The 144,179-nt window shown below is 36.3% G+C and overlaps 6 protein-coding genes across 7 annotated transcripts; 3 read left to right on the top strand and 3 right to left on the bottom strand.

Annotated features, from left to right (window-relative positions):
• Nucleotides 1-47,428: 47,428 nt before the first annotated feature.
• On the bottom strand, nt 47,429-48,611 carry LOC137388506 (gastrula zinc finger protein XlCGF57.1-like). Its single transcript, XM_068074992.1, has 2 exons — nt 47,719-48,611; nt 47,429-47,634 (listed from the first exon to the last, which is right to left on the bottom strand). Exons 1-2 carry the CDS (start codon nt 48,609-48,611, stop codon nt 47,559-47,561), a joined length of 969 nt encoding a protein of 322 aa, XP_067931093.1. The 3' UTR covers nt 47,429-47,558.
• Nucleotides 48,612-49,197: 586 nt separating this feature from the next.
• Nucleotides 49,198-51,063, top strand: LOC137388505 (general transcription factor II-I repeat domain-containing protein 2A-like). The gene has a single exon (XM_068074991.1). The coding sequence runs from the start codon at nt 49,198-49,200 to the stop codon at nt 51,061-51,063; it is 1,866 nt and encodes a 621-aa protein (XP_067931092.1).
• A 196-nt stretch (nt 51,064-51,259) lies between these two features.
• LOC137388504 (zinc finger protein 726-like) lies at nt 51,260-79,099 on the bottom strand. Its single transcript, XM_068074990.1, has 5 exons — nt 78,980-79,099; nt 70,733-70,836; nt 66,613-66,805; nt 66,005-66,151; nt 51,260-51,504 (listed from the first exon to the last, which is right to left on the bottom strand). The coding sequence occupies exons 2-5, from the start codon at nt 70,787-70,789 to the stop codon at nt 51,260-51,262; spliced, it is 642 nt and encodes a 213-aa protein (XP_067931091.1). The 5' UTR covers nt 70,790-70,836; nt 78,980-79,099.
• Nucleotides 79,100-86,478: 7,379 nt separating this feature from the next.
• LOC137388739 (uncharacterized) lies at nt 86,479-88,569 on the top strand. 2 transcript variants are annotated; one of them, XR_010978009.1, is made up of 6 exons: nt 86,479-86,545; nt 87,120-87,188; nt 87,321-87,404; nt 87,633-87,772; nt 88,102-88,162; nt 88,341-88,375. XR_010978009.1 is itself a non-coding variant. In XM_068075196.1 (6 exons), exons 1-6 carry the CDS (start codon nt 86,485-86,487, stop codon nt 88,351-88,353), a joined length of 387 nt encoding a protein of 128 aa, XP_067931297.1. In that variant the 5' UTR covers nt 86,479-86,484; the 3' UTR covers nt 88,354-88,569. The 2 variants fall into 2 exon arrangements, 1 of the variants encoding a protein (XP_067931297.1); XM_068075196.1 differs by having other exon boundaries at nt 87,633-87,731; nt 88,341-88,569.
• Nucleotides 88,570-95,246: 6,677 nt separating this feature from the next.
• Nucleotides 95,247-100,854, bottom strand: LOC137388502 (uncharacterized). Its single transcript, XM_068074989.1, has 7 exons — nt 100,777-100,854; nt 100,096-100,271; nt 99,886-99,991; nt 99,082-99,255; nt 98,726-98,872; nt 98,232-98,349; nt 95,247-95,368 (listed from the first exon to the last, which is right to left on the bottom strand). The coding sequence occupies exons 1-7, from the start codon at nt 100,852-100,854 to the stop codon at nt 95,247-95,249; spliced, it is 921 nt and encodes a 306-aa protein (XP_067931090.1).
• Nucleotides 100,855-112,524: 11,670 nt separating this feature from the next.
• On the top strand, nt 112,525-142,858 carry LOC137388501 (zinc finger protein 271-like). The gene is made up of 7 exons (XM_068074988.1): nt 112,525-112,650; nt 117,691-117,800; nt 121,206-121,258; nt 121,628-121,731; nt 125,337-125,529; nt 125,988-126,134; nt 140,624-142,858. The coding sequence occupies exons 1-7, from the start codon at nt 112,525-112,527 to the stop codon at nt 142,621-142,623; spliced, it is 2,733 nt and encodes a 910-aa protein (XP_067931089.1). The 3' UTR covers nt 142,624-142,858.
• Nucleotides 142,859-144,179: the final 1,321 nt, after the last annotated feature.

Genomic DNA, 144,179 nt, shown 5'->3' with positions numbered 1-144,179 from the left:
TTACCGAATTTTTTTTTCGTGAAACTTTAAAATCAAAGGAGTTATTTCACTTAGGGCATTTTGTTTGCTTAAATTGACAATTTACTAAGCTGGCACTAGGCAATCAAAACGCCCTATCACTGCAGATAGGGCCTTTTGATTGCATAATTGGACTGGTTTCTCATTGTTAGTTTGCCACAAGACCATTTGCCATGACTGGATTATCAAAGGATTACAAGCATAAATTCTGATATTAACCCGCAATTAGTCAACAAAATGATATATGTTGCAATTCCTATTACTCATCCAGTCAACACATGGATTAAAGCCTTGTAATAGCCATATTTAGCTCAAAAGTTAAGAGATGATCAAAGATCTAGGTATCCTTCAAACCTGATGTCATGAAATGAAAGGAGTAAGTAAAATAGTAGTTTAAAAAAGATCAAAAGCTTTTATTGAAAATAATTTAGAGCAAACAACTGAGTGCAATAATGTCAGTATTTTAAAAAAGCAAAACCTTCCAATGGACATGTAATTAAAACAAATTTTTCATCAAATCTTTGTGTCGGATCTTTAAATTGAGACTTTTGTCACTTAGATATCGTCCTGTCATAATAAATATATTATGATAAAAATTATAGCAATAAGATGAGCACTTAGAAGTGCACTAGCTTGTATGAGCTGTTTTAAAACAACCAAATATATATGCTTCAGTTTCGCTTCCCTTTGTTTATATACTCTTTGATTACATAATGCTGCTCATAATGTCCAAGTTTGTGTATGTTCAGGCCAATCAAAACGCTGTATCTGCAGATAGAGAGCTATGATTGCCACTTTATGTGTGGTAAATGTGGATAGGGCATTTTGCACATTGTGAAAAGTGCTATTTCTGGTGGTCTCAGATATATGAAATTTTGAGACATGTTAGATCTCAACCTAAATTACATATAAGCACAAAAAAGTGAATTTTGAAAAACTTGTCAGATAGGGCGTTTTGCTTGCTTAGGGCAGCATAAAGTTATGATAATGTATTATTTTCATTGTAATTAACAAGTTGATGCATTTTAGTCGTAATTTGATACGGATTTAAACTAGAGGCTGAGTCATAAGTAAGTGACTGGAGAAAATGAAATCCTTTAAATTGCTGAAGCTTTAAAATCTATGTTTCAATTTTGTAGAAGAATATCGCAAGAGATAAAATATTACTGCTTCATAGAATTTTAGTAATGGGAGGTAGGGACACGGATTTGCTGAAAAACCTAAAAACATCAGGCATCTTTTGCATCAATTTTTAATCTGCATAACATCTGTTTGGGCTATTAAAATTGTTTTGCTTATTTTGGTAGAAACCTGATCACCGCATCCAAGCACTATATCCACCAGATAGAAAATGGTACGAAGCACAGCTGGACGCTTTCTTGAAGGGGGTATGTTGCTGATTAACGGTTAATTTCCACAAGAGCGTGCCACATTAATAAAAGTTTTATTTCAAAAAATTTATAAGAAATAATATTACTATAAAATCTATGTTTGAATGCCATGGTACTGCATTTTTTAACCCTTCCATTTATAGTGGCAAAAATTGTCGATTGTGCTTCATAATATATGTTCAATCTTTATTAGCTTCAACTCTATCTAAAACCTTTTTGTTATAGATTTTATTTTTCCAGCACGTTAAAAAATAGTACTATTCAAAAAACTTAATGCATTCCTACTTCGTGCATTGCTAATGCTATGTGAAGCTACGATCCCTTCGAATCTCGAAAAACAATGCTCTACCATGTTCCTTACTCTTACGAAACTATTACTTTGACCACCATTGGAGTCACTATTGGAGCTGCTACTTTAATTATATGTGTAATCACTAAAATCTTAATCCGTCAGTCATCAACAATCATCAATAATGTTATCAACATAAGTAATTATCTGTTTTCAATTCTGGATGTACTTGCGAAAGCTATAATAGCACTAAATATTTCGAAAATCAGAAAGAACAAATGTTTCTTTTTATGTTGAAAAGTCCTAAACAAAAATTTAAAATTGCTTCATGAGTTTAGGGTAATTTTACAGGGAAACTTTTGGACAACACTGTCAATACCATAAAAAGTCTTAAAGACTGTTAGTTATGTTGTCAACGAATAATAAAATTAAGTTACTACGCAATTGCCAGGAAATTCGCAACATGCACATATGCCGGTCGTCCATTGATTTCGCCTAAATGTGCATGCAGCAATGAAAGGGTTAATAAAATATTATGTAATCTCTAATTGAATCCCCATTCATTTAAACGCCCCTCTACTAGACCTGTACTATAATAGATGACGGTTAAAGATAGAACGCCACCGTTCAAGTGAACGTTACTTCTTTTGAAAAAAACACATAAAAACTATATAACACACAAACTAAGCTGTGATCCAGTGTTAACATATACACTGGGCGTTGAGCTTGCAAAATGCCATCGTTAACTGCTTATTCTAATGCTGTAGCATGTGCAAGAAATTTTAGCCTCAAATAGTAGTACAGATTTCATCATATTTGCTAAACCGTTTTTTCATATATGCCGAACTATCAAGGCCGCTTAAACAATAAAATTATTATCAGCCTGATAGAGTTATTAATTATTTCCACGGTGCTGCTTTCAAAGCTTTAACGAAAACACTGTAAAGCTTAGAAGTTAGAAAACTCGCTTCAATATGCATTGACAAAAGAATTAATTGCTATTGTTGTAACTGAGTCATTGTTAGTAAAAATTTGTCAACATTTTTCTATCCATCCTGTCCAAAATTGGATCCAAAGATCAAAGAATGTTGAAGTCGCAGTCAGCTGGAAGTGGTTGTCAATTAAAGGGTGACACTCTAGTTTTCAACACTTCTAGAGTAGCACTCAAATGAACATGGCCTTCAAATTAAGATTCTACCTTATGTCAATTTAGCTGTATTTCAGAATGTTATAATATTGGAGTTTTGGGTCAAGGTTAAAATAGCAAGCATAACTTTGCAAATATCGATGCAAAAAGATTTTAGTTTTAAATAAGGCTCTGCTTTCATATATTTGCAAATCACTAATGCATGAATTTAAAAAAAGAACCAAAGGGTATATTTCTCTTTGCGCAGTAGCATCTAATCAAAAATGCATTGATTTTAAATAAGTGCAGAATGACATACATGGATTATCAACAACGATGAGTGATTTTCAGACATCAGATTAAATGTGGGTGATGATATGATAAGTGGCTTTAAACTAACACAATGTACTAGGGAAACAAGCGTGATTATTTTGCTGTAGCTCAAATGCAGTAGGAAAAATTAAGGTGTCTAACTTTTCAAGTATTTCAGTCAAATTCGTTGCCTACATAAATGCTGACACTAGTCTTTGTGTTCTGCTGCTGTCAGGTTACAAAACATAGCTCTCCTAGTCAGAGGCATTTAGGTATCTAGAGCAATCTAGGCATTAGTGGTTTCAAGGAAGACCTGAACAATGCGTGTTTAACCACAGTGGTTGACCCCATAGGTCAAGTATTAGCCTAATTAATGACTCAATAAATAGCCACCCAGTCAGGTCACACTAAGCTTAGCAGCAATCGTTCTGAACACTGGCCATTGAGACTGCTCAATGAATGTTAATCCTGATCATTTCTCTAATAGTTTGAAGCAAATAGAAATCCAAACTGCTCTATCGCATGCACACAAGTGGCACACCATTTAGTTTCATAATTAGCTACTAAAGTAGTATATAGAAGTGGTCATCAAAGTACCTTCTACAGTATATGTGTGTTTTGAATAACAATACAATGGTTAAGTATTATATTACTAAATGAGAAATGACACTAACGAGCATTAATGTCCTTATTGTTCACTTGTATCTGAGAAACCGTCAATTCTGTTTTGACTTGCCGCACATAAACCAGCTTATTTAACTTTTGAATGGAGCTGAGCAATGATATGTGATTCATCAAAGCCATAGCTTATCAGATTTTTATAAATGATAATTCACATTATTTACTATTTCAGTCAGCAGAAAACGGTAAAGTGCAGAGGAAATAGCAGAATTTGACAAGCACTGGACTGAAAAATCAGGCAAACTGCCAACAAGATCAGTGTTGGATGCTATACACTCAACGCTGCCTAACAGAAGTGTTATAGTGATTCGGACTCGAGCCAACAACTTGCTAAAGAAGGCTGCGAGAAAAAATGCCAGCTGAATTTTTTATGTTGTTGAACCTTCTTATTATCATTGCGTTGTATTTGTCAATAAATGTGCTCTTTTTGAAGACTAAAAGAGACCAACTCCGCAGTAATGCACTTGAATAGTTATTTTGTATCAAGCAGTCTTAGCTATTATTTTATGTACAGAAAATGTGCATAAAACAATGACTATGATAGATAATACAATACCGACAATAGATATTATCTGTTGTACTGCACTGTACACTATGATGTATTATTCAAGCAACAAGCTCTAAGATAAATTATAATAATTCTTTTAAAGAAAAACCAAATATAAGAAAATATGCCGCAGCAGCCAGTCTACTGACAACTTACTGTCAAACCGACAAGCCCAAAAAATTACTTAGAACGCTGTGCTTGACTAAAACAATCAGAAATTCACTACACAATGAGAAATATATCTTTTTGGGTCATTTTCCAAATTTAAGTGAATGTGTCTGAGTAGAATGTTCTATCAATTTCTTGACAGTTCAGGGCATTATTATTACTGGTAAAATGTGAATAATAGCACTCAGTATTACTATTGATCAATAAAACCACCCAAAGTCAAGAGATCTAAAGTTAAAAAAAATTTGGTACTGTGCTGGGTCCAGCCCGGCTGATCATTGCTAACAATAAATTGCAGTAAGAAATAAGTTTTGAAAAGCGAAAATGCCCTCAAGATAGAATGTTATTGTATTTTTATTGGCTCTCTATGTAACATTAAGTTTTTCCCTGGGTTCTACATAGGCACAATGGGCTTGTTTGGAATCTACCCAATTTATGGTGCTGTGGTATTGCGCAGGTTTTGCAACCTGACACTCCATTCCCGAGTAGGAAAATGTTTTTACTTAACGTTCTAAGAGTGGCTTAAGATGAATAGAAAGACATTGCTGTCATTGTATGTTAGATTGAGTAACTAAGTATATTGTGCAAGTAATTCATATTATTACTGTAGATAATATGCACAACAAGCAAAGATGTGTGTGTTTCATTTTAGCAATCACAGTAACTGAGTTGCGTCCATGCATTGTTACCAACTAATTTTTTTAAGTTTTTTATGCAGTGCAGCAGCGATATGTGACTGAATAAGAAACTATAACATAGACCGTATTTATAAATATTGAGTTACATTATTCGTTTATTTTAGTAAGCAGAAAGTTAGCAATGATATGTAAGTTATAGAAACCTCTTAAATGATATATAAATAGCAGCAGCTTCCTAATTAATATATAATTCATTGCAGCCTCCTAACTGATATATAAATAGTAGCTACCAACTATATGAAATTCAAATTACAGTAAACTCTTACGTGATCTATAAGTCATAGCAGCATCCTAAATTCTATGTAACTCATAGCAACCTCTGCAATGATATGTAAGTTATAGCAACCTCATAAATGATGTAAAAATAGCAGCAGCTTCCTAATTTATATATAATTCATTGCAGCCTACTAAATGATATATAAATACTAGCTATCAACTATGGGAAATACAAATTATAGCAAGGTCTTAGGTGATCTATAAGTGATAGCAACATCCTAAATTATATGTAACCCATAGCAGCCTCTGCAATGATATGTAAGTTATAGAAACCTCTTAAATGATATATAAATAGCAGCAGCCTCCTAATTAATGTATAATTCATTGCAGCCTCCTAACTGATATATAAATAGTAGCTACCAACTATATGAAATTCAAATTATAGTAAACTCTAATGTGATCTATAAGTCATAGCAGCATCCTAAATTCTATGTAACTGATAGCAACCTCTGCAATGATATGTAAGTTATAGCAACCTCCTAAATGATGTAAAAATAGCAGCAGCCTCCTAATTTATATATAATTCATTGCAGCCTACTAAATGATATATAAATATTAGCTATCAACTATGGGAAACACAAATTATAGCAAGGTCTTAGGGGATCTATAAGTGATAGCAACATCCTAAATTATATGTAATCCATAGCAGCCTCTGCAATGATATGTAAGTTATAGAAACCTCTTAAATGATATATAAATAGCAGCAGCCTCCTAATTAATATATAATTCATTGCAGCCTCCTAACTGATATATAAATAGTAGCTGCCAACTATATGAAATTCAAATTATAGTAAACTATTATGTGATCTATAAGTCATAGCAGCATCCTAAATTCTATGTAACTAATAGCAACCTCTGCAATGATATGTAAATTATAGCAACCTCCTAAATGATTTAAAAATAGCAGCAGCCTCCTAATTTATATATAATTCATTGCAGCCTACTAAATGATATATAAATACTAGCTATCAACTATGGGAAATTCAAATTATAGCAAGGTCTTAGGTGATCTATAAGTGATAGCAACTTCCTAAATTATATGTAACTTATAGCAGCCTCTGCAATGATATGTAAGTTATAGCAACCTCCTAAATGATATATAAATATCAGCAGCCTGCTAATTAATATATAATTCATAGCAGCCTTCTAACTGATATATAGATAATAGCTATCAACTATGGGAAATTCAAATTATAGCAAGGTCTTAGGTGATCTATAAGTGATAGCAACTTCCTAAATTATATGTAACTTATAGCAGCCTCTGCAATGATATGTAAGTTATAGCAACCTCCTAAATGATATATAAATATCAGCAGCCTGCTAATTAATATATAATTCATAGCAGCCTTCTAACTGATATATAGATAATAGCTATCAACTATGGAAAATTCAAATTATGGCAAGGTCTTAGGTGATCTATAAGTGATTGCAACATCCTAAATTATATGTAACTCATAGCAGCCTCTGCAATGATATGTAAGTTATAGCAACCTCCTAATTGATATATGAATAGCAGCAGCCTCCTAATTAATATATAATTCATAGCAGCCTCCTAACTGATATATAAATAGTACTGTAGCTACCAACTATATGAAATTCAAATTATAGCAGACTCTTAGTTGATCTATAAGTGATAGCAACATCCCAAATTATGTGTAACACATGGCACCTCTGCAATGATATGTGAGTTATAGCAACCTCTTAAATGATATATAAATAGCACCAGCTTTCTAAGTAATATATAATTCATTGCAGCCTCCTAACTGATATATAAATAGTAGCTACCAACTATATGAAATTCAAATTATAGTAAACTCTTATGTGATCTATAAGTCATAGCAATATCCTAAATTCTATGTAACTCATTGCAACCTCTGCAATGATATGTAAGTTATAGCAACCTCCTAAATGATATATAAATAGCACCAGGCTCCTAATTAATATATAATTCATAGTAGTCTTCTAACTGATATATAAATAATAGCTATCAACTATGGAAAATTCAAATTATAGCAAGGTCTTAGGTGATCTATAAGTGATAGCATCATCCTAAATTATATGTAACTCATAGCAGCCTCTGCAATGATATGTAAGTTATAGCAACCTCCTAAATGATATATAAATATCAGCAGCCTCCTAATTAATATATAATCCATAGCAGCCTCCTAACTGATATATAAATAATAGCTATGCACTATGGAAAATTCAAATTATAGCAAGGTCTTAGGTGATCTATGAGTGACAGCATCATCCTAAATTATATCTAACTTATAGCAGCCTCTGCAATGATATGTAAGTTATAGCAACCTCCTAAATGATATATAAATATCAGCAGCCTCCTAATTAATATATAATCCATAGCAGCCTCCTAACTGATATATAAATAATAGCTATCAACTATGGAAAATTCAAATTATAGCAAGGTCGTACGTGATCTATAAGTGATAGCAACATCCTAAATTATATGTAACTCATAGCCGCCTCTGCAATGATATGTAAGTTATAGCAACCTCCTAAATGATATATAAATATCAGCAGCCTCCTAATTAATATATAATCGATAGCTGCCTCCTAACTGATATATAAATAATAGCTATCAACTATGGAAAATTCAAATTATAGCAAGGTCTTAGGTGATCTATAAGTGATAGCAACATCCTATACTATATGTAACTCATAGCAGCCTCTGCAATGATATGTAAGTTATAGCAACCTCCAAAACAATTTATAAATAGCAGCAGCCTCCTAAATAATATATAACTTATAGCAGCTTTCTCACTGATATATAGATAATTGCTACCAACTATGTGAAATTCAAATTATAGCATTTTCTCAAGTGATCTATAAGTTATAGCAACATACTTTATTATATGTAAATCACAGCAGCCTCTCAAACAAACAAGTTATAGCAAACTCCTAAATGATATAGATTACGGCATCTTACTAAAGGGTAGGTAAGCTGTGCCATGCTATGTAATGTTTCCATTGTGACTATTACATAAGTTACAATGGTAACATTCTAATTTATGTGTAAGTTGTAGCAATCTGCTAACTGGTAATCATTATTTTTGCTTACTCATTGAGGTATGAATTATTTTACCTTCAAATTGATATGTAATTTACAACAACCATCTAGACATTCTCCAAGTTTTGACAGTTTTTCTAGAATGCATATATACAAAGTATGATAAGGCGATGAATATATATTGTATGATACCATATTCTCCTAAAATTTCCATAAAAATATATAATAATTAGGAGGTGAATAAATATATATATATCTACAATGTAGATAAATTAGACCATATAGGAGGCTTACCCATATATATTTGCGTTAACTCCTAATCCCTTATATTCCGAAACCTCCTAACTGGTATATATTTATTCAACTCCTAACTCTGAAATATGGGTATATATATATATATATATATATATATATATATATATGTATATATATATATGTGTATATATATAATAGATATTACGTACAATCGTTTTTTTTCTCTCACAATTGTGGCGATATATATATATATGTTACCGCTCAAATATAATTTTAGAAGATGCCCCTACATGAAACTTTACGTTATATAGAAGTTTTTACACAGTACGAAGCAAAGATTTTGCATTATTTTTTTACGTTATCTGGAAATTACATTATTGGAGCGTCTACTGAATCAATAAATTCATAAACAAGTATACGAATATCTGTCAACATGCACATACTAAAAACACAGGAAAAACAGGAAATACATCGTGGTGATGACTTTTGGCGCTAATTGGCCATGAAGTAAATAAAACAAGTACCTTCCTCATCTTACAAAATAAGATGAGATGCTACCAAATAGAAACACAGTATACCTGTTGATACAAACAGATATAAAATTCCTTCATGACCATTTTGAACAAGTTAATATGTACATGTTTACTCAAAGGCCATAACATAAATCTTGCATCATGTATGTAATTAAAAAAACTTAGTCTATAGTGTCACACCTTCTAAATTGCCATCCTCAATACACAGCATTAGTAAAAGGGTCAAAACCTGTAAGTTTCATAACGAAGCACAGACAATGAATCCACTTAATGAGGCCAGACCTAATGAGACAAAACTAGAACCTGCAACTTTCCTTAGTGATTTGAGTATCGTCTGTCGTTCTTCTTCTCCGATGTTGCTTTCTTTTTTTCTCAACTGTCTCTTCCAGACCCACTCGCAATGGGAAGCGCATAGTAGAACTGGCTCTCTAAAAAGTTCAATAACATACATCAGAGCTTTGAAATGTTGTATCTATTGCAAGTTATTGATGTGCCAATCTAGACAAACTATCGATACTAAACCTGACCTAGTCTTTTCAGCTATACAAGCTCACAGTTACCATAGCCTGCGACAGTCATTTTATAATTTATTTGACAAGTTTTTGATATTGTTTTACAAAGTATAATGCCACACCTGTGAGTTTTAAAATTACAATAGTATACACCAAAACACTGACATAGCCTAACTTGAAATTTTCCTAAAAATACATGTAAATGCATATATTTACAAGCTGCATATCATACCCTTATATATGTAACTGCGCTATTTTCTTTCAGTTGAGTGATTATAATGTAGAGATTCGCTAAAAATAATGGTTATTACCTGGAAAGAGGTGTTCAAGAGCAAACATCTTTGCCTGAGCATAATCTATAATCCCGGACCTTGTCAACCAAAATGGATTCCATTTTTAGTGTTACTCAGAACTTTCTGAAAAGCTTCTCTGGACTCACTCATCATGATGAACTAGCCACGACCTGTGGAAAATCAAAATGCGTTCTTTATTGCTGAAGATGTTTAACTAGCGTGCATGTACATGTATTAATACATCAATTTTGGCACAGCTACATAACATCACAAAAAGGAGTGGCACCACTTGTGACAAGTGCCAGTGATAGGCTTGTCTGCGCAGTGAGATGCTATATCGGAAGGTGAAAATCTGACTTAAGACAATAGGGGGACCATCACAAAAACAAGGCTTCAATAAGATCTGTCGCTCATATGATCAACCATTTCAACATTTGCTAGTGTGGTTTATGACTATGTTACCTGGTAGCCAGCATTGGTTCTCACTACGACGAAGGAGAGATATACAACAAACTTTGTTGACTGATATGTTGCATCCAAACAACATAGCAGTCATCATGACTCCGATCTCTGGTCAAGTGTGCAAACACAAAGTGTTGTGAGTTTCGCACATACGGCCTGACGTGAAATCAATATTCAGGTTGTCTCAGGTAATGTGCAAATTTATTTATAACACGTATAGGTTGTGAGCATAATAAGGGCACATTGTAAGGCTTCATAAATCTACGCGGTTACAACCAAAAGTTTGCCTCAACAATCAGCTGGTCACAAAACAAGCGGTGATAGTAATAACAACGAAAAAGAGGGATGGAGGGTTAGGATGTCAATATGAATTTTTTGTGATAAAAAACGTTTCATAATAATTAAGTCTAATAAACATAATAATAACTAATAATAAAATAGTTTTTATGATAAACAGACCAAATAAACCTGAAGTATACACAGAAGAAATCAGCCTATCACAGAAGGAGAACACAAAGTTCAATAACAAACGTTGATGAACTTTGTGTTCTCTTTAGGTGATGTAGTAGCCTGTATTAGTTCTGGGCACGGGTACAAAAACTTGTTGGACTTGAGGGTTTATTTTCTCTCGAGTATGGGGTAATAGAGATTCTGAGTATTTCGGTCTTTCAGGTTCGGGTTTTGACTTTCGAGTTCGGGTTTCAGTACACAGATCCTTTGAGTAGAGTGGACAAAACTCGGTCTATTGCGCCCTGATCTCTAAACACAGTTTAATAACCTGTTAACCCTTTGAACACTGACCCTTTTGTCATTGCGTGTCAGTAATCCTGGGTAATCTGTCCAACGATCCAAAATTTTAAAACTTTTATCATATACAATATATCTGAACGAGCTCATAATACAATGATATATGGTAAAACACTAGTAAAAAAGATGGGCAACCCGCAACAAATGTCATCAAACGGAAACAACAGTACTTTATCATTATACGGGCCAAAACAATAAAGTTTGTGCAATTTTAAAAAACTCGTAAAAACATTTACAATAGCATAATATCCACTGAGCACATGCATTGATGAACTTGGTGTTCTCTTTAAGTGATGTACTAGCCTGTATGCAAGCCATACACAAGCTTATATACATTCTAGCGATACACTATTTATGTTTAATCAATTTACAACCATGCTCCACATAACAACTACTCACCTCGGACTAGTGGAAAAATTATTACCTTCAAAAAATATAAATGTACCGTTATAAGTCAACAATATATTACTCTAAATAAACAGTACACAACTCTTTGTCAGCAGTCAATATGATGCATTATGTATTCTCAATAAATGAGATTTATTTATTACTTTCCCAACCAAGTAGTGTACTCACAAGTTGGACATGGAACAGATATGCGAGTTGTATCGAGTCAAAGTAGAAATGATACTTTTAGAGCAAGAACGTTAAAATTCTCTACCGTGCGTACTTTATATCGTGCCGCTTCCAGAACTTTTTAGATAGGAACTACCATTGAACTCAAAACAGAGTGGAATGGCCAAGGTCATTCGCGAGTATGGACATCTGCTCCACGCCATGTTGAGTTAAGTGTGCAGTAAATTTCATTTTGTTCATTTTACTTGCATATTTACCCAGTCTCTAGCACCAGCGAAAGCTGTGACTTAGTAAACATTGTCTCAGTATTGATTTAATCGTTTCCGGTCAATTAAATCGATATTGGGAGAATGTTTCATTCTGAGTAAATAAATCTAGTTTCTCATTTCACAGTTATGGAAGATCACGAATACACCACTAAATTGAAGAGAAAGACTACTGAAACTGTTACTAATAATTTATGCAAGAGACAGAGGGATGTAGGCGCACAGTACTATTCTATCAAACTGTAGAAACCGCAGGAATGTACTTTCAAAAGAAAGGGGTATAACAATTCACTAGTTGGTCACTTCTACTACTAGTTCTAATAATATTGCTATATATACTGCTAAAGTTTACTATAACTACTACTAGTAGTAGTGCTACTACTAGTTAGTTCTACTACCTTAGTCACTGGATGAGTAAGAGTCGATCAGTGTCACTACTGAGCGCGTGAGTGTGACTGTATGTTGTCAGTGAGTAGTTGAATTTATAAGCTAGTGAGTGAACTTTTACTTCCTTTTTATTATTTAAATTTGAAATTTCCACTATAACTTTAAAGGTTGATTTGCAACAAAATTCACATTGCAGTTATTTGGTATCAAAAGATTCACCATGTCTTACTCTGTTGTGTTGTGGGTGCCAAATGCGTGGAAATGTAATTACAAGCTCTTAAAAGCTCAAAAATGAAAAGCCGCCGTAGATTGGAATCTGTTTATTTATTTGACGTATTCATTACAGTTTGATTATCGTCTTGTCACGTGATGTTCTCACGTGTATTGAAAGGCCAATAAAATGCTTACTATAAAACATATCGTAGCACTAGTTTATGACAAACTCTTCGGGTTCTACCGAAGTCCCCGTATTAAATATAGATGCTCGCTACTTTACAGTTTTGTTTCGGCATTATTCAATTGTCAAGTCGTAATCTGATCACGTGACCCAACACTTCGCAAATAATTTTTGCAGCACTTTTCGATTATCCCAGGTAACCGACATGCTCGTCATGATTATCAGACACTGATATGTACTCCGAGCTGAGGGTAAAAAGTTTAACGATTTTTTTACAGTAAGTCATAAGATATCAGTGCTAAAAGTGACAGCATTACAATGACGATAAAACAGACGCGTAAGAACAAAATACATGGTTTTATTGAATACAAGAAGCATATTTGTGAAAATATTTCGATGAATGAGGTTGCATGAAAGTGTAAACAGAAACCATCCTGTAACAACTACGTCCCATTTGAGCCGTTTCGGAAAGCGAATCCAAACTACGGCGGTCTCGTGTGGCTGCGATTAACTGTTCGTTTTTTAGCTTTTAAGAGCTTGTAATCACATTCCCATATGTTTTGCACCTACAACACAACAGAGTAAGACATGGTCAATCTTATGATACCAAATAACTGTAATCTGAATTTTATTGCAAGTCAACCTTTAAAGCATTACAAATTATCACATTATTTTTTGATCAATGTTTGAAAAAAATGTATGTAGTATTTGTAATATTTTTTATTGTTGTATCTGATAATAGCTAGCTAGCAGTAGAGAAGTAAGAGTAACAATGCTAATGCTATTACTACTGTTGCTAACTAACTACTACAGTTTTATTTTACTTTTTAGATTCTCAAACAAAGTAACTGACAACTCTCGTTATTTACAATGGTATCGCAACTCCAGAAGAGTGAAAAGCCTGGTCCTTGCGCACTCATCTGCAGCCAACATTTTAATGATTTATTTTTTGACAGAACAGACCAAAATTTTCGACTGAAACCAGATGCCGTGCCCACCCTGTTTACGCTGCCTAGTCATTTAAAGGTTTGTTTTTTTCCAATGTTGAATGAATATTCCCTTTGTGTTGGATGCGAATAATATCAGCTTTTGGATATGACGCATGAAGCCTTCAAAATAAATGTAGATACACTTGAAAATCCCCAGCTTTTTGTTGGTAAAATGTTGAATTTTCAAAATAGTTTTAATTTCTTCAATTCGTATATTTTCCACTTTTGCGTTTTTTTCAAAAAACCTTTAAAAACATATGTATTGTGGTTTCTTAAATGTACTATGTGTTGAACTACTAGTTGCCACAATTTATATTATTAATTTTTAGAAAGCAAGCTAAGATATTATGACGAATGATTTTATTTTGCTTCAAAATAGCACGAATGCTAGAATCGGGAAAAAAAGACTAAACACAAGGGGTTATTTGTAACAATTCACACGCTGACATGAATACGTTTATAAACATGAATAATATCTTTAACACACAACGTGACATATTCCAATGTCTACTATCTACGGTTTTATGAAAGAATAGAATGGAGTATAGTTGTGGGCTAAATAAATACAAACAAGAGGGCAAACAACTCCAAAATATATGATTGTGTATATCGACACCATGTTCTATGCGGATAAGACATTCTTTTTTTGTTGATTGTATGTAATTGTTAAAATTTAAGGCTTATGTTTAGGTGGTTGGAATAATAGTCTCACTGCTACTCAGTTTAAGGCTACCTTTTGCAAACTTATCAGCAGATGTGGTGCAGAATCAGATGCTGGAAAGACAGGTAATGTTACTGCTCAATACGAGATTCTCAGGGTACAGGCTACCTCAGGAGTTGATCAGTTTGTGGAGCTCACAATGATTTCAGATCCATAAGATTTTGTAATATGTACCGGTATAGTCTATACAGCTGGCTACATTGTGGGAAAACTGACTAAAGTGCTATCATGTGTCTTCAGTTGCTGGTTACCACTAAGTCAAGTATTCAGCATCAAAGTCTCTATACTTTACTTGAGCTAAAAACCAATAGAGGATTGATGCTGCGACCATCAGACGGTGTCATCAGGATCCTGGTAGCTACAGATCGATATTTTCATATTAATGCAAAGCCAGATCCACTGCATTGTTACATGTATATTATTAGTAGTGTAGACTCTAGTAATGTGCTATGCTTTTGGAAACACCTTGCGGACACAGCAGATGACATATCCAACCACTTCATTGATGAGAAGCCTCATTCAATAATTGTATAATTTCTGACAGCCTCATTATGCTGAAAGTCGTACATGAAAACTGTAAGGTTCATCTTTGCGGCATAATAATACTAAAGTAGTACTTTTAAAGGCTGATAACAATATAATCACTGTAATTTTCATCTGTAGCCATTGTTGTTATGCTATTTCTAGCCTGATTTGGTTCTAAGCAACTCCGATGCCCCTTGGCTCAGTATCCAGCAATATACAAATCTCCATTTACACAGTTTCTGTAACATGTATGTATAGGTTTAATCATCTGATTACACTACGTCCTTCATTTTATTGTTTGCATTGTTTGTATTATCCACTATTGCACCTGTTTTTAGTTTCCGTTTAGTTATTGCAGTAGTTTATTCTATATTTTACAAATACTGTATCATACACTCATGAGCTATTATCACTTGAATCATGCATACAGTTTCTGTTTTTGCTGCATATGTGTTGCTTTTTTATCGAAATACTTCATGTGCTAAGTTTTTCTATTATGGTTTATGCATACATACTATAAATTTTAATATAATGGAACAGTTGTATTTTGCCTGAATATATCATTTGCTAGGTTTATGCATCTGTAATACAACAGCTGGTATGAGTACTGTGGTGGAACACTAAGTTGCTATCCTTCTTGTATAATTTCTAACTGGAGTTATGTTCCCTTTTTATCCTTTTGTAACCACGCCCCTAAAGGAGGCTGGTCCTTGCATCTCATTTACATAATTTAATGTACTTAAGGCAGGGCCTCGGCTCTTTATGTTCGTTCAATATATGCAGTGCATTTGAAACCATACTCTTTCTGCTACCTTGCGTGATATCAGAACCACCCCAAGCATATAGCTATCTCCAAAGACCTAGTCTATGGACTGTGCTGTGGGGATAAACTCGTAGAAACACTGTCGACCTCCGGTCGACCTTGTCGACCTAGTATAAAACCCCTCTGGGTGCAATCCCTTCTGTAAGGTGGTTAATGTTGACCGGTGGAGTAAGCCGACCTAGTCGCCTCCGCGTGTTGGTCACGGGAAACCAGTACACAGCCCCTGTGAAGGGTGAATGCAGACCGGTAGAGTAAGCCGACCTAGTCGCCTCTACGTGTTGGTCGCAGGAACCAACACACTGGTGGCAGCAGTGGGATCTGACTGCGGTAACTCGGACTTCTAAGACAACTTTTGTAACCATGCCAAACAGCCGACGGAGTGCTACCAGACATCTGGCTGAGGCAGAGCTACAACAGGTCGACCAGATTGGTCAGCTGACAGAGGCTATTACTAGAGCCTTACAAATGCCTAAGAAGGAGGCTAGCTTCAAGCCACCAAAGTTCGATGGGAGTGAAGATGTGGAACTATTCATCTCCCAGTTCGAAGAGGTTGCAGAAGCTAATGAGTGGAATGAGAAGGCCACTCTCCTCCACCTGCGTGAGACATTGAAGGAGGGAGCCAGAGGTTGTAGTCGAGGAGATTCACCTGCCTCCATCTTCTCGGCCTTACGCACCAAGTTCGGGCTCTCCCCGAGAGGCTAAGAGTAGGCTCCACCTCAAGAGGGAACCAAAGACTAGCCTCCAAGAACACGCAACGGAGATGGAGCGTCTAGTGAAGATAGCATACGCTGACCTTCCGGACTCCTACCAAGCTAATATGGCCATGGATGCGTTTTCCCTGACTCTAGGAAACACGCACCTCCAACGCCATCTTTTGGCAATAAGAGCCCTGAGCTTAGAGGAAGCAGTGCAGGCAGGGAATGAGTTCCTGCAAATTCAGCCCACTCTTCCTCGGCCTGGTGCTCGACCCATAGTAATGACAGTGGAGGAGGAGACTACCCCTGCTACAGTCGCCCCCGTCCACTCGGATCCTCCATCAGCCACCCTGAATGACGTCCTAGTGGCTATAAAAGGGTTAACAGATGGACTAAAAGAAGGAAACCGATTGGGACGACGGGGAGCGAAGAAAAGGGAACCTAACTGTTGGGGCTGCGGCCAGACAGGGCATGTACAACGCCGGTGCCCTCAAGTCATCCAAAGACAACCACCTCAAGCCACGAGGTCGGGAAACGGTTCCCATCCACAGCAGTAGGGGGAAGTGCTGGCTGTGGATTTACTATACCAATGCAAGGCCAGTGGCAACGGCCACGACGGACTAGGCGACACAGGCTCCCCCCCTGCTCGCCACCGGTCCCCTTGCATAACCAGTATCAGCCCTTACCTGAGTGTGCAGGTCTCCCAACCTCAGAAACCAAGGAAGAAACATACGTCTGGCCAAAGCCGTCTCGGCCTTCCAAAAAAGGCCCCCAGAGAATGAGCGAAGCCAGACGAACTCATGGAGATGAATTGTGGAAGCCACATAATAGCAGCTATTTCTTGCCAGGTCGCATCGGAGGGCAGCCCGTCCAGTTTCTCGTGGACACCGGATGCACATCTAATCTGTTGGGACGACATGTTTTTGAGTGCTTACCCAAGGATGTCAAAAGCCAATTAGAGGTTCGAGAAGACTATGGGCGGATGGCAGATGGTACACGGCTGCAATTTCACGGACTCATCACTCTCCCAGTCAGAGTCAGGAGCGTCCAAGTCACTGTATCTCTAGTGGTGTGTGCCCTGAAGGAGGATGCCATCCTGGGCATGCCATTCTTGGTCGACCACCACTGTGAGATGAATTTTCAGCAACCCACGTTGGTGTTAAATGGGCAGAAATTGACTTGCACTGACAGAGAGGGTCGACCCCTGACAAGTGGAGTTCAGATAATGCGAGCCACAACGCTTCCCCCTCGAGCCGAGGTCCTAGTTGCTGGGCGTCTCACGTCCTCATCCTATCAGCCAGTCGGGTTAATCGAGGGAGTAAGAAGCAGTTATATGGTGGCCGCCAGCCTACATCAACCCGGTAAAAAGGGGAGAGTGGCCATCCACTGCATGAACCCTACCGACCATCCAGTCAGCGTGACGGCAGGGACGATTGTGGGACAATACACTGGAGTAGGGCCGGACGAAATAGGGGTTCCCTGGACAGCAAAGGAGGATGTAGAGACTCCTAAGGAACCTCCCTCTTCTCCTTCAAGCGTGCCTCCCCACATGCAGGACTTGCTCCAACAAGCGGCGCCACATTGCTCGTCCCCTACCGAGCACCGAAGGATGGAAGACCTTTTGGTTCGTTATGCAGATGTGTTCAGCCAAGGAAGCAAAGACGTGGGGCGTACCACCCTGGTACAACATGAAATCCCCCTTCTCCCAGAGGCACAACCCATCTGTCAACACCCATATCGAGTAGGACATGAGAAAGAAGCCGAAATCGAGCGACAGGTTTCGGCCCTTGAGAAACAAGGCATGATTGAGCCTGCTCACGGGGCCTGGAGCTCTCCGGTGGTCTTGGTGAGGAAGAAGGACGGGGCGTGGCGATTATGTGTGGACTATAGAAAGCTCAATAGTGTCACTCGCCAGGACGCCTACCCCCTTCCCCGGATTGACGAGAGTTTAGATGCCTTGTCCGGCAGCAAATTTTTCAGTACCCTGGATATGATGAGCGGGTATTGGCAGGTACCTCTCTCTGCCGAGGCCCAGGAACGGTCAGCATTCACCACACGCAGTGGATTATGGAGATGGAAGGTGCTCCCCTTTGGGCTGACCTCCGCTCCGGCTACCTTCCAGCGGCTAATGGAACGCGTCCTCCAAGGGCTACACTGGAAAACTTTGCTGTTATACCTAGATGACATCATCGCCATGTCGGCAGACTTCTCTAGTCATGTAACTAGGCTGGCAGAGGTGTTGGAACGATTGAGGCAAGCCGGGTTAAAACTAAAGCCCTCTAAATGCAGTCTGTTCCAGACCCAAGTTAAGTACCTGAGCCACATAGTCAGCGACACTGGAGTGGCTACCGACCCTGAGAAGATTCAGGCCATCAGTGAATGGGCAGCACCACAGGATGTGACTCAGTTAAGATCGTATTTGGGTACCACTGGGTACTACCACCGATATGTACCTGACTACGCCTCGATCGCCAAACCTCTCACCTTGTTGACAAGCAAGGGGGTCCCCTGGAAGTGGGAGGAAGATGAACAGGAAGCTTTCCTTAAGCTCAAGTGGTCACTGACGCACGCTCCAGTACTGGCATATCCTGATCCCTCTTTACCCTACGTACTCGATACCGATGCTAGTAACGTAGGGACCGGGGCTGTGTTATCCCAGGTCCAGCAAGGCAAGGAGCGACCTATAGCCTACTATAGCAAGACCCTCTCCCCCGCCGAACGCAACTACTGCGTGACTAGAAGAGAGCTGCTGGCAGTCGTGCTAGCTGTCCGACATTTCTGGCCCTACCTATATGGCAGAGAGTTTACTATCCGGACAGATCATGCCTCCTTGGTTTGGCTGCACCGGAGAAAGGAACCCTCTTGCCAAGTGGCCCGGTGGCTGGAGAGCCTAGCCGAGCACAAGTATCGAATCATCCATCGAAAAGGCGTTAAGCACGGTAACGCCGATGGGTTGAGTCGACAACAGTGCATCGACTGCCGACAGTGTGCTGCCATTGAGAAGTGGGATCGGGGGCCAACTAGGTCACAAGTGTGTGACTCACTAGTACCCCCAGGGACAAATCGGGAAACTACCGTACCAGTGGACCAAGTTCCAGTACAACCACCAAGAGGTACGGGAGGACCCAGTCCTAGCGCCCACCAGTTGGATGAAGACGAATGTCCTCGACTACCCAGCAGCCGACATACATCAGGGCCCGGCCTCCCGACTCCCACACCAGCCAGCCTAGTTCCAGTACGGCTGCCATGCGGTGCGGGGTCACCGAGAGTGTTGGACAACCCCCTCAGAAAGTCTCAAAACCCTCGGTTACGGGCCATCAAGGTGGCAGGTGAGCCAGGACTCGTTGTGGAGACTGATAAAGTTGCGGTACAATCAGACGCTAAAGCCACGAGTTTAGATCTCTCACCGCCAGCTGCCCCAAAGGTCCCGGAATTGTTGACAGTAGTGCAAACCTCACTAGATGAAGTACGAGCATTGCAACAGAGACCCGCTACCGACCTAGGGATAATTTACCAGGCCGTCAGGAACCGGAAAAGAATCGAAGAGGCCGTGTTACAAGTAGGCAGCCCCGAGTTGCAGCGATTGGCCCGAATGTTCCATCAGCTCCAGATTGACGAATCAGGTGTATTGACCCTTCATCTCATTCAGAATGGGCGAGAAAGGGTGGTGGTGGTATGCCCCCAAACACTGCGACAGGAGATCCTGTGGAAGGCCCACGAACAAACTCACTGCGGTGTGGAAAGGACCCTGAAGCGCGTCCAGCTGGATTGGTACTGGCCGGGCATGACTGGAGATATCAGGAGGGCAGTTCTCTCTTGTGAAGTTTGCCAGCGGGCTAAGACGGGAAAGGCCCGGACCTCCGGGAACCGACAACGGCTGTACGCCGGGAGGCCATGGCAGCGTCTAGCCGTAGATTTAATGGGACCCCTACCTCAGACACCTCGAGGAAATAGCTGGGTGTTGGTACTCACTGACCATTTCACTCGGTGGTCGGATGCCTTAGCTATCCCTGACGCTACAGCCCCAACGGTGGCCCAAGTCTTGGATGAGAGAGTATTCAGTTACTTCGGTCTGCCCGAAATTATCCACACCGACCAGGGGAGCCAATTCGAGTCCTCTTTGTTTCAAGAGCTATGTGACTTGTGGGGAGTCGACAAATCTAGGACCACTCCGTACCACCCCGAAGGAAATGGTGTGGTTGAAAGAAACAATCGAGTATTGGGTGACTCCCTACGAGCCCTTTTACTGGGCAGAGGACAAGAGGACTGGGATCAATTATTGCCACAGATCATGCGGACGCTGCGAGGGCTACCACACTCCGCCACTAAGGAAACACCAAATTATTTGATGTTGGGTCGAGAGCTTCGTCTTCCTGACCAATTGCTGCATGAAAATAGGTTGGAATCATTTATGAGCACACACGAGTATGTCCAGACTGTTCACGACCGGTTGATGCAAGCTCATACTCTCCTCCGAGATAGACAGAAGGAAATTGTATCAACCGATGTGAGAGAGCCTCCGCTGTTCAATGAGGGTGACCTCGTATGGTTGCTAAGCAAGCGGCGAAGAAAAGAGGAAAATCCGAAATTAGCGGCCAAGTATGTGGGGCCCTATCGCGTACTAAGGAGTCACGAAAATCATACGTACGAAATAGAAAGATATGGACAGCGATCCACTCAGGCTGAAGGAAGATTAAGGCTCTGTCGCCCTAGCCCGGTGCAACAAGGACGAGCCCCAGCTGAAGTCAAAACTGCCCGACGTCCCAACATGAGAGGTTACCCCCGGAGACGAGTACCACGAGAAAACGGTAATCCAGATGCCGTTATTTCAGAATCACTTCTGCCTAGTCGATTAATAGATTTACCAATACCACAATCGCCGGGGAGATTGGAACCACCTCGGCTCCCCAGCGAAGATTTTTTGGTCTCTCCAGGTGAACACAACCCTAACTCGAGGGCTGGCCTCGACACTGGCTGCGAGTTGGCGACCGAAGAAGCAAGAGCTACCGGGAATGAAGGAGTTCAGGCCAGTACCACTGAGGCTGGAAACACCACGCGGCCCCAACGAATAAGAAAGCCCCCTGCGTATCTAGCGGATTACGACACCAGTACTGTCCAATCAGGAGAAGCCAGAAGGGGTCAAGCCTCAGACGGACGGCCCGTCGCCTGGAAGAGTTGGCCAATCGGATGTCGACCAAGTGAAAGATTGCGACCCGAATCCCGTTAAAGACATTGACTATCTCTATTTTGTGGTGTGTTCTAGTTTGTTTGTGTTTTCTTTTATTATTTTATTCTTTTTTTTGGTTTTTTTTATAGCCGATTGTCGTCTATAGGGGCGGCGTGTGTGGTGGAACACTAAGTTGCTATCCTTCTTGTATAATTTCTAACTGGAGTTATGTTCCCTTTTTATCCTTTTGTAACCACGCCCCTAAAGGAGGCTGGTCCTTGCATCTCATTTACATAATTTAATGTACTTAAGGCAGGGCCTCGGCTCTTTATGTTCGTTCAATATATGCAGTGCATTTGGAACCATACTCTTTCTGCTACCTTGCGTGATATCAGAACCACCCCAAGCATATAGCTATCTCCAAAGACCTAGTCTATGGACTGTGCTGTGGGGATAAACTCGTAGAAACACTGTCGACCTCCGGTCGACCTTGTCGACCTAGTATAAAACCCCTCTGGGTGCAATCCCTTCTGTAAGGTGGTTAATGTTGACCGGTGGAGTAAGCCGACCTAGTCGCCTCCGCGTGTTGGTCACGGGAAACCAGTACACAGCCCCTGTGAAGGGTGAATGCAGACCGGTAGAGTAAGCCGACCTAGTCGCCTCTACGTGTTGGTCGCAGGAACCAACACAGTACTATGGCTCAGTAAAACCTATTTTACACCTACTTATCGTTTATCAGTTCCTACTCCATATGTTATAAATAGGTTTTCTTTTGTCAGACACTCTAAACGATGTGTAGGAGGAGTTGTCATTAAAAAACTAGTAAAAAATAACCACTCAACATGTACGTTTCTGTCTTTTTTAGGTGTTTGTTTGCATACGTAACTAGTACACGATTAATTCTCCAATATGGCGCATGCATTACGTAACGCTATCAGTGAAAAGTCATTGATGGATAATTTCTGGTGAGACAGTAACCTTTTCATACCCACACACTTCTATGCAAAAATTGTTATTATTAATTCAACATATTCACAAATATTGTTTTGCTTTCTCAGTTTGTATGAATTGTATCATTACTGTGTAGTTTTTTATGTTAATTGTTGCAAAACCGACTTAATTTCACTATTATTTGCTAATTATTTGAAATTTACAAACTCTAATCCCTTTTACAACTATTTAATTTTTTTAAATTTATTAGACTGGCAGAAAACCTTTTCCTCATGATATGAAGTTTGAAAGTTACAGTTGTTTGACAAAGTTTGATAAACTTTACAGCTGTTTTTATTTTCTCTTAAATTATTTCAACTACACAAAACACTTTTCTCGTGATAGGTTACCTATCATGTTTTCTCATGTTACCTATGTAGTTTGAATGTTAGAATGGCAAATGTTGTTATATATGTTAAATACAAATAAATTTACTGTGCAAAGACGTTTTTATTACCGGGGTACAAGTACAGCTTATGGTGTAAAGTGTTGAAAAAATACTTTACCGAAGTGGTTTTCTCGCCTTGAAACGGATTAAAATTTACATTATATTATTTTAATGGGAAAAATTGTATACCCGGGCGACGCCGGGTAGCACAGCTAGGCTCAGGGCCGTGGCGCCTCTCAGGGATGCGCGGGAAACCTTTTTTGCCCTGAGTAAAGCGAGAGTCTCCAGGCGCTGCTTTCTGGATGAATGAGTTGGCAAGTGCGAGGCGATTGATTGCAAAGCGATTGAGTGCTAAGCGATTGATTGCGAGTGCGAGGCGATTGGTTGCGAGACGATTGGTTGTGAGTGCAAAGTGATTGATTGCAAGGCGAGGCGATTAATTGCAAGGAGAGTGCAAGGCGATTGATTGCGAGGCGCGCAGGCCGGTTGATTGCGAGGCGGGTGCGGGCCGACTAATTGCAAGGCGATTGATTGTGAGTGCGAACCGATTGATTGCGAAGCGAGTGCAAGAGCGTGATTATCAACTGCTCATCGGGTAAAGACTGGTCAGCTGAGGCGGGGGCTCAGCGGCAGAAGTGCGCGATCGTCAACTGCAATAATAGACGGGTATGAGCGGATGCATGAATCTTGACACATGAATCTCGAATGTTTACTAGATGTTACACGCATCTAGCTGTAAGACACATTGCAGATTTCCATTGTTTTCCCCAACAATGACATGTGCATTATATTTGCATACATACTTTGATCAGGACAACGACTTAGGTTGACTGCATATTTGGAGTTGTTTTACAGTTTGAAAGACAACTCTCAATAAACCTTATGCTGCACGTGAATCTGCTCCGGTAAGCGGGTAATGCAGCTAGTTAATAATATAGGCTTTACAGATCACTTGAAGCGATTAGCCCACATGATTATATTTGTAGTATTTGCGTTGTTTTGTAAAGTTGTTTCATCAATAGAAATCCTAATTTATACAAACTAATTATATAATAATAAATTGCGGATTTAAATTAGGCCTCATTTTGTTATTGATTGTGTTGGCAATTATTTTTTTGTTCTATAATTTTAGCAATCATCCCAAGCAAGTATACAAACCATGTCACTAATATTCACAGGAGCTTTCCAGGACACAACAAGTTCATTCAGTGCTTTCATGAACCAATTGATCTGTGAGTGATGAACAAATATATTATTTACACCCAATGTTGACGTGAAAGCTGTATATTGAATCTAATAATGTATTCAGAAGTATCAAAGCACAAGGAGATGTGTAATATAAATATTTTACATATCACTTACAATGACTCTGGATTGTGATATAAGAATATGTAGTCATTTGTTGCATAATGCTAAACAGAAATTGTACAAATGGTAAATATTCTGCAGCTGCAGGGTTGACATTTGTATAAACAAAAACTTTGCAGATTTATAATATCTTGAAAAATAACAACAAATAATTTGATGTTTACAGAGAAATGGAAAGAAAGGTGAAATGGTTAATTCCAGGAAGTGCAGGGCGCAAAGTCCTTTGTGATGCGTTAGGGCAAGATAGACTGCTAAACACATTGCATCGGTTGAACTATGGTCAACCCACTGGTGCCTTAGAAAACCTCGACAGCCTCATATTAAGTTATTCACTAAAGCGAGTAGACTTTGATCTCCCAGGATACTTTGCGAGAATCAAACTAACAGTGATAGATCACAGCATGAATGTGGGAAAAGAAGTTCTGACTGGTAAGCTGTATCTAGAATAAAATTATATATGGACTATACTAATCTTTAACAGGAAAACAACTTTTACAGCTTGTACAACATTAAAAATAAATTTATGCAGAAATTGTAATAACACAATTGATAACTGGCTTTAAGTTTTAATTATTATAAAACTATTTATTAAAAATAGTGATGGGGAACTGAAGATGACAGTCTCTTTCTCTAGAGTAGCTAAAAGCTTTTGCACAAGAAATGTATACGCTAGAAAGACATTTGAATTTCGAAGAGAAATTTTAAAGTTATCAGTAAAATATCCAATGGATCAAGTCCAAAAGTACCTGCAGTAAGTCATAACTAAACTGCAATGTAATATAAACACATTTTTGCACTAAGATGTTGGTTCAATTAGTCACTGTCACACAGTCTGCAAAATAATGCATGAACATACAGTCAACATGTAGTATTAAATGACCCTACCACTGTACTGTGCGGCATTCTGAAATTAGTATGATGGTGTAACACACAACAAAAATTTCAACCCGTTTGTTATACTCTTAATTGCTCTACATGAAGATATTAGTTATATGGTCACGCTATATTAAATATTTTTACATAAATATATAAATTGCAGGACAGAGCAGCTCCACTTTCAAAACATCTTACAAAACCAGATAGTAGAACTGCGAAATAAATGCCCAGGTCATGATTTACTTAAGTTAAAGTCAATATTTAATTTTATGTGAGGTAGGCCTCAGGCTTGTATTCACAAGTTGCAAGTTGGGGGCGGCTAATGTTAGGTGACTAGTGATGAACACCTGGGGGTGTGGAGGGGGCGGTGTAAGCCCACAACAGGTTTTTTTCATGTAGGGGCTCTCATGTCAAGTTTTAAAAAAGTTTACCGAAAGTATCAACATTTTTCTATTTTTTGAGATTTGTTTTGTGTTAGGTGATGTGACTGCCAAAACGTTTTAAGATTAAATTAAGCAAAACTTGATCGCAGTTAAAACGCTCAGAAAAAATACATCTTTTTCTTTTGAGCGTTTTAAAGGTTGACTTGCAACAAAATTCAAATTACAGTTATTTGGTATGAAAAGATTCAACATGTCTTACTCTGTTGTGTTGTAGGTGCCAAATATGTATAAATGTGATTACAAGCTCTTAAAAGCTCAAAAACGAACAGTTAATCGCAGCCATCACGAATGGTCGTAGTTTGGATACTTTTTCCAAAACGGCTCAAAAGTGACGTAGCTGTGGTAGATGGTTTCTGTTTACACTTTCATGCAACCTTATTCATCGAAATATTTTCACAAATATACTTCACATATTCAATAAAACCATGTCTATTGTTCTTACGCGCCTGTTTTATCGTCACTCACTATGTTTCCATGATGCACAGTGCTTTGATGCAGCCCTCTCCGAAGTCGAGGGGATTGTACGTTTACATGCTGTGCAGTGGTTTTCAGCAATTTAGCCAGAGAAGTGAAATTGTATAAATCGGATCCCTGGATGGATACATAGAATCGATCATGGATACCGAACGTCAGAAACGGTCCTCTTATGCTTTTGTCATTATTATACTTTTATTTACAACACACATTCACAATGTTTTACAAACCTTAACACAATTTTTACAAATAAAATACTTTTAATAAATATTTATTTAAGTAATAGATTATTTAAACGTTACTTCAGGACTTGCCACTTATTTTTCGAAAAGTGTTGGTATCGATAAAAAAGTCCAGGAAAGTAATCATTTCATCATCTTTGCAGGAACAGACCATAATTAAATTTAAGTGTAAAAATATCGGAAGAATAGCAAAAACAAGATAAGCGGTATAACTTTTGTATTAGTTTATGGCGCTCGAAAAATCTTTCTCCATGGCATGAGGGCTATGCGCAGCAAGTGCGATTGCTGTTTCCTTGCTGCAAATTTGCACTGGCTTCGCACTGATCAGTGCACAGAGATTTCAGTGCGAAGACGCCATTTCCATGTTCGGAGAGAGCGCAACTCCGAAGTACTGTGCATCATGGAAACTTTGGGATTGTGATTTTGTCACTATCAGCAGTGATATCTTATAACTTACCGTAAAAATTCCTTTATTATGTCAGCCTTAGCTTAAAGGAGTACATATCATTGTCTGATAATAATGCCAAACCTGTCGGTCACTTGTGATAATCAAGAAGTCCTGCAGAAATCATTTGCGAAGTATTGGGTTACATGATCAGATTACAACTTGCTGATTAGACCAAACCAAGACAAAACTGTAAAGTAGCGAGCATCTATGTTTGATATGGGGTCTTCGGTAAAACCTGAAGTGTTTGTCATAAACTAGTGCTACGATAAGTTTTATATTGAGCTTTTTATTGGCTTTTCAATTCTCGTGAGAACATCACGTGTCAAAGGAATAACCAAATTTCATGAGAACGTCAGAGAAATAGAAAGATTCCAATCTACGGCGGCTTAATGTTTTTGAGCTTTTAAGAGCTTGTGATCACATTTCTATATATTTGGCACCTACAACACAACAGAGTAAGACATGGTGAATCTTTTGATACCAAATAACTGTAATGTGATTTTTGCTGCAAGTCAACCTTTAACAAAAATCAATTTTGCCGATTTTATTTTATGTTCATACGGAGGTTTGTAATCTTTCGATGGGACATAGCCAAGCGGATGTTTGGTAAAACTTGACCATTTGCAAACTTTTGTAAAAGGCGTTAACAGGAATATTTTGCGGCTGATGATAATAATGAAGCCTAAGAACTACTAAAATTGATGTTTGTCTCTATGGCTTTGAATTAAGTGATCTTCTACAGCGATAAAAACCGTCTCCATAACCGTTGGGCAAAAAACTGTTCAAGAAAATGATGTTGTGGTCACGTTATCTGAAGCAATTTATCATTGCGTGGAAACGGACCAAAAAAATCCGTTTGAGTTAACCTTGTGTTCGAGATGAAATGTTACATTTTATCCGAGGGCGAGTTATCAGAGTTTGACTGTACTGAGCCGTGGAAAATTTCTAAAAGTTTGGGGCGACTTGGCTGGCCAGTCGCCCCAGGCATTACGGGCCTGGTATAGGCCTATACCGTTGTGATAAAATTAATATAGCAAGTTATTCAAATTATAAATATTATGCTGTTCTTTGTATAACGAGACTTAGATTTATGTAACATAGCTCTGTTAAAGATGTGGTTGCGTCAAAAAATTAAATTTAATGAAATTAAGACCCATAAAAAGCTAAAACATCAGCTACAATTTGATGATATTATTGTCTTTGTAAACCAACCCGGTCCAGAGATATATGCATTTGAATGAGGCCCTCTTTTTAAAAGCTCATGTTCCAGCGGGTGCTCCATTTGTGACGTCACTAGTAATACATCTGAAAAGAAACCACGAGTGATAAAGTTAGGGTCGCTTCATTAGCCAATCATCAGCGCGAAATCTTTATATACATGTAGGTCGTAATAAATGTTATCACTCGTAAAACGTGTTGTCTGTGATCTCAAATTTAGGGAATTTACTCTATTATTAAATCACAAGGACATCTATATTTACTAAATTAATTAACATTGTTACTTTAATGAATTGCTCGATTGACACGTTTTATTGGCAAACAACATAACTGTAAAAATTGCTGTCAAGTTACTGCGAAGGTGACTCCAAGTTTTCTGGGCATCATGTGGTTAAAGTTCTACAAAGGAAGATCAGAGAATGAAGGTAAATTTATCTTTTACTATGATTCTCTTATAGAGAGTTTTCTGTCGAGTTTACATTCAGATTATATTTCCCTGTTTTAGGCTAAAATTTAGTTTCTTGCGCGTGCGAGATACGTATGTACAGTGAGTTCTTAACGTCTTCTCTTTAATTCATAGCATCTAGCAATACAATGGCTTACATTGATGAATTTACTAAAGGTAACATTTTAGTACTCATTAATACATGTACTAATTAATAAAATTATAACTTTTTGTTATCACTAATCATCGTTTTATATTTATTTATTGGTTCGCCTAGCTACATTTGCTTCAAATTTTCTGTGGCAGTTTTGTCTAGTAAATTAGATTTATGATTTGACTTTAGATGCTCACTTTTCACTTGTAGAAAGTGAAGAAAATCGCTTGATCAATGCAAATCTTTAACTTCCAGAACCAAAGCTTTGAATCGGTGGCTTGGCGTACATGTGCCTTTGTTAAACATTTATTCGTTTTTAAAATTACACTCGCAATCTATCAAACTACCAATTTGAAAGCTTTTAGTAGATACACTTTAGAATGGCATATCTATGAATGACATATATTTATTGCATTTGTTTGACTGATTACAGGATGTGTATGTTGTCCCACCAACCGAAGCAGCTTTGTCAGTGTGGAAACTGCCACAAAGGGGGAAAGAAAGCCTTGAATGTATGCTGCATAAACCATGATGTTTTGTTTGAGTTTGCTGCAGTAGATGACTTTGTCTTATTGTATCAGCTAAAACTATGTGAGTGGCCACGACTTGATGAATATTTTTAACAGAAGCTTTATGCCGAGATGAAAATCTTTTTGTTTGTAAAATTATATAATAAAATAATATTGTTGAAGATAATGCAAAACATGATTTGCAGAATATTGTAGTGAATTGGATGCGGTAAATGGATGGCCGCAGAACTGGAGAATGTGAGTTCAAATCCAGTTTGCAGTATGCTTCTCATCCTTAAGACTCTATCCCTATGTATATTATTTTCAAAGATAGAACTTGCTTATTTTACTTTCGGTAGTGAGAAACTAGGATTCGGTGTGGGCAATGATATACAGCCCCGCACCAAAGATAGGCGACAGACATAATGTGGGCGGGCCTTCAGGGAGGCTGTATATCGTTAGTGTGGGTAGCGGCGGAACTGTGCTGATACAAAGACCTTATTCTACATAGTTTGCTTGACAGAATTACCGTAGACCGGCAGAATTGGTAGTTTGGACTTAAATGTTTACACAGCATTTGGAGCAAGTGCGTAAGACAAGTTTTCAATTTTAGTTATTTGAGGCCTAGGAAACATTCACAATAATGTATCTGTAGTGGGATTTAAAATTTTATTCAAACCAACATGAGAAAATACATAATAAAATATATGCCGCGTAGGACTAGACTTTTATCGCAAATAGCCGATGTGAATACGAGATACATTGACAGATAAATCTTGCGCGACATCATTTTGGGCAAGTCTGGACATGTTTTTTGGCCTGAGCGTTTTTACCGCGATCAGATTTTGTCGATTTTATTCTTCAAATATCTTGGCAATGAGATCGCCTTACACCACAAACAACATATCATCTGATAGAGAAAAACAAGCTTTCTTTTAAGATCAACTCAAATTTGATGCAACCACATCTTTAAATGTGGTGTTTTACGTCATGGTGCAAATCAAATGATTGAAATCTAACTAATTATCAAACCATACATTATGACTGTATGATTCTGTTAAAATCACTTAGTCACTGTACAAGACATGAACATAAGCCAAGTAACGTTGCTGTCAGATTCAGTTAAAATATTTATAAAAACTATATTTTGCTCAACTAACCACTAAAGTTGCATAATTTCTTTCCTCCATAATAAAAAGCTCCACTTAATCTGCGTCATTCTGATCATCATCTTTTGATTCTACATTTTTGAAGCCTACATAGCTCCCATTTGGTTCCACATTGTGCGTATGTACATGTAGGAAACAACGCATGAAGGAATAACTTTTTGGTCTTTTCTCCCAAGATACCCAGAGACCAATAAGGTGCAGTAGCTTTAGTTGTGAGCTTTTAGACATTGTATTGTGAACGTAATAGAACGATGATAGAAATAAATTATAGTTGAAATAGTTCAGCATTAATAGCGATGATGATCCTAGACATGTGTTCTAAATGCGCACTGGTCGTCAGTTTGCTACAATTGCGCGAGACGTGCGTCTCCCTCACATAAGACAATCACGAATCAAGCCAAACGCTACGTGTTTCGTGATTAGATGATTGATCGGAAAACAGTGTTCACCGTGGCGAGTCTGTTTCACACTCCTTTTTGCAATGGTGTAATCTTTACGATTTTTACAAAATATGCAGTTGAACAAAGGTTCCATACTCAGTTATATGTAGATAGATGGGCATTTTTCGTCATAAAAATCATTCTGCCTATTTATCTGCTGTAACAAATACTTTATATATTTTGCTAAACGTAGTAAATTACGCAAAACAAATAAGGTAAAAGTTGACCGTCATCTATAAATTTTGTTGGGCATCCCTTCAAGTGGGTCTAAATCAGCTCCCTTTCACGCGCAGCAAAGTTGCTTAGACGCATTTAAGAACTCACGCTATTACTAATGATTAGCCACTAGAATAAAAAAACGCCGAACTTCTACAGTCGTTGCATTTCTCCTCTTCTCGACAATCGCTGGACTATCGCAGTTGATCGTTATTTAATCCACAATATATACACTTGAAAACTGCTATTACCAACTACTCGTTATTCTAGTGCTGATTCTTGCACCCATTCAATCAGAGCAGAAGTTTTGTATTTGTAAATTTTAGCTAAACGAAACCTTATTTATACAGTGCACCCTCGAGATACGATGTTAATCCGTTTCAAGGTTGGCATCGTATGGTAAAAAAATCGTATGTTGGGATATAGAAACCGTTGTATTTATACAATGGAAAAATGCAAGGTAAAAATCGTCCAAAATTTTATAAAAATGCGGTACATATTGAAAATTAGTAACAAAATAGTATGTTAATTTATGTTTTAGTATGTATTTTGAATTAGTTTACTGAATTTCAACTTATTATCACGAAATTTTATCCTTCATAAGTTTCTGTTTTCACTTTCACTATAAAATTTAGCGTGTCTGGTTGAAATATTTTTCAACCAGAATTCAATAAGAAAGGCCAAGCGATGCAGTTATCAAAAGCAGCCTCTCACACACCTGACCATTTAATGGCTACCGAAAAGAAAAATGAAATTTTATTTACTATTATACATGACATACATACCTTTGGAGTAACGTGACTTTAGCTGGTACATGTAGCGAATAAAGCAGAGAGGAGGTAAAAACGTATCAATGTTAATTATGTTGCTGTACACTTGAAGGCTAATTTAATACGTGATGAAATTGAATTTTTGGCAGGTGAAAGAATGTTGTCTAGTCCTGTCTAATTTTTCTTCTGATTTAAAAGAAAAAATGCTGGTGCAATGCAGAAAACTGCTAGCTAGCTAACGCTTGTAGAAGGATCTAAAGAAGGTGCTACAGTAGTTTTCTTGCATGAAACGTGCACAAGAATCAATGTAACCATACATACAAAGTTGTTACGTATTTATACACTAGAAGACAAGGCTTTAACAAGTTTCAGAAAGTAATGTGAATGCATTAACTATCTTGAGTAGCTAGTTATATGAGCTACATACATACGATGAATTGTATTCACATACGAGATAACAAGCCCATCCGCAAAGACATGGTTAAACAAGAAAATAAAACAAAATCAAAAGGAAACAAATAAAATGAATAAAATATGAAAAACGTGCCACACAAGAGATGAATAATATATATTATACATGTATTGTTTTAATGTACCATTCCACATCAGTAGATTGAACACTCTAAACATTTCTGCCAATGTGGGGGTTTTCTGTATCTTCTACCTCCTCGCCCTTACTAATTGGTTGCTCCTTTGAATGCTGATCGCGTGCATGGCCTTCTAACTCCTTCAAATCTTCAGTCGTAAGCTTCTTCTTGTGCTTGCTTTAATGGAGTTCTTGTTTTAATAATAATTGCAAATGCTGATTGGTTGCGATCATATTCCTTGACAATGTTAATAATACGGGTGCCTTCTTCTTATTTACGACATCCAACTTTGTTCACATATAAATCATTTTTCCTTCGTTTTGTAACGTTGGTGTCGGTCTCAGATTCCATAGCTAACGAATTAAATGTAGATACTTGTAGTTATATACGTACGCTGATTTGAAAGTTTATAGGAAAAGATTTAATAACGCTACAAATGAATATTTGCTCTCGCTAGTGTATTTTACACAAAATTTTCCACGCGGAATGCTGACATGAGAGAAGTCGACCATTGTGTCTCTTCTAAATGTTCTGAAAATGTTTTCGGCAAACTATATTTCGATGTCTTTTTTATTTCGACATGCGTTATGAGCACACCGACCGCCAAATTTTAACTCGGGTGAAACCTTTCTCACAATCGTATGGTGAAATAAAATTCGGATAGCGAGGTGAAGATCTCACAATGCTTGACTTCGTAAGGTGAAAAAATCGTATATCAGGGTAATCGTATCTCGAGGGTACCCTGTACATATTTGCTGGGCTCAAAAATTAGTTTGATAATATTCTGCCTAATTTGTATGCATAGAAACTGTACCTGGACTTAATTATTTATGGAAAACAATAGTTTACTATGATTTGCAACATTACAACTAACAATACAACATTTATCTTTTAACTTTTTAAACTTGTGAAGGAACTAAACAAAACACACATGTTGTCAGATGATGGGGACTGACTAAGCCCGAACCAGTCCAACTTCGTTTACTTCGGGCTGTCGAAGCAAGTGGTTGTGCACTGGGAAACACATGGGTGCTGTATTTTATAGGAGTCAGTGCTTTTTTCATATCACAGATTTGGTAAAAATATTTTTGCTAGTGATAGTCTGGTTTCCACACACCATTATTGTGTCAACAGGTGGCAGAGAATTGGGTCTATGGTAGCTTACCACTTTCAGCACCTGTTTGGCATAGTAATTACTAATCTAGCGCCGTACTGCTTTTTAGCTGATAAGCTGGGTGTAATTAACCAGTGAAATGCGTAAAATGAGTAATGAATAATGAGTAAAAAAACAAAAATTAAATTTTTCGTACACCGTGAGTAATTTGCCGAATGATCCAATCATATCTGTAGACCAAAATATAGGAAATTTTTGGTCCAGGAGTTACATGCTTCCATCGATAGCAGTTAGTTTTTTAGACTGTTTCCTGTATCGTTCAGCTGAGGCTGTCATTCATGCTGGTAGTACCAGTGAATATTTTTTATCTCTACTTGGACTAAATTTTACATATATAGTTATCATGGATTACCGAACGTTTAACCACTGGAGTATCACATCTTAATCCAAGTTTCGACCAAGCCGAATCAATCCGCCGTTCAGGGTGATTTTATTTTGACTGGGGCGATCATATTGGCTGTTACAAAATTGCTCTATAATTTTTCTGATTAGTTGTGATAATTTCTGTTTTGCTCATTTTGCAAGTAAAAATTATTTTCAAGAAATTGATCGTAACTGCTACTCTGAATATGGACGAAACACGTTTTAGATCTTTAGATTCTGATAGCAGTGATTTTGAGGCCGACCAAACTGATGATCGCTCAGAAAGCTCTTGTGAATCAGAAGATCAAGAAAATCACGAAGCAGTTTTAAATTGTTGTTTGGAATTTCCAACTAGGCAACTAACATTTTTTCTTTTTGACATTCAAATTGCTTACGAATTATTTCTTGTTAAGTATGACAGTATTACCCAACAAACTAAGCATGGATTTATGGCACCAACGCCTAGAACATATCAACGAGCATACACTTAAGCAATCAGTCAGTAACACTATTTCTAGTGTAAATACTTTCGGCTCCAATAGTTTGTCATTTTGTCAAGCTTGTGTCGAAGGCAAACTCTGTAGAAAACCCTATTATGCTATTGGTGAAATCAGGTCTACTCGTAGGTTGCAATTGATTCACAGTGATGTTTGTGGATCTATGCAGACAGAGTCACATGGTGGTAATAGGTACTTTGTGACATTTATTGATGATTTTTCACGCTGTTGTGTTGTTTACTTTATAAAACATAAGTCAGATGTGTATGTAAAATTCAGGGAGTTTGAGGCAGCGGCAACAAACGAATGCAATAGGTCCATTGGTGCACTACGCACAGATAATGGGGAGAGAATATGTCTACTGAGTATAGGGAATACTTTAAAGCTAGGGGTATACGTCATGAGTGCACAATTTCTTATTCACCTCAGCAGAATGGTGTAGCTGAGCGTATGAGCAGAAAACTAAATGAGTCTGCTCGATCTATGCTATGGCATGCTGATTTACTGAAAATCTACTGAGCTGAAGCAATTCATGCGGCAGCTCATTTACGAAACAGGGCTCCAATGGCTTCACTTTCTGGGCAATGTACACCGATAGAACTTTGGTCTAGCATTAAACCAGATATCAGTAATCTTCGTGTCTTTAGTTGCGTAGCATATGCACTTGTACTCGATTCAGAACGTAAGAAACTAGATGCGAAAACTCACAAATTTAGGTTCGTTAGATATATTAGTTATCCCAAAGGGTATCGCCTGTATGACGAGTCAAGTAAAACACTAGTGGTAAAACGTGATGTTGTTTCAACGAAAGCGACTTCGATTTATGAAAATCGACAGAGAGTCGTGATATCTCACTGAAGGGTAAACAACAGTCGCAGTTGGAAGTAGTGGTTGATGAACCACCTAAACAAAGTCATCCTATGCCACATAGCGTAGTTAAAACCTGACATTCGACTCGACCACGGAATTCTCCAATAAAATATGAAATTGTTGCAATGGCGAAAACATGTGAAAGTTCTTGTTTAGCAGAGCCAAGAAATCTCAACGAAGCATTAGAGAGTGACCATGCGAATAAATGGAAGGCCACTGCAGATCAAGAATATCAGTCACTCATTGAGAATGATACCTGGAGTTTAGTGGAGCTGTAAAAGGAAGAAAAGAAATAGGCTATAGGTGGGTCTTCAAGGTTAAGCATGCTGGCGATGGGTCTATCGAAAAATTTAAAGGTCGACCGGTAGCCAAAGGGTATGCGCAAAAGGATGAGGTTGATTACAGTGAGACAATTTTCTCCTGCAGTTCGCTTTCAGTCTATCAGAACATCGTTGGCTCATGCAGTTCAACACAGGATGTTGGTTCATCAGATGGATGTCATCACTGCCTTTCTTAATGGTGACCTCAACGAAGAGATATATATGCAACAGCCTGAGGGTTACATTGAGCCAGGAACAGAAAATTTAGTATGCAAGTTGAAGAAATAATTATTTGGTTTAAAGCAGTCTTCTCGCTGTTGGAAGATTACTTTTCAGAAACTAATGAAACTTATAGGTTTTAAGTTGAGTCAAGCTGACCCATGCATATACATTCACAAAAATGGATGCATTGTAGCTGTATACGTTGATGACCTAATACTCTTGGCAAATACACCACAGCAAATGAGTGCAATGAAGAGTGGCCTGAGAGAGACTTTCATAATGAAAGACCGAGGAATGTTGCATTATTGCCTTGGTATAAACATAGAACAGGATGAAAAGAACAATTTGATTTGGATGCACCAGAAGCAATACATCTCGGAGATGTTACAGAGGTTTGGCTTGCATCAGGCAAATCCTGTGTCAACGCTAGCAGATGTGAATGTGAAACTGAGCAGTGATGATGGCGCAAGTGGTTTGACAGATGATAACAAGTATCGCGCTATGACTGGGAGCTTACTATATGTTGCAGTTGGCACTTGACCAGATATATCTCAAGCAGTGGGAGCATTTACAAAGTATAACTCTAACCCTACCGAAGCACACATGACAGCTGTTAAGCGCATTTTTAGGTATTTAAAGAGGACCATGGATTTAGGCATCAAGTTTGAACATTCTGAGAGTAATGAATTGATTGGTTTTTCAGACGCAGACTGACTAGTGATCTAGACAATAGAAATTCTACATTGGGAACCTTTTCATGATGTCAAGCGGCCCTATCAGTTGGCTTAGTAAGAAACAGCCTGTTGTGGCACTATTTACTGCTGATGCAGAATATATCGCATTAAGTTTGGCTGCTCAAGAGGCTGTGTGGCTTAGGAGGTTAGTGTCAGAACTGAATAAGTCTTCAGCGGCACCACCAACATTGATCTATGAAGACAACCATGGAGCTATTGCCATAGCTCATAACCCTGTCTCGCACAGCAAAACTAAACACATAGATATACGCTATCACTATATCCGACAAACAAAGACAATGCAATTTGGTTAGCATGCTGTCCAAGTAAAGATATGGCTGCCGACATTCTTACCAAGCCTTTACCTAGAGATCAGATAGTCATTTTGCGCAATATAATGGGTGTTACTAAAATCAACAATATCAAATAAGTGGGAGTATTGACAATAGTCATTTAACATTGTAGTCACTGCCACAAACTCCTTTGATTCAGATTTGATTATTTTCTTTTAGTTAACCTTAGAGCAGCCACCTGGTTGTTGTCTTTATACTGTCTACATGTTTTGTTATCCACTACCACTCCTGGTAATTTTCGCTGTTATATCCAGTAAGAACAGGTTTGATGTCCTGCTATTACTACTCAGTATTCTCTGTTTTTGCCCCTTTTCTTGTTAGTCAGTTGAGGTTTAGCCGAACTACAGATTGGTTATATAATAAATGCTTTATTATATCACATGAAATATCTCAATTAATAACACTCCAGATATCCAAAAAACATTGCCTGCCTCACATCCAGACAAAGCCTCAGGTCATCATCACATTTCGGAGAAGAAAAAAAAACAGAACAGACAAACAAACTAACTTAATCAGCTGAGACAGAAATGGTATTTTTTGTAAATCAACTTTCTGATTTCATTTTCAGTCTTTTAATTATATAATAATAACATTTAAAATATAATTCTGGTATCATTCTCATGTGCAACACTCATTTCCATTCCACTTACAGGGCTAGGTTCAATTACAATGTACTGTGATTGTAGAAATATTAAGAGTGTACACAATTTCATCCTCTAAATAAAATACAGCTGTTAGCAAAAAACTGTAATTCTGTAGCTTTCATAGTTTAGATGAATATTATACTAAAAGAAAAGGCTTCATTGGTAGCTAGAAGACAAAGATCAAGTTTAGAAAAAAACCTGTAGTTTTTACATTCGGTTAATAGCAAATCAGTTGTTGGTTTCAATCCACTTGCCATTTTCGCAAATAATTCAATTTTCAGATTACTTAATTGTTACAGACATGTATAACACTTTTTCTTAATCGAGGCTGTCATGTAAAACATAGAGTTGCAGGTATTCCAGTGTAGATATCCATTATAGGCTGTAATCATCCAAGTCTTATGTAAGGACCTTTTCAACAGTAAAATGGTCTCGGGAACACCTACAGGCAGCAGCAAGACACTCACTGTTCATTACAGTCTTCTGTATTTTGAATTTGTAACAATTTATAACGATACTAATTAAATGAGTGTTATACTTATCATGAAAGTTATTTCAAGTTTCCTACTCAATTTATAACATTAATATTCACATGCATTTCAAAATTGCGGCTAGATTGTTTTCACATTGAATTAGTGATTGATTGCCTTTAAATGTTCTCATTTTATAAACCTTGTATCAGTAGCCCATTTGGAACTAATTGCTTCATCAATTTTTGTTGTTACATTGCTTCATTTATTTTGTAAAACCTTTTGATGCAAATATATTTTTTAATTGAATAACAGCCAACATGCCTTTTAGTTAGTCGACAGTCAATCTTGTCTGAGAATATAATTTGATAACTATTTTAAGATAAAAGGCATCTCACTTCCTCAATTCACACTCAAGTTGACAACAAACCGATCAGTCAATATAGAGCCAAATTTGGATAAAATTTGAAAAAATGTAAAAATTTTGCAGTCAGTTGAAATGGGAAAAGAATTTACCCACTTCAATTGCTAAATTATATTTGATGACTGCTTCTGTTATCTATAATTGAAGCATGTGATTGGCTGAGTGAAAAAATATCAATCACATGATCTACCAAAATTCCTCCACACTGTCCATAATCAATGCACTTAATGCTACTCTTCCATCTTATTGATAACCTGATATCACTCACCAGCTCTATAGACATCATTACCTATGTCCCTTATAAGGTCTTAATTTCTAACCTATGGGAAAGATATGAGTACACAATACCAACAACTTTATGAACACAAACTAGATCCAAAAACTACCTATCGAGATATTGTCAAGCCTGGATGTCAGTTTTAACATTGTGCTTAACTTCCTAGGATACTTGCCCGGCACACACAGACTCTGGCTTGAAACCTTTTGTTTGTAATTATCTTGACAAGTGTCTGTCTAATGCCTAGTTTACACAATGATGAATTTCCATTAAAACACAGTAAAAAAAATTTCTGATCGTTTCATTCAAATACCTGATTCAGCAAATGATAATGCAAACTATATTCACCATGTGTTTAATATCATTGCTTTCTTGTAGAAAATCAACCAATAATATAGATCTATAGTCTCATCTAATAGGAAGGCAACAAATGCTTATAACTACTCAATCATATCGATTCTTTCATCTCAACCTTTCATGAACCATATTTAACCTGATAACTGAAAACATTAACCAATCTATAGTTTTGAAAACAACAAATTATAGTTAAATTGATAAAATCAAAACCTTTTTAATTAAAAAAGTACATTAGTTAAATGAGGATTTAATTAATCACTAAATCTAATTAAATAATAATGCTTAGACCACTAATTAAATTTCATTAGTGATCTAAGAAAAACTCTCTAATGGTCTATTTATGTCTACTTACCGTTTTTGCAATAAATACCTTTCCAAGTTTATTGTAGCTGTCATAGCAGGTTTTTAGAATGTCTGAAATTCACGGCACGAACAGTATAATTGGAGTACACTACCATTATAACTTCATATGTGGCATAATTGTATTTATTTTGTTTGCCTGTCATCAACTTCTCCTACCTTTACCGTTGTTTTGCTACTGCTTCTAAAAATTATTTTTCGGGTTCACCAATAAGGACTCGATGAAACTAGTGTGTCTCGGTGCTGCTCTTTTGTAAAATTCTAATAGAAACACCAGCATTTCAAGTGGAGATGTGATAGACTAGCATAATCCTTTTCCTTGGCCTATTAACTGTTTTGATAAGTCATTTTATACAACAAGGCATATTCTATTCAATGCCATATTATTTGAACATGACTAAGTTTCTCTCTTTCTATGAATATAAGGTTTCTTAACACGATTCTTCTGGTGATCAACTATAGGCAGTTATGCTAAAACAGTATATGAAGTTAATGTTCTACTTGTACATCTAAATTGACAAACATCAGTAAATTCTCCAATGAGCTTCAACCTTTCTACACCATTCTTTTTTATCTTGGCCCTGCTTGCTATTTTCGTAGGAAAATATTCTCGACCAAAAACTCACAACTATAAAATCATATTCAACTAATCAGGCACAAACATTCCTACTTAATATTTAATAATTCTCATAGGTCCTTATTGGTGAATACTAGCAACTCCAGTAACTTCTTCCCCACCCACTGTCTTTCCTCATAACTTCTAATATAATTCATCGACTTCGCTTGTTGATAAGTTATCTTCCCTTTCCAGCATAAGAGCTTTCATAATCTTTCACTTTAATTAACTCAGTATAAATCTAAACCGGATACAAACACACATGAGCTCAACAATAAAAAGCTCACAAAACATTCATATTGCGAAATATGTTGTATATATTTTGTTTTGTTAAAAATATATGCATTCGTGTAAAATATATGCCTTTATGAAACAAATTGCTTTGAATCCTTGGCATGATTGAATGACAATGCTGAGCATAAATGACTTCCAATCATCTTAAGGATTCAAAGCAAACAAACATATTTCATAAAACGTCAAATAGCTACATTTGCGTACTTATGTATAATGCTAATATATGCCAAGCAAAGGTCATGGCATTGTGTATCTTTTACTAAATTTAAACACAGATTATCTAAATATAACACAGTCATACCTCGACATGCGAGTTCCCCATTATATGATAAAATCGAGAAATTAGCCAAATTTCGAGCAACTTTCTGCCTGGAGATGCGAGAAAACTTGGAGATATAAACGCACAAGCTGGATCTCGGTGCAGCCATGAAGCGGCCAATTGTGTGAAAGGCCGCTTTCGATAACAGCACTGCTCGGTCATTATTGTCAAATTAGTTTAAAAAAGTTAAAAAAAGGTATTAAAAAGGTAGGCTATATGTTATAATGAAAGCAAAATAAAAAGCATAAAGTCGGAAAATAATAAAAATGAAGACCTAATTAAAGTTGTTTTGAGAAAAAGAAATTAAATTTAGCCTAAAGTGTATGTTTAGTCAGCTAAATTGATTTAGGTTCAATTCAAAGTTTATGTTATGTTACGTAGCGTCACAAATGTAGTGTACTGTCTGATACTGTCGCTGTTTGTCTCAAAGGTAAGAACACCATACAGTTTTGCACATAGAAATGTTACATTTTATTGCAAATTATAAAAACTGAACAGGGATTTGTTACTTTTTGAGCGGAGGTAGTGAATTAAAACTATTAAAAACAAACTTTTCAATCATAATACATGTATTCTGTTTCAGGTGGTTTTTTCATAGTATGGGAATTGATTCCTTTGTATTTAGTTATTTTATACAGGAAATATTTCTTAGAGATACGAGAACATTGACATACGAGCTCAGTCCTGGAACACATTGAGCTTGTATGTTTAGCTATAACTGTACTTTTTGTTAACAACCTACTGCAATCTTAGTGATTTGATGAACTAGAGATTCAAAGCTAAAAATAGAATAATCTAACAAATTGCAATACAATAACTGTCAATTGAAAATGTGACAAGCAAACCATAATTTAATGTTTTAGCACATACATGTAAAATAGATTTTAATATAAATTAATTTTATGCTGGTATGTCAATAAGGTGTTTGCAATTAGGCCTATGTGTAATTGTTGTTTACCTGATATTAGGAGTGCCCTGTCCATAAGAGTCACTTAACTGAAAATGGTACAAGGTTGAAGGAGTATCAGTTATAACTCTGGAAGATGTGCTGAATGATGTAAACCAACAACAACAATAGATCCAACAAACTTAGTACTGTCAAGTTGATCAACAGACTTCATTTACCTGACAGTTTAAACCAATTAGAATATTATGGTAATTACAATAGCCACAAACAGGATTCCATTGGATATGTTTGATTAAAGCGTATGAGAATTTATTAACCAAGATTCTGAGATGAAGTAAAACAGATACTGTAGTTGGCAAATATCTGTATCTGGTAATATTTGAAGGATGATGCCCGAAGTTGGGTAAAATAAAGGTAAATCATTTTTCTTAAAACCTGAAGGTCCCTTGGTCAAATAAGAAACCCTTTAAATGAAGAACAATAGTATGAGGTGTTAGACAATCAATATCAAAATAATCGTGTCATAAAGTCATAGGATATGCCCAAAGGTCAAATAAATGATTAAAGAAAAAGCTTAAAACGTAACTCACGACTCCAATTGATAAGACATTGGCACTGATAGACTGATGCACAACAAACTGATGGACTCAATGCTTAGACTGAAGATACAGAGGATAAAAGATGATTGCTTTCAGCTTACAAACATCCATAATTTAATTTATTCATTTAAACATTAAATATATTCATTTAAACGCATCATTTTTCATGTATAGCAAATCACTGTAAAGAGAGTGAACAAGTGACACGCTATACAAGTCCATACATAACGAGCAAAGTGAATTGTAAACCATAAAAATTGTTCTTTCAACAAAATTAAGATTATATCAACTAAAACTGACATATTTCTTACATGAAAGTATTAAAAACATTCATAAGGCGCATTATAAATTGGTTATGGTTTACAATATCAATGTAAAAACTCACTTGAACTGCATTTCAAGCTGTGCACCTCTGCATTCAATGGCAGTGCCACTGAGTTTGGTATAGTTATTCAACATAGTACACATGATGCAACTGCCTGAATTACTCTATTGTTGATTCTTTATCGTTTGAATAATATGGTTACAAATCGTTTTTGTAAACAACAGCAATTTTTATAATTTTACGGTTATAAAACTGCATTCAGTCAAATTTACTAATGTTGGAAGATTCAAATAAAACTTATGAAACAAAGTATATACATAAACATTGTAAAAGATTGAGCAAGCAAATTAAATTCAGACATGCAAAATTTTGTCAGCTCAACAACATAAGGCATACATGTGTAAGAAATGCATAGGTAGAACATATTAGACATGTAATAGCATAAAACATCAATATTTGTTCTCACGCAAAATGTTTAAAGACCAGTCCTAATAAATTAAATAATTGATGTAAGAAGTATGAGGAGATATTCCACAGTGAATCATTATAAGTGTAATGAGCTGAGATATTAAGTCAACAGAAGAAATATCAGCTACAAACTCCCAGACAAGCTATGCACAGAAAAAGGCTACTTTTGTACAAGAGTTTCAATATGAGATATCGGACTGTGTTTGTCTGACAGAACGGAGAGAGAGCTTTTCCTACAGAGATAATACAAATTTCCGTATGAAAAAAATTATCTTTGACCACAATATAGTTATTAAACCTTACGAAAAACCGAAAATGGATGTTCAAGAAAACACGAAAGTGCATCATTTCATAGAGTTAATGGAATTCATAGTTTCAAATAACACGTCATTTATAGCCTGTGCATACGGCTATCTGGTATATGATAGCCTCTTGATAAATATGTCTTGTATAGCTCAGTGGTATGGCACATGGATTAAAAACTTCCAGTTGCAATCTCTGTTAGTTCAAACTCATCAGAATATAGAAAATGAGTTTCAAGATTTTAATAGCTACATCTGGACATGCCGACGGATGGACGGCAAACTTTGAGAAATATATATTATATAGATAGCTAAAGGTAAAATAGGTTTCATCAGTATGTGAGAAATGCATGATCCTTTGTTGGGTTTATGTACTTACTTTATAGTCGCACTTATTATGTTCATTTGCTTTGCAGTTGCACGGTGAACGGAATAAACATATACACACATTCCAAGCATCAGCCACTCTCAATTGGCAATTTATACAAGATGTAGCATCGAGTTTTAAAAATGAGAAATCTGCTGCGACCTATATTTGAACTCACATCCCCCAGTCTTGCGCACATCTATTTATTCAATCCACAACAATGTCCAGTTTGCTATACCATGGAATAAATCCGGCACATACATATAATACATGCCAATCTTTCATGGCTCTATATTAAACATTGCAGCTCGCTTCATTTGTAAAGCCATATTAGAGAAAACAATCAGCAAAGCCTTACCAGAGGAAAAATGCATGCCCATATAAGTGAGAAAAATGCATAAACTCATCTATCCAAAAGACTATTGCAATCAGTATAAATCTGTAATAGGCACTGCAACTGGTATGGCATGAAGTACACAGATATCAACACAAACACCTTGATTTAACAGTTAGAATGGTAAATATTGGTGTTGAATATGTTGGTTAAAAGGAAATTTTCTGAACAAAACCATTTTTTATCACCTGTGCAATGTCGGGCATCTATAGCTAGCCTACATACATGTATAAATATAATGCTGTGTGAGCCAACTACTTCAATCTTAGCTATTTGATGGCTTGAAAGGCCTGAGATTACAAGGCTGAACGTAGAACAGTCTAGCAGTTTGTGACACAAAAACTTTCAATTAAAAAGGTGACAACAATATCTAACCAACTATAATTTGCTATTTTAGTTAATAAAATAAATGTCAAAACAAACTGCATGCTAACTTATCAATCGAGTGTTTTTAAAACTGTGGGTTATCTTGTTGTTTACCTGATATTAAAATTGCCAGCTAATAATAGTCACTCAACTGAAGATAGCTCAAGATTTATGAAGCACCAATAATAACTATGGAGGTATGCTAGATGACATGCCATGGCACAAACAATTCCATCCACTCTCAACAGACAAGGCAACAGACAATCCATTTGCTGATTTAAACTAATTTGTAATATCCCAGTAGCCACAAGCAAAACTCCATAGATTATGTTTGGCTGAAAGTTGTGAGATTTTATTAGCTAAGACTCTGAGACAAACTAAAAATGATGCTGTAATTGGCTAATAGGCCCTACATAAAAGTTGATACAATGAAACAGATTAATCATTCTACTTGAAACCTCCATGTCTAATGACAAACCTCAACGAATAACAGAAAATGGTGAATTTTGGATCCAAATATGAAAGAATATTTGGTCAGAAAGCCTTACAATACACCCACAAGTCAAATAACAGAAGCAAATAGCTCAGAAATTTACTCACTGCATGCAGCACTAGACTTTGGCACCAAACGGCCTGGTGGGCTCAATGCTTGTATCAATAAAATATGATTGATTAAAGGTTGCACACCTCAATAATTAAATTTATTCATTTAAACTTATCATTTTTTATGCACAGCAAAATACAGTAAATAGAGTGAATAAGTGAAACCCAATACAAGTCTATGCATAACGAGCCAAGGGATTTGTAAACCATAAAATTTGTTGTCAACAGAAACCAAGTTGAAAGCAACTAAAGCTGAAATAAATAGTTCATACATGCGCATGTATAGATTAGAAGCATCTGTAAAACACATGAAGAAATGGTCATATTTACAACATCAATATGGAAACTAACTGAGACTGAATATCAAGCTATGCACCTCGACTATTATACATAACAGGGTAAATAATTTTAATGCAATAATGACAACTAATTTAATCAGTAAGCTTTATCATTAGTTTTTTTACATTCCATCAACCTAGGTAGTCTCCCATCTACTTGGTGTGCATGACAAAAGTTGTGGTTATTGAACTGTGCATGTAGTCAAATTTACTAATGCCGAAAAGCTTAGAATAAAATTTATTATTATCCCACGACCAAACAAGAGCGAAGCAATTGAGTGGGAGATTTATGATAAATGCACATGTGCACACAACTCCCAAAAATTATCCGTTAACGGCCGTCACCAAACCCTTGCAACGAAATCCTATCAACAAATTTATTTATTTTTTCAGTAAAGTTGTTTAAGTATAATAATGATACAAAACGCATATAAACCTATTTAAATATGTTACCAAGCCTTTGAAAGGTTACCACAAATTCCTAAAACTAACCCATCTGGTCGGATTATACATAAATAGACAGATTAATCCTGCCAAAAATAACCACAAAACGCTTGAACAGCTTGGTTTACTAATAGTTTCGACCGACCTACGAAACACCAATAAAGCCGTGCAACAGATAGTACAACTATTTAGCAGTGCGCAATTCAGCACGAGAAAAACGTGCTCATTTCACCAGTCTATGGCATTGTTTAATTGCCAAGAAGGTTTGTGTACTGTTTGAGACTGCTTGAGGCGTAGACCGATTTACAGGTACAAAAATGTGGTACACAGTTTATCAGCCTACATTTTTGTCCAATTACCGAAGGTTTTTCAACTTATCTAGAACATCAGCCAGATTTCTTTAAATCTTATCTACAAGGCAGGGCATTACTACAAAGCCCTTTTACGACAAGAATATTTCTTTATTTCAGTCATGTTTGCATAAAACTTCCAGACGCCTAAATGCTAACGCTTGCTTTCTGTTACATATCGCTGTCAAAACCATTCTACATTCACAACACAACCAACTTTCAAACTGTATAATACACATCAGCTTGCCGTTTAACTTTTAATATTGCATTTCAGAAATATAATAAACATACATGTATATCTTAATTGTCGTTGTTAGTTAAATTACGTACAGTAGGTTAGGTCTGCAGCTTGAATTAATATTTATTTTATTATTGTAAACATAATTTTGAGATAGTTAAATATTTATTTTATTAATATTTATTTCTGTTACATATCGTTGTCAAAACCGATCTGCATTCAACACAACCAACTTTCAAACTGTATATTGCAATATATTTTACTTTTAATATTGCATTTCATAGATATAATAAACATATTTCATTATTGCTGTTGTTAGTTGAATTACGTACAGTAGTTTAGGTCTACAGCTTGAATTAATATTTATTTTAACCAACAACCAACTTCCAAATTGTGTATTACACGGCAGCTTGCCATTTTACTTTTAATATTGCATTTCAATATAATAAGAGATTTAATGAACATAGTTCATTATTGCTGTTGTTAGTTAAACTACGTACAGCAGGTTAGGTCTAAGGCTTGAATTAATATTTATTTTATTATTGTAAAACATAAGTTTGAGATAGTTAAATATTTATTTTATTAATATTTATTTATGTTACATATCGCTGTCAAAACCGAGCTGCATTCAACACAACCAACTTTCAAATTATGCAATATACATAATTTAGCATCATGCAAAATGTAAGAATAAAAGTCCTAATAAATTCAATAACTGATAAAAGAAATATGAGGAGATATTCCACAGTGAATCATTATAAGTGCAATGAGCTGAGATATCAAGTCACTAGAATAAATATAAGATACAGACTGACAGGCTAGCTATGAACAGAAAAAAGGCTACTTTTATACAAGAGTTTCAATAGTACTGCTATTTCACAGGTTGTTTAATGCTGGAGTGTATCAAGTTTCCCTCCTGCATGCGTTTTCATATGTGTCTGTAGATTACCACTTCGTGCTGAGCTATAATCACCCTGAGTACATGCATAGGGTTTCTCCCCTGTATGATTTTTTATATGTCTCTGTAGACTACCACTCTGCACAAACCTATAGTCACACTGAGTACATGCATAGGGTTTCTCCTCTGTATGAGTTTTCATATGTTTTTGTAGATCACCGCTACGTGCAGACTTATAGTCACACTGAGTACATGCATACGGTTTCTCTCCCGTATGAACTTTCATATGTTTTTGTAGATCACGATTATGTGCAGACCTATAGTAACACTGAGTACATGAATAGGGTTTCTCCCCTGTATGAGTTTTCATATGTCTCTGGAGATTACTACTACCTGCAAACCTATGGTCACACTGACTACATGCATAGGGTCTTTCCCCTGTATGAGTTTTCATATGTGTCTGTAGACTACCACTACGTGCAGACCTAAATTCACACTGAGTACATGCATAAGGTTTCTCCCCTGTATGAGTTTGCATATGTGTCTGTAGATTACCACTCCGTGCAGACCTATATTCACACTGAGTACACGCATAGGGTTTCTCCATTGTATGAGTTTTCATATGTGTCTGTAGGTTACAATTCTGTGCACACTTATACTCACACTGAGTACATGTATACGGTCTCTCACCTGTATGAGTTTTCATATGTGTATGTAGATTACTACTATGTACAGACCTGTATTCACACTGAGTACACGCATAGGGTTTCTCCATTGTATGAGTTTTCATATGTGTCTGTAGATTACCACTCTGTGCAGACCTATAGTCACACTGGGTACATGCATACGGTTTCTCCCGTGTATGAGTTTTCATATGTCTCTGTAGATTATCACTCCATGCAGACGTATATTCACACTGAGAGCATGCATAGGGTTTCTCACCTGTATGAATTTTCATATGTTTCTGTAGAGTACCCCTATGTGCAGACTTATAGTCACACTGAGTACATACATAGGGTTTCTCCCCGGTATGAGTTTTCATGTGTCTTTAGATTACCCCTATCTGCAGACCTATAGTCACACTGAGTACATGCATGGGGTTTCTCTCCTGTATGAGTTTTTATACATGTCTGTAGACTACCACTCCTTGCAGACCTATATCCACAATGAGTAAATGCATAGGGCAGGGGTGCCCAACCAGTCGATCGCGATCTACCAGTCGATCTTCAAGTGCTTGGCAGTCGATCGCGGGATGATTTTAGGATAACATATAATTACAACATAAAATAATAATTATTCACTAACTAGCAGCAACTACTATTGCTGCACAGCACTTTACTAAACTACTGCACTAAAAAAGTAGTTTTAATAATAACATTATTTACCTATTATCGTTGTTTATGTATAGTCGTGTTTGATTGTGTATTTCAAGACCAACAAAAATACACGTGAACGCCATTCATAAGTTCCCAGCACAGGACCGCAGAAAAAGCCGATAGGTCCGCACTCGATACAAAACCGTGTATAGTTCTTCATGCACCCAAAATAACTTTTGTTAAAATGTTATGCAGCTTTCTGCTAGCAGTCGATCTCGTTTTTTCTTTTTGAATAAAAACATAAACCCATAAATGAGTGTTAAGACAAATCTGAAACGACAAAAAACCTATCACTTCCACAAGGAATGGGAAGAGGATTATTTCTTTGTCATTTCCAACTCGAAATGCATGTGCCTCATCTGCCAAGCCATCATCTCGCTTCCTAAGAAGGGTAACCTCGAAAGGCATTTCACAACCATGCATAAAAGGTACGAGAATGATTTTCCTGCCCAAAGTGAATTAAGGAAAATAAAATTAAAGGAATTGAAATCGCAACTAGCTGCACAGCAGTCTATTTTTACCAGGCCAAATACGAGAGGCAAAGCAGCTAAGATAGCATCATATCGAGTTTGCCAAGTTCTTGCCAAGCATAAGAAACCATTTCAAGATGGAGCAATGGTCAAGGAAGCATTTATGGAAGCTGCTGATTCATTGTTTGTGGATTTTAAAAACAAAGATGAAATCATGTCCGCAATCAAAGACGTTCAGTTATCGAGAAGTACGATGACAAGGCGATGTGAGGAAATAGAGAAGAACGTCACAGCCCAGTTGCAGAGAGATATTGCCATGTGTGAGTGTTTTTCACTTCAGTTTGATGAGTCAACAGACTCTGTGGATGTGGCACAGTTGTGCCTTTTCATAAGAATGATGTTCGATAACATGACTGCAAAAGAGGAGCTGCTTTGCATCTTGCCTCTTAAAGGACATACACGAGGTGAAGACATATTTCAAGCATTCATGGAGTTCGTTAACAAAATCCAACTGCCGCTAGGTAAGCTTGTTTCCATTACAACCGATGGGGCACCCGCTATGGTGGGCTGTAGTAATGGGTTTATAGCTCATTGCAAACAGAATGACACTTTTCCAGACTTTATTCATTATCATTGCATCATCCACCAGCAGGCTTTATGTCGGAAAGTATTAAACATGCAGGAGGTGATGGATATTGTCATGAAGATTGTTTGTTCAGTTCGAGCAAGGAGCCTACAGAGGAGACTTTTCCACGCTCATATGGAAGAGGCTGACGCAGAACACACAGATCTGCTGCTTCATACAGATGTGAGGTGGTTGAGCAGAGGTAGATTTTTGGAAAGATTCAGAGAGCTATTGCCTGATGTAAAAGAGTTTCTCAAACAATCTAAACATGCGGAATATGCACAGCTTGAAAATGAACAGTGGCTCATGGATTTGGCTTTCCTTACTGACATTACTGCTCTTCTGAATGAGCTGAATTTAGAGCTGCAGGGAAAAAACAAAAATGTAATTAACATGATCAGCTCTGTGAACGCATTTAAACGCAAGTTACAGCTGATCTCAACCAAGCTTGAACGCCAGGACTTGCGCTACTTTCAACACATGAACTCCGAACTTGCGCGTCAGGGCAAAACCTCTGCAGAACTCAATAGTGCACATTACATTCAGCAGGTGCAAAGCATTTCATCAGAGTTTGACAAGCGCTTCAATGACTTTGCATCAGTTGAGCCTGTTGCCACATATATGTGTTTCCCATTTGCCACAGACATAGATGTGGAGGACATTGCCTTCAAAATGGGAGCACTCTTTCAGCTGGATACAACTGCATTGGAAAATGAAATAGTCTCCCTTCAAAATGACATAGAGATGAAATCCAGGGCAACCACTGAGAGGGAAAAATTGTGGGGATTGTTGTTAGAGGAGAAGTATCCAAACATAAGAAGATGTGCTTTTAATTTATCAGCCTGCTTTGGATCAACCTACCTGTGTGAATCTGCATTTTCTTACATGAAGATAATAAAATCAAAATACAGATCCACCATGACAGATGACCACCTACTGGCGTGTATGAGGCTTGCAACAACCTGCTACTACCCTGACTATAAGAAACTAGCTGCATCCTCCCAGTGCCAGGTTTCTCACTAAGGTAAAGAATGAATGTTTTTCCTTTAAAATTATGTTACTTACTGGATCACTGCATTATATAAGCATATATGTGGAACTTAATAAAGGTGATAGGCTCACCACTACAGGCTCAAGTTTGTTTTTAATTTTTTGTTTCGGGGCTTCGCTAGACTAGTCGATCTTTGAAGGCAGGCAAATATAAAAGTAGATCACATGTCTAAAAAGGTTGAGCACCGCTGGCATAGGGTTTCTCTCCTGTATGAGATTTCATACGTGTCTGTAGACTACCACTCCGTACAGACCTATATTCCCAATGACTAAATGCATAGGGTTTCTCAGTTCTGGATGTGTGAGACTTACAGCTATTAGTCAATTGATGATTGAAGGTACATGTGAAGTCGCATTCTTTACAATTCAGAGTTGCAGGTATATCTCTTGCATACTTCATACAATCCAGAGAATCTGAAATAGTAGGACAATATCGATAGAATACATTTTTGAAAATATTCTGACCAATAATAAAATTGAATAAATAACCTTTTGACAAAATTTGGAGAAGCAGAGCGATAAGTAGAACAGCAATGAGGCCCGATTTAGTTAGCAAGTTTAATGGAAAGTAATGTAAGTTGCATTATAAAAACCTTCATATTATTTTTTACAAAATACATAAGATTTGGCATACAAACATTCCGCTCGAACAAACGAGCGGAAGCGAAGTATGAGAGTTTTTATGATAAATGCATGTGTACACAACTTACGAAAATTATTCATCAACAATGAGACGAACCCTTGTCTTGAAATTTCAGCAACAAATTTAACCATCGTTTTGTAGATTAGTTGAAGTATAATAATGATACAAAACACATATAGGCATATTTAAATATGTTACCAAGTATTGGTAAATTATCGAAATTCTTTTAAAACTTACCCATCTGATCGGATTATATACAAATAGACAGATTTATTAGGTCGAAAATCATCACAAAACGCTTGAAAAGCTTGGTTTAATAAAAGTTAAGACCAGAAATTGAAACGCCGAGCGACAGAGAATAAAACGGTAAAGTCGTGCGCATTTTGCGAAAAAATAACGTGCACATTTCACCAGTCTATAGCATTGTCGAAGGTTTCTGTTATTAACGTAGGAGTACTGAAATCGTTTCATTTTTGCCGATTTTAAAGTAACTGACATTTTAGACTCTTGAGTACTTCGGTATTATAACTGATGTACAACGCAGTGTAAGTAAAGGAAATAACGAAGAGATCTTTTTCTAACGATTCTTATGAGATTTTTAGATTATGAGATTATACTTATGAGATTATAAAAACTATGACGTTTTTAAATGTAAACAAAATTGTGTATTGGTTTTATATTATTACTATATTAATCATATTGGTTATTCTAATAATATAAGTGCATTTTACTTTTAATATTGGCCAATTTTTCATTTCTCCTACTGCAGGGGGAGAGATATAAGCATATAATATTTTCCTTTCATTATTGCTATTTGTTGTATATTTTAACACCCACACCCAGTACATTACATCTACCATTGCAGTTATCCTATTGCACTGCAGTGCCATTTGACTGCTAATATTGCATTTCTCAACCATCAGTACCCTTTTTTTTCCAATATCACTTTGGTTGTGGGCTGTATGACAGTGGAATTTCTAGCACTTGAAAAGAGGTTGAGAAATGCAATATTAGCAGTCAAATGGCACTGCAGTGCAATATGATAACTGCAATGGTGGCTGTAATGTACTGGGTGTGGGTGTTATTATATATAACAAACAGCAAGTTATAACATCAGTTAGAATACCAAAGTACTCGAATGTTTCTAAAAAGTCAGATGCTTTGAAAATGGCAAAGATGAAACGATTTCAGTACTCCTACAATAGTTACAGAAATCTTCGGCAATTCGACAATGCTATAGACTGGTGAAATGTGCACGCCCTTTTTCGTGAACTGCGCACGACTTAATCGTTCTATCCCTGTAGCTCGGTGTTTCAATTTCGGGTCTTAACTTTGATAAAAGTGAGGCTTAGCAAGTTTTAATAACGATTTTCGGCCAAATGAATCTGTCTATTTGTGTATAATCTGATCAGATGGGTAAGTTTTAAGAGAATTTCGATAACTTACAAAGACTTGGTAGCATATTTAAATAGGTTTGTACGTGTTTTGTATCGTTATTATACTTTAACTAATCTACAAAACGATGGTTAAATTTGTGGATGAAAGTTTGATACAAGGGTTCGTCTCAATGTTGATGAATAATTTTCGTAAGTTATGTGCACATGCATTTATCATAAAAACTCTCAAACTTCGCTTCCGCTCGTTTGGTGGTGGGATAACAAAATACATAAGATTTGGCATACAAAACTTGGCATTGCAACAAAAGCATATTATACAATATATAAAGCTATACATTATGAGCACAACCGATCGAAAAGCACAAAAAAACGGTAACAGCTGAGTCACATGCATGACTAACAGTGAGTTGAATTAAAGGTTGTCTTGCAACAAAATTCACGTTACAGTTATTTGGTATCAAAAGGTTCACCATGTCTTACTCTGCTGTGTTGTAGGTGCCAAATATGTGGAAATGTGATTACAAGCTCCTAATTGCACAAAAGGTGCAGTTATTCGCATACATCAAGAAAACGGCCGTTGGTTGGAATCCCTCTCAAAACCGCTCAAATTTGACGTAGTTAAACATGAAGTTCCTCTGTTTACGCTTTCATGCAGCCCCATTTGTCAAAATATTTAAAGAATAGAGAAAGCATAATATTATTATGCTTTATTAGTTATCTTGAGGTGTTCACTGATGTTCTAAAAAAAGAATCAAAGAAATTGACTCACTAGAAGCTGAGATATAGCCAGCCAAACACAGGTCTACTTAATAAAGAATCAGAGGAAAACCCTTCGAAAATCCCGAAAACTGTGACGTATAAAACGACTTAATGTTCATGTGCCGGAGTTGTGCACCCTTACAGCCGTTACGTATAATGATCGTTTTGGCTACGAGATGTGAAACGCTTCTCGCGATAGTAAATAATTTACAGACTAACTCTGGTTTCTCAAGAAAATCAAGCAAACATTGTGTGGTAAAGGCATTTGCCCACAACCCCTCGCCGTGATTTTTCAAAACAGAAGAGCAGATTTTGACTATTGGGCTTCAAATTTTAACTCGACCTCCACGGATATGCTCCAAAGATCCTCTGTTCAACGAACGGCGCGTGTATAGTCAATATGCGACATCCGCGATTGCAGTTCGTTTAGAATAAGAAATGGGAATGTGAATTTTTGTTCAATAATTATTTTTCTACTGTGTATCTACTGCAGCATTCAGTTGATTTTCATGATTATCAACACTATTAACAGAATGTAAGTTCACTACAGCCATAATCTTAAAAAGAAAAACTTGACTGTGCTGCTCTTGCTGTAAGAAAAGAAAACGATAACTTTTCATTTGATTTTTCTATTGATCTATTATCTTATCTATGATTATTTTTATGATTAATATAATAATCATAATGCATATTATACAAAATAGTAGTATAACTGCGTATAGAATAAATGATGTAACTAATATAATTTGTAGAAAGTGATAGCAGAATGTTGCGAAATAATATATGCGTGTAATTATTTTATTTTAAAACTAATCTACACGTCAGAGGGACTAGTTCGGAATTCTCAGAGCAATGATTGTTAGGCCCAATTTGATTGTTCTATACTTCCAGGGATTAAACCAATTAAAACGCCGTGATTGTTATAGTTGGCTTATATAGTTATTGTAGCTATTGTTAATTATTATAGCTACTTGTTATAGTTGTTATATATTAGTTGGCTTAATTGACCAATGGCACACAAATCGATTTCATACGTCATTTATTGATGATTACCAAAACAGTTATGTTTTTGGTAGACCTGTGTTTGGCTGGCTATATCTCAGCTTCTGGTTGGTCAATCTCCTTGATTTTTTTTTAGAACAGCAGTCAACACCTCAAGATAAATAATAAAGCATAATAATATTATGCTTTCTCTATTCTTTAACAAATATACTTCACACATTTAATAAAACTATGTCTATTGTCCTTATATGTCTATTTCATTATCATTGTAATGCTGTCACTTTGAGCAATGATATCTCAAAACCTAGCTTAAAGATCAGTTTAATTTTTTAACCTTAGCTCGAAGGGGTACACATCATCCTTCTATAAACATGACGAGCCTGTTGGTTCCCTGTGATGGTTGAAAAATGCTGCAAAAAGTGTTCGTGCCATTTGGCGGGAAATTTGAGTCCCATGATTAGATCATGACTAGATGATTAAACCAGCCGAAATGAAACTGAAAAGTAGCGAGCAGCTAGATTTTAAACAGGCTTTCCGGTAGAACCTGAATTGTTTGTCATAAACTAGTGCTACTAGAAGTGCTACTATATTGAACCTTTTATTGGTCTTTCGATTCAAAAACAGTGTGTCAAAACATAACCACGTCGAGTTGAATACGTCATCAAAATAAGGAATTCCAACGTACGGCTATTATTTTTCAACTGTTTGTGTTGAGCTTTTAAGAGCTTGTAATCACATTTCCACACATTTTGTACACTACAACACAGCAGAGTAAGACATGGTGAACATTTTGATACCAAATACATGTAATGTAAATGTTGTTGCAAGTCAACCTTTAAGCAATGATATTTTATTTTCCGAAAATATTATATTGCGACCTCAATCTCTCCTGAAGCACTACTTGATTGGACAATATCAATGTAGCTTTTCAAGCAAAAGCATTTGCACTCAGCGTTTCATTGAATAGCCAGAGAGTAAAAAGAAATATTCATACATTGAACATGGAATGACTTCAATGCTGCTGCATTAATTAAATTTCCTTGGAAGTTTGTATTGGAGCCATTTTTTGCAAAGATAAATTGCCTAGGCTAGAAAATTTTTTATACTGGAAGTTACATTACATTGAATGTTTCAATACCGAAAAATTGACTTCTTATGCTAGCTAAGTTGAATATAAAATGCAAAAAGTCATGTTTTACAAGTAAATGCTAAAGTGGTTGTTTTTATAGGCTGGGTTTGTAACAACGTTTTGAAGCAGAAGGAACCGCCTAATGGGCTACTATTATGAGTTAAAAGAAAATGCTACCAAAAATAACAAGTGCCCCTCAGAAAATAAGTAGTACAACTTTGGTATTTCCAAGTTGTATTTCCTATTCAGACCTAAAGAAACCTACAGCGACATTAGTGGCTCAAAAGCAGTGGAGAGAGGAGCCCTACTCCTTTTGATTGGATCAAAAAGTAAGCTACCCAATGTACGTTAGAAACTGCCAAACATTAAGGCTTTTGAAAAACCAAATGAATTAATGACCTCATGTTTATTGAGCCTTATAAAGGCTGCTGACATTATACATAGTAGTGATAATCAAAATCCTTGACAAGTATGCATCAGCAGACAAAAAGTGTATAGTTGCTACTCTGTAATGCCATTTGAGATTGTTAGAAAGTATTAATTAACTAGACATAATTTTAAAAGTTATACCATGTTGTTGTACAAACTACATAATTCAAACACTGTGGCGACGGGTTAGCACCCTCTTCATAATTTCCTAATCTCATTTGAACTTATTAAAGCAAAAACTCAACTGGAGCATTGCCCATTATTCCTGCCAGCTTCATATTCCTAAAGCGGATTTACCAAACATCCCCAGAGGAATGCATTATTATCCCCAATGAGGAGGCATTAGCACAAAGCTAACCTCCTGCAAGTAAGCAACTGAAATTCAGCCAGTCACAAAGACTACATGTACAATATTGTACGGAGCCTCAAGGTGCCTGTGAGGTACTATCTACGTTTACCTAAATAGGACTACCGTGAAATCCAGTGTACAAGTAGATACAGCCTATCACAAATAAGCTTTTATTTCTGATCTTTTTAACATCAACTGGCACTCAATATATGAAACAAACTCTACTTAAACAAAATATAACACTTTCTTAGACATCTTTGAAACAATTTTCAACAAACGTACTCCTTTCATTAATACCACTTCATCACCCAATCACAAAACTAACAGAAAACCTTAGATTTTAGCTCATATATACAAGCTTATTTTAAAGAGAGACTAACTCTACTCTCAACCACTCAACTTACCACTTAAATCAAAGTTAAAAATTCGATAAAAAAAGTTAAGGAATCAAATAACCTTGGCACTCCGCAATGCCAAATCAAACTACAGTCAGACATGAACAACTCGAACTTCACGGGACCGAGCGAAAGTGTTCGAATTATCAGAGCGTTCAAGTTATCAGAGCACTGTTACAAGTCCATGTATTTACATATTTATTAGTAGATACATGTACATATACAAACTATAATATAAATCAAAAGCACAAATGGCTTGTTTAAAATTAAATGCTTCTAATGTAAAGTTTAAAACGTTTTTATCAAAAAGTATAGAGGTTTTTCTATCACTTGAGATTGGTTTGTTGTTTGAGGTGATGTTATTGCCAGGAAGTTTTTTAGATTGACATTGGCAAAACTTGATCGTTGTTGAAATGCTCAAAATAAAAGACATATTTTTCTTTTGAGCGTTTTACCCACGATCAATTTTGCCGATTTTTTAAAAAGTTTATGCAAAGATTACCTCACTTTACCTTGCTTCCGAAGGGCGATCGCTAAGCGGATGTTTGGTATAAATCAAATTTCACCAAACCTTTAAAAAAGTCGTTGACAAAAATATTTTGCCAATGGTGGTAATAATGACGCTTATGAATTACGAGAAGTTGAAGTTTACCTCTATGGCTTGAAATAAAGTTATTTTCTAAAGCGATAACAACCGTTTCGGTAGCCGTTGGGCAAAAAACAGTTCGAGTTAACTGTGTTGAGTTCGAGTTATCTATAGCAATTTATCATTACGTGGGAACGGACCAAAGAAACCGTTCGAGTTAACCATGTGTTCGAGCTATCTGTGGGCAAGTTATCCATGTTTGCTTGTTTCTTGAATCCCTAATAAAAAATACTTCTGGGCCTAAACACCGATGGCAAATTTTAAATAATGGGATTGGCAAAACTAAATCATCATCATCAGCCCAAAATCTATAATACATAATGAAAAAAAACTAACTACAGAAATTGATATACCCTAGGACACTTGTATTTCGCTAGTATTTAGTTTCGTGAGTAGCATACAGAGTAAAACTTTGCAGCAACTTAATTTCGCAGCTCTGATGAGTGCGAAAATATAGTGATGTGAAAATAAATGCAGTGGAACAAACATAATTAGATTCCTCAGGTTCAGTTCACCAAGAAAAAAATTTCAATTTGCGACTAGTTTGTAATTGTGAACCGCAGGTAGAATGGTGTGGGCAAGGTCGATAATGCAATTTGATCATGTGCTGCCATTTGTTTCTTAGACTATCAACATGCCCGTATTCCCTGGGGCGGCTGGCCGGCTGAGCCGCCCCAACTTCATGGGAATTTTTCATAGCTAAGTACAGTCCAACCAGGATAACTCGCCCTCGGATAAAATGTAATATTTCATCTTAAACACAAGGTTAACTCGAATGGATTTGTTTGGTCAGTTCCAACGCAATGATAAATTGCTTCAGATAACTCGACCTCAACATAATTTATTCAAAAAGTATTTTGCCCAACGGCCATGGACACGGTTTTTATCGATGTAGAATATCACTTCATCCTAAGCCATAGAGACAAACATCGACTTTTAGTAGTTCTTAGGCGTCATGATTATCATCATCAGCGGCAAAATATTCTCATTAACAACTTTTATAAAGGTTTGAAAAATATCAAGTTCTACCAAACATCCGCTTGGCCATGTCCCATTGAAAGCGTAAAAACCTCCGAATGAACTTAAAATAAAATCCGCAAAATTGATCTTTGTTAAAATGCTAAAAAAAAAGATGTGTTTTTTCTGAGCGTATTAACTGCAGTCAAGTTTTGCCTAGTTTAATTTAAAAACGTCTCGTCAGTCACATCACCTAAAACAAATCTCAAAAAATAGAAAAATGTTGATACTTTCTAATAAAAAAATTCAAAACTTCACACGAGAGGCCCGGCTGAGGCCCTATATGAGAGAAACCTGTTGGGGCTTACACCGCCCTCCTCCACACCCTAGGTGTTCATAACTAGTCGCCTAACATTAGCCGCCCAAACTTGCAACCAGTGAATCCAGGCCTGACTATCAATGAACAAAGCTGTTTAATTTCGTATTTTCGCTCGTTCGTTATGATAGTTTAGTTTCACACATGAAACTTTCGCAAAAGGATGACTTCGCGAAAACACGAAAGTTAGATGAGGCAAATACATAATATGTCCTAGGGTAGCCAACACCTTAAACAACTACTTTACTTCTATTTGTCCGTCACTGGGACAAAATTTTGAAAAGTTTAATCATAATCCAGTATAGAGCTAACACAAAGGATATCAACAAAAAAGTTTCACTTTCAAATTATCGGCAAGTCGCCGTAAATGATGCAACCAAGCTTCTAAAAAAGGATAATCCAGCCAAAGCAACCGGATTTGATAACATTGCATCAAAATTAGTTAATGATGCGGCAGAAGCTGTTGCTCCTGTAATAAATGAGATTTTAAACTCTAGCTTAACAACTTCTCAAGTAAAAAGTAAAAAGAAAATAGCTAAAGTAAAATCCTTGTTTAAAAAAAGACTCATATAAAATTTTCTCTAATCACAGACCTGTTAGTTTGCTACCAGTGCTAAGATAATTGAAAAAGCTGTAAATAAACAGATTATGGAATACCTTGAGGGTAATTTACTGCTTAATGATGGGCAATATGATTTTAGGAAAAAGCGCAGCACCAAGGATGCACTAATTAAATTGACTAATAATGTTTTAAATTCTTTAAACGATGGTAAATGTGTTCTTGGCATCTTTCTAGATTTTAGTAAAGCCTTTGACACAATAGATTATAACATATTGTACTCAAAACTCAACAATCTTAATTTTGACATCACCGCAATTAACTGGATCAAAAGCTATCTAACCGAATGTAAACAACACACTATTATTGGTAACATTTTATCTTCCATACTAGGTTTAACATGTCGTGTACCTCAAGGTTCCATCCTTGGTCCAACTCTTTTTTTAATTTACATAAATGATTTAACGCGTGTCACCAACATTTTCACACCCTTGCTCTATGCAGATGACACTAATTCTTATTTTTGAATCCTCTAACATAAACGAGCGCATAGATTGTTTAAATAACGAACTTCTCGCTATTCAAAACTGGTGTACTCCTAACAAACTCACCTTAAACGTTGATAATACTATTTTCATGCTACTAAAACCCGCCAAAATAAATTTCATCTAGCTAACCCTCATCCCTTCTTCAATTTCAACAAACCAATTGGTCAGACAGATCACACTAAATTCTTAGGTATTTTCATTTATTCTAATCTCACTTGGAAAAAACACATCAAATATTTACTAAAAAACTGAGACCCTTATCAGGCTTACTCTACCGCACATCTGAATATTTACCGTGCAAACCTCTGCTTTTATTATACAATTCCATGGTAAATTCTAAACTTTCATATCGCATTGAGACATGGGGCAATGCACCTCCCACCCATCTTAAAAATTTAATAACACTGCAAAAACACATGTTTAAAACCATTAAAAAAAACTCGCCTCACCCACACCAAACCTCTTTGAAATCATCATCCATACTACCTATCAGTTCACTATATTCATATAGCATTATACTTTTAGCCCATAAAGAATTTCCAAATATATCAAACCCGATTCTCAAACTCCTGTCTAAATCTCCCACAATATTCTTCCTGTGCAGGCCATCGCAGGGTGGATTTTCAACAAGCCATTTTTTGGAATCAACTCCGTAAGTCTATCAAAGGCATAGAGAAGGTGGCCAGTTTCAAGAGAGAACTTAAGTTGTATCTTTTAACATGTGAATAAAGCCGATGACGACAAGCTCAACTCCACGACTAGCTATGCTATTGCATATTATAAGCTTCATCACTCCTCCAGTTTTTTTCTTTTGCTCAACTAATTTTGTTGAAAATAAATCACAAATAAGCGTATAAGATGAAGTCTATTCATTTGATGTAAAAGTTCTGGTTTTCACATGTACTTGCCAAATAAGTTGATCCCTTCTCCGACTCAATTCACTTGATCGAAAAATTTCCGTCCACATTAGAGAAACGTGATGTGTAGATGAGAAAACTGCTATCAATAATCAACCACGTCCTCAGATACCCAGATTTTTTTCCCGTCATTGGCAATGCAAGAAACTAAGGAATAAGCGGAGACACAGTTCTGGTGAAGAAAAGCGGGCAAAAAAACACAACACTTGGTCATCATATACCTGCCTTGCCAATAGAATGGAACTGCCACCTACGATAACACATATTTTGGCAAAAATCATTGCTGCTAGGCAGATTTTTATCAAAAATTGTGATTCATGTACAAGAAAAAGGATGAACACTAGTCGATACGTCAAATTTATTATCAAAGTGTGGGGTCGTATGCGGATACTACAAAAAAGTGTTTTCAAAATAATAATTATACTAAAAGATGACCTTTGCTATGACAATCTGAACTGTGAAGAACAGTAGCATTAATAGTAGTAAAAATAGTAGGGTTACTAGTATTCTATTATTTTATAAATAAATCACTATATGTCATAGCATTTCGATTTGTGGTGATTTCCTGAAGTTTGAATATACTCTAGGACACTTTGATTTCGCTAGTATTAAATTTCATGAGTAACACACAGAGTAAAATTTCCCTGCAACTTAATTGTGCGGCTCTGATGAATGCGAAAATATAGTGATGTGAAAATAAATGCAGTGGATAAAAGAGATTACATTCTTCAGGTCCAGTTCGCTAATAAGAAAAAAAATTCATTTTGGGACTAGTTCGTATTTGTAAACCGCAGGTTGAAATGTGTGGGTGAGATCGATAATTCAATTTGATCACTTGCTGCCATTGGTTTCTTGGACTATCAATGACATAAGTCCCTCCCGCAGTGACTTTCACACTTGAATCCCAAGAAGAAGAAAATAGATAAGTAACAACCAACTTCACAACCAAAACTGTATAACCCTTTCGCTGCCATAAACACATTTATGCGTTTTCTAGGGGCCACTGCCATAAATTCATTTTTGGACTTTCTCAGCAATTGCGTGGTAACCCGATTTTATTATTCGTTGACCACATAAGCCACGGTCTTTAAGAGTTTTATGAAGTTGACAGTGTTGTCCAAAAATTGCTCTATAAAATCAGCCTAAAACAACGAAGCAATTTTAAACTTCTGTTTGAGAATATCTAATCTAAAAATGAACATTTTCCTGTGAGTTCATTAACTACCGCGCGAAAGCCATAAAACAGGTACAGTCGAACATGGATAACTCGTCCACGGATAGCTCGAACACATGGTTAATTCGAACGGTTTCTTTGGTCCGTTCCCACGTAATGATAAATTGCTATAGATAACTCGAACTCAACACTGTTAATTCGAACTGTTTTTTTGCCCAACGGCTACCGAAACGGTTGTTATCGCTTTAGAAAATCACTTTATTCAAAGCCATAGAGGTAAACCTCATCTTTTCGTAATTCATAAGCGTTGTTATTACCACCATCGGCAAAATAATTTTGTCAACGACATTTCTAAAGGTTTGGTCAAATTTGATTTATACTGCTATACGATTAATAGCACGGGCTTGCCGGGTCAAGCGCGCAAGGATTTTCGCCACGCACATACAAAACAAAAACAGCGTGTTGTTTTGTATGTGCGTGGCAAAAATCCTTGAGTGCGTGACCCGGCTAGCCCGTGACGAATAGTTTTCCGACGTTGATTCCGTGTTGAATCAACGTCGGAATGTTGAATGTTTAAAACGTCTTAATTGTTTTTATTAAACATATACGTTGTCTTAGCTAAAAAAAACTTTTCATCGTTTGACCTAAACACAGAATACGTGTGTACATTCAATAAGTATCCATTCAAAAAGCGTGAGTGATATACAATGTACCGTTAAACCTCGTAAAACTTTTAATTGAACTGCCTCGGAGTGTTGCTCTTAACGAATCCCAGGTAAAGTAAGGGATTTTTCTTTGGTAACTTTTTCTTGAAGTTGCATAAACTTCAAGAAAAATCGGCAAAATTGATCGTGGGTAAAACGCTCAAAAGAAAAAGATGTCTTTTCTTTTGAGCATTTCAACAACGATCAAGTTTTGCCAATGTCAATCTAAAAAAACGTCCTGGCAATAACATCACCTCAAACAACAAACCAATCTCAAGTGATAGAAAAATCTCTATACTTTTTGATAAAAACGTTGTAAACTTTACATTACAAGCATTTAATTTGAAACAAGCCATTTGTGCTTTTGATTTATATTATAGTTTGCATATGTACATGTATCTACTAATAAATAAGTAAATACATGGACTTGTGACAGTGCTCTGATAACTTGAACGCTCTGATAATTCGAACACTTTCGCTCGGTCCCTTGAAGTTCGAGTTATCCATGTTTGACTGTAATTAGTTTATGATGACAATATAGCCAATCAAGATTTCCGTGATTATACAGCTAATTAAAGTAGCAACACTGTCTTTGACAGTGGTGAAAGTAATAGTTTTGTAAGATTATTCTCCAATTTTATGACTTCACCTACCAGACTTTTATCCTTATCAGCTACAAATTCGGTGACTAAACTGATATCATCTTAATTTGCTATGCCATGCTGCTCAGTCAGTGTATTAGCTATAATGAGTTTACCAGAAATTTCCCATTGAGCCCAACCACAGATGAAAATTGCCTGCATTTCTAATATGACGATTTTACTGTGGTTATCAATGAACAAAGTTATTTAACTTTGCGTTTTCACTCGTTCGTTATGATAGTTTAGTTTCCCTCATGAAATTTTTGCGGGAGGATAACACCGCGAAAATGCGAAAGTTAGATGACGCGAATACATAAGTGTCCTAGGGTATACTCGAATTTGTGTCAAGAAAATGTGACTGCCATATAAGTCGAGGATGAATTTTTAAGCTTGTAATTTGGTGTCTTATATGCTGGCATTCACAGTAACAACTAGGTACGAAATTCAATTATGAATAGAATATGCATCGGAATTCTAGCAAGTGTTATTTCATTTGAAGTCATTAAATCCTAATGTACCAGATGAATCATCTTAATGTATCAGATGTATCTAACTAGGGCTAATATAGTCATAGTAGCAGTATATAGAATTCATAGACTAATAAAGCATTACCGGATTGTCTTGAATGCCATTTCAAATGCTGGGTGAGGGAACATTTGTTGACAAATTTAGCTTGGCATATATGACAAATGTGAAATCCTGACTCGTCGCTCACTGAAACAAAAAACAAGTTTAAATGATGACGTGCTTATTTGTCAACATGACGTAAAGGATAGGAAACATAAGAATTTATTTACCCAAAAAGGCAAATGCTGAACTCATAGGGAGCAACTTCTTAAGTCTTCTTCAACGTTGAAGAAGCACAACAATGAATAATGTTTGTTTTTCATAAACTTGGCCTTTGATATAATCAACATTATTTTTAACCTATCATGTACTAAAACCTAGTGAGGTCTGGCATCGCATGGTGCGGCAGGCTTAGTAGAAAAAATTTCTGATTAGTGAAAACTTAATTAATTGGCCTATCATTTCTGTGCATTAAGAAATGTAAGGAAACATTCTGCAGGCTACTATGAACAATGGAGAATGTGCTGACCACCCATGCTGAGTTTATTGCTACCTTTGAGACTTATTTGCAAACTGTAGTTATAATAGCTTCTGATGAATTTCTTGATGGACAGAGTAATGACAGTGATTATGCCCTTTCCAACTAAGCAATAAGCGGTAGCAATAAGCCGAAACTTGTAATAACAGTACCTAACTTAGTGTTGGTGGTACTAAAATAAGTCAAAGCTAATGCTTATCCCTTGAAGCTTTTGAGCAAATTGAAGCTTCACAACACCCTAACTGGAATATTAACTTCAAAAGGTGTTCAACAGCATGCTGCCTCCGACAGAAAATTAGAAACACTAGAGCAGCTTTCATCAGCTTATATTTTAGAGGTTGTCATGATTAACAATTATATTGGCAGTTGAGCGGATGAGCTGTACACAAGTATTTTTGAGAGCTACCGAGGATTAAGCACTTGCCAGCAAAGAGCTTATATTTCTATATACGCAACACATAATATACATACTGTTACACATAATATACAGATAGAAGTCAAACACGTAGTACTGCTTTTTTATAGTAATAATATTTTGCCATTTTGCTTTGATGTTGAGGGGGTAAAATATTCATTATTAGCTTTACTTTGCGCAATAGACTTTGCCGTTTAGAAAAAATGAGCCAATCTTTGTGAATGAACGTCGAAGATGTGCGTTCCCTATAATTTTGAAATTGCTGCAATCATGATCTATAAAACCAATGAGATTAATCAAAAAAAGTAGAAAAGTTGCCGATGCAAACTAATAATACTGAAGTTATGGTATAGCCAACAAATAAAAAAGTTAAATCTAGTTTTTATTTTATTTTTGTATGGCCAAAGGGGTGAATTTGGAAAGATATTGGAACGGATTAGACAGTTTATATGTACATTACTGTTTTTATGACTACAATCCATATAACGTAATAGTTTTTTTGGAATTGATTATTTACGTTGTAAGAGGGCCTACTGCAAGAATAAGCTTAGTAAAGCTATTTCCAAGTAAAGATGCAAAGTAGTGCATGTAAGTGTTACGCTAAAATTTATAAGGAAGTTTAGCTTAGCCTTGACAGACATGACATAACATTGGACAGAAAGCACTCATGAGTTTACAGGGAATATCACTGGAAAAAACTTTGATTATAAACAGAAATTGGCCATGTTTACAAACATTAACATTCATACTACATCACAAAGTTACATACACATGTGTGCGTCATCTGCTTCGATATCCAGCTCTGTGTAATTGTAATCGGCTGAGACACACTTTCTTCTTGGCAATATTTTCTTTTTCGTTACAATCATCTTAATCTTGTTCCGGGGTGTAAATGGAACTCGAGAAACCTTGTCACCTAAAAAAACACAAGCCTCGCATATGTCACAACCTCGGCTACTATAATACATATGTCAACATTCCAACAATACAGATGAGCAATTTAAATTGTCAATAACTGGTTTAAAACTGTGAGTCACTTCAATCATGATATTGTTTCAGTAAACAATCCAAACATCCTAAAATTTCTTGCATTTGAGCTAGTTACTCATATAGCTGCTGAATAGCCTTTTATAACATAGCCTTTTATAATATAAAATATTATAGAATTATTAGCAATTTATCAACAGCTCGTAGCTTGAAAGCAACATATCAGTACATGAGAGGTCTGAATAATTAAAATATCTTAGATGAAGACTTTCCCATAATTGTTATTAAGTTCGTATAAATGAATCGATTTGACTAGCCGATAAAATTCATTTTAAACAGGCAAATTTCAAATTATGGAAAAAACTATCATAGAGATTCTGTGAGACTCACAACTTCTTAACTTTGCATTACGTTTTGATGAAGTTTCTCTTTTCTCGCCCCTTTCAGGTGGCTTGAAGCCCTCATCACTCTTATCTGATACAACATCAGAATGACAATCAAAGTCATTGGGATCAAAATCTTCATCCGCTTCAGGCTCTATGTCAATGTTCAAGGTTGCAAGAGAATCAATGTCATCATCAATCTAAAATGGTCAAACACTCACTAATGGCTTTGCACTTTTTTAACCAGAGGGCATACAATCAGACATCTAATTATGATGGCTTTGAGATACAAAACTTCCAACATACAGAAAGAACCAGCAAGTATTTACCAATGCGCTTGAAATCGATTCCAACATACAATGCTCCAAATTTCTTCGGGTGCCAGTGATGTCAGTAAAAGTGAGGATATTAATGGAAACAAACCGGACAAAGACAAAAGTATACATTGAATTTCTGTTTTTGGACAAGTCAGTGTTTGAACAAAGAACAAATTTGAACAATTGAATAATTTGAACAAATTTGTTCGTTTCGGATGTGGATCAGAAATTTTGAACTCAAAGCCATGAAAATGGTATGATGGACAGACTACCAGCGGACCCTCTATCTCATTATCTTTATTATTCTATAATTGGCTAGTCAATGAAATACTATTATTTCTCAGTTTAAAATTAGTGAAATTATAAAATTTTTGATGTATTTGTTACACAATCTTTGTCATATGATTGGGATTGTGGGGCCTACATTGATGCCCATGATGAAGGCAGTTGTGAGAATTTGATGCAGCCAGGCGATTAATAAGTAAAAGTACAATATTAGCAGTGTGGAAGGATAAGCAACATTTCTTACAAATACTCTACAGGCAGGTTTACGTCATACAACATGACCCAGTTGTCAAAAATGGAAATTTCTTAAAACTAGTTATCCGCGCGTATAGATAAAGGTGATTCATTCAGAGTATTGTTGTTTGTACTCTTAAACCGGTGCGAAAGCGCAGGTGACGTGAGTTGTCAGCGGAGGTGTCAGCGTAGGAAAGGTGCAAATGGGGTGAAGAAAAGACTTGCAGGTGAGATGATGTCAGGTGGTTGCAAGGAGAGGTACTGTAGAGTTTGTTGGAAACTCTAAATATTGAAATCACTCAAGATTTTAAGAGAGGAGATTTCACTGGCTAAGTGTGCGGTTCACAATCTTAATTTTACCATGAAACCTGAAATAATGTTTCAGTATCATTTTTATACCAACTTGCTAAGCACAATAATTATGAATGCAATAAAATATGAACAGTTATAGTATGATAGCAAGTAAAAGTACTGAACATCAAATGAAATGTGACAAGAAACAATATAACATGGTATAATAAAATAAAACAGTATATGCAACTAACCAGTATATGAAACTAAGCTGTAATCTCTAATAAAAAAATCTCTCAGCAATTGACAACTTAATAATTGAGAGTAATGATTCAAATCTGGCTGCTTTCTACAGAAGTTGGAAAAACGTCACGCTATGAGTTAAGCAAAACTTTAGCTTTTGACTCAACGCTGGAAACTATCACTGGTCATCACGTATTAGGCCAATATGACTAAGCACCAACTCCAGGAATGTTAATTTAATCAACTTTTCCTACACTCATATTTCACTTTCTTAAATTTATTGTAATATGTAGTTTTGTTGTTTGTTTCTGATTTATTAATTGTGGATTAATTCACACTAAACTATTGATAATGAATAGTCCTACATGATATATAGTTGATAATCTAAGTACTCAGCAAAACTACTACACTGTGTAGTTACCTCTGCAGAACAGTTAGTGGGCGCATGGGTAGCCCTTTTTTATTAAGAAACCGGTTCCCCATTTAGAATTTTAGGTTGCGCACCAAGCCGTATGAGTATGCAATGGTTTCGGTCAGTCTACCTAGCTTCCAATCATTTCTAGCTGCCTGGTTGTCTTTGACAATGGCAATATCTCCTTTTAAATTTGGTTTCGTCCTTGTCCATTTCTGACGAATTGTTATGCTGTTTAGATATTCAGATTTCCATGTTTTCCAAAAATCCTCTGCTGCTGCTTGGCCTATCTTCCACCGTTTGCTGCTATACAAATCATCTTCGGTGAAGTTTTCAGGTGATGGTGCCAGTAATGATTGACTTTTCATGGTCAAGCTATGATTAGGTGTAATCACATGATCCTTGGGATCGCTTGTCAAAATGGCGGTCATGGGCCTACTGTTGATGATATTCCTTGCTTCATAAGAAAAAAGTTCTTAGGGTTTTGGTGTCTAGTTCGTTTTCAGCTTGAAGGTCATTGCATTAAGTACTGCTCTAACCAAACGAATAATTTTTTCAATGGCCTCTCTTTGATGACTTGCCTCAAGTGAGTTGAATTTGAAATGAATCCGGTTCTCTAAAGTATTACTTAGTTTCCTTACTGGTTATTTCTAGTTGCTTTGCAATCTCATTCTTTGCTCCACCAAAATTAATTCCATTGTCACAATATATTGCTTGAACAGGCCCTGTCAAGACCATAAAGCATCTCAGGACTTGTGTTAAAATGTCTGCGCTCATGTTGTCTAAGCACTCTATATGAACTGCTCAAGAGTAGAGACAGGTTATCATAAGTCACCATGTTTTCAGCTCTGTGTGCTTGTCCTTCCCGTAATAAGGTACAAAGGTGTCAATTCCAATGTTCGTAAATGGAGGAGTAGCCTCCATTAACTCTTTAGTGAGTTTTCCCATAAGTTGTGTGTCTGGTGCCTTTCTTAGTCTAGCACAGCCTACACAATGGTTAAGCACACACCTTACCACGCCAGTTCCAATTGCCATCCATATTCCAGCATCTCATATCGCTGCGAGTGTGCTTCTCTTTTCTAAATGTGATATTTGCTTATGGCAATGCACTGTCAAAAGATATGCTAGATGAGAGTCCTGAGGAATGATAATAGGGTATTTCTGCTGATAACTCAATGTTGAAACACTGGCTCTCCTACCAACACGAACTATACCTTCGTCGTCAATCTTAGGGTTGAGCTTGATGAGAGACTTCTCCTTCATCGAATAACTCTCTGCTTGTGCCATCTTTAAGACAAGTACTTCAGCCTCTTTCAAATCATTGGTCTTCAACTCTTTGCACGTCCACTGTTTCAGTTTGACAAAGCTTTTCAGCAATGCTATACACTAGTTTCTTCCAACTACTGAGTCGAGTAAACTTTCTTGTTATGCTTTGTGTGTTGAAAAAAGCCATGGTAACTAATCCCTTTTTTCGCACTTCTGGGTCACATTCATTAATTGTTGCGTTGACCCCATTTTTCTTAATGAAATCTAGCACATTGAAATCTCTGAAGAAGGAAGGCCCATTCCACCACATGTCATTATCAATTATTTCTTTTGCACCTTATTCAAAGAGATGCTATGTTTGCTGAATTGCTCGATTGAATTCTGCCGGAACATAATTCCATTGTTTGGGTTCAGTTGTCTTCCTAATTTTACTTACCCTGTTGGCAACAGACAGAATTTTCTGACATCATTGGATATGTATTCCAGCACTATTGGAGAATCACTCCAGAAAGTTTCTTTGTTATACTAAGCTTACGTTGCTTCCTTAGCACATTATTCCTCGGGCATGTGTGAGTTGAATCAGATGAAATTTTTGGCTAGTGTGAAAAAGGATCCAACCCTACTGGATATGGAAATCTAGACAAAAATGAATAAAAAAGGCCCATACATGGCCATATACGCCCATACACACCCATACACAAGCGCCCATACACACACTTGTGTATGTGCGCTTGGGTATGGGCGTGTGTGTGCACACACGTGTGTAAGTGCACATGAACATGATGTACCTTAACATAGAAGTTGATTTTGCTAATTGGAATTGGAAGTTACTCAAGTATAATACTCTCCCAATATATGATGTCGAGCATTATACTTGTATCTCAAGGTTCAATTTTACTGTATTTTACAAAAAATATTGATTCAACCGTGAGTCAGAAAACACAAATAAAATCCTGCTGCCAATCATACATTTGCTATAACGGTGTGGCTACTTGCAAACCATGGTTGTTTTGGCTGAAATATGACTAGTTCACAAGCTAAGGTAAGCTGTCATAGTCTATAACTTCATCCATACATACCATTATATCTGTCTCTAACACCTTGTCAAGGCTTACGACAGCTGTGGTCATTTTCATCTGGAGGTTATTGGCTGGTGGTTGGAATCGTTTTACTCGCTTTCTGTCTAATTACACAGAAAGAGGCATGACCATTTGAACACAAAACTTTACCATGAAGAATGAAAACACCTAAATGCCTGTAAATACAAATTCAATTTGTTTGTTCAAGAATTGTAGACTTGGCACAATTAAGAGCAAATGTGGAGATACTTAAAATAAGTTTATCAGTGTTATGAATTATGTAAAGGCTAAAAACGCCTAATGGAACAAAATACATATAACGTAAAAAGTTACATTATTCTTTATAATACAGATGGCTGAAATTATCGGAAACTTTTATTTTGATCATGAGTCAATTTATTCATTCTCAACATCCTTAACCCTTTCACTGCCGTAGATGCATAAATGCGTTTTCGTGGGACGACTGCCGTAGACGCATTATTGCGACTTTCCCAGCCATCGCGTAGTTACCTCATTTTATTATTCGTTGACAGCATAACCCACGGTCTTTAAGACTTTTATGAAATTGACAGTGTTGTCTGAAGATTTGTCTATAAAATTAGCCTAAAGTAACGAATCAATTTCAAACTTTTGTTAGAGAACTTCTAATTTTATAACAAACATTTTTTGTGTGAGTTCATTAATTACCGCGCGCGAGTCAGAAAACAGGTAATTAGTATGTTGATGGCATTATAGCCATTTCAGATTCAGATTTTCGTGATTATACAGATAGTTAAAGCAGCAGCACTGTCTCTGAGAGTAGTGAAAGTAATAATTTTGCAAGAGTAAGAAACATGGAAGATCGTTTTAGCTTCGCATCGATCATAGCATCACACAGCTTTATCATTGCACAAAGTATAGATCCGTTGAATTTTTGCATAGCAATGATGGCTACAATGTTAGCAAATTAAAATATGTAACAAAATTGTTCTGAATAGAGATTGAAATTGGAAAAAATACTGTTTACATATCATGAAGCAATATCGGCAATTTTTGGTAAAATGGCTGGCACTTGGCAGATACCCAAATTTGTACATGCTCGGCAGTAAAAGGGTTAAGGGGATCATGATTACAATAATTTTATGATAAGTCAAGGGGAGCACATACCTTCCAATGTCCATATGAATTCACTTTTCACAATTTTTTCTAAACCGGAACATCTACAGTGGAAAGAAAAAAATAAAAAATATTGTTTATGTCAAAAATAAAGTAAAACAAAAGTATATATAGTTACTATGTTAACAGGGTGACAGTGCGTCCAAACATTTTCGTAAAGCCAAGGTTAGAGATTAGGATAAAGAATTGATTTCAACAAGACTCCAAGTCACTGGCACTCAGATTGGTGGACCAACACTCTAACACTGGCATTATCAAAGTTCCGTCTTCAAGTCCTTCTAAATAATAATTTAGCTACTTATTATGTTGATTCATCAGCATACCTGACAATCTCTTATGGCACACTAGAGTAGTCTAGCGTGTCATAAGCTCTAGCAGCTGGGAGTGCGCTAGTGCATGCAATATAGATACCTCCATACATCATTTTCTCTCCAAAGTGCGACAAGAGAGAAAAAATATTTTTAAAGCTGTGGGAATCTGGTTATTCAAATCTAATTTGAGAACTTACACTGACTTGATATTTTACGTTAAATACAATTTCTTACGTAACACAAAGCCAAAACTTCACATAAATTTTTTATTATAAATGAAATTTATGATAGGGGTTTACGTTATAGGAGCGTCTTCTGTATCTGCTTCAGTGCTAATATCTTTCACAATTAGTTTTATTCATAATTCGATTGATGCCATTTTTATCCTGATATTTTTATAAATACATCATTATTAGCACTTTAACAAGCAGCAGTACCAGAAATAATTGAAATTGCATATAGCATCGTCACACGACAAAGCATTGCAACAATGTACTTGAGAAGAATTCTGAGATGAGAACTATGAGAACTTATTTACACTGGCCTTCAAAAAATTACATTGTATGAAGTAATGTCTCTGTTACTCAAAGACTAGCGTAAAGAAGAAAAGGCTACACATAGGTAACCATCAATTAATTTTGGATATTTAATTAATATATTTAGTATTTACAAATGATAATGTTTTTAAAGAATGCAGTAAATTTGTAACTATACAGGAATTTTTTGCGTTATAAATCTAACTCTCCAAAATATTTCAACAATCTTTAAGCATTTAAAATAATTACTGCTTCTTTAAACAGCTTAGTTACGTTAGCGAAGATGCTAACAAAATATTTAAATATCAGACAAACACAAGTTTAATAGAACTTTTTACAAAAAAGTTTTATTAATAATAAAAAGAATTCAAATCCATTGTTGCATGGCTGATTAATAAAGCTTAAAATCACTGATAATTTCAGACAGTCACAAAATTTCTATTTTCACCTTCAACAGCAGTTGAAAAAGGCACCCATATAAATTAAAATATACCATCTTTTATAAAAATCAAACATTAACTGCTGTGAACATCGATGATGCCCCTGATGGCAACTATCTTTCACTGAAATTGTAGAGAGATCAATTTGTATAAGAAAAGCTAAATGTTTAAGTAAGGTAATGCAATATTTCACATTTGAAGATCGAAAACCATAACTTGTCTTCATGACAAAAATGTACACTAGCAACTCGGTTGATAAAGGTGTTGGCTACCACAAACCTTGGCTAGCACAAGAGTGTTTAATGGAAGAAAATGCAGGAAAAATAGGGTGCGTAAGTAGGCACACAGAATGTGTAGAAAGTTGGGTCTGCTATACTACACTATTCGCTAAGTAAATGATATGTAAACTGGAAGTAGGGAATTTCTTGGAGCTTCACTCATATTATCTGTCGAGAACTCAGTCATTCTCGACAAAAAAAAATGACATGAATGTCAACAACATTATTAAGGTCATGTTAGCCCATGTTCAAATGAAACACTCCTTCAAGCGGTCCTTCAAATGGAATTATAAAATTCCAGACGAATCGGGCCAATAATCGGGCCACCATCAGACCAATAATGTAAATGCATAACAGCTTATTAATTGGCCAAAACTAGAATAACAACTAGCCTGGAACAAACATTTGATGAAATATGTAAAAGGCAGTGCCTTAACATTTACAAAAGAATGCTAGACCTAGTTTCTTATGATTTAACCAATCACAATATAATTTTTGAATTACAGACATTTCGCTAGCAGTGCATGCAAACATTCGAGTATTACATCCGCCAAGGTAGGTACCTACAGCGACATCAGACCTTGAACAACAAACTCTGCTTACACATCATTAATGCTATTCAGTTTTAGAAGTCCACAAATCATTACAATAAATATTTTATAAGAAACTATAACACAAAAGGAAAGTGAAAGCAGTCATTTATCAACCTTGACAATGATTTAGCTTCATTCAAGATAACTGAGAAAATCGGCTACCAGCTTTAGCATAAACACTCTATATGTAAGATTACAATAGTGTTAATTTATTGGTCAGCTGCCCTATAGAATAACTCACAATTATTTCAATGAGTCATCAAATGCGTTGTCTAGAGCCTAGATGTTTTTTTATGTAATGGTAAAATTCAGCAAGCCCGACCAAAAAACAGGATATTACAATGGAAAAGCGTATTTTAATTGTTCAATTTCACTACCACGCTCACAAAGTAACAAATACCTACCTAGTGTTTATGATCCGCAATAAAATGCCACTTTATTTTGTACAGTACTGTATGGAGTGAAAACTTCATGTCAAACGTAGCAGCTTACAGCTCACATACCACATTCGGTTCGCTACATTTTTGCGATGCTACAGAACAAACTTGATATTTAGCTCAAACTAAATTAGCTTACTAAAAACAGAACTCATTTGCAATTAGTATTCACATTACACATGTATATTAGTAAGGTTCATTTGCTTATTAACCTGAGTACTGACCATAAAAATTCTCGAACGACTGTCTATTTCAGGGTTAATTGAGGCAAGAGGCTAATCCCCAATAAATTAACAAGTCATCAATTAAACCTCGACAATGCATACATTTTCTGAAAACTAACAATGTGAAGAATCCAACTACAGAGGAACCTCGGTTCTCAACCACAATCCATTCCAGAAGGTTGTTCGAAAGCCGAGTTGTTCGAGATCCAATACAAATTTTCCCATTAGAATTAATGTATGTAAGTTTTATTCCATTCCAAGTCGACTTGACGACTTCGGTGAAGTATCTTTTAACATTTTACACCATTAACTGTACTGTATAATGCATAATAAAAAGAAAAAAAGAGGAGAAATATAGATAATGTTCAATTTTAACAAAATATTTTCTATTTATAATGATAAAAATACAAAATTAAAAGTAAAAATTTCGTATGCTTTGCTCTTGAAACATCGAAAGCATTAAAGGTTATGATACAATACCAAAAAGCGCAAAAATTGATAATGAAACAGCATAAAAATTCAACAGATGAGTTACATCAAAAATCGTGTGAAAAAGAAAATAGAAACAGCAATGGCACTTTTAATTCACATCTTTGGAAAAGAATCCTCCAAAACAATTTAGGGTAACTCTACTGTTGGATTTGTCCCCAGAAAAGCTCTTCGGTAGAGGCGACGTTCTCCCAGATGGCTCCTTTTTGTAAAGAATTTATGACACGAAATTTCTCCCTTTGTTTAAGAACCTTCTGAAAGCGGCTCATAACAACATCGCTAAACATATACAGATGCTGTTTCCGGAGCTGTTCCGGACGTTTAATTCAAATGCGCATGCTCCGGTTTGGTTGAGAACTGAATTTATGGTCAACATTCGAGACGAACAAATCTCAATATCTTTGGTCAAAAAAATGTGTTCGAGAACTGAAGCTCCGCTGTACACCATAATCTAAGTAGTAGACGTTCATTACATACACTATCTCTGACGATACATCATTGGGAGCCAATTTCATTAAACTTTTCCTATGTTTTAGGAGTTGGACGCACAGGTAGTTTCATTCTTTTGAAGGTGGTTTTACATAATCCAGCTAGACAAAGTGTGAAGAACATCTGCCCCAAATTTTTAAGGATTATTTTCATTATTTTTCATGTTATAGCTGTTTTATTCAAAACAAATTACCATACTTTTCGAACTATAAACCACAGCCCTATATAAGCCGCATCTGCTCTATTTTCCAAAACACAATAATAAAACAATACATAGTCCGCAACTGTGTATATGCCACAAAACACAGGACAGTGCTTTTCAACACGGCAAAGACCTCGCTGTTTAAAACGGAACAGTTCCTAATGGCACTGTTTCGTATTAACCGATGCTTTTTAACCTGGCGCCTAACGGAACAGTACTGCTAGGCATTGTCTTGTTCATTTTTTCACCGCTGATGGCGGATTAACTGGAGATTCAGGTTATTGCACCCTAGTGGTGAAAGAAAAAACCACAGAATAGCCGTACCCTTAGATAAGCAGCATGGCTCAAATCTTCAGAAAAATGTAGCAGCTAATAGTCCGAAAAGTACGGTAATAATTTTTCAAGTGTACAGACTGTACTAGATGAACGCAAACCGAAAATTACTGTGATTATTATTATTAATAAATAAAATATTAATATAATTAAAAATAATTAAAGTAATTACAGCTTATGAGTAAATATTTCATAGCAGCCTAAATGAAAGCCCATCTTGCATGCTGCACTCCAGGTGCTCCAAAACGATCCTCTACAATGTTCCTTACGTTTACAAAACCATTACTTTCACTACCATCAGCGTCAGTGTTGCTACTTTAATTATCTGTGTAATCACATAAATCTGAATCCGCTATAATGTCATCAACACAAGTAATTCTCCGTTTTCTAACTCGGGAGGTACATACACAAGCCATAATAACACTAAATAATTTGAACGCCAAAAAGAAAAAAGTGTTTGGTTTTCGGTTGGAAAGTTCTAAACAAAAATTTAAAACTGCTGGATGATTTTCTTGATCTTTTTGATCATCTGATTAAGAAGAGCTTTCTGAGTGATAACCATCAGTCTGGTCAGCCTCAAAATCACTGCCATCAAAATCTAAATGACCTAAAACGCCTTCTAAAATGACTTTCATCCATATTCTGATTAGCAATTACGATATTTTTCTTGAAAATAATTTCTATTTGCAAAACGAGTAAAACGAAAATTATCACAAAGACTTCAACTGAAAACGTATCTTTGTTTTGTTTCCTTCATTATTATTAGGCAAACTTACAAAAATGAGCTAATCAGAAAAATTATATAGCAATTTGTAACAGCCGATATGATCGCCTCAGTCAAAATAAAATCAGCCTGAAGGGGCGGTTGATTCGGCTTGGTCAGAACTAGGGTTAAGATGTGATACTCCAAGGTAAAAGGTTCTGTAATCCATGATAACTATATGTAAAAATCAGTTCAAGTAGAGATTAAAATATTCAATGTTACTACTAGCATTAACGACAGCCTCAGCTGAACGTTACAGGAAACAGTCTAAAAAACTAACTGCCATTGATGGAAGCATGCAACTTCTGGATCATAATATTCCTATATTTTGGTCTACATATATGATCAGATTATTTAGCAAATTGCTTAAGGTGTGAGAAAAATTTAATTTTTGTATTTTCACTCATCATTGTTTGGTTAATTAATTCCAGTTTATCAGCTAAAAAGCAGTAGGGCGTTAGATTACTAATTAATATGCTAAACAGGTACTAGAAATGGTAAACTACCATAGAACCTATTCTCTGCCACCGGTTGACATAAAAATGGGGTGTGGCAACCAGACAATTACTAGCAAAAAACTTTTTACCAAGTCCATCATATGAAAAAAGAACTGACTCCTATAAAATACAGCACTCAGGTATTTCCCAGTGCACAACCACTTGCTTCGACTAACAGAAGTAAACAAAGTGAGACTGGTTTCGGCCTAGTCAGTCGCCATCATCTAATAATATGAGGGTTTCTTCAAGTGCCTTCACAATTTTAAAAACTTAATAAATAAATGTTGAGTTGAGCGTATTGTTTATTGTTATATGGGTATTTAGGTAATTTGCCTTACCTGAATACCACACTAACATCAATGATTAATAACCACGAGTTCTACTTCAATCTAGACTATGCTTGTTGTGGTTAATTAGGCTAGGTAAGCCTAATTGTTTATTCAATGGTTGCTAATAGTATGAGTATGGAACTTGACCCAGATCTTTGTGCAAGCCTCCACTGTGCTAACTCTCAGATGTTTGGTATAGCAATCAAAATATCTTTTATTATTATGAACCAAAGCCCAATACACAAGTAGTAAAATTCTAGAATATAAGATAGATAGGAAGCAGTGAAGTAAAGTAAAATAATCTCTTACGCCAACAGCTGTATCTGCCCTTAAGCTCGGCTTGTACGTTTACAAGTTGTCACTGTCAAAAGAGGATGAGCTACTAAAAATTGTTAGCTTTTAAAGGCATTCAGGATAGCCTGAGGACGGTACGTATAATGTTCGTATTATATCTTTGTGTTGTAGGAGTAAGTCTACTGGAGGGAACACTGTCTCCGAGCCGTCATCTGATTAGCGCTATATCTGTGTCTTGAAACTGGGGTTGCATAATATTGATTGGCGCTGTGTTATGTAATGGAAAAGTGCTAACTCAGGGTAAGCTCAGTTATCTTTGGTTGTGCTTGGTCATGGTTGGTAGATGTAATTGTTTCCCAAATTCCTTTGGCGGTGTTGACATGGTGTTGACGCAGCAGTTTTAAAGATTGATGTTTTCTAATTTTGACATTTTAAAATTATAGAATCTTTTAATGTCTCTTTACATTCCCTGCTGGTATCTTGTTTTCGAAGTATTTCCATCCAACATTATTGCACATCATAGTAAACTATTGTTTTTTTGTAAACAATCAAGCCCGAGTATAGTTTCCATACATACAGCTTATGCATAATATTAACAAACCGTTAATACTCTGCGTACCGAGTGGTACGGGCCGAGTAGCCCTCATCATCTGATAATAAGAGTGTTTTGTTCAGTTTCTTCACAAGTTTAAAAAGTTACTAAATAAATGTGACATTGAGTGTATTTTTTATTGCACCTCATAGTAAAGTATTGTTTTTTGTAAATAATTAAGCCCAGGTAGAGTTTCTATGCATACAAATTAGGTAAAATATTAACAAACCGATTTTTGAGCCCAACAAATATGTATAAATAATGTTTCGTTCAACTAAAACTTACAAATGCTATACTTCTATTCCGATTGAATGGTTGCAAAAATCAGCACTAGAATTAGTGAGTGGTTGATAATAGAAGTATTCAAGTGTATATATCGTGGATTAAATAACTATCAACTGCGATAGTCCAGCAATTGGCGAGAAGAGGAGAAATACGTACAATGACTGTAAAAGTTCGGCGTTCTTTTATCGTGGTAATTTTTAGTAATAGCGTGAGTTCCTTTATGCGTCTAAGCAACTTCGCTGCGCGTGAAAGCGAGCCGATCTAGACCCACTTGAAGGGATACCAAACAGAATTTACTGATGGATGCTAACTTTTACCTTATTTTTTTGTGCAATTTATTACGTTTAACAAAATATAAGGTATTTCTTACAGCAGATAAATAGGCAAGATAAATGCTTAAAAACAACAAAATGGCAGTGCATCCACATATAACTGAATATGGAGCCTTTTTTTGAACTGCATGTTTTGCAAAAAAAACGTATGGGTAACGCAATTGCGAAGATGAGTGTGAAACGGAGTCGCCACTGTGAACATTGATATTCGATCAATCATCTAATCGCTAGACATGTAGCGTTTGACTTGTTTTGTGATTATTTGATGTGAGGGAGACGCACGTCCTCTTCACCAACCGAAAACAAGTGCGCACTCAGCACGCAATGTCTATGACATTGAACTCAAAGCCTCTGGAAGCGAAGGTCAGATCTGAAAATTATAACGATTTGTGAGTTTCTAGCCGCAATTCCTAACTCGGTTGCGGAATGTACACAGAAATAAGTTTTGGCGCCTATAATATAACTGCACGTTGACAAGGTCGTTTCTACGGAACTACAAAACTGCTAATGCTAACTGTACTGCATAGTTGTAGTAGGCTGTTGTTGTAAATGGTTTTTAGTATACTATTGAACAGGGCTTGTATATTGATACTTTTATTATTACAAACTATTACGTATGTACTACATTGCAAAGCCGTTATTTTATATGACTACAGCAGGTTTTGGCTTGCCCACAAAACAGTTATACTTTTTCTTCTAATTACAATACAATTTGGAACCTGACTCTTCAGCAATTATTAGCCTAGCTACAAAACAGTTATATTTCTTTTAAATATATAGTGGAACCTGACTTTTCAGCAAATATTAGCCTAGCTACAAAACAGTTATATTTCTATTAAATACATGTTAGAACCTTACTTTTTCAGCAATTATCAGTCTGGCTACAAAACAGTTATCTTATTTCAACTTCATGGACTTGAACAGCAAGTATTAGCATGGCTACATAAAAGTTTTATGACTTCATACAAACTAAAGCTTAGAGTTATGAGAAGGTATTATCATTGTATGTTGTAGGTAAAAGTTGTATATGATTTAGATTTATATAACATCTCTAAACGAAATATAATATGTACCAAATAGAAAAACCGTTGAACAAGTTGAATACACTAAGTTACAAAATTGTATAAAGAAAAAGTACACACTGAGTACGGCTGAGTACACACTGCCTTGATGCATATTCCACTAATGCAAACAAACGGACTAGAAAAACTAAAAATGGCTAAACTATATAAATGTATGCAACATAAAAGTTAATAAAACAGTAGTTACTACTGGATCAAGGCATCAATTAACAGGTAATACACTATAATAGTCCGGTGTGAACAAACCATAAAATTTTGTTTTAAAACATATTGAAGATATGCCAGTTATCCGCATACATGTGTACATTGGAAAGCATAACAGAAAAACGTATGTTTATCTATGCATAATGGATTTCTCCATACCATAATATGCTGGAGATGGCCTACTATTGTCATCTTCTGGAGTCAACTTCTTACACCATGACTCATAAGCTTCTAGTACAGCTGGACTCAGTCTAATAAGTTGCCAACTAATGACCTGATAGTCAGAGCTACTCTCTTTAAGATAATATAAAATAGCAGTGTATATTGCATGAAATACTACTCTACTGGTAGTAAAAATATTACGGAATCGGTAGTATGACCTCACGATATACTACCTATGCAGTGATTATCCGAGTGCGAATACTACAGATAACGTAGTAAGCCTCAATCTATCAGAACGCATATAAAACAATGATCTCTCAGGTATTAGTGCAGTTAGTCACCACGTAAACATTGGAGCACAGTGTCATAGTCTTGTGTATGGGCTGTATTAAAATAGGAAGGAAATTAAAATGGTCTTGGATTTGAGTCTAAACGAAGGTAGTTTTGGGGTCGCGTTTCATGCTCATACTTATTATCTTAGATTCGCAAGGTTCTAACAAATTACAAAACTGAAAACTAAAAGACTTACTGTGAACTAGACTACAACAGAACGTAAGTATTCCGCGACAAGATATGATTGATAAATTGTTAAGTAAATAATCAATGTAGGTACACGTTTGACAAGAACAGTAAGTAATTGCTAGATTTTAACGAATAAAACGTAGGAATTTAAATTAATCGCTTTTTAGTAAAAGTCGTGTGACGTGCCTAAGATGATCCTGAACTCTTTATTGATTAAAAATAATACTAAAACAGAAAAAATGTCCCCTTCTTCAGGCCAAGATGAAAGGTTAATACTTGAGAGTGTATAAATACACTCTACAGTGTAATTGTTCCTGTACAGATTTTTACAGTGTTATATTAGTACAAAATTGTAACGATAATATAATAATATATACAGAATGATACTTAAAAATAAAAATTGTATTAGTATTAGATTGACAATTTTTGTGGTTTATATTCTATCATCTGGATCGAGTATTGCTAGAACATCAGTCTTTTCGTGAGATTAAGGAACAAAAAGGCTGATGTTCTAACACGTCACTAGGTGCCGTGCTTAGTGAAATTAGTATTTGATTTTAATGGATTCAAATGAAATCATGAATAAAATTATTTATTTATTAACAAATTTTAATAATTCAAATAAAAGATACTCGGAGTACGATGTACCGTTTGGTACTTTGTGTATATATATATTATTATTATTCTCAGTAGTACTAATCTCGCATTTTATCTTGTATTTTATTCCTTCTAAAAATCTTATTGTCAAAATTTAATACTCGTGTTAATCATAATTAATTATATTTTATATGCAGTGTTGTATAAATCAATGTACTCACATGTACTGAAGTGAAGATGAAGAAGAGCCTCAGTCTTTCGTTACACTTCCTTATATCCTCCCCTATACTGCCTTACACTAGCTTATCTACTAGCTTTACCCACTAGCTTTATCTAGCTTTATGCACTCACCGTAATTACCAAGACCACCTGTACTGCCTTGAGCTCAGACACCAATATAGCCTGAGCCTAACAAATCCCATAATACAACATGCCCTTTCTTTTTTTCTTTTTGTTTTGGGCCACTCCATCACTACCAACAAGCAGACGTAGTAACTTACCTTACTTGTGTTGCTCGTTACCTGACTCCATTAGGGCAGTCTTCATAGGCTATGCCTCTGGCTTGTCTGACCCTGTGCCACCATCTAAAGTACTCTTCTCGCTACTGCCAGCTCCATTGCCAGTCTGCACTGGCTTTTCCATCACCCTGACCTCCGCCGCTACCAATACTTTTACCGTGACCACTATCACTACCAACACTCTTTCCACCAACATCTCCAACACTACTTCGACCAACCCTGACTAGCCCGGAGTCTTTTGGTTGGGTCAGTAATGACTCCTCAACCTCATCTCCGTCTCTTCCATCTTTACCTCGCTCTCCCCAGTAAGAGGCAGGCTCGACAGGCTTCCTGTGGGAGGTCTCCACCTGGGCCGTAACCGGCTGCACAGGGGATGGCACCACAGAGCTGGGAGTTGGCATAGGCCCAGACCTATCTAGCTCGACCTCACCTGCAACCAGTGCAGGTCTGCTGCCAGCAATTCTCCTCTGAACCTCGGCTAACTCCTGCACCACCACCCTGAATGCCTTGACATTTTCCAACTCCATGACTGCTGTCTCCCGTTTGGCTTTCAGCTTAGCCAATTTCTCCTTCGACTTCCTCCGCACCTCCCTTTCCTCTCTTTTAATCTCTGCTACCCTTTTCTCATGACCTTCTCTGTCGAACATTCCATTGCTGGATACCTCGGCTAAAAAATAGCAAACCTTTTCCATTACAGACACTGGTTCAGCTACTTTCTCAGCACCTTCCCTTACCTCATCGTGACTCTGTTCTCTATCACACTCTATAGACACTTGCACATCTCTGGTGCCTTGGGCTGTCCCCTGTTGACTACCAAGTTCCACGTATTCGCTACTCTTCACTCCCTTGGTTTTACAAGTCCACCAATCTTGACCTGTGTGACCTTTCTTAACTTTCTGTCGTGCTCTCTCTGTCAGACTTATTTGTCAGGTTTTGCAACTCGACATCATCTGAAACATAACTTGACCCAGCAATAATGGTTCTCGACAAAAACGGCTTAACTGGCTTAATACTTCTACACTCCTTAACAGCCTCAAACTTACTTTCGCATAACGCATTTACAATAGCAAATAATTTAAGCTGCCTCAACTCAGTTATGCCCAAGAAGTTCGTTCTCAATCCTTTCACCACATGAACTTCAGCAGCCATATGCCTGTCTTTACTTTCCAAATGAACTAGTACACTTCCAACCACTTTTAACTCACTACCATCATCAGTTTCTAAAACTGTCGACGGTTTCTTTAACCATAGGTTCAACTTATTGGCTGTTGCCTCAGGTACCATAGACACCTCAGCCCCAGTATCAAACGTAAACTCTACATTTACTCCATTAACTTCTAAATACTGCACATTTCCCTGGCCTAATCATTGATCTTCACCATATTTACCTCTATAACCAGAGAATCTAACACTTCTGCCCTTACTATTATCCCGGTACCCTTCATCATACCGGCTCGTCTCGCGCCTTTCCTTATACTTCTCCCCCTCAAACCTATCCATACTTTTGTCCCTGTACCTACTAGACTTGTCCCTCATCTCGCGGGGGCTTTCTCAGCCCCTGTACCTCTCCCTACTACTGTCCCTGCTACCATATCGCTCGTAGCTATTATCTCGGCTACCTCCTGACCTCCTGCTACTACCTCGCCTGTTATAACCTACTTCTCTCCTATCCCTACAATAACGGGATACATGTCCTCGCTGTCCACAACAATAACATTTAATGGAGGGACAACTCCTCATCTCATGCCCACTACGTTTGCAATTGTAGCATACTCTACCTTCACTGCCTTCTCTACTGCTTGCTCTATATCTAGAGACATGCCTCTCCCTGCTATTATCTCTATACTTTCTATTGTCACTGTCCTTGTTATACTCCCGGCCTCTTGTCCCATATCTACTAGCATCTTGCTCTTGACTACCATAATACTCTCTACTACTCCTAGGGCTACCCCTAGGGGAAGATCTACCTGCTGAATCATAACTTCTATCTCTATCATTACTCCTGAACTGCGCTCGACTATCAAACTATGATACCTTTGCTACTTCTCTCTTAACCTCACTCTTTAAATCGGTACTTCTACCCTCATTTCTCAAAAATCTATTAGAGTTGTTGGCCATTTCACGAGCCCTCAATGCCTCCTGCAATAACTCCCAAGTAAGATTGGCATTCTTTATTAACTCTCTGCTTACTTCTCTATCTCTCAACCCGTTAACCGCCACAATAAGGGCAAACCTTACCCTATCATTATCGTTAGTCACCTCTGCATATCTGCTCAAACTCTCTACCCGTTGTAAATATTCTCTATCACTTTCCCCAAGTGTCTGCCTAGCCGTAAGGAACTTATGCCCCTTTACGAACATACTTTCTTGTCTACCATAATAATCCTGCAAAACCTCCACTGCCCCTTCATAAGTAGAATTTACGCCATCTACTTCAAACCCTGCACCCCTCAATACTTCTCTACCACTGTGCCCAATAGCTCTCAGTAGTGGCACTAACCTACCTCTACCTCTCATAATAGGGTGTCTATTGACACCTTCACCTTCGTAACCTCTTCTCTCAACAGCACTCTCAATACATAAATTAATCTCCTCTATGAATCTCCCCCACGACCCATCACCATGCTCTCCAAACACCAGCTTCGGAAACCCACTCTCCATCTCTACCCAACACAATATCTCTCCCGCCACAAATTCACTCTACCCCCTTCGTACGAAATTAGTGTAATTCCCACCTCCGAATACGTAATAAATATTTACACCTCAACAACACCGCTACTTCTCCGCTACAACACCTCACAACACCACCCTACCTCACGTCACCTCGCCTGCACGCCCGTGAAAGGGTCTAATCAACCGTTTAAACATACCCGGCAACCAGAAAAATTATCGCTAACGTTGACACACAACAAAAAAAAATTAGAATTTTGTCAACTGCGCCCTGTTGTATAAATCAATGTACTCACATGTACTGATGTGAAGATGAAGAAGAGCCTCAGTCTTTCGTTACACTTCCTTATATCCTCCCCTATACTGCCTTACACTAGCTTATCTACTAGCTTTACCCCTAGCTTTATCCAGCTTTATGCACTCACCGTAATTACCAAGACCACCTGTACTGCCTTGAGCTCAGACACCAATATAGCCTGAGCCTAACAAATCCCATAATACAACAGGTAGTAGCTCTCTTTTTACTTTCTATTAACGCTCTCGGTGGGTGGGCTAAAACAGGCCCGTTTTAGAATATCGTTATCCATAACAACGATATCTAATCTAATCTAAAATTTTCCCACTACACCCTTCTAGAAAGAAGGAAAGGTGTGGGAACTCTTTTATTACAAAAATTCTTTACTAAAAACCTCTCAGGTCTTGAGTTGTTCTCGGCCAAAAAGAATTAAAAACGCATTTGTCCGGATTGTTGGCACAAACAGACCTGCTTTCTGTCGAGTGTTGTGGTGCTTGATAGTATTTTTAAAATCAGGGACCGTAAATTTCTTTTCCACTGCTTTTAAATAAAATGCACACCTAATATATTTTCGCCGTTTAGCTAAACTCTCGATCCCTGTATTTGCTCTTATTTCTGTAAAACTGACTTGCCCCTTTAGTTTAAAAATGAACCTTAAAGCAGTGTTCTGTATTTTCTCAAGTCTTTTGATATCTTTTGATATCAAAATATAATATAAATATTGATATGAATATAAAATAGATAGAAGAAAGTTCAGTTTGAGTTATTTCTATTTTCGTTTTCTTGTAAATAAAAATAAGGAGTGGGAATAAAATTCAATTAATATAATTTTCTGAACAGTGAACAGAACAGGGAACATGACTGTTGGGTTAGTGAGAACTGTCTGTCTGCATTGAACCTGTGATTCCGTTTTGGTAAAACAATCAATTATTTCGTTGTCTTCATCGTGGGAGTTTGTCATAAAATATTATTCTTTGCCCTGATTCTGATTTTTTTGTATAATTTTTACATTTTGTAACTTACACACAGCACATAGGGCCTATAATTAGCAGAAATAAGAAGAGCAGCAGAGGAACCAGCAAAACAACAATCAATAGGAGAGTCAGCGATAGAAGGACCGGCCATGCTATATGAGACTGGGCGATGGGTGCCATTGCAGGAACTGCAGCTTGAAGATATTCTCAGTAAGATCTCAACACCATGTGCAATATCGGGTTGCCATTGTCATCAGTCAATATGTGTTATGCTTATGATACATTTGTTGTCACCTTTGAATACTGTAGAAAGTACTGAAACCTCAAACAAGTTATGTTGCTGGGTCCAGTTGGATAGTGGGTGTCAGCGACACCATTCTTTTGAAGTCTGAGTATTTGAAAAAACCTGTTATCTGTGTCCAAAAAGTGTATGCGTGTCATATCAAAAAGCTTAATATTTTGGTACTATGTGCACTCATACGTTAGACTGCAGGCCATGTTTAGTCTGTAGGTCAACTTTGATGTTTCATGGTATGTATTAGTCCATTTATCTCCATTTATTAGTTTACTACCATGTTGATGTTAGAGGAAATGATGAGACCTAATGTTTTCAAAGCAGTTCCATTTGTAGTATGATTATACTTTCAAAATACATTCAGCCCAAGAGTCAACTGATAAGATATGCGTGTCACTACGCAACTTTCTTATGATCAGTATTACATTTATGTATATATTAGATCAATTTGTTCTAATTTGTCTATACTTTTTATTTTGTAAGTTGCAGATCACAGGCAGATGGCAGAAGAAGACACAGATATGACAGAAGAGCCAACAGGAGAAACTTTTGACAGGGGTGAGAATAATTCCTAATTTTACCAAAGCTATCCGAGGAACAATGGTTTGAAAAACTTGTCTACCAAAGCAGGTCTCCTGGGAAAAAAGTCATGTGATCTGCTGTTAATTGTGGTTTAAATTATATTCTTAGGTAAAGAACGAAAGCTTGACCAAGGAGATGAAGGCACGAGAGAGAAGCGTAAGCGACCAATCGCAGAAAACCATGAAAAACAAGGTGATTGTGGAACAGTCAAAATTTAGAAGGGGGAGAAAGTCCCAAACATGAGGAATTGTTTTTTACCATGAAGTGACAAGCATGTTATACAGCAGGGGACAGCTTGAAATTTTGTTAATATTATTTTATCTACCCACCCCTTGGTAAAATTGTTGCTTGGTTTTCTCTTATCACCTGATCGTTTAAAAACAGAAGGCCTGTACCTCAAATTTAAAGTTCTTGTTATAGTTGATAAACCAAAGCAAAGCAGTGGAAAGGAGCAGAGAAAGAAATGGAGCAGCAGAGAAAGCAAGAGGACCAAAATGTCTGCTGACAATGAACAAGGAAGTGAGTTTAGAACTTTAAAGCCCTAGTAGGGAATGGGGAAGGTGTACTTTATGTAAAATATGAATCATTCTAAGGATTTGCTGAATGCCATTGTATTGTATGTATTGATGCATTTCACTTAGCATTCCACTAGTGGAAGTTAAAATGCAGTGCGAAATCCACTTGCATTACAAGTGGCCCCGGCTCTGTATTGTAATGAGTACCTCTAAAATAAGCTAAGATGACTATTTCGTTTTGGATCATGTTGGATAATGTGACAGATTTTGGTGGGATAACAAAATTCTATCTATTTTTATCTTATGCTTGTTTGGATAAAGTTGCTTGGAAGGATGTTCATCTCTGTTTCATACTCCACATAACAATTTTGTAGTAGAACAACTTACACGCTACTCAGTCAGAGTCCGCCACTTCCCTGACGACAACCTCACAGAGTATGTTATGAAGTTTTGATCTATTACATCATCTACGCTACTATTAGTCTGCTGATTTTGCATGTGTGTAAGTAGACTGAGTTGAACGAAAAAACTTAAAGACAATGCTACATCTACCTACTTGTGTAATACATTGGCCTTACGTTCACATATTATATATCATACATTATGTTAGCAGGTTTAACAACTAGTTGTGTTCGCTATCAACGGAGCGATCGGAATTAGCCAACTGACTGAGTACAATTGGCACGGCTATAGCCAGCTTGGCTAACATGATCAAATTTGGCACAGTTGACACTGTTTTGGCTATTAATGACAAGGTATGCTCGATTATTAAGGCTATACTCGGCTCCGCTAAAACCAGACGAGTTATTGCTTATATACAGAATCTGAGTTACATACGCATGACCAGCCGAGGTTAAAGGAGGCCGAGCTTAAAGATTATATAAAGGAAGAAATGAGCAAAACCAACCACAGCACATGGAAGTTTAACCCCATGCAGTTATACGTTTGTCGCATATTTAACTGTATCATTATATATTTACTGATAAATATATACTTTCATTGCCTCTGATTATTGATGATATTTAAACAAAATCATATTTGTTTGAGCACAGGGCTGCTTCTGCAAAGTCAGAGAATTCAACAAACCCAATCATAGAGCTGTGAACTCGAAACTATCAGTCATACACATATCAGACATGCTGATTTCAAATATGCTCTCATAGTTTGTGTGCATGTCATAGTTTAGCCTGAGTAACTGTCGAATATCATAATCGTCTCCCCACTGATTGTCTCCCCACTGCTTAATTTGATCCCAGACAAATTGACACGTAACTAGCCAACCGCAACTATGAGGATAGTTTGATCATTGGTTTCGGTATTCTGTCAAGATGATTGATGGAAGCACAACATAAGACATTGGTGATCTTTTTCTGGCTCTGATTAATGGTGATATTTAAACAAAATCCTATTTGTTTGGACACCAGGCTGCTCTGCAAAATCAGAATTCACAAGTTAAAAATGACTAAAACTATAGCCTTGGACAAAATCGTATATTTTTTGAGCACTGAAATTATTTGTGAGATAAAAGTATTTTATCGTACTATCAACTATATCGAGATCAATGGTCAACTCGAGATGGTCAACAGTCGAGATCAACTCTTCTTCTATACAGTATTGATACATGTATTTTACAATAACAATATTTTTATAATAACAGTCTGCCGATTTACACTACAGTCATACCAAACGTTGAAATTAAAAAGTTGAAGGTTCATTGCAAAGCAGACAAGAGGTGACTGCAAGTATCTATACATGTACATTACAAAAGCTGACAATGGTATGTGAAAGCTTGCTGTATCAATGTTGGCAATTGCGGACTAGCAACATATTGTATTTTGTTCTACCCTATCATGCCTTCGTTATTTGTGATCAATCATCATCGACATCACTTTCTAATTCTGGTTCCTCAAACTCTACATTATCATCTACATCTGGCTGGTCAATCTGAATTAGCAAGCAATCTCTGATTTTGGAAACAAGCTCCTTGGTCAACCAAGACTTATCCTGCCCTGTTTCTAACTTATCATTGATGTATTCAATGAGGTTGTCTCTCTCTGTAAGTAGTACTTCTACTTCTTCATAACATCTATTGATCCTACAATAATAAATACCAATTAATAGAGAAGAATAAGCAGGTTGCCAAAGCAATATGGAGAAAAAACAATGGAGGAAACTGCAATAGAACACCTCATCTCTCCCGTTGTAAAAAGTACAATTTTTTAGGAAAAGGAATGACTTTCAAGCTGTATGAAGTTTATTTTCTATGAGAACTGCTGGCCACCCTTTGTTCCTTCCAAAATTATGCACTTTTCAAACTCACTGATGCTGAAGATCCACTGCTGCTAGCAATCCTGGACTGATTTCGAGTGCTGCAACCCTCCAAGGAAAATATAGGGTGTCCTGGACTTGGAGAAGTTCCTTCTTGCTTACTTTCTTTCCTTTCTTTCTACCTGTTCAAAATGATGAGATGATATTTCAACAACTACGATCATAATCATTCTGACCCATCATATCTACTATATAAACGGCAATCGTTGTCTATCTGTCTGTCCGCTTTATAGAGTACCGTACTTTTCGGACTATTATCCGCTACTAAGTATCTAGGGCGCATTAACGAGAATATCCGGTTATTGCGCCTCATTACCTAATCATCGTTTGCCGTTTTCATCCCAAAATGACTTAATAATTACAACTCTACGGCTTTCTTTTAGCTACATGACACGCGATGCTTTTTTGTCCTCGACGTATTAAGGCTAATTTGTTTTCGGCAAAACGATATCGACAATAGACTCTCTCGATATTAGAATTTGGCGACTAAATTTTATTAATTCTATGAAACGCGATGCCTTTTTTGTGAACCTCTATTTCTGGCTTTTCTTAAGGTTCAATTGCTAAATCGCTGTTAAGGTCACTACTTTTCATGCGGACAATTGTATTATCTCGAGTAGGAGTAACATCTATATTCTCTCACCTTCGATCAGACAAAGACACTACAATATTTTATTTTTACATAACATATCGTTGTAGCAGTATTGTCGTATTCAGAGTTTTGGTGGATAGCTGTTGGTGGAACAGTAACTTTTTTATACACACACTTTTATGCAAGAATTGTTATTATTAATTCAACATATTCACGAATTTGATTTTGTTTTCTCAGTTTGTATTAATTGTATCATTACCGAATCATCTCATATTGTAATCGTAGCAAAACAGACTCGATATAGCTATTACTTGCTAATTATTTCACTGTTACATCTAAACCCTTTATAGTCGTTGTATTTTTAAAGATTAATTGACCTGCACGAAACCTTTTTTGTCATGATATGAAGTTTAAAAGTTGTTTGACAAAGTAAATTTGAAAACCTTCACAGTTGTTTTAGGTAAAATGGCAAATGTTGCTATATGTCAAATATAAATCAATTTTCTGTTCAGTTTTTTTTTTATTACCCCGGCAACGCTGGGTTGTACAGCTAGATGTATTAGCTTACACACAAGGGTACTCCGAGCGTTGCGATAGGCGACGGTGAGAAAAAAGAGAGATTTGACAAAGTTTGATAAAACTTTACGGTTGTTTTTATTTTCTCAAATTATTTCAACTACACACAACACTTTTCTCAGGATAGGTTGGTTACCTATCATGTTTTCTCATGTTACCTATGTAGTTTGAATGTTAGAATGGCAAATGTTGTTATATATGTTAAAAATACAACTAGATTTTCTGTGTAAAGACTTTTTTATTACCCGGGTACAAGTACAGCTTATGATGTAAAATGTTGAAAAAATATTTTACTGAAGTTGTTTTCTCGCCTTGAAGCGGATTAAAATTTACATTATTTTATTTTAACGGGAAAAATTGTTTCAGATCTCGAAGTTCTAGAACTGATTATGTTCGAGAACTGAGGTTCCACTATACGTTATCAAAAGATATAGGTCGCTGAAAGTTATGAAACTTTAAATTTACATTGGTTTGAAAACCTTTAGTTGTTTTATTTATTTTTAAATCAGTTGTCCTGCACAAAACCTTTTCCTCATAACATGAAGTTTGAAAGTTGTAGTTGTGTGAAAAAGTTTGAAAACCTTTACAGTTGTTTTATTTTCTCTCACAATTTATTTCAACTACACAAAACTCTTCTTTCATGATATGTAGTTTGAAAGTTAGAATGGCAAACGCTGTTATAAAAAATTATGTTAAATACAAATCAATTTTCTGTGCAAAGACTTTTTTTACTACCCGGGCAACGCCGGGTAGCACAGCTAGGCTTGGGACCGTGGCGTCACTCGGGGATGCGCGGGTTACCTATTTCACCCCGAGTGCAGCAAGAGTCTACAGGCGCAGCTTTCCGGATGAATGAGTTGGTGAGTGCGAGGCGATTGATTGCGAGGCGATTGATTGCGAGACGATTGGTTGCGAGTGCAAGGTGATTAATTGCAAGGCGAGTGCGAGGTGATTGTTGCAAGTGCGAGGTGATTGATTGCAAGGCGATTGATTGCGGGGCGAGTGCTAGGTGATTGCAAGGCGATTGATTGCGAGGAGAGTGCAAGGTGATTGATTGCAAGGCGGGCCGATTGATTGCAAGGCGATTAATTGTGAGTGCGAAGCGATTGATTGCGAGGTGAGTGCAAGAACGCGATTGTCAACTGCGAGGCGTGTGAAGACTGGTCAGCCGAGGCGGGGCTCAGCGACAAAAGTGCGCGATCGTCAACTGCAAATATAGATGGGTATGAACGGATGTATGAATCTAGACACATGAATCTAGAATATTTACTAGATTTTACACGCATCTAGCTGTAAGACACATTGCAGATTTCCATTGTTCTCCCCAACATTGACATGTATATGTGCATGCATTCTTTGATCAGGACAACAATTTCGGTAGACTGTATATTTGAAGTTGTTTTACAGTATGAAAGACAACTCTCAATAAAACTATTGCTTTACGTAAATCTGTTCCCGAACACGGGTAATGCAGCTAGTATAAATATAAGTACGTTGTACTAACTAGCTAATTTTCCTTAAAACTCAAACATTTTGATATAAAAATTAACACAATGATTATCTGACAGATACTTGTCCACCTCACTTTCAAACTGCCCTTTGACTTTGGTCAACATGTCGCGGTGTCTCTTTCTGGTCTTGGAAGAATCTGAAACAATAACAATATCCATAGCTTAAGTTGAGAGTAAAAACAGTTTTTCAACGCAGCCTTTGGAGTTGCCTGTAGATCAAGCAGAAGCTTTGACCGGGGAAGCTAAGGTTATATTTCAGCTCTTCATGATAATAATCTTTAGTAAAACATTGTGAAGTTGCTTGGGTCAGTTGTTTTTTGGCCAAAGAATTTGTTTCTGCCGTTGTTCCAGACTTTAAAGTAGATGTTTGGGCCGGAAATATTTTTTTTGTAGATTCACTGCTGCACATGACGGAAGTCTAGTCCTTTGAGAAAGTGGAGTTATTGGCTAACTTTTTGAACTAAACATGGCTTGAGACCTACCCTAACAGTCAAGGGTAGGCAGCTCAACATACCATAAAACCTCTAATTGAACGGCATGGCGCTCTATTTTCCAACTCTTCTTTTAAGGTGGCGGTCAATTGGAGGCGGCATTCAAATATAGGCTGGCGGTGTATGTTTCAAATGGCTCGTCAAAATTTTCGGAAGGCAAATTTAGCACTAGTACGGGCGAAACAAATGTCGCCTATATTTTGCTCTCTTTTTCCAGTGTAGCGATATTAAACCTTTTGGATGCAATAAATCTGCTAACTTGCCTCTAACTTGTCAAAGATCGCTTAATAAATGTACTTCGAGAACATACAAAACTAACTTTTTATGTGCAATAGAAGTGGAGTTACGAGCGTTGATCTATCGTAAGCCGTGTTAAGATAGCTGCAAGGACGCTATTAATTAAATAACATGCTATAGACCTGCTTAGTTATAAATTATTCAATAACAATCTATTAAATGATACAAATATTTATGAACAAGTGACATAAACGAATTATACATGTACTTATATTACATGCAGAAACAAAAATTAACGTTTTTAACACAAAAATATTTCCATCGCTTGCTCGGATAGCTGCGTTCTGATTGTTGCTTTCGATGGAACGAACGTCTTTTAGTTGTCCTTACACAATATCTTCTGACCTCAACTCTTCTTTTGCACTGCTGAACTTGTCGATACTAACATCCCAGCAACTTTTTATCATATTTTTAAAGCGCTGCATTAAGCACGAACACAACGCGTAAAATTTGCTTAGTAAACATAACCTTAGATCGAAGTAGCTCGACGCATCAAACAAGGAACCACTATTAGCTTGAGACAGTAATTATTTCTATAGCGTTGCATTGAAAGTTCATCTACTATTGTAAATTTAAGCCGTTTTATATGTAGGCTTCTTCGAAGTAGAAAGAACGCGTTAAACAGATAGCTACTACTAGCCGGAGATCGTTATTGATTATTTCTATGGTGTCGTGTTCAAAGTTTTAACAGAAAAATTCACGAAAAGCTTTGAAATTAAATAATGAGAGAAGTAATTATTATTGATACAAACGATTCATTATTAATACATTTTTGTGGACACTTTTCTACTGATCAGTTAATATTATGGGCTCGTGAAGATCAAATAAGGTCAAAGTGGTGGTCAAATGGAGGTGGCGTTCAATTGAAGAGTGGCGGTCTATTTTTCAATCTTTTTCTCAGGGTGACGGTCAATTGGAGATGACGTTCAAATATAGGTGGCGATCAAATAGAGGCAGCTTTCAATTAGAGGTTTTACGGCAACTTATGAAAAATGTTGAATATCAGTTTGCATGTCTACCACTGATTTCGATGGATTAAAACTTCTGTCAAAAAGTACATTATTATCTGGGTCACTCAATATACTTGATGCTAATCTTTTGTAGCGACAGGCAAGCTCCTCCATCTTCCGCTCCTGTGGTGTTATATCGCCTAGAAAAGAATACCAAAAATAAACTAATTTACATTTCCACCGGTAGAAAAACTACAAAAAAGCAAAAGAATTATTTTTGCTGTACTGGGACTGAACACTGGATTTTTTGGTTTTCTGTACTGTGAACCCTGAACGAATGCAACCAATTGGACCGTACTGCAAATGCCAACATAGTTATTACCTTCTCCAATCTTGGAATATTCCTCTCCTAGCTGTTCAATTTGAGCCTCACTCTTCTTCAAGTCTCCACACATCACCAAAAACTGCTCCTCCATTTCCTTAATTTCTCTCTTCATCTACAAAATACAAGTATTGGTTGAACCTTCCCATTGGTTAGCCTGATTGAGTTATGAGTCCAGATGCAAGCTTCTGCCGATCATGCCTGGCATCAAGGTTATTAGTTCTGTTTCCCCCGGATGAAGATATGGTTCACAGCAATTATTTCAATAAGAAACAAATTCAGATATGGAACTTCTTCCAATTATCATTTTCTAGACATGAAATAGAAGTGTTAATAACCAATACTCTTCCTTAGAAGCAAAGCTCATACCACAAATTCTGTTAACCAAATTGCTAAGTCTCAAATGAAATACACCTTGTTACCTTGCTCAACTGTGCTGCAATCCACACTGGAAGTTCCAAAAGCTTGCGGCTATTCCCGAACTTAGCACTCTGAGTTATCCTCTCCCTACGCACTATTGCAGACAATGAAAAGATAGGTATCCAAACATACACCACAGCATCATAACAACAGAAATGGGTCTCAGTTTGCATGTATTGAGAGGTCAAGCAGTTCATTGTCTAATTACTCGGTCTATTGAGAGAAGTTGCTGGCCTCCTTCCCCCTATGCCAGTCTCACCCGCAGTCAATGTTATACATCAGTGTAGGTCAAAATTGGTAATCACAAAAGTCCCAGACACCTGACCAGACACAATTCATAGACACATGAGAATCTGCTATCGAAATGACATGATGCTTACTCTCACATCGGTAATATTCAGGTCAACCATCATCCACAATTAACCATAATCTTATGCCAAAACAACACCCACCTCACTTTGAGTCAACCAAAATGGCATTTCTCAAATGTGTGACAGAGAAAAGGTGAACACCTCTGTTACTTAGGGCAGTAATTGTTAGTCTGACATTTGAGATGCCTGAATTTGTCACTTACCGTACAGGATGAATTTATTCCCGGAGTTATATTTCGCGAAAATTGTCTTTTCATGCATATTCGCGGATGAATTTATTCGCGGCTGAAAACTGCCACTCTCTAGGAAAAGTTAACTCTATTACGTCTAGCAATAGAGTTAACCTTACGCATGCGCAGCTGCGCGCATTGCGCGTTTCGTTTTCTATTTAGCTTACAACCACGGGTGGATCGTACGAAGCTATAAATTCTTTGTTGCGTTCAGAGGTTTTCACGAATATTCACAGATTTGGAGGCCTTTGATGAACCAACAATTTGTGGTAAGTAATGAGTTTTTCACATTTACTAAATTAGTTGAATCTTACTTTGGTTCTTCGGAAAAACGCAATATTCATGTTTTCCATCCCTACCAATTCATTATTTGTTTTAGTGTGAGAGAGATTTTTCATCATACACGGAAGAACAATGATTGCAAGGGTGGTGTATGTCATTTTTAGAAGATCACGAATCATTCAGAGAAGTCTGGAAATTCAGATAGAAGTGACCGCAGCTACTTACGAGGAGAATATATCTGATTTAAAAAAAAGAGCTAAAACGCCTTTACGAGCACAAATCTTTGGCCAGCCGGCAGAACATTGCAATAGTAAGCTACGAGGAGAGTTCTGATGATAACTTCCTTACCAGCCATGTAGTAGCAAGATAATAGCCTTTAACATCTACCCAAGACAGTGTCAGCGATGTAGAGCTGCTATTACCAAAATAACTAGTCAGAGAGCGCCATTAGACGCTAGTATTCACTTATCAAGAGTATCAGTTTAATTTTATTGCTCTAGACAACCGCAATATAGACTAAACTGTTTATATTTACTCCATTCATCGTTTGTAAAATTTTATTTGTACACTCAAGTTTGTAATAAATTATAATATATCTATACATGAAATAAAATATATGATTTAATCATGTTTGCTGCAGCAATATCAAGGAGTTGCTGTCAATGAAGGGGTCTAGGTTGACTGGTTGCTTCTCTGCCAATATTCCTGCCTTGATGAATATTACTACTTGTCTCTAGTTTTCGTAATCGGAGTAGGTTGTTTTCTTCTCAATCTGCAGTAAACACAGCTAAGAAAAAAATCTCAACAAGTGTCAAGGAAGAACAAAAACAATAGCTGAAGTATTTAATGGAAGCGATCAGTTTTTAAACAAAAGAATTAACTAAAGCAGTTAATAATGGAAAAACGTATCTGCACTGCACATCAAATACATACCATTGTCAATATAATCTGCATCAGACTGTTACCTTTGTACACGCATGTTGCGCAATCATTGAATACCTGTAGCTAATGTTGCATTGCGCAATAGTTAAATTCCTTACGTAGTATTGCGCAATCCATGGTTGAGTCATACTATTTCTTTATTAACACAGTTCACTTACTCAGTTATTACGCAATATTCTATTTTTAGCAACCGACTAATAATGCTGTTTTTTCTGGAAATTACTGGAATAATGTTTTAGTATATAAAGACTGACTTGCTGCTGGCTAAGGACATTCATTATTCACTTGCAATAAAGGCAACGTCTAGTGAAAAGTTTGAATCTTCTCTTGATAGACCCGCACAAGGGGTCGTGTATAAAAACTCGGGGTGTCACCACATCTACTGTGTGACAACCATAATGTCCAGATCAGAATCATGATCATCCTCAACTTTGGTATTCGAGATTGATGAAGTTGATTTCAATGTATAAAGACTAGGAGAGCCTTTTTGCGATGATGAAGCCATGCCGAACTACTTATAAAAACCTTGAATAATTTTGTAAAGTTTGCTGCAATGGCAATAAAACTCGAACCCCGGCGAAAATTTTAAAGAAGTTTTGGAACTCGGCTACGTTTAGTACTTCTGCCTAGTGGCTATTTTCGCTATGACGCCGTTCTGCCTATCTTGTGACAACCTTGAACAATTTTGTAAATAAATGTGATGCATTGGCAATGGTGTTAGCTCAAAGCCTAGGCAATGATTTTAAAAATGTTTTGGAACTCACCTACGTTTAGTAGTTATATTAAAAACCAGCCTAGCGACTAGTTTTCAATTTGATGCAGTAGTTATTCTCCCTTGTGATAAAAAATAGAACTAATTATTCACGGAATTTAATAATTCGCGGAGTTGACTGTTCGCGAAATCGCGAATTTTTATATCCATCGGATATTTTCATCCTGTACGGTATATTATGGGTCGAGTTAGACAATATGAAGTCCCTTGCCTGATAATATAGCTTGTCTGAGAATGTTGAGTGGGTGAATGGTTGGTGAAACCCATGTCGGACAATGGTCAGTGCTAGCAATGCCAACTGTTTAAATAACTTATGCGGAATTCATCAACTGGTCAGTCATGGGATGCTACAAAACGCACCTGCTGAATGAGAGTTTCGAGTGACAGGACCTAAACGTGAGAGGTAACTGTTAGCTTGTTCACAGGTTTCTCCAGTTGAGCGACCAGCTCCCTTTACCACCTTACCACTCCATTTCATCTGAAAATACAATTGTTATAAAAATGTTATTCACTAACTGACATCGCTAAGGCCTGAGCCAACCACTGTGGGGGGAGGGGGGGTGGGAGAGAGTCTGGTGGCATTGTAACATGTGTTGAAGTGAAAGTGGTTTTCCGCTTTGCCTGTGCCAAAATCTTACATCAGTAGTTTATTTATGACTAAGCAAAAAAAGAACTTTTTTCATGCAGGTTTTCGGAAGCACTGTACAAATGTCTGAATATTTTTTCTAAGTTATCTACTAAATTTAGAAATCAGGATTTCCTACTTGAGGGTAAACTTAAAATTATGCCAACAAGGGCTTTGGCAGAACTTGATGAATTATTGCTATATTATACCGTATAACAACAATAATCACCTGACATGGCCACTTGTGTGATTTAGCATGCATTACAGATAACATTGGAGTTTGCTTTTTGGCTGTTTCCCCATCAAACTTCTGGAGCCAGGGGTAATACCTACACGCAACATCATAGGCAAAGAACTGTGCTGTTGGAAACTGTTTCTTGGGAACAAAGTAAAAACAATGAATTGCACCATGAACCATAAGATATTTCATGTTTAAAGCAAAAGGTTACGAAAATGACAGTTTCTTCAAGTACGCCTGGCTTAGATTTCACAAAAATTTTTTTTATGATCATGGCATGTTAAATTTATGATTTGCAGCGTTAGGAGAGAGTTCTGTTTACATATAGATGAAATACAAACTGATACCTGAAGTATATATGGATACTGGAATATTTCTCCTCTCTTCATGTCCAGTCCTTTCAGAATAAACACGTGTCGACATGTTGCTAGCATGAGACCGGTCTCATCTTTAGAAGAATGGGCCTTTCCCCCGACTTGAGCATTTTTCAATTTTGTCTCCCCACATGAATCGTCAACAACCTTTCAAGAAAAACGTGATTGATGTGCTTATTTACAGTAGGAGGCCTGGAAGGAACACACCGATTATTAAAAATTTTGGTATCTGAAAATGATTGTATCAAAATTAGGAATAACTGTGTGCTCTTTCACAATCTATTACCAATTGTAGATCAAATCCCAATGTATTGTGTTGTACATTCATATGAAAGATACAATCGACTCAAATTTCAATAAACAATTTGCATCGTCAGTGGTGCTAAGAAATTGTAGGCGAGTTCATTCATCCGTAGCCTTGCTGCAACATCCGGCAATGATGTCCAGTAATACAATACATTGTTAAAGCTCAATTGAAACACGCCATACCAGTAGAGCTTTAACTTATCTTGGGAGGGAGATTCAAAACTCAACAAATTATTGCTGTAAATATTGGGTATGCTGCTAGCAGTTTATGCATAACATCTATACCAATGCAACACCACAGGCCTTCTGCTATGTAATCCAACTGCTAAATATTTGTGCAGCCAAATAGTCTATCACATCTAGAATGTGATTTGACTGTTGCAATTGGGATGAACTATCTTTTATGGTACTCATGAGACAGAAAGTTAGTGCTAAGTGTGAACCAAATGGAGCAATCAAATTTTAATTCACCTCTTGAACAGCTGTGCCTGATTTACTGCCTCTGAGTTTATCAACCTCTCTGTCAACATCAGTAGAGTCTAATATGAGCTCAGACTTATAATCAATCTCAGTCACCCTAAAAATTATAAATAACACTGCTTATAGGTGCTACTTGAAAGACAATCACCAGCGCCATACATCAATATTCTTTGGAAATTCGGGCAGTATAGGAGTACTTACCCTCCTGCTTTCTTATAGCGGTATAGCTTAGAGTTACCATCAACGTTAATGTTGTGTGGCTTTGTGTTACAGGCCGGACACTGTAGAAGATTATGTTCCTCACTCATTGCTAGTTCCTCCAACCTCTTCCACTCCCTCATGACACAATTGATAACTTCAGGCCTTACGTTGTACATCTGTAAATAAATATGAAGTGCAAAATACATTGTGATCATCACCAATGTTAATATTAGTTTGAAGCTTGAAGACTACCCCAAATAGCTCAGAAATTGTCAGATGTGTAATAATAGCACAGTTTAGGTAGTATTTAGGTGAGTTATACATCATTTGCTTTGCATCATTTATTAAAAATCAGAAGCTGTGAGATAAACTCCTCATCTGACATTTTGGAAAAAAGCTGTACACGTTATTGAGGGTTCATATTAGCTTGTGTACCAAATGTGAAAATGCTTCCCTTCCCAATTGAAAGCGTTTTGGGGTACACCCTTTGCAAATACTGGCATCATGCGCTTGGTTAGAGATTTGTAACTGATAAGTAAACAGACATTCATTTTCAAAACTATACACACTTAGTAAATGAAGCGGTGAGGTTGTTTGTGATCATGAGTTTAATTAGCGTGCAAAGTTTACTACACACCTACACACAAAAACGATCCATGAACCAGCAAATTACTCACATACCTGAAAATTCTTCTTCGTGTTGAAGTTAACTGCGCTGGCTATAGTTGCATAACTCACTAAAGCATTGAAGTTAGTCATAGCAGACAACAAATTCAAAACTTCAAATGAGAAGAAAACAAATTTGTCAGGAGATAAAGGAAACAATCCGAGGCACATTAACTGTATTGGGTCTTCCCTGATTCCGCATGTCAGACAAACATAACAGGATAGATGCCTGAAACCTAAAATCAGAATGTATTGCCTATTTTTAGAAGGAAGACTTTGATATTATTTGGTTGGTCACAATTATACACATGACCTGTCATTCAATCGATAAAAAAGAGAGATGAAAGGAACAAAAACTATGTGGTAAAACATGGCACAACTAAACAAATATCATACTTTGAGCCTTGTGACTCTCGGAGCATCAAAAACTCTGGTATGTGGATTGACTGGGCCGTTAACCACAATCAAAAGACACCTGGCAATATACTATGTATCCACAAGAGGCTGTGGCATGGAGGGGAGTCCAACCCTCACTATTATGAATGTTGATGCCTTTCGGCCAGCAAGATCATAAAGCCCTGATGGTCCATACTTCAAACCACACACTTTACAAGGATGTTTGTTAACACAGTCGATTATGCAGTTTGGGTTTTGTCACTCCGCAGCCAACTGTGACAAGCCATTGTCCTGCATCACCAGTATAAACTCAACTAAGCCTGATTAATTATGTATATCTCTTGTTCATATGATTCACTCTCTGTCCCTAGACAATCCCGGCACTCGGTGCTTGAATAATATGCTGCTCTTTGACCTAGGAGAAGCAATTATTAAGTAAATTAAAGCACAATAAACACAACGTCAATTGTTGGCGAACTATCCTAATGGCTTGAGCTCTTGATCTTAAGCCGCCAAATGTTGTGTAAACAAGTCATAGGAGCGAGAATTTTAAGCATCCAAATCAATGTTCTGGCAAGTTCTGACAAATAACAAAAAATCTACCTAAATCATGTACTGCAGTTAATATAGCTATTCCGTCTTGAAACAAACTGAACAATCTATCTCTGACCAAGCTCCATTCCTCCTCACTGATTTCTATAAATGTCATTTTTGTCCTTCTTGGCTCAGATTCTATATTCTCTGAAAAGGAAAACAATTTCACATTGAACTCAAAAGAGTCAAAATACCATTGGGGTACATATCATATTATCACGCAAACTCATTTGGCTATGGTGGTAGCTAAGGTGCTATAGTAGCCGGGCAAGGCTCGAGCAATAATCATGCTGCTGATGAATTCAGGAAAATACAACATTGGCTGTTTGATATCAGAAACAGGATTTCAATCATAAAGAGTTTCACTTGCTGATTGCTGTGTAGCTTCAATGTGAGTGAGAGTATATCATTGCCATCAGTCAACTACAGTTCTTTACTATCCTGGTAAGCAAACATATCTCATAACTTGCTAACTGGTCTTGCAGTTTAATAACTCTGTTTATAAAGAGCTTAGCTAGTTAATCACCACCTATATTATAATAATGCACATCTAGGCCTTTGAGGAAGTTGCCATATATTTAATTTTACAAGTAGGTTTTGGATTTTTAGCCAGAGAGGGTGGGTAGGAAAATAAGCCTATCCACCTTAAGTCATTCAGTAAATTCCATGATTGTATTGAAATTAACAAAAGGCCTTTGATTTGGGCTATGGTGACTATTTATGCCATGCTGATGGCTTCCAATGGGTTGAGTGAAAACATTGCTTTTTAAGCCATGATCCATGGAAGTCGTTTCATTGTAATGAACATGAAAGTTGTAAGCACCCTACTCAGTATGGGCATGGCATAATAGTTATTGTTGTGTGCAGTTATATTTTTCTTGTGGGGTTGGGGTGTTATAAAGTGAATGTCAGGATATACCTATGCCTACCAATCACACTATTTACATCTGATAGAGTTAACAACATGCATGCCTTTAACCATGCTACTAATACTAACCAGACACTAAGCTGACGTATTGTGAGTAGTCTACACGTACTTCCGGAGATACTTGTCTGCCTGCTGGTCTGTGAAGGTATTCTAAAATATGGTCACAGAGTGCTATGATTGCACCAGCGCATGGCTAGTTACATAGAATTGCCTAATATACTGCACAATTTAAAAGGAAAGCGGAGCAACTCATTCAATACCCTGAGTAAAGAGTCACATTTAGTTATGAATATCGGAGCATAGCAATGAGACATTATAAATTGTGAATGCGACCATGCTGCATTTTTTATTGTTACTGAGTTGCACTAAAAATGTTTCCAATCCCCCAACTTTTCCGATGTCTGAATTGCTTGAATAAAAACAATGATAACTGAGTATGACTTAATTATTGAGTTTACCATAAGGATCTTGCTTGTTGCTCAAGGAGTGCGAAGAGCTAGGAGCTTCCTGGGTGGCATCAATATCGATACATGTGTTCTTTTGGCTTGTGGCACTCTCTATATTGACACCATCCACATATGCTAACAAGTGGGTAAAAAGAGAAAACATTGCGGTAAGTGAAAAGCCGAATATCGCCATTGAAAATCTTGCACTTCACCTAAAGCATCTTAGAACTCTATCCGGCTGATTTACACTTTTATGAACTAAAACAGCACTGACCATTTTCAGTTTTCTTGCCTAGTTCTTGCTGTACTGTCGCCAGATAATCAGAACATCCTGTATTATCTTTGCTGCGCTTTGACTCTTGCTCAGCAATGCATGTTTTCAAATAGCCCTGATAGTCTTCAGCTGGACGTTTAGTCGCCTGCTCTTTAAGACAGACATCAAGATACTGATCATAGTTAGCCATGCTAAAACAATCAAAATACACATGATAAATACACAAATCGTGCCTTTACCCCCATTGACTACCCAACACAGGCCAGCTGTATGATGACCCTTTGGCTCATTTTGGAGTTGGATAGTGGGCACCATCAACTCCACACGTTTTAAGTCTGAGGCTTAGACTACACAAATATACATGTATGAACTTCAAATAAATAAATCTTCTGGTTGAAGGATATCAACTAGATATAGTGTAAAACATGTAAGCACTCCTTTAGAAACTAACACATTAAGGGTAGGGGATTGCGTGAGTGAATGCATAGAGTAACATGTAGTGAAATAGTTATTACTATTATTTCATATTGATTATTTACGATTATTTTTCTAAATATTTTTTATATTTTTAATACACAGTATTCATTTAATATTTCATTTGAGGATTATTTATATATAATCACTGGCCTGAACTTGAGAAAGTTATATAATTCATTTATTTATACTTACTTATACTCTACTGTATGTTACTAACTTTATTTATAAATAACCTTTGTTTGTTTAACCTTATTTTTCTCTATCAGACACCGAACAAGTAAAAGGAGTTAGTTATGTTAATATCTCTAACTAACTACTACTAAACTTTACATTAAATTTATTGTTTTTTATTAATTAATAAAAAACGAATTATGTCAATGACATACAGTAAAGGTTCGTATGAAAAATTAATTACTGATTAATTACTAAAATGAAAATAAACCATTACGATACATCACTTCATTCAACACAAGCCTGCCTAAGGCCGTCCTTGGATTGATTTGTTACATCAATGATATATAGCCCCCAGGATAGACGACGGCGCTCATATGGGCGGGGTTTAATGATGAAGCTCTGTTGGGATTAACCCAAACACGGCACCCGAACAAACAAATATGCTGAATAAAGCACCTTGTAAATTTACGAATATTATGAACTATAGTGGTTATTTTACTTATCTGTTAAATTCATTTTGTTGTCAAATAAATATAGTATCCCAATATTGTCACCATTATGATCAGTCAGTTGCCATTCACAAGCATTCGTGATATTAATAGTCACAATCGTAAAATAGCTCAAATTTGGTTTCGCATTTAGATTTTGAGTATGAAAACTACATTGCACAGCTTTGCCTGCTGTCCCATCTTATTGGCAAGGTAAAACAATGTGAAACCGATGAAAGACTTTGTCAAAGCAAGTTATTTTTTATGTGACCAACGTTTAGACAATGTTGATTCACATCCATATCTTGGCATTGAGTTGCAAAATAACCTGAAATGGGAAATTCACTATGTAAAAATAATAAGCAAAGCTAATAGAACATTACATATGCTAAGGAGAGTTTTAAAGCATGCTGACTCAAAAACTCGGCAGATTGCTTATTTTTCTTTGGTGAGGCAACTTTTAGAGTACGGTTGCACGGTATGGGACCCGTTTATGAAAAAAGATATCAAAAGATTTTAGAAAATACAGAACACCGCTTTAAGGTTCATTTTTAAACTAAAGGGGCAAGTCAGTTTTACAGAAATCAGAGCAAATACAGGGATCGAGAGTTTAGCTAAACGGCGAAAAGATATTAGGTGTGCATTTTATTTAAAAGCAGTGGAAAGGAACTTTACGGTCCCTGATTTTAAAAATACTATCAAGCACCACAACACTCGACAGAAAACAGGTCTGTTTGTGCCAACAATTCGGACAAATGCATTTTTTAATTCTTTTTGGCCGAGAACAACTCGAGACCTGAGAGGTTTTTAGTAAAGAATTTTTGTAATAAAAGAGTTCCCACGCCTTTCCTTCTTTCTAGAAGGGTGTAGTGGGAAAATTTTAGATTAGATTAGATTTTATATTAGGGGTGGCAAAATATTAATCAAAAACTAGAAAAAAATGCCGTTGTTCGGGTAGTTATATTTAACTTTAGGCATATACTACGACCTTTACCAATTTTAAAATTACTAAAAGTAGGTAATTTGAAATGTTTTATTTTGAATAAATACATTATTTTGGTTAGGTATTACCCCTACACTGCAGAAATTCAATGTTTGCTATTGTGACCCGCGGGGTCTACTGGCTGAATAAGCTAATGAAACGATAACAGCGATTCGTGTTTTCTAAAACCTAACAAAGCAACGCGACCGCCCCGCGAGAGTTGTGTTTGCTCCGAAACCCCGGCTAGCACAATCCTAATAGAGCTCCATCATTAAACCCCGCCCATATGATAGCCGTCGGCTATCCTTGGGGGCTGTATATCATTGGTTACATTTACGAATATTTTTAATTAAAACAGAAATTTAAATCTTTGAGTAGATTTTTTTTTATGAGCAACTTCACGGTTGAATCTCTACCTTTAAATGTTGTAGTTTTGATGTCCAGCTCAAATGTGATGTGCAAAAGTTACAAATAATTATTCGTTTATTACACTTCACAACCTCACCAGTCCAGCGTGAATTCAATTACTATAAAAAGATTGAATGCAACTCGCTAGAATAGAACAAAACAGCATGAACAGCAAAATACCATAGAAACAAAGTTGGCATAGAGATGAAAAAGAGAAGATAACTCTCATTAACAATTAGCTGGTTTCAGCGATGATTCAATATTACTACGTATGAAGTAGTATTCAGTTCTCATTACTACGGCAACGGTAGTATCAGCGATTGAATATTACCGTATTGGTAGTATTCAAAACTATGACACAGGTAGTAAACGCTGCCGTATGGGCTGAAAATAGTCTCATTTACCATCTGAATACCATCATACATTCCAGATATATGCTCCTGTCGACAGTGTTCGTAACCTTCGGCTGGAACTACATTAAATACACCACAACTAGTATAGTGTGTTTTATAGCGCTTCAGGTACTTCATTTTATGATACATAAGCTGAGCATCTAGTGAGACAGCAGGAAATTTCTTAGGTTTTTCTGTAAGCTCCTTGCCATTCCAGTTGGTAGCTTCATGATCTTCTGTTGCCGTGAAACACTTCACTGTTCCTTCTCTGGTGGATTCTTCCTTGGCTATTACACAAATAAATAAATAGAAAACAGTATAGACTACTTCACAAAGTTTTGATCTAGTTAACCCTTTGCTTACGAAATCCGTAAGAGCCCGGAATACGAGCATTGTCTCAGCGTACGGATCCCGAAAATCCTGAAATAATTCGGCCTTCGATAGATCTTTTTTAAAATTTATTATTTATTAAAAAAACAGACTTAAAACTTAAAATTAGTAATTTGATCAATTCCCGTTGGCTTTGTAATACTGTTTTGAGGCTATAAATACTCCATAATACGCATGTGCAAGCAATACACTTTGCAACGATGTGATCTTTTATGGAAATCTAGTCATCATGAACGCACGCGGTTGTTCAAGCTCTGCTAATAAAGTTTGCTTAGCAAACATCGACTGGTTTGGAAGCAAAAAAGAGGATATCAGGTCGGAAGAATGTGGGGAAGACGATGAAGGTGAAAAATAAGATCAACAGGGTGAATTGGATTGCAAAAGTGAGAGTGAAACGGCCGGCGATGAAACCAGGAGTATTTACGGATTTCAAAGAGGAACTGACTTAAAACCAAAAAAATTACATTTTGCTGACAACTTGGCAGAAAGAAGTTGGAATTTTTAAAAAAGTAAGTATTTTTAATAGTTTAAGCTTTTCATAATATTGGCCATTATAAATGTTATATTTAACGGAACGAATAAATATGGCCTCCAAAAACATTGCGATGCTTCAGGGCCTGTTGATGGTAAAGATATTTGTCGAGTTATTTTTTTAGCTTTGCATATAAGTATTTTCAAAAAGTCTACTCTGTTGTCTTACTGGTCCACAATCCTTTTATTATCTACACTAATTTTTAATAAAATTAAAAATAGAAAGAAAAATAGAAGCAAGTTTACTCTTTACTGTGCCTTTTGCTGACAATTTTGAACAACCTGCTAGCAATAAATTTTTCAAGTTAGAAGATGTTTTTGCCATGATATACGACCGGTTATATTCTGTTTTGCTGCCTGGTAAATTCATATCTATAGATAAAAGCTTGCTGGCTTGGAAAGGCCGACTTGGACAACCAGTTTCTTTACAAAATCTTGCAAACATATGACACCGTGCAGATGCTTATCATAAACCATGTTCACAGAGTTATTGCTTCCAAAAATGTATTTGTTATCGATGCTTTATGATAGAAAGGTGGCAAGTTTGACACATCACAATTTTGATAGAAATATTCACAGACGAATAAATTTGCAGGAACGATTTGCAGGGAATAAATGGCTGCCTGTTGAGAAATTTCTAAGCTTTCAAATGCATATTCATTTATAGCTCTATTCCAATTGGCATGTAAGTTATAGCAAAATTTAGGGGACATTGGCAGGCCTCCATTTTTCGCTGGTCTTTTGGGACATGCACTGAGAATTTCGAGTGGCGCTCCCGCAACGCATCGGAGCTCATAACTCCACTTTCAATGCTCTTTGACGACCAATTTCTTTTGCAAATTGTTGAGAACCTATGAATCCGTGCAAGTATTATTTATACAACATTGTCAACTACCTTTATCAATTAGGAAAATATAATTGAAAATGGCGTATGAAAAAAAATTAATAGCTTCAACAAATTGAGACTTTTGCTGGAAAGCATTTGCAAGCTATCTGCATAGAAAAAATATCAGCTTGTAAAGAAATTTCTCAGCTTTCATATTTTTCAGCTATGCATATTAAGCAGTTGTTATGCAGTCATGTCCAAGGCTCAAATCGCCCTAGTAATTTCCTCCGTACGCTGGTATTTTCCCCGGCATTAGGCGCTAAGCGCTTCGTAGCCAAAGGGTTAAGAACATGCATTAGATATATATAAACCGGGTAATGTCTGTAGATACCAACACTATACTATTTAAAGATATCAGAATAGTATTCTCATGCTCTAGATTGCTGAACACAGTAAAATAATTTTTATGTATTAACATGATACAAATATAAAACTTGTTAGTCTGTAGGTGGCTTACATCTTCAACCTACCTGCTTCAACATAGAGCTTGATATCCGTTAATGCTTGACCATCTTCCTAACATAAATAAAGACAACTGGTTAAAAACGAAATTCAATGCAAAAATGTTAAAAAGTTGTTAGTTCAGGTTGAGAAAGTTAAACCAAATAAGTGAGGAAGTATGTTAACATATATTTACATACAATATATAGAAATGTGCTAAATCTGCTGGGAATAGTTATTGTTTCACATACCTTTATACTTGCCAATATATCTTCACGGTATGTGGAAGGATTCAAAGACATATCCCCATCTATTCTATTTTTCAGCTCAAAACAATTCAACATATTGTTGCGCATGCTGAAAATATTAATAACATTATAAAAATACAGATTCTTAGAATTATTTTTTAATTAGTTTACAACAAAAATGTGCCGAATATCTAGAAAGTTCCAGATTATTGCATAACCCCTACTAGAAAACACACAGACTTTGCTGAAAAAATATTGCGGTTAACAGTGAAAATTGGCAGAATAGGACTAGGTTTCCTAGTAATAGTTAATGTGTAGATAAATAATCCAACCAGACGTTTCCTACTGATAATTGTTGAAGTCTTGAGACCTCTACGAATGAGAGTATAACACACCTTGATAACATACAGTCCACAGCTAACACAATCTTTCTGTTGCATGGCCGCCATCTCACTATCTGTCCCAGCATAATCAGCAAAACTCTCATCAACAGAAACAAGCTTCCTGCAAATGTTTTTGCAGTTTTTGAGTTTTTGGATTAAACCATTTATGCTAGAATGCAAAGGCAATAAACGGTTGCTTTTTGTAAGATTTACCGACAAACCTAGTGAAGTATTCCATGCTCACCTTTTTTCAATGGTCTGTTGTCCTTTGTAAGAAAGAGAGTCCATTAAATGAATTTTCCTAAGTTTCCTATCTACCAGCTGCAAACACAGTACCATATACAACTTGTATATAAAGCTATGCAAGCTAATGCAAGTTGCATGTTATAGATACACGCAGAGCAAGTATTTTTGTGCCTACAAAACAGTAATCTTATTCAAGTTACATGCTATATAAAAGATGTGCTGTTTTAAACTTTTAAAATAATTATAATAACTATGCACAGCCATCCAACACTAATTGTTCTCAAAAATAATATTTTGACATAGTCTTTTAGTAGAAAAGTGCAGCATAAGAATACTAACCATTAGTAAATAGTGACTTCGCTCAGAATCATGTCTTGGTACTATAACAATGTCAGCAGGCTGGTCTAATGCGTTAGTGAGACTATCATGGATTAGTAGAGCATGAAACTGAAAATAAACATTTGATACACATAAAAAAGTTAACGAATAATACAGTATGGCAAGATCTTTTCTACTGCGTTAAGCGTTGCATAATAAGTTTATAAAATATATATTTTGTTGATGTAACAAAAAATATGATAAAATTAATCCCATGATGAACTTTTACCGCTGATTAAATGAAATAAAGATATTTTGACAGCACCACGTCATATCAACTTTATATCACAACCTCAAAAAGACATACCTTGATCGATTTGACTTGGAAATCACAAGTTTTGTGCCAACATCTACCACCTAAAATAAGTAAAAGAAAATCTAAAACAGTCCAATATTTCGAAGAAAAATTACAATTAGATATTTAACAGACTGCCCTAGAAGACACTGTTGCAACACAAACTTTTATCAAGAACGTAGCTGCTTATAAAACATGTCTATGATTTATTTTTAGCAGCGTAACATTTTATTAAGAGCAGTAAACTTTTTCGGTATTTTTTCAATGTATTATGTTTTATCATTCTTTTATATATATATATACATATATATATATATAGGGCTAATCTGAGAATAGCTGAATGCTTACGGCAATTAAAGCAGCTCAGCTTAGTAAATCCATCACAATATATATATAAATATATATATATAAATATATATATATAAATATATATATATAAATATATATATAAATATATTGTGATGGATTTACTAAGCTGAGCTGCTTTAATTGCCGTAAGCATTCAGCTATTCTCAGATTAGCCCTATAATTAAAAGCCAGCTTCCGTGGAAAGCCCGTTGATTAACACTCAGCCCTTGCTATACAAGCAAAGGTGCTTCAGTGTTAAGACGGGAAAACAAAGAGCACAGAGCTAGCGATACAGAGTACAAACGACTGAAATAAAGACTGAGAGAGCTTGTGTGAATAAAAGCCATTATTCACCAGACCCTTTGTTTGCAACAATTACAGTTGTGCATGAGAGCTATTACTCATTCGGTATAAGACCAACTTGTACGCAGAACCCACTTGCTAGTGGCTAGTCAGCGCTGACTTCCACAACAATATATCTACTATATAAACGGCAATCGTTGTCTGTCTGCGTGTTTGATTGATTGTCCGCCTTATAGAGTACCGTACTTTTCCGACTATTACCCGCTACTAGGTATCTAGGGCGCGTTAACGAGATTCTCCGGTTAGTACACGCCTCTACTATACATAACCTATTCATACACCTGTTTTACACAGAGCACATGAATCTGGTTAGCGCGCCTCTTTACAGCGCCCAACGACATTGGTGCGTTCGGACAGCTAAATTGCGGTCGCGTGAAAAAGCACCGTTCTGAGTTTGGCAGCCTATACAGCTATACAAATGTACTAATCATTAAATAAAATAAATTAATGAATAGTAATTTACATGCGAATAATATTTACTGCCAACATGTACCGAGAAGGTCACACGAACGTTGATTTCTTGCGGTCACGGGAAAACGCAGTTCTCACCCACTACATTTCTACATAAAAAAGGTAGGTATTTCTTAATCAATGTTGTATTGTCTATGAATTGCCACACTTCCACTACATAAACCTTTCACTTGCGTCCGTGTACAAATTTGGCCTACTGTTGGCCTACTGCCAGCCATTTTGCCGATATTGCTTAATATGTATACGATATTTTTTCAATTTCAAACTCCATCTATACTGTTTGTTTTGGTTATATATTTCATTTTGCCAACATGTTAACAAGCACTGCTATACAAAAAATCGTTGTATCTATATTTTGTGCATTTTAATTATCTGTCATGTGTCATCAACATAAGTAGTTATTTAAATGTTTTTTAACTCGGACGCATTTAATGAACTCGCACAAAAAATCTTCGTTTTTAAGTTAGAAATTCTCGAACGAAGATTTTCTAATTAAATTTTAGGCTAATTTTATAGAGAAATCTTTGGACAACGTTGTCACTACTATAAAAGTCTTAAAGACCGTTGGTTATGTTATCAACGAATAATAAAATTCAGTTACTAGCAATTGCTGGGAAAGTCGCAAAAATGTGTCTATGGCGGTCGACCATAGAAAACGCATGAGGGAGTCTACTTCAGTGAAAGGGTTGAAAATGTTGGATTTGCCACTGCTTGTGATAATAAACATGTTCATTTCCTTCCGCAGCTGAGTTACTTTTACTTTTTTTCCAGCTACGAGAACTACAGAAACTACAGAACTTGCACGGGCACTCCGAGCCTGGCGATAGGCAGTGGTGAGAAGAAAGCGAGCAGCGTATATTACAAAAAGCACACCATCTCAATCAATGTTAGAAATGCTTAAAGCAGTACAATGCCTTCCAAAAAGCCTATTGCCCAAACGCAAAAACAGATTGATTCCCGTAGATAGAGATCGAATTTGCGAAGCAGCAGCAAGACGAGCAGAAACTGCAGAGCAAACACAGCTATGCCCACAACGAAATGGAACTGCTGCTGCAGCTGCTAGAAGAGCAGAAACCGCCGAACAAACACGGGTACATCGAGAGCAGGCCGGAATAGATGCTGCAGCCGCTAGAATCGCAGAGACTACTAGACCGACCCCAGCAGTAACTCAAACGGCTCAGAGCAGCCGCTACATCGGCCAAACGAGCAGAAACCTCCGAGCGGATGCAGCGGCGACAAGAACATGATGCACTAGCTACAACAGCTGCTCACCGAGCTGAATTTTTGGAGCGGATAAAACCGCGACAACAGCGAGATGCACTAACTACAGCAGCTGCTACCAGGCGCCGTGTATGGACAGAAAACTTCGCGCTTGACTACATTCATGCAACACAGTATAGGGTTGAATTTTTTTATGGGACGAATGTCCAAAAATGCTCCAGATGTAACGCCTTACGTTGAAAAGGCGAGAGGGCATATATGTAGTTTATATAGTAGATTTTATTGATAATAAATTTTATCAACAACCACATTACTGCTGCACAGTTTGTATATACCATGTCAAAACACAGGCTATAGACGAAGAACTGGTGGAGTCATGATTAGTGTTTCAAGCATGCAGAAGTCTCAATTCCATAAAAGCTGGCGATAGCTAAGCAGTGCAACAGCAAAATCTTTTCTAGAATTTCTTAAAATATGTAAAACTTTTGCATACTGCCAGTTTGAAGAGCGTCAATTTGCCTAGCAATGTCAATTTCATTATCAGTTTTGTGTACAAAATTAGGACAATGCCGATTTGAGTAGTTCGAGACTGATGCATTGTAGACTAGCTGTAAAACACATTGCACATCTCCAATGGGCTCTCCAACTCTTCAACTGTGTTGAATCTTACAGCCTGAAGAATGCGCCAGCAGGAAACTGACAGTAGCTGAAAGATAAGTAAACTATTTGACTTTCCAATTTATATATATATATATATATATATATATATATATACATATACCTTATATTTCTAGTATCTAGAAAAAAATCTAAGCATTTCCAGCCCCAGCAAAACACAAATAACCATTATTTAATGCAAGTAATCATTCTTGATTTTCAAGAAGACGAGTTTGGACTGCCAACGTGCAGCATGTTTGTCATAGACAATACGCCCTTAGTGCGCACTTGCTTTTGGTTTGTCACGGGGACGTGCGTCTTCGTCACATAAAATAATCACGAAGCAACTCAAACGCTACGTGTCAATGTTCTCAGTGGCGACTCCGTTTCACGCTCATCTTTGCAGTTGCGTTACAAGGTAAAAGTTCACATCCATCAGTAAATTCTGGTCGGTATCCCTTCAAGTGGGTCTAGTTCGGCTCGCTCTCACGGGCAGCGAAGTTACGTAGACGCTTATAGGACTCACGCTATTACTAAAAAATAGCTACCGTAATAAATGATCGCCGAACTTTTACGGTTGTTGTATTTCTCCTCTTCACGACTATCGCAGTTAATAGTTATTTAATCCACGATATATACACTTGAATTCTGCTATTATCAACCACTCATTATTCCCTTGCTAGTTCTTGCAACCATTCAATCGGAATAAAAGTATTGTATTTGTAAGTTTTAGCTGAACGAAACATTATTTATACATATTTGTTGGGCTCAAAAATCGGTTTGTTAATATTCTGCCTAATTTGTATGCATAGAAACTGTACCTGGGCTTAATTATTTACAAAAAACAATAGTTTACTATAAGGTGCAATAAACAATACACTCAATGTCACATTTATTTTGTAACTTTTTAAACTTGTAAAGAAACTGAACAAAACACTCTTGTTATCAGATGATGAGGGCTACTCGGCCTGTACCAGTCGGTACGCAGAATATTAACGGTATTAATATTATGCATAAGCTATATGCATAGAAATTGTACCCGGGCTTTATTATTTACAAAAAAACCAGTAGTTTACTATGTTGTGCAGTAAACAATACGCTCAATTCAACATTTATTTATTAAGTTCTTAAACTTGTGAAGAAACTGAATGAAACCCTCATATTATTAGATGATGGGGACTGACTAGGCCCAAGTCAGTCCCACTTTGTTTACTTCTGTCAGTCGAAGCAAGTGGTTGTGCACTGGAAAATACCTGAGTGCTGTATTTTATAGGAGTCAGTTCTTTTCCCATATGATGGACTTGGAAAAAACTTTTTTGCTAGTAGTTGTCTGGTTGCCACACATCATTTTTATGTCAACCGGTGGCAGAGAATAGGTTCTATGGTAGTTGACGACTTTTAGTACTTGTTTGGCATTTTAATTAGTAATCTAACGCCCTACTGATTTTTAGCTGATAAGCCGGAAGTAATTAACCAAACAATGATGAGTAAAAATACAAAAATTAACTTTTTCTCACACCATGAGCAATTTGATAAATAATCTGATCATATCTGTATATCAAAATATAGGAATGTTTTGATCCAGAAGTTACATGCTTCCATCAATGGCAGTTAGTTTTTTAGCCTGTCTCATGTATCGTTCAGCTGAGGCTGTCGTTAATGCTAGTAGTAACATTGAATATTTTAATCTCTACTTGAACTGATTTTTACATATAGTTATCATGGAATGCAGAACCATTTTACCATGAAGTATCACATCTTAACCCGAGTGCTGACCAAGCCGAATCAACCGCCCGTTCGGGCTGATTTTATTTTGACTGAAGCGATCATTTCGGCTGTTACAAAATTGCTCTATAATTTTTCTGATTAGCTCATATTTGTAAGTTTACCTAATAATAGTGAAGGGAACAAAACAAAGATACGTTTTCAGTTGGAGTCGACGTGATAATTTCTGTTTTGCAAATAGAAATTATTTTCAAGAAAAATATCGTAACTGCTACTCTGAATATGGACGAAAATCATTTTAGAAGACGTTTTAAGTTGTTTAGATTATAATAGCAGTGATTTTGAGGCCGACCAGACTAATGATCATCACTTGGAAAGCTTCTTTAAATCAGATGATCAAGAAGATCAAGAAAATTATGCAGCAGTTTTAAATTTTTGTTTAGAACTTTCAACCGAAAACCAAACACTTTTTTCTTTTTGACGTTCAAATTATTTAGTGTTATTATGGCTTGTGTATGTACCTCTCGAGTTAGAAAACTGAGAATTACTTGTGTTGACGACATTATAGCGGATTCAGATTTATGTGATTACGCAGATAATTAAAGTAGCAACACTGACGCTGATGGTGGTGAAAATAACGGTTTTGTAAGAGTAAGGAACATTGTAGAGGATCGTTTTGGAGCACCTGATGTGCAGCATGCAAAATGGGCTCTCATTCAGGCTGCTATGAAGTATTTACTCATAAGCTGTAATCACTTTAATTATTTTTAATTATATTAATATTTTATCAACTAATAATATTAATTTACAGTAATTTTCGGTTTGCGTTCATCTTGTACAGTCTGTACACTTGAATATTATTACAGTACTTTTTGGACTATTAGCTGCTACTTTTTTCTGATGATTTGAGCCATACTGCTTATATAAGGGTGCAGGTATTCTGTGGTTTTTTCTTTCACCGCTATGGCGCAATAATCGGAATCTCCGGTTAATCCGCCTTCAGCGGTAAAAAATTAAACGAAACAATGCCCTACTGTTCCGTTAGGCACTAGGTTAAAAAGCATCAGTTAACACGAAACAGTGCCATCAGGCACTGTTCCGTTTTAAACAACGAAGTTGCTGCCGTGTGATGTTCTTCTGGTGCATTTACACTGGCCGACACCGACTCTTGATTAGGTGCCAATACTCCCACTCGGACAGATTCCTCAGACATTTCACGTATAGGTGCCGACACCGACTCCCCCTTTACATTGCAACGATCAAACGATTTTTGTCGGTGCCAACAGCCAATTACAGCGCTTCGCCGTTCTGACCTTCACCCGACCACGCGAAGACGAGTACACATAAAAATCAACGCCCCTATGTGGAAAATCATATACTAGTACTACACTACTACTACTGCTCCTACTAATACCGCTAGAAGCAACTACTAAATGCCAAGCAATGAATGAATAATGAGGCAATGAAAGTCCGAGCAAAGAACTGTACGTACTATCTTTCGTCCGAGTAATTATAATAAATAAAATGAATAATGAAGAAGATTGAATGGTGAATGTATATTTGTGGTAGTAGTAGTGTGGTGGACGCCGGGCCAACACTTTACACTTCTTGTAATTATATGTTTGTATATATTTTATATGTCTGTAAATATTTTATTATATGGGTTGTCCTTTTTATTGCCTTTTTATTGTTGGCCTTGTTACTCGTTATGCTATCAATTGCCGTTGTTTATGTTGTCATATCAACGCACTAGCGGGCCTTATTATTGGCCATTTAAACATTGTTAGCCGGTGTGCTCACTCGGTCCCGTTAGCCGGAACGGGCAATTTTATTGTATATAAGGGAGCAACGCTCACTTAGTAGACAGAGCAAATGGCCGTACGCTCCCGGCTAGTGAATTTCCTTCGCTAATAAAACATTGAATGAAATCACACGCAATTTATTTCTGTATGACATAATCTAGATCGTGCCAAGAAAGGGCCTGCAAATTCATTTACAGTAGTACAAATAGTAGAACTAGTAGCAGTACTAGTAGTAGTCGTACAACTGGCTATTCACTTTTAATTAATTTAAATTAAAGAGCTAATTTGATTTTTTTGGTACTCTGGCGTTCACATCATTGCTAGCCATGCTGGTTCACTATCAAAAAGAGAACGAGGGAAAGTTTAATGACAGTCTCCTAGCCTCTCATTAAACCTAGCCCTTTCTTTAACTTAGCACTGTCATTAAAGTTTAGGCTCATTTAATCAGAGGCTCCTAGCTTCTGATTGGCTGATGAGTGTCCGATTTGTCGGTGCAACCGGGCACTGCTGGGTTTCTCCGACACCGACTTTCAGATCGGTGCCGACACCGATCTTTCTGTTCACACCTACCGACACCGACTCATCAAATTTGTCTGTGCACGACAAAACCGGTGTCAAAATCGGCCAGTGTAAACGCACCATTAGTCTAGCTGGATTATGTAAAACCACCTTCAAAAGAATGAAACTACCTTTGCGTCCAACTCCTAAAACATAGGAAGAGTTTAACGAAATTGGCTCCCAATGATGTATCGTCAAATATAGTTTATGTAATGAACGTTCACTACGTAGATTATGGTGTACATCGGAACTTCAGTTCTCGAACACAGTTTTTGACCAAAGATATTGAGATTTGTTTGTCTCGGATGTTGACCATAAATTCGGTTCTCAACCAAACCGGAGCATGCACATTTGAATTAAACGTCCGGAACATCTCCGGAAACAGCATCTGTATATGTTTAGTGATGTTGTTATGAGCCGCTTTCAGAAGGTTCTTAAACAAAGGGAGAAGTTTCATGTCATAAGTTCTTTACAAAAAGGAGCCATCTGGGAGACCGTCACCTCTACTGAAGAGCTTCTCTGGGGACAAATCCACCAGTAGAGTTACCCTAAATTGTTTTGGAGGATTCTTTTCCAAAGATGTGAATTAAAAGTGCCATTGCTGTTTCTATTTTCTTTTTCACACGATTTTTGATGTAACTCATCTGTTGAATTTTTATGCTGTTTCATTATCAATTTTTGCGCTTTTTGGTATTGTATCATAACCTTTAATGCTTTCGATGTTTTAAGAGCAAAGCATACGAAATGTTTACTTTTAATTTTGTATTTTTATCATTATAAATAGAAAATATTTTGTTAAAATTGAACATTATCTATATTTCTCCTCTTTTTTTCTTCTTAGTATGCACTATACAGTACAGTTAATGGTGTAAAATGTTAAAAGATACTTTACCGAGATCGTCAAGTCGTCTTGGAATGGAATAAAACTTAGATACATTAGTTCTAATGGAAAAATTTGTATTGGATCTCGAACAACTCGGCTTTCGAACAACCTGGAATGGGTTGTGGTTGAGAACCGAGGTTCCTCTGTAGTTGGATTCTTCACATTGTTAGTTTTCAGAAAATGTATGCATTGTCGAGGTTTAATTGATGACTTGTTAATTTATTGGGGATTAGCCTCTTGCCTCAATTAACCCTGAAATAGACAGTCGTTCGAGAATTTTTATGGTTGGTACTCAGGTTAATAAGCAAATGAGCCTTACTAATATACATGTGTAATGCGAATACTAATTGTGAATGAGTTCTGTTTTCAGTAAGCTAAATTAGTTTGAGCTAAATATCAAGTTTGTTTTGTAGCATCGCAAAAGTGTAGTGAACCGAATATGGTACGTGAGCTGTAAGCTGCTACGTTTGACTTGAAGTTTTCAGTCCATACAGTACTGTACAAAATATTGTTGGTTTTCATTGCGGATCATAAACACTAGGTAGGTATTTGTTACTTTGTGAGCGTGGTAGTGAATTTGAACAATTAAAATACGCTTTTCCATCGTAATATCCTGTTTTTTGGTCGGGCTTGCTGAATTTTACCATTACATTAAAAAACATCTAGGCTCTAGACAACGCATTTGATGACTCATTGAAATAATTGTGGGTTATTCTATAGGGCAGCTGACCAATAAATTAACACTATTGTAATCTTACATATAGAGTGTTTATGCTAAAGCTGGTAGCCGATTTTTTCAGTTATCTTGAATGAAGCTAAATCATTGTCAAGGTTGATAAATGACTGCCTTCACTTTCCTTTTCTGTTATAGTTTCTCATAATATATTTCTTGTAATGATTTGTGGACTTCTAAAACTGAATAGCATTAATGATGTGTAAGCGGGATTTGGTGTTCAAGGTCTGATGTCGCTGTAGGTACCTACCTTGGCGGATGTAATACTCGAATGTTTGCATGCACTGCTAGCGAAATATCTCTATTTCAGAAATTATATTGTGATTGGTTAAATCATAAGAAACTAGGTCTAGCATTCTTTTGTAAATGTTAAGGCACTGCCTTTTACATATTTCATCAAATGTTTGTTCCAGGCTAGTTGTTATTCTAGTTTTGGCCAATTAATAAGCTGTTATGCATTTACATTATTGGTCTGATTGTGGCCCGATCATTGGCCCGATTCGTCTGGAATTTTATAATTCTATTTGAAAGACCGCTTGAAGGAGTGTTTCATTTGAACATGGGCTAACATGACCTTAATAATGTTGTTGACATTCATGTCATTTTTTGTTGAGAATGAGTGAGTTCTCGACAGACAATATGAGTGAAGTTCCAAGAAATTCCCTACATCCAGTTTACATATCATTTACTTAGTGAATAGTGTAGTATAGCAGACCCAACTTTCTACACATTCTGTGTGCCTACTTACGCACCCTATTTTTCCTGCATTTTCTTCCATTAAACACTTGTGCTAGCCAAGGTTTGTGGTAGCCAACACTTTTTTCAACTGAGGTGCTAGTGCGCATTTTTGTCATGAAGGCAAGTTATGGTTTACGATCTTTAATTGTGAAACACTGAATTACCTTACTTAAACATTTAGCTTTTCTTATACAATTTGATCTCTCTGCAATTTCAGCGAAAGGTAGTCGCTATCAGGGGCATCATCGATGTTCACAGCAGTTAATGTTAGAATTTTTATAAAAGATGGTATATTTTAATTAATGTGGGTGCCCTTTTCAGCTGCTGTTGAAGGTGAAGATAAAGATAGAAATTGTGTGACTGTCTGAAATTATCAGTGATTTTAAGCTTCATTAATCAGCCATTCAACAATGGATTTGAATTCTTTTTATTCTTAGTAAAACCTTTTAGTAAAAAAATTCATTACATGTGTATTTGTCTGATATTTAAATGTCTTGTTAACATCTTCGCTAACGTAACTAAGCTGTTTAAAGAAGCAGTAATTATTTTTAAATGCATAAAGATTGTTGAAATATTTGGGAGAGTTAGATTTATAACGCAAAGAATTCCTGCATAGTTACAAATTTACTGCATTCTTTAAAAACATTATCATTTGTAAATACTAAATATATTAATTAAATATCCAAAATTAATTGATGGTTACCTACGTGTAGCCTTTACTTCTTTACGCTAGTCTTTGAGTAACAGAGGCATTACTTCATACAACGTAATTTTTTGAAGGCCAGTGTAAATAAGTTCTCATAGTTGTCATCTCAAAATTCTTCTCAAGTACATTGTTGCAATGTTTTGTCGTGTGACGATGCTATATGCAATTTCAATTATTTCTGGTAATGCTGCTTGTGAAAAAAGCTAATGATGATGTATTTATAAAAATATCAGGATAAAAATGGCATCAATCGAATTGTGAATAAAACTAATTGTGAAAGATATTAGCACTGAAGCAGATACAGAAGACGCTCCTTTAACGTAAACTTCTATCGTATTTTTCATTTATATTAAAGAATTTATGTAAAGTTTTGGCTTTGTGTTACGTAAGAAATCGTATTTAACGTAAAATATTAAGTCGGTGTAAGTTCTCAAATTAAATTTGAATAACCAGATTCCCACAGCTTAAAAAATATTTTTTCTCTTGTCGCACTTTGGAGAGAAAATGATGTATGGAGGCATCTATATTGCATGCACTAGTGCGCTCCCAGCTGCTAGAGCTCATGGCACGCTAGACTACTCTAGTGTGCCATAAGAGATTGTCAGGTTTGCTGATGAATCAAGAGAATAAGTGGCTAAATTATTATTTACAAGGACTTGAAGGCGGAACTTTGATAATGCGGGTGTTAGAGTGTAGGTCAACCAATCTGAGTGTCAGTGAATTGGAATCTTGTTGAAATCGATTCTTTTTCTTAATCTCTAACCTTGGATTTACGAAAATGTTTGGACGCACTGTCACCCTGTTAACATAGTAACTATATATACTTTTGTTTGACTTTATTTTTGGCATAAACCGTATTTTTTATTTTTTTTTCAACTGTAGATGTTCCGGTTTAGAAGAGAATGTGAAAGGTGAATTTATATGGACATTGGAAGGTATGTGCTCCCCTTGACTTAACATAAAATTATTGTAATCATGATCCCCTTAAGGATGTTGACAATGAATAAATTGACTCATGATCAAAATAAAAGTTTTCGATAATTTTAGCCATCTGTATTATAAAGAATAATGAAAATGTAACTTTTACGTTATATGTATTTTGTTTCATTAGGCGTTTTTAGCCTTTACATAATTCATAACACTGATAAACTTATTTTAAGTATCTCCACATTTGCTCCTAATTGCGCCAAGTCTACAACTCTTCAACAAACAAATTCAACTTGTATTTACAGGCATTTAGGTGTTTTCATTCTTCATGGTGAAGTTTTATGTTCAAATTGTCATGCCTATTTCTGTGTAATTAGACAGAAAGCAAGTACAACGATTCCAACCACCAGCCAATAACCTCCAGATGAAAATGACCGCAGCTGTCGAAAACCTTGACAAGGTATTAGAGACGGATATAATGGTATGTATGGATGAAGTTATAGACTATGACAACTTACCTTAGCTTATGAAGTAGTTATATTTCAGTCAAAACAACGATGGTTTACGAGTAGCCACACCGTTATAGCAGATGTATGATTGGCTGCAGGATTTTATTTGTGTTTTCTGACTCACGGTTAAATCCATATTTTTTGTAAAATGCAGTAAAATTGAACCTTGAGATACAAGTATAATGCTCGACATCATATATTGGGAGAGCATTATACTTGAGTAACTTCCAATTCCAATTAGCAAAATCAACTTCTATGTTAAGGTACATCATGCGCATGTGCACTCACACACATGTGTGCACACACACACGCCCATACCCAAGTGCACATACACAAGTGTGTGTATGGGCGCATGTGTATGGGTGTGTATGGCCATGTATGGGCCTTTTTTATTCACTTTTGTCTAGATTTCCATATCCCGTATGGTTGGATCCTTTTTCACACTAGCCAAAAATTTCATCTGATTCAACTCACACATGCCCGAGGAATAATGTGCTAAGGAAGGAACTTAAGTTTAGTATAACGAAGAAACTTTCTGGAGTGATTCTCCAATAGTGCTGGAATACATATCCAATGATGTCAGAAAATTATGTCTGTTGCCAACAGGGTAAGGGAAATTAGGAAGACAACTGAACCCAAATAATGGAATTATGCTCCGGCAGAATTCAATCGAGCAATCCAGCAGACATAGCTTCTCTTGGAATAAGGTGCTAAAAAATCATTGATAATGACATGTGGTGGAATGGGCCTTCTTTCTTCAGAGACCCCCTTGTGCTAGATTTCATTAAGAAAAGTGGGGTCAACGCAACGATTAATGAATGTGACCCAGAAGCGCGAAAAAAGGGATTAGTTACCAGGGCTTTTTTCAACACGCAAAGCATAACGAGAAAGTTTACTCGACTCAGTAGTTGGAAGAAACTAGTGTATAGCATTGCTGAAAAGCTTTGTCAAACAGAAACAGTGGATGTGCAAAGAGTTGAAGACCAATGATTTGAAAAAAGCATAAGTAATTGTCTTAAAGATGGCACAAGCAGAGAGTTATCCGATGACGGAGAAGGAGAAGTCTCTCATCAAACTCAACCCTAAGACAGACCCTAACATTGGAATTTACACCTTTGGGCCTTATTACAGGAAGGACAAGCGCACAGAGCTGAAAAGATGGGGACTTATGATAACCTGTCTCTACTCTTGAGCAGTTCATATAGAGGTCTTAGACAACATGAGCGCAGACATCTTAACACAAGTCTTGAGATGCTTTATGGCCTTAAGAGGGCCCGTTCAAGCAATATATTGTGACAATGGAACTAATTTTGTTGGATCAAAGAATGAGATTGAAAAGCAACTAGAAATAACCAGTAAAGAAACTAAGCAATACTTTAGAGAACCGCATTCATTTCAAATTCAACTCACCTGAGGCAAGTCATCAAGGAGGGGCCATGGAAAGAATGATTCGTTCAGTTAGAGCAGTACTTAATGCAATGACCTTCAAGCTGAAAACAAACTAGACACCAAAACCCTAAGAATTTTTTTCTTATGAAGCAAGGAATTTCATCAACAGTAGACCCATGACCGCCACATCAACAAGCGATCCCAAGGATCATGTGCTTACACTTAATCATAGCTTGACCATGAAAAGTCAATCATTACTGGCACCATTACCTAAAAACTTCACCGAAGATGATTTTTATAGCAGCAAACGGTGGAAGATAGCCCAAGCAGCAGCAGAGGATTTCTGGAAAACATGGAAATCTGAATATCTAAACGGTATAACAATTCGTCAGAAATGGACAAGGACGAAACCAAATTTAAAAGGAGATAAGGCCATTGTCAAAGACAACCAGGCAGCTAGAAATGATTGGAAGCTAGGTAGACTGACCGAAACTATTGCAGGCTCATACGGCTTGGTGCGCAACCTAAAAATCTAAATAGGGAACTGGTTTCTTAATAAAAAAGGGTTACCCATGCGCCCACTAACTTTTCTGCAGAGGTCACTACACAGTGTAGTAGTTTTGCTGAGTATTTAGATTAGCAACTATATATCATGTAGGATTATTCATTATCAATAGTTTAGTGTGAATTAATCCACAATTGATAAATCAGAAACAAGCAACAAAACTACGCATTACAATAAATTTAAGAAATTTAAATGGGAGTGTGGGAAAAGTTGATTAAATTAACATTCCTGGAGTTGGTGCTTAGTCAAATTGGCCTAATACGTGATGACCAGTGATAGTTTCCGGCGTTAAGTCAAAGGCTAAGATTTTTCTTAACTCATAGCGTGACGTTTTTCCAACTTCTGTAGAAGGCAGCCAGATTTGAATCATTACTCTTAATTATTAAGTTGTCAATTGCTGAGGGATTTTTTTATTAGAGATTACATGTTAGTTGCATCTACTGGTTAGTTGCATATACTGTTTTATTTTATTATACCATGTTATATTGTTTCTTGTCACATTTCATTTGATGTTCAGTACTTTTACTTGCTATCATACTATAACTGTTCATATTATATTGCATTCATAATTATTGTGCTTAGCAAGTTGGTATAAAAATGGTACTGAAACATTATTTCAGGTTTCATGGTAAAATTAAGATTGTGAACCGCACACTTAACCAGTGAAGTCTTCTCTCTTAAAATCTTGAGTTATTTCAATATTTAGAGTTTCCAACAAACTCTACAGTACCTCTCCTTGCAACCACCTGACATCATCTCACCTGCAAGTCTTTTCTTCACCCCATTTGCGCCTTTCCTACGCTGACACTTCCCCCGACACCTCACATCACCTGCGCTTTCACACCGGCTTAAGAGTACAAACATTAATACTCTGAATGAATCACCTTTATCTATACTCGCTGATAAATAATTTTAAGAAATTTCCATTTTTGACAACATAGTCATGTTGTATAGCGTAAACTTGCCTGAACAGCTTTTGTAAGAAATGTTGCTTATCCTTCCAAACTGCTAATATTGTACTTTTACTTATTAATCGCCTGGCTGCATCAATTCTCACAACTGCCTTCATCATGGGCATCAATGTAGGCCCCACAGTCCCAATCATATGACAAAGATTGTGTAACAAATACATCAAAAATTTTATAATTTCACTAATTTTAAACTGAGAAATAATAGTATTTCATTGACTAGCCAATTATAGAATAATAAAGATAATGAGATAGAGGGTCCGCTGGTAGTCTGTCCATCATAACATTTTCATGGCTTTGAGTTCAAAATTTCTGATCCACATCCGAAACGAACAAATTTGTTCAAATTATTCAATTGTTCAAATCTGTTTTGTGTTCAAACACTGACTTGTCCAAAAACAGAAATTCAATGTATACTTTTGTGTTTCTCCGGTTTATTTCCATTAATATTCTCACGTTTACTGACATCACTGGCACCCGAAGAAATTTGGAGCATTGTATGTTGGAATCGATTTCAAGCGCATTGGTAAATACTTGCTGGTTCTTTCTGTATGTTGGAAGTTTTGTATCTCAAAGCCATCATAATTAGATGTCTGATTGTATACCCTCTGGTTAACAAAGTGCAAAGCCATTAGTGAGTGTTTGACCATTTTAGATTGATGATGACTTTGATTCCCTTGCAACATTGAACATTGACATAGAGCCTGAAGCGGATGAAGATTTTGATATCAATGACTTTGATTGTCATTCTGATGTTGTATCAGATAAGAGTGATGAGGGCTTCAAGCCACCTGAAAGGGGCGAGAAAAGAGAAACTTCATCAAAACGTAATGCCAAGTTAAGAAGTTGTGAGTCTCACAGAGTTTCTATGATAGTTTTTTCCATAATTTGAAATTTGCGTGTTTAAAATGTATTTTATCGGCTGGTCAAATCAATTCATTTATACGAACTTGATAACAATTATGGGAGTCTTCATCTAAATTATTTTAATTATTCCGACCTCTCATGTACTGAAATGTTGCTTTCAAGCTGCGAGCTGTTGATAAATTGCTAATATTTCTATAATATTATATATTATAAAAGGCTATGTTATAAAAGGCTATTCAGCAGCTATATGAGTAACTAGCTCAAATGCAAGAAATTTTGGATGTTTGGATTGTTTACTGAAACAATATCATGATTGAAGTGACTCACAGTTTTAAACCAGTTATTGACAATTTAAATTACTCATCAGTATTGTTGGAATGTTGACATATGTATTATAGTAGCCGAGGTTGTGACATATGCGAGGCTTGTGTTTTTTTAGGTGACAAGGTTTCTCGAGTTCCATTTACACCCCGGAACAAGATTAAGATGATTGTAACGAAAAAGAAAATATTGCCAAGAAGAAAGTGTGTCTCAGCCGATTACAATTACACAGAGGTGGATATCGAAGCAGATGACGCACACATGTGTATGTAACTTTGTGATGTAATATGAATGTTAATGTTTGTAAACATGGCCAATTTCTGTTTATAGTCGAAGTTTTTTCCAGTGATACTCCCTGTAAACTCATGGGTGCTTTCTGTCCAATGTTATGTCATGTCTGTCAAGGCTAAGCTAAACTTCCTTATAAATTTTAGCGTAACACTTACATGCACTACTTTGCATCTTTACTTGGAAATAGCTTTACCAAGCTTATTCTTGCAGTAGGCCCTCTTACAACGTAAATAATCCATTCAAAAAAAACTATTACGTTATATGGATTGTAGTCATAAAAACAGTAATGTACATGTAAACTGTCTAATCCGTTCCAATATCTTTCCAAATTCACCCCTTTGGCCATACAAAAATAAAAAAAACTAGATTTAACTTTTTTATTTGTTGGCTATACCATAACTTCAGTATTATTAGTTTGCATCGACAACTTTTCTACTTTTTTTGATCAAACTCATTGGTTTTATAGATCATGATTGCAGCAATTTCAAAATTATAGGGAACGCACATCTTCGACGTTCATTCACAAAGATTGGCTCATTTTTTCTAAACGGCAAAATTTATTGCACAAAGTAAAGCTAATAATGAATATTTTACCCCTCAACATCAAAGCAAAATGGCAAAATGGCAAAATATTATTACTATAAAAAAGCAGTACTACGTGTTTGACTTCTATCTGTATCCAAGTTGCATATACGATAGATATAACGCTTATATACATGTCGTCTCTTTTTTGCAAGTGCGGCGAGATAGATTAGCATTCAAATCATATTTGAGAACTCGCCCAACTTGAAACTTTAAACTATGATCATATGGAATTTTTTACATAGTACAAAGCAAAAACTTCACATAAATTATTTACGTCATAGGAGGTATAGGTTATAAAAATTGTCCTTGAAAATTGATATATCACTCTAGAAGTACCAAGTGTCAATGTGGCACAAATTTTTATTCGATAGTAACCTGTTAGGATACAAACTGAATATCTTTTTAGTGATATTATTAAAAATTTTGAATTAAAACTGACAAGTTCTATGAAACATCTAATAGAACATTTGATAATAACAATACTGAGATGATAATAGGATGTTGGGGTAATCTGCGCTCATAAAATTTCCAATAATTGCCAACATGACTATGAAATAAATACACAGTTTCCCTAACATGTAAGCTCTTTCTCAGAACTTTTCTTAAACTTCCTTTAAATGTATTAAAAATGCAATAAGTAAACAAGAAAGTCTTAAAAGTTAATTTTATCGAAAAGTTTAGCTGATCACAATAGGTGCAACAGCACACATTAAATGCCGTGCTACACATACAGACGAAATCCTTTGTCACTGTATACTAGAGGTGCTTGCTGCGGCTACACAAAAACACAGCTAAATGTTGCAGTTTGATGACAAAAAGATTGACCAATGATAATAGCCCTCAGTTGAATGAAAACCGTGACGCCTTGTTGTGATTTTAAGGACCATTATCGAAATATTTTGAGCATATGAGTTATGTAACTTTGTAATGTAGATTCTGTTTTTCTCTTGAAATACTAAGAGTGAATTATCAATAATATTTTTTGTATATAATTGAAAAAATGGTCTTGTTTAGTGTTGTCTGGATGAGTTTCACAAGAATTCTGGGAGTCTTTATAATCCTATAAATATTGTCAATATCTCGAGTAGGGTTGATGTCATTAAGTTTTGCTACCTTCAAAGGTTTTGCAAAACCTTCCATCAAGTTCTCGCCACTTTTAAATCGAATTCTGTTCCGCTCTATAGCTTTAGCTCGGTTGAGATGTTCATTAGCTTCAACACACATCAGCAAATTATTATGCGTAGTTGATTGTTGCATTACTGTTTTAGCTGATTCGAGTTTACTAACTTTAGTTTTTACATCGTTGATCTCTTCTTCAAAATTTTCTAGCGACAATTCATAATCAGCTTGCTTGTTCTCAATCAAGTCTAAACGTCTGTTTATTTTGGCGATATCAGCTGAGTTAGTTATAGATCAATAGAAGGAAGAGTAATATGGTCTCAAGAGTCTGAAGCAGATTCTCGGCGTTTTGGTACCGTAATGATCAGAAATGTATTAGAAGACTTACTAATCTCAGGGGAGTTTCACGGTTAACACCAATTACGCCCACCCCCCCCCCCCCAGTTTCAGTCCTGTGCTTGCATTCTTTCTTTTGTGTTCTGTAATTGGTAAATTTTATACTGTATTCTATAAACACGTAAGTAGGGTATATATCAGAGGTGGAGTATGTGTATATTGTATTGGTATGCAGAAATATAAGCTCTTTGCTGGCAAATGCTTAATCCTCATGATCTCTCAAAAACACTTGTGTACTGCTCAACTGCTCAACTGCTAATGTAATTGTTAATCATGACAACCTAAGTATAAGCTGATAAAAGCTGCTCTAGTGTTTCTAATTTTCTGTCGAAGGCAGCATGCTTTTGAACAGCAGAGACCTTATTTGGCACGAAATACAAATTATTACTCCAACTAGCGTGTTGTGAAGCTTCAATTTGCTCCAAAGCTTTAAGCGATAAGCATAAACTTCTACTTACTTTTTTACTACCCACAGCAAGTTACTGATATTACAAGTTTTGGCTTATTGCTACCGCTTATTGCTTAGTTGGAAAGGGCATAATCTTTGTCATTACTCTATCCATCAAGAGACTCATCAGAAGCTACTATAACTACAATTTGCAAATAAGTCTCAAAGGTAGCAATAAACTCAGCATGGGTGGTCAGCACATTCGCCATTGTTCAAAGTAGCCTGCAGAATGTTTCCTTACATTTTTTAATGCACAGATATGATAGGCCAACTTATTAAGTTTTCACTAATCAGAAATCTTTTCTACTAAGCCTGCCGCACCATGCGATGCCAGACCTCACTAGGTTTTAGTACATGATAGGTTAAAAATAATGTTGAGTTTATCAAAGGCCAAGTTTATGAAAAACAAGCATTATTCATTGTTGTGTTTCTTCAACGTTGAGAAGACTTAAGAAGTTGCTCCCTATGAGTTCAGCATTTGCCTTTTTGGGTAAATAAATTCTTATGTTTCCCATCCTTTACGTCATTTTGACAAATAAGCACGTCATCATTTAAACTTGTTTTTTGTTTCAGTGAGCGACGAGTCAGGATTTCACATTTGTCATATATGCCAAGCTAAATTTGTCAACAAATGTTCCCTCACCCAGCATTTGAAATGGCATTCAAGACAATCCGGTAATGCTTTATTAGTCTATTAATTCTATATACTGCTACTAGGACTATATTAGCCCTAGTTAGATACATCTGATACATTAAGATGATTCATCTGGTACATTAGGATTTAATGACTTCAAATGAAATAACACTTGCTAGAATTCCGATGCATATTCTATTCATAATTGAATTTCGTACCTAGTTGTTACTGTGAATGCCAGCATATAAGACACCAAATTACAAGCTTAAAAATTCATCCTCGACTTATATGGCAGTCCCATTTTCTTGACACAAATTCGAGTATACCCTAGGACACTTATGTATTCGCGTCATCTAACTTTCTCATTTTCGCGGTGTTATCCTCCCGCGAAAATTTCATGAGGGAAACTAAACTATCATAACGAACGATTGAAAACGCAAAGTTAAATAGCTTTGTTCATTGATAACCACAGTAAAATCGTCATATTAAAAATGCAGGCAATTTTCGTCTGTGGTTGGGCTCAATGGGAAATTTCTGGTAAACTCATTATAGCTAATACACTGACTGAGCAGCATGGCAAAGCAAATTAAGATGATATCAGTTTAGTCACCGAATTTGTAGCTGATAAGGATAAAAGTTTGGTAGGTGAAGTCATAAAATTGGAGAATAATCTTACAGAACTATTACTTTCACCACTGTCAAAGACAGTGTTGCTACTTTAATTAGCTGTATAATCACGGAAATCTTGATTGGCTATATTGTCATCATAAACTAATTACCTGTTTTATGGCTTTCGCGCCGGTAGTTAATGAACTCACAGAAAAATGTTCATTTTTAGATTAGAAATTCTCCAACAGAAGTTTAAAATTGCTTCGTTGTTTTAGGCTGATTTTATAGAGCAATTTTTGGACAACACTGTCAACTTCATAAAACTCTTAAAGACCGTGGTTTATGTGGTCAACGAATAATAAAATCAGGTTACCACGCAATTGCTGAGAAAGTCCAAAAATGAATTTATGGCAGTGGCCCTTAGAAAACGCACAAATGTGTTTATGGCAGCGAAAGGGTTACACAGTTTTGGTTGTGAAATTGGTTGTGACCTATCTATTTTCTTCTTCTTGGTATTCAAGTGTGAAAGTCACTGCGGGAGGGACTTATGTCATTGATAGTCCAAGAAACAAATGGCAGCAAGTGATCAAATTGAATTATCGATCTCACCCACACATTTCAACCTGCGGTTTACAAATACGAACTAGTCCCAAAATGAATTTTTTTTCTTATTAGCGAACTGGACCTGAAGAATGTAATCTCTTTTATCCACTGCATTTATTTTCACATCACTATATTTTCGCATTCATCAGAGCCGCAAAATTAAGTTGCAACGAAATTTTACTCTGTGTGCTACTCATGAAACTTAATACTAGCGAAATCAAAGTGTCCTAGGGTATATTCAAACTTCAGGAAATCATCACAAATCGAAATGCTATGACATATAGTGATTTATTTATAAAATAATAAAATACTAGTAACCCTACTATTCTTACTACTATTAATGCTACTGTTCTTCACAGCTCAGATTGTCATAGCAAAGGTCATCTTTCAGTATAATTATTATTTTGAAAACATTTTTTTTGTAGTATCCGCATACGGCCCCACACTTTGATAATAAATTTGACGTATCGACTAGTGTTCATCCTTTTTCTTGTACATGAATCACAATTTTTGATAAAAATCTGCCTAGCAGCAATGATTTTTGCCAAAATATGTGTTATCGTAGGTGGCAGTTCCGTTCTATTGGCAAGGCAGGTATATGATGACCAAGTGTTGTGTTTTTTTGCCCGCTTGTCTTCACCAGAACTGTGTCTCCGCTTATTCCCTAGTTTCTTGCATTGCCAATGACGGAAAAAAAATCTGGGTATCGGAGGACGTGGTTGATTATTGATAGCAGTTTTCTCATCTACACATCACGTTTCTCTAATGTGGACGGAAATTTTTCGATCAAGTGAATTGAGTCAGAGAAGGGATCAACTTATTTGGCAAGTACATGTGAAAACCAGAACTTTTACATCAAACGAATAGACTTCGTCTTTTACGCTGATTTGTGATTTATTTTCAACAAAATTAGTTGAGCAAAAGAAAAAAGCTGGAGGAGTGATGAAGCTTATAATACGCAATAGCATAGCTAGTCGTGGATTTGAGCTTGTCGTCATCAGCTTTATTCACATGTTAAAAGATACAACTTAAGTTCTCTTTTGAAACTGGCCACCTTCTCTATGCCTTTGATAGACTAACGGAGTTGATTCCAAAAAATGGCTTGTTGAAAATCCATCCTGCGATGGCCTGCACAGGAAGAATATTGTGGGAGATTTAAACAGGAGTTTGAGAATCGGGTTTGATATACAGTCAAACATGGATAACTCGAACTTCACGGGACCGAGCAAAAGTGTTCGAATTATCAGAGCATTCAAGTTATCAGAGCACTGTCACAAGTCCATGTATTTACTTATTTATTAGTAGATACATGTACATATGCAAACTATAATATAAATCAAAAGCACAAATGGCTTGTTTCAAATTAAATGCTTCTAATGTAAAGTTTAAAACGTTTTTATCAAAAAGTATAGAGATTTTTCTATCACTTGAGATTGGTTTGTTGTTTGAGGTGATGTTATTGCCAGGACGTTTTTTTTAGATTGACATTGGCAAAAATTGATCGTTGTTGAAATGCTCAAAAGAAAAGACATCTTTTTCTTTTGAGCGTTTTACCCACGATCAATTTTGCCGAGTTTTCTTGAAGTTTATGCAACTTCAAGAAAAAGTTACCAAAGAAAAATCCCTTACTTCACCTGGGATTCGTTAAGAGCAACACTCCGAGGCAGTTCAATTAAAAGTTTTACGAGGTTTAACGGTACATTGTATATCACTCACGCTTTTTGAATGGATACTTATTGAATGTACACACGTATTCTGTGTTTAGGTCAAACGATGAATAGTTTTTTAGCTATGACAACGTATACGTTTAATAAAAACATTTTTAATACGTTTTAAACATTCAACATTCTGACGTTGATTCAACACGGAATCGACGTAGGAAAACTATTCGTCACGGGCTAGCCGGGTCACGCACTCAAAAATTTTCGCCACGCACATACAAAACAACATGCTGTTTTTGTTTTGTATGTGCGTGGCGAAAATCCTTGCGCGCGTGATCCGGCAAGCCCGTGCTATTAATCGTATAGCAGTATAAATCAAATTTGACCAAACCTTTAGAAAAGTCGTTGACAAAATTATTTTGCCGATGGTGGTAATAACAACGCTTATGAATTACGAAAAGATGAGGTTTACCTCTATGGCTTTGAATAAAGTGATTTTCTAAAGCGATAACAACCGTTTCGGTAGCCGTTGGGCAAAAAAACAGTTCGAATTAACAGTGTTGAGTTCGAGTTATCTATAACAATTTATCATTACGTGGGAACGGACCAAAGAAACTGTTCGAATTAACCATGTTTTCGAGCTATCCGTGGCCGAGTTATCCATGTTTGACTGTATTTGGAAATTCTTGATGGGCTAAAAGTATAATGCTATATGAATATAGTGAACTGATAGGTAGTATGGATGAAGATTTCAAAGAGGTTTGGTGTGGGTGAGGCGAGGTTTTTTTTGAATGGTTCTTAACATGTGTTTTTGCAGTGTTATTAAATTTTCAAGATGGGTGGGAGGTGCATTGCCCCATGTCTCAATGCAATATGAAAGTTTAGAATTTACCATGGAATTGTATAATAAAAGCAGAGGTTTGCACGGTAAATATTCAGATGTGTGGTAGAGTAAGCCTGATAAGGGTCTCAGTTTTTTAGTAAATATTTGATGTGTTTTTTCCAAGTGAGATTAGAATAAATGAAAATACCTAAGAATTTAGTGTGATCTGTCTGACCAATTGGTTTGTTGAAATTGAAGAAGGGATGAGGGTTAGCTAGATGAAATTTATTTTGGCGGGTTTTAGTAGCATGAAAATAGTATTATCAACGTTTAAGGTGAGTTTGTTAGGAGTACACCAGTTTTGAATAGCGAGAAGTTCGTTATTTAAACAATCTATGTGCTCATTTATGTTAGAGGATTCGAAAAAGAGATTAATGTCATCTGCATAGAGCAAAGGTGTGACAATGTTGGTGACATGCGTTAAATCATTTATGTAAATTAAAAAAAGAGTTGGACCAAGGATGGAACCTTGAGGTACACCACATGTTAAACCTAGTATGGAAGATAAAACGTTACCGATGCTAACGAGCGAAAACACGAAATTAAATAGCTTTGTTCATTGATAGTCAGGCCTGGATTCACTGGTTGCAAGTTTGGGTGGCTAATGTTAGGCGACTAGTTATGAACACCTAGGGTGTGAAGGAGGGCGGTTGTAAGCCCCAACAGGTTTCTCTCATATAGGGCCTCAGCCAGGCCTCTCGTGTGAAGTTTTGAATTTTTTTATTAGAAAGTATCAACATTTTTCTATTTTTTGAGATTTGTTTTAGGTGATGTGACTGACGAGACGTTTTTAAATTACAATAGGCAAAACTTTACTGCAGTTAATACGCTCAGAAAAAACACATATTTTTTTTTAGCATTTTAACAAAGATCAATTTTGCGGATTTTATTTCAAGTTCATTCGGAGGTTTTTACGCTTTCGATGGGACATGGCCAAGCGGATGTTTGGTAGAACTTGATATTTTTCAAACCTTTATAAAAGTTGGTAATGAGAATATTTTGCCACTGATGATGATAATCATGACGCCTAAGAACTACTAAAAGTTGATTTTTGTCTCTATGGCTTAGGATGAAGTGATATTTTACATCGATAAAAACCGTGTCCATGGCCGTTGGGCAAAATACTTTTTGAATAAATTATGTTGAGGTCGAGTTATCTGAAGCAATTTATCATTGCGTTGGAACTGACCAAACAAATCCATTCGAGTTAACCTTGTGTTTGAGATGAAATGTTACATTTTATCTGAGGGCGAGTTTTCCTGGTTGGACTGTACTTAGCTATGAAAAATTCCCATGAAGTTGGGGCGGCTCAGCCGGCCAGCCGCCCCAGGGAATACGGGCATGTTGATAGTCTAAGAAACAAATGGCAGCACATGATCAAATTGCATTATCGACCTTGCCCACACCATTCTACCTGCGGTTCACAATTACAAACTAGTCGCAAATTGAAATTTTTTTATTGGTTAACTGAACCTGAGAAATCTAATTATGTTTGTTCCACTGCATTTATTTTCACATCACTATATTTTCGCACTCATCAGAGCTGCGAAATTAAGTTGCTGCAAAGTTTTACTCTGTATGCTACTCACGAAACTAAATACTAGCGAAATATAAGTGTCCTAGGGTATATCAATTTCTGTAGTTAGTTCTTTTTCATTATGTATTATAGATTTTGGGCTGATGATGATGATTTAGTTTTGCCAATCCCATTATTTAAAATTTGCCATCGGTGTTTAAGCCCAGAAGTATTTTTTATTAGGGATTCAAGAAACAGGCAAACATGGATAACTTGCCCACAGATAGCTCGAACACATGGTTAACTCGAACGGTTTTTTTGGTCCGTTCCCACGGAATGATAAATTGCTATAGATAACTCGAACTCAACACAGTTAACTCGAACTGTTCTTTGCCCAACGGCTACCGAAACGGTTGTTATCGCTTTAGAAAATAACTTTATTTCAAGCCATAGAGGTAAACTTCAACTTTTCGTAATTCATAAGCGTCATTATTACCACCATTGGCAAAATATTTTTGTCAACGACTTTTTTAAAGGTTTGGTGAAATTTGATTTATACCAAACATCCGCTTAGCGATCGCCCTTCGGAAGCAAGGTAAAGTGAGCTAATCTTTGCATAAACTTTGAAAAAAATCGGCAAAATTGATCGTGGGTTAAACGCTCAAAAGAAAAATATGTCTTTTATTTTGAGCATTTCAGCAATGATCAAGTTTTGCCAATGTCAATCTAAAAAACTTCCTGGCAATAACATCACCTCAAACAACCAACCAATCTCAAGTGATAGAAAAACCTCTATACTTTTTGATAAAAACGTTTTAAACTTTACATTAGAAGCATTTAATTTTAAACAAGCCATTTGTGCTTTTGATTTATATTATAGATTGTATATGTACATGTATCTACTAATAAATATGTAAATACATGGACTTGTGACAGTGCTCTGATAACTTGAACGCTCTGATAATTCGAACACTTTCGCTCGGTCCCGTGAAGTTCGAGTTGTTCATGTTTGACTGTAGTTTGATTTGGCATTGCGGAGTTCCATGGTTATTTGATTCCTTAACTTTTTGTATCAAATATTTAACTTTGATTTAAGTGGTAAGTTTAGTGTTTGAGAGTAGAGCTAGTCTCTCTTTAAAATAAGCTTGTATATATGAGCTAAAATCTAAGGTTTTCTGTTAGTTTTGTGATTGGGTGATGAAGGGGTATTAATGAAAGGAGTATGCTTGTTGCAAATTGTTTCAAAGATGTCTAAGAAAGTGTTATATTTTGTTTAAGTAGAATTTGTTTCATATATTGAGTGCCAGTTGATGTTAAAAAGATCAGAAATAAAAGCTTATTTGTGATAGGCTGTATCTACTTGTACACTGGATTTCACGGTAGTCCTACTTAGGTAAACGTAGATAGTACCTCACAGGCACCTTGAGGCTCCGTACAATATTGTACATGTAGTCTTTGTGACTGGCTGAATTTCAGTTGCTTACTTGCAGGAGGTTAGCTTTGTGCTAATGCCTCCTCATTGGGGATAATAATGCATTCCTCTGGGGATGTTTGGTAAATCCGATTTAGGAATACGAAGCTGGCAGGAATAATGGGCAATGCTCCAGTTGAGTTTTTGCTTTAATAAGTTCAAATGAGATTAGGAAATTATGAAGAGAGTGCTAACCCGTCGCCACAGTGTTTGAATTATGTAGTTTGTACAACAACATGGTATAACTTTTAAAATAATGTCTAGTTAATTAATACTTTCTAACAATCTCAAATGGCATTCCATGTTCCAAGTAGTTCTTCAGGAGAGATTGAGGTCGCAATATAATATTTTCGGAAAATAAAAAATCATTGCTTAAAGGTTGACTTGCAACAACATTTACATTACATATATTTGGTATCAAAATGTTCACCATGTCTGACTCTGCTGTGTTGTAGTGTACAAAATGTGTGAAAATGTGATTACAAGCTCTTAAAAGCTCAACACAAACAGTTGAAAAGTAATAGCCGTAGGTTGGAATTCCTTATTTTGATGACGTATTCAACTCGACGTGGTTATGTTTTGACACACTGTTTTTGAATCGAAAGACCAATAAAAGGTTCAATATAGTAGCACTTCTAGTAGCACTAGTTTATGTCAAACACTTCAGGTTCTACCGGAAAGTCCGTTTAAAATCTAGCTGCTCGCTACTTTTCAGTTTCATTTCGGCTGGTTTAATCATCTAGTCATGATCTGATCATGGGACTCAAATTTCCCACCAAATGGCACGAACACTTTTTGCAGCATTTTTCAACCATCACAGGGAACCAACAGGCTTGTCATGTTCATAGGAGGATGATGTGTACCCCTTCGAGCTAAGGTTAAAAAATTAAACTGATCTTTAGGCTAGGTTTTGAGATATCATTGCTCAAAGTGACAGCATTACAATGATAATGAAATAGACGTATAAGGACAATAGACATAGTTTTATTAAATGCGTCAAGTATATTTGTTAAAGAATAGAGAAAGCTTAATATTAGTATGCTTTATTATTTATCTTGAGGTGTTGACTGCTGTTCTAAAAAAAGAATCAAGGAGATTGACCAACCAGAAGCTGAGATATAGCCAGCCAAACACAGGTCTACCAAAAAACATAACTGTTTTGGTAATCATCAATAAATGACGTATGAAATCGACTTGTGTGCCATTGGTCAATTAAGCCAACTAATGTGCTCTCCTATAACAATCACGGCGTTTTAATTGGTTTAATCCCTGGAAGTATAGAACAATCAAATTGGGCCTAACAATCATTGCTCTGAGAATTCCGAACCAGTCCCTCTGACGTGTAGATTAGTTTTAAAATAAAATAATTACACGCATATATTATTTCGCAACATTCTGCTATCACTTTCTACAACTTATATTAGTTACATCATTTATTCTATACGCAGTTATATTACTATTTTGTATAATATGCATTATGATAATTATATTAATCATAAAAATAATCATAGATAAGATAATAAATCAGTAGAAAAATCAAATGAAAAGTTATTGTTTTCTTTTCTTACAGCAAGAGCAGCACGGTCAAGTTTTTCTTTTTAAAATTATGGCTGTAGTGAACTTACAGTCTGTTAATAGTGACGATAATCATGAAAATCAACTGAATGCTGCAGTAGATACACAGTAGAAAAATGATTATTGAACAAAAATTCACATTCCCATTTCTTATTCTAAACGAACTGCAATCGCGGATGTCGCATATTGACTATACACGCGCCGTTCGTTGAACAGAGGATCTTCAGAGCATATCCGTGGAGATCGAGTTAAAATTTGAAGCCCAATAGTCAAAATCTGCTCTTCTGTTTTGAAAAATCACGGCGAGGGGTTGTGGGCAAATGCCTTTACCACACAATGTTTGCTTGATTTTCCTGAGAAACCAGAGCTAGTCTGTAAATTATTTACTATCGCGAGAAGCGTTTCACATCTCGTAGCCAAAACGATCATTATACGTAACGACGGTAAGGGTGCGCAACTCCGGCACATGAACATTAAGTCGATTTTATACGTCACAGTTTTCGGGATTTTCGAAGGGTTTTCCTCTGATTCTTTATTAGGTAGACCTGTGTTTGGCTGGCTATATCTCAGCTTCTAGTGGGTCAATTTCTTTGATTGTTTTTTTAGAACATCAGTGAACACCTCAAGATAACTAATAAGGCATAATAATATTATGCTTTCTCTATTCTCTAAATATTTTGACAAATGGAGCTGCATGAAAGCGTAAACAGAGGAACTTCATGTTCAACTACGTCAAATTTGAGCGGTTTTGAGAGGGATTCCAACCAACGGCCGTTTTCTTGATGTATGCGAATAACTGCACCTTTTGTGCAATTAGGAGCTTGTAATCACATTTCCACATATTTAACACCTACAACACAGCAGAGTAAAACATGGTGAACCTTTTGATACCAAATAACTGTAATGTGAATTTTGTTGCAAGTCAACCTTTAATTCAACTCACTGTTAGTCATGCATGTGACTCAGCTGTTACCGTGTTTTTGTGCTTTTCGATCGGTTGTGCTCATAATGTATAGCTTTATATATTGTATAATATGCTTTTGTTGCAATGCCAAGTTTTGTATGCCAAATCTTATGTATTTTGTTATCCCGCCACCAAACGAGCGGAAGCGAAGTTTGAGAGTTTTTATGATAAATGCATGTGCACATAACTTACGAAAATTATTCATCAACATTGAGACGAACCCTTGTATCAAACTTTCATCCACAAATTTAACCATCGTTTTGTAGATTGGTTAAAGTATAATAACGATACAAACACGTGCAAACCTATTTAAATATGCTACCAAGTCTTTGTAAGTTATCGAAATTCTCTTAAAACTTACCCATCTGATCAGATTATACACAAATAGACAGATTCATTTGGCCGAAAATCGTTATTAAAACTTGCTAAGCCTCACTTTTATCAAAGTTAAGACCCGAAATTGAAACGCCGAGCTACAGGGATAGAACGATTAAGTCGTGCGCAGCTCACGAAAAAGGACGTGCACATTTCACCAGTCTATAGCATTGTCGAATTGCCGAAGATTTCTGTAACTATTGTAGGAGTACTGAAATCGTTTCATCTTTGCCATTTTCAAAGCATCTGACTTTTTAGAAACATTTGAGTACTTTGGTATTCTAACTGATGTTATAACTTGCTGTTTGCTATATATAATAACACCCACACCCAGTACATTACAGCCACCATTGCAGTTATCCTATTGCACTGCAGTGCCATTTGACTGCTAATATTGCATTTCTCAACCTCTTTTCAAGTGCTAGAAATTCCACTGTCATACAGCCCACGACCAAAGTGATATTGGAAAAAAAGGGTACTGATGGTTGAGAAATGCAATATTAGCAGTCAAATGGCACTGCAGTGCAATAGGATAACTGCAATGGTAGATGTAATGTACTGGGTGTGGGTGTATACAACAAATAGCAATAATGAAAGGAAAATATTATATGCTTATATCTCTCCCCCTGCAGTAGGAGAAATGAAAAATTGGCCGATATTAAAAGTAAAATGCACTTATATTATTAGAATAACCAATATGATTAATATAGTAATAATATAAAACCAATACACAATTTTGTTTACATTTAGAAACGTCATAGTTTTTATAATCTCATAAGTATAGTCTCATAATCTTAAAATCTCATAAGAATCGTTAGAAAAAGATCTCTTCGTTATTTCCTTTACTTACACTGCGTTGTACATCAGTTATAATACCGAAGTACTCAAGAGTCTAAAATGTCAGTTACTTTAAAATCGGCAAAAATGAAACGATTTCAGTACTCCTACGTTAATAACAGAAACCTTCGACAGTGCTATAGACTGGTGAAATGTGCACGTTATTTTTTCGCAAAATGCGCACGACTTTACCGTTTTATTCTCTGTCGCTCGGTGTTTCAATTTCCGGTCTTAACTTTTATTAAACCAAGCTTTTCAAGCGTTTTGTGATGATTTTCGTTCTAATAAGTCTGTCTATTTGTATATAATCCGATCAGATGGGTAAGTTTTAAAAGAATTTCGATAATTTACCAATACTTGGTAACATATTTAAATATGCCTATATGTGTTTTGTATCGTTATTATACTTCAACTCATCTACAAAACGATGGATAAATCTGTTGCTGAAATTTCAAGACAAGGGTTCGTCTCATTGTTGATGAATAATTTTCGTAAGTTGTGTGCACATGCATTTATCATAAAAACTCTCATACTTCGCTTCCGCTCGTTTGTTCGAGCGGAATATTTGTATGCCAAATCTTATGTATTTTGTTAAAAATAATATGAAGGTTTTTATAATGCAACTTACATTACTTTCCATTAAACTTGCTAACTAAATCGGGCCTCATTGCTGTTCTACTTATTGCTCTGCTTCTCCAAATTTTGTCAAAAGGTTATTTATTCAATTTTATTATTGGTCAGAATATTTTCAAGAATGTATTCTATCGATATTGTCCTACTATTTCAGATTCTCTGGATTGTATGAAGTATGCAAGAGATATACCGGCAACTCTGAATCGTAAAGAATGCGACTTCATATGTACCTTCAATCATAAATTGACTAATAGCTGTAAGTCTCGCACATCCAGAACTGAGAAACCCTATGCATTTACTCATTGGGAATATAGGTCTGTACGGAGTGGTAGTTTACAGACCTGTATGAAATCTCATACAAGAGAGAAACCCTATGCATTTACTCATTGTGAATATAGGTCTGCACGGAGTGGTAGTCTACAGACATGTATAAAAACTCATACAGGAGAGAAACCCCATGCATGTACTCAGTGTGACAATAGGTCTGCAGATAGGGGTAATCTAAAGACACATTTGAAAACTCATACAGGGGAGAAACCCTATGTATGTACTCAGTGTGACTATAAGTCTGCACATAGGGGTACTCTACAGAAACATATGAAAATTCATACAGGGGAGAAACCCTATGCATGCACTCAGTGTGAATATACGTCTGCATGGAGTGATAATCTACAGAGACATATGAAAACTCATACATGGGAGAAACCGTATGCATGTACCCAGTGTGACTATAGGTGTGCGCAGAGTTGTAATCTACAGACACATATGAAAACTCATACAATGGAGAAACCCTATGCGTGTACTCAGTGTGAATATATGTCTGCACATAGTAGTAATCTACAGACACATATGAAAACTCATACAGGGGAGAAACCGTATGCATGTACTCAGTGTGACTATAGGTGTGCGCAGAGTTGTAATCTACAGACACATCTGAAAACTCATACAGGGGAGAAACCCTATGCATGTACTCAGTGTGACTATAAATCTGCACATAGGGGTACTCTACAGAAACATATGAAAATTCATACAGGGGAGAAACCCTATGCATGCTCTCAGTGTGAATATACGTCTGCATGGAGTGATAATCTACAGAGACATATGAAAACTCATACATGGGAGAAACCGTATGCATGTACCCAGTGTGACTATAGGGGTGCACAGAGTTGTAGTCTACAGACACATATGAAAACTCATACAATGGAGAAACCCTATGCGTGTACTCAGTGTGAATACAGGTCTGCACATAGTAGTAATCTACAGACACATATGAAAACTCATACAGGGGAGAAACCGTATACATGTACTCAGTGTGAGTATAGGTGTGCACAGAGTTGTAATCTACAGACACATATGAAAACTCATACAATGGAGAAACCCTATGCGTGTACTCAGTGTGAATATAGGTCTGCACGGAGTGGTAATCTACAGACACATATGAAAACTCATACAGGGGAGAAACCTTATGCATGTACTCAGTGTGAATTTAGGTCTGCACATAGTGGTAGTCTACAGACACATCTGAAAACTCATACAGGGGAAAGGCCCTATGCATGTAGTCAGTGTGACCATAGGTTTGCAGATAGTGGTAATCTCCAGAGACATATGAAAACTCATACAGGGGAGAAACCCTATTCATGTACTCAGTGTTACTATAGGTCTGCACATAATCGTGATCTACAAAAACATATGAAAGTTCATACGGGAGAGAAACCCTATGCATGTACTCAGTGTGACTATAGGTCTGCACGTAGCGGTGATCTACATACACATATGAAAACTCATACAGGGGAGAAACCCTATGCATGTACTCAGTGTGACTATAGGTGTGTGCAGAGTTGTAATCTACAGACACATATGAAAACTCATACAATGGAGAAACCTTATGCATGTGCTCAGTGTTATTATAGGTCTGCACAGAGTGGTAATCTACAGAAACATATGAGAACTCATACAGGGGAGAAACCCTATGCATGTACTCAGTGTGACTATAGGTGTGTGCAGAGTGGTAGTCTACAGAGACATATAAAAACTCATACAGGGGAGAAACCCTATGCATATACTCAGGGTGATTATAGCTCAGCACGAAGTGGTAATCTACAAACACATATGAAAACGCATGCAGGAGGGACACTTGATACACTCCAGCATTAAACAACCTGTGAAATAGCAGTACTATTGAAACTCTTGTATAAAAGTAGCCTTTTTTCTGTTCATAGCTAGCCTGTCAGTCTGTAGCTTATATTTATTCTAGTGACTTGATATCTCAGCTCATTGCACTTATAATGATTCACTGTGGAATATCTCCTCATATTTCTTTTATCAGTTATTGAATTTATTAGGACTTTTATTCTTACATTTTGCATGATGCTAAATTATGTATATTGCATAATTTGAAAGTCGGTTGTGTTGAATGTAGAATGGTTTTGACAGCGATATGTAACATAAATAAATATTAATAAAATAAATATTTAACTATCTCAAACTTTTGTTTTACAATAATAAAATAAATATTAATTCTAGCTGCAGACCTAACCTACTGTACGTAATTTAACTAACAACGACAATAAAGATATACATGTATGTTTATTATATCTCTGAAATGCAATATTAAAAGTTAAACGGCAAGCTGATGTGTATTATACAGTTTGAAAGTTTGTTGTGTTGTGAATGTAGAATGGTTTTGACAGCGATATGTAACAGAAAGCAAGCGTTAGCATTTACGCGTCTGGAAGTTTTATGCAAACATGACTGAAATAAAGAAATATTCTTGTCGTAAAAGGGCTTTGTAGTAACGCCCTGCCTTGTAGATAAGATTTAAAGAAATCTGGCTGGTGTTCTAGATAAGTTGAAAAACCTTCGGTAATTGGACAAAAACGTAGGCTGATAAACTGTGTAACACATTTTTGTACCTGTAAATCGGTCTACGCCTCAAGCAGTCTCAAACAGTACACAAACCTTCTTGGCAATTAAACAATGCCATAGACTGGTGAAATGAGCACGTTTTTCCCGTGCTGAATTGCGCACTGCTAAATAGTTCTACTATCTGTCGCACGGCTTTATTGGCGTTTCGTAGGTCGGTCGAAACTATTAGTAAACCAAGCTGTTCAAGCGTTTTGTGGTGATTTTTGGCAGGATTAATCTGTCTATTTATGTATAATCCGACCAGATGGGTTAGTTTTAGGAATTTGTGGTAACCTTTCAAAGGCTTGGTAACATATTTAAATAAGTTTATATGCGTTTTGTATCATTATTATACTTAAACAACTTTACTGAAAAATAAATAAATTTGTTGATAGGATTTCGTTGCACGGGTTTGGTGACGGCCGTTAACAGATAATTTTTCGAGAGTTGTGTGCACATGTGCATTTATCATAAATCTCCCAATCAATTGCTTCGCTCTTGTTTGGTCGTGGGATAATAATAAATTTTATTCTAAGCTTTTCAACATTAGTAAATTTGACTACATGCACAGTTCAATAAGCACAACTTTTGTCCTGCACACCAAGTAGATGGGAGACTACCTAGGTTGATGGAATGTAAAAAAAAACTAATGATAAAGCTTACTGATTAAATTAGTTGTCATTATTGCATTAAAATTATTTACCCTGTTATGTATAATAGTCGAGGTGCATAGCTTGATATTCAGTCTCAGTTAGTTTCCATATTGATGTTGTAAATATGACCATTTCTTCATGTGTTTTACAGAT

Source organism: Watersipora subatra, chromosome 2 (assembly GCF_963576615.1).
Source record: "Watersipora subatra chromosome 2, tzWatSuba1.1, whole genome shotgun sequence".
Lineage (NCBI taxonomy): Eukaryota > Metazoa > Bryozoa > Gymnolaemata > Cheilostomatida > Watersiporidae > Watersipora > Watersipora subatra.
Note: the sequence above shows the minus strand (reverse complement) of the source record. Positions and strands in the feature narration are given on the sequence as shown.

Bases quoted from the DNA above. Each gene is read 5' to 3' on its own strand.
- LOC137388506 (XM_068074992.1), bottom strand. From the start codon at position 48,611: ATGAAAACTCATACCGGGGAGAAACCCTATGTATGTACTCAGTGTGAC. The intron at 47,635-47,718 runs GTTTGTGCAGAG...GGGTGATTATAG, and splicing joins TGTACTCAGTGTGACTATAG to CTCAGCACGAAGTGGTAATC.
- LOC137388505 (XM_068074991.1), top strand. From the start codon at position 49,198: ATGAGTGTTAAGACAAATCTGAAACGACAAAAAACCTATCACTTCCAC.
- LOC137388504 (XM_068074990.1), bottom strand. From the start codon at position 70,789: ATGAAAATGACCACAGCTGTCGTAAGCCTTGACAAGGTGTTAGAGACA. The intron at 66,806-70,732 runs GTATGTATGGAT...TGACCATTTTAG, and splicing joins TGTTAGAGACAGATATAATG to ATTGATGATGACATTGATTC. The intron at 51,505-66,004 runs GTATGTAACTTT...CTACTATTTCAG, and splicing joins AGCAGATGACGCACACATGT to ATTCTCTGGATTGTATGAAG.
- LOC137388739 (XM_068075196.1), top strand. From the start codon at position 86,485: ATGCTATATGAGACTGGGCGATGGGTGCCATTGCAGGAACTGCAGCTT. The intron at 87,189-87,320 runs GTGAGAATAATT...TTATATTCTTAG, and splicing joins AGGAGAAACTTTTGACAGGG to GTAAAGAACGAAAGCTTGAC. The intron at 87,732-88,101 runs GTGAGTTTAGAA...ACAATTTTGTAG, and splicing joins TGCTGACAATGAACAAGGAA to TAGAACAACTTACACGCTAC.
- LOC137388502 (XM_068074989.1), bottom strand. From the start codon at position 100,854: ATGACTAACTTCAATGCTTTAGTGAGTTATGCAACTATAGCCAGCGCA. The intron at 99,256-99,885 runs GTGAATTAAAAT...TTTTCTTGAAAG, and splicing joins CAGGCACAGCTGTTCAAGAG to GTTGTTGACGATTCATGTGG. The intron at 98,873-99,081 runs GTATCAGTTTGT...TTTGTTCCCAAG, and splicing joins AGTATCCATATATACTTCAG to AAACAGTTTCCAACAGCACA.
- LOC137388501 (XM_068074988.1), top strand. From the start codon at position 112,525: ATGCAGCGGCGACAAGAACATGATGCACTAGCTACAACAGCTGCTCAC. The intron at 121,259-121,627 runs GTATGTGCTCCC...CTGTGTAATTAG, and splicing joins ATTTATATGGACATTGGAAG to ACAGAAAGCAAGTACAACGA. The intron at 121,732-125,336 runs GTATGTATGGAT...TGACCATTTTAG, and splicing joins TATTAGAGACGGATATAATG to ATTGATGATGACTTTGATTC.